The following is a 119,820-nucleotide window of genomic DNA, read 5'->3' as shown; positions in this document are numbered from 1 at the left end:
ATCCTCGCGAGGATGCGATGTCCTGTCTCCGGGGTCGATGACATTAGTGGAAACGATCGCGCGAGGCCAATATCCCATCGCGCACGCAACTTTGATGCTAATAGGAATCAAGGGATTGCTGGGCGCTGCCAGACACGAGAGCAGAACATCGCCAACGCGTGCTGTTTAAAATTACATTTAACGAGAATGAAACGCGTTTCTGTAAAATAATTTTTTGTTCGTAATTTTACTGAATCTCGATTCCGAAGCAAAATGAGAATTACGATGTAAATTTGTAGCAATCCAAGCAATAATGAATGTATTACGCGTCTCTCGCGTCTCAGCCGCAATCGTTGTCCGCATTTAGGCCAGTCACGACGAGGATCCATAAAGATTCCGTGGCGGCGATTAATCTCGCCCTCTCGCATTAATTGCGCGCTCGCGCACCGGGGAAAAAGCGCGGGGCCGCATCACGTTCGGCAATTTTATAAGCATTCTCGCACCAGTATCAATCATAACCTCGGACCGCGTTCGCGTTTTTGCCGGCATTCGCCCGCCAAAAAGTCCGTCATCGGCGGACACTGGAATGGCAGACGGAACGCCGGCGCGTCCATCTCCGGCTCGCAACGATTCTCGATTGACTCGTCATCCATCGGCGTTCCGGACGCCGACATGCGCGAAAGGACGGAGGATTCGGTTTTTGCCCGCGATCCCTGCACTAGTGTGCTTCGTGATCGCCATTCTGCATGTCGTATTAGTCCTCCAACAATCGTCGTCGTCGTCGTCGTCGTCGCCGGGACGGATCTCGACGGTCCCCTAATTAAATACAGTTTTTCATTCGCAGCGCCCCTCCCGAACAGGAGCGGATATTCATAGTCTGAAGCTCAGTTTTAGAGGGTTGATCAGAAGCGTAATCAGGGGGTGTGGATGGAATCATTGGAATATCATATTTTTCTCATGTTTCTTTCTATACTACTTGCTTCATTCCACGTATTCGGCAAAATAAATTCAATTTTAAGCAAATACATACATTTGTTGCGTATTTCTGGATTCCTTGAGCCAAAGTCCGAGGTCTGATTGAAGTTCACATAGATCCGCTCCTGATCAAGGGAGAAACGGGGGCGATCGCGAGGACTTGCGTTGTTTCGGCGAGCACGTTGCCTTCTCGGAAGGCAAACACATATAGTCGATATAATTAGTGGCGCGCGTGTCCATACTGCCGAAACTTTCGCTAGCCGCGCGTCGCGTTTCTCTGTTACACGAGCCAATGTGATTTGGGTTCGATGCGATTTGATCGCTTGCGCCCGGGTGGATTCGTACTCCGAGAAAAAGCAGCTGCGATCTGGTGCTACCACGATCCTACATCTGACGTACGGTGCGAGTTTGGAGAACATCAAGAAAAAAAATTTCAATGACTCTTTTCATTCTTCAGTGAAGGCGGACGGTATGACAACTATACGATGCGCAACGAGTTAAACGATAAAAAAATAATATGAATCCTCGGTAACGCAAGAAATAATTGTCGAATATTATTAATTTAATTATATTGGCAATTTTTCTATCATTAATTTACACGCACATTCTTAAATTGTGCAAGTGCGTGTCGATATATTATACTTTTCGTAGAAACGATGATGTTTAGCGCAGTTATCTGATCGTTTCTCAACGTTTTCTTCACGTTGTGGTACGATCGTGGCTAGTTTCATCAGCTCAGCAGAAACGCATCGCGTGTCATCTGACAAGTGTCGTAAATCGCGCGGGACAACGCGCGCGTCGACACCGCGACGCGCGTAATCCCGCAGACATCCGCGAGCGCCTCATATAGGAACATTAAGGTTTGGCCCGGGCGATTAAATAAGTCATATCGCAGCGTCTCCCTTAACGAAGCGCCGCGGCATCCTCTCGCGTCACGTCGGCGTCGTCTGTCGCAGTTGTCGACTGCCAGAGGAGCAGTTCTTTTTACCTTCCTTCCATCCCTTGTCCTTCCTTTTCCACGGTCTCTCCCGATTCGTCCTTTTGTTCCTTTCCTTGTGGGAGATGCAGTATTTATAAGTGGAGACGTGAATGTTGTGGCCGAAAGACAGAGGAAAAGAAAGAGAGCCGAGCATTTCGCAGCAAGCATTCTCCGCGATGGTGCTGGTGATACGCATGGTATCTTTCTCGTCTCTTCTCTTCTTCCTTTCTTTCGTATCTTCAGCAAAAGAGAGAGGAGAGTACGACACAGTTCTCGTCGCTCCCACGATGATACCCAGCTCCTCGGCACCCGGCTCCCTAAACTGTATCCGCTTTGACAGACCGGCGGCTGGCGTGAAAACGCTCGCCAATTAACCGGCGGTGAATTATGCACCGCCTCCCTCTCACTCATCCCCGCCAGTTTAGTAGGTGACTTACGTCGTACTTGCCAGCCAACAAGCCACGGACGAATTCGAGTACCTCGTTGAGCAGTGAACCTCCTCGCCCTCCCTTCCAACCCTTCATGTCGTGTCTCTGTTCTCGCTCTTCTTCTCTCCTCGTTTCTGTGGTTCTTCCGTTGTCTCTGGTACCCTCTTAGTCCTCCTCCGCCTGTCTTTCTTTCTCTCTCTCTTTCTTGCTTAAGGCTCGGTAGGTCGGTGCACAAAGCGGCTGCGGTGTCGCAAGCAGCCGGACATCCGGCACTCGCAGAGGCGACTCTTTGATGTCTTTGAGAACACGAATTCGTGGGATCGTACGCCGAATGAAATATCGCGATGTGCGTCGTCGTGCGTCGTGTCTTGGCCTTCCTCTCTTTCCTTCCCGTGCCCATCGTTGCAGTACCGCGTTGCAAACACGTTGCGCGATGCGTTGCCGTTAAAGTGGAAAGGATTACGGAGTCCACGAAGGATTCCGCCACAGACGGAAAATTATGGCTCGCTCTCTCTTTCTCTCTTCTTCTCTCTTTACCGACATGCGAATCTGGTGAGTCTGCAACTTTAAGGGAAGCAAAAGTCCCGAGCATTTGTGCCTTTATTTATACGCGCTTGCACGCACGCATGTACATTCGGCGGGAACGCTTTGTCGTGTCGCGAAGGAAGGAAAAACCGAAATTCCGCGAAGCTTAAACGCGATGTTAACGTCTCGTTCTCGGTGGCGAAAATTGAATTATCGTTACCGTAACTACCCGCAGATCTGCCGCGGTTTACCGTACACGTAAACGGCGGCAACGAGTCAGCGGACAAAATATACTGTCATACGTTTCAATATCCGCACCATTCACCGATATTACTTTTGTATATATCTCTGACACGGTGATAAATCTTACGAAAAGTACTAGTCCGACGTAGACCGCAAGTTCGACATTAACAATACACCGCCGCGAGGTGTTCCCTCGTAAAATTCGAATTTGTCCGCCAGTCGTTAGCTGAGAAATCCAAAAGCACCTTTCGCTCGCTGACTCCTGCTTCCTCTCGCTTGTTCTGCCTTTTCCTCTCTCTCTTTCTCTCTTCTCGTCGTCTCGCTGCCGTACGGAATATAATCTACACGGCCGTAGGACAATCTATCACCCGTACAACGAAAGTTTGACGCAGTGTCAAAACGCGGGCCCGTTAATTTTTCATGTCGTTTCACCCGGAACTCGTGCTGTAACTGCGTCTCCTCTAACCCCGCTCGTATATACCGTCAAGCTGATCCGCGTCGTCGACGCTGGTCCAGCAAGTTGTCCCGACGTTGCCATTCATTATTCACCACCTACACTGATATTCTACTACCACCTTTCGACAGGCACGCACTTGCGTGGCGGCGCGCCAGAAAAAGAACGCCCCGCGTATCTGTCTTACAGATTGCCTGGTCGGGGATACAGGTCGCTTTACATTATCGCGTCACCGTTGGCGCGGTAGGGCAGGGCATGGTATCCCATGATGGAAACCCGTACTTCACGGCGCTATTTTGCAACATCGAGATCACGTTCGCGAGATGCCACGAATCTTCTCTCGTTCGCAGAAAAGTCCGCGAATAATCTTTCTACGTGGAACGGATGCATATCGGAGCGGTTTAAGATCCATCAGTCATAGGTCTGATTTGATCGCTTCTTTCCGCCAAATTGTCAAGACTGTATTATTGGGAATAGTGGACACATTACGTCATAACCGTCACTTCTTTCTTTCTCTCTCTTTCCTCTCTGCTACGTATTTACGAGACCAACTTTGCTTTAGCAGCTGATATTTTAACTTTATCGCGACCGAAGTATGATTTTACGAGAAGCCGTGGGCTAAATATGCCCGCGTCGTAAAATTAACGGCGTTTCCATAAAGGAATCCGCTGCTTGCGTTAAAACTCGATAAAAGCCAATAAAGCATCGCCGCAGAGCGCTGTTTAGTCGAGTTTATCGCTCGCCCCCGCCACCTCCCTCGTACCTTGGAAGTCCTCCCGCGAGTCTACGTCCGAATAACCGTGGCGGTCGTCGGGGCACCTGTATCCATTTGCGGTGTCCTTCCCTCGGATAAGACGTATGCGTATCCTGCTGCGAAGGAGAGCTTTGCGCGCTCCAACAACGGCGGGGCGCGTTTTACTGCGTCCTCGACGAAAATCCTCGACCGACGATCTATACGCACCCGTCGTGTTTAACGACGATCTCGGGAACGAGAAGTCCCGCGGCCGCTAAAGCAAACCGTATTACACCGCCCGCGAACCGCTGTTAATTCTCATTAAACGTGACACGTAACGGCGCAACGACCAAGTTGCGCGGCGAACACAGAGAAAAAGGGGAAAAAGGAAAACCTAAACGACATAAAGTTTTGCTCGCGGAGTAACAGCTTGCGAGAGTAGGAACGCGCCGCGAGTAAGAAGATCGAGTGGATCGTGAGCAAGGCGCAATCGCTGATCTACAGCGCGATTGCGAGCCCGCCGCGCCCGCTTACATCCCTTCGCGAGAATTGAAACGTTCCTCCCCCATTTCCGCCGGACGGTTTTGCCGTAACGATAAACCGCCGTCGCGGAAATTGATAAAATCGAAATAAAATCGGTGTTTCTCGGGGGTGCGTTGCGGGAGCTCGTGCGTTACCGCCGGCCGAGGGGGAGAGACGCACGTGCGAATGGAAAAGGGTCGTCAATTCGTCGTTATTACACCATAGGAAGCTATAATGCTAAAAATGACCGTATAACATTCGCGCGCTTGTGGAATAAAGTAGCCGATTATCGTTCGATCCGCGCGCCATTATAAAAAATACATTATACGGACGGCGCAGGAGGGGTGAAGAGGCGCAGTTCCTTGTCTCGGTTGAAGTGACTCTCGCAGCAACATGATCATTTTCGAACTGGACCGTTGTACCGATAATGGCCCCGAGTTTATCTGGCGGCGCGAGGTACTAGCTGCTACCTATATAACGTCTTCGCCATCGCCTTCTATCCAGCACTGCGACATTTTTGCCCATCGATATCTTTATGGTAACATAAAGTCGGGTTTATCGCGCGATTTAAACAGCGTTCAGTGCGTTCGTGACGCGCCACGACGCGGCTTGACGATTCTAAAGTGTAAGGCGTCCTGTTATTGGGATTATAATGCGCGTCCAGCTAATTACGCGAGATGAATCCGCAACTGCGCGACATTTGCAGATTCTGGAAACCTGCTTTCGTCGACTTGCCGTTTCGCGTAAACACATCAGATTGAAGAGAGAATTTAATTGAGAGAACGACTGCTTTGAAAGAATCGTATAATATAATATTAATATAACTTTTATTAATATCACGTGGCTGGCAACGTGAGACTATAGACACTAGACTGTCGCGGGATGAACAATTATCTGGGGAGCTCGAGTAACGTAAACTCCTCCGCCGATACCTCGCCGTTTCTCCCGTATCATTTGTAACAATTTCTCGTCGCTCACAGTGTCCACGCGCGTCTTCTCCGCGACGCTACGTGTCTATGGACCACCGGCTCCGAAGCGAAGAATACCGGTACCCACATAACTCTGATGGACCTAGCGACCAAGGGGGGGACAAAAGCGGGGAGCGCATCTCGCAACCCTTTGAAGGTTTATGCCGATTCAGAAACGAGTTGATTCATGAAGACGGCATGGACCTCCTCGAGATCCACGACTCCACGGTGCACCCCGGGTCGTGGCGGGTGGTCTCGCGAGTTGATTTCTTGTTTCCTCTACTGAGGGGGGCGAATCGAACACGGTAGCCCCTCTCCTCTTCCTCCTCTACCTTCTCCACTGACTGGTTATTCCGCGAGAGAAGGAGCGAGCGAGAAAGTGAGCACTGGAGAAAGGCGGCGAGAGAGACAGAGGGACAACGTAAATGCAACGTTCCCCACTGTCCGCATAGCTAACGACGATTGTCGATTTAAATGTTTACTAATAACCAGGCTTGTCCAGCAACCACCCAGAAGTTGGTCGCTTTGCATTTTTATAAGTACACCCCGGTTCCGAGAATGAGGACGTTTCATATTCATCCGCCGATCCGGGAGGACGATTTCTCCTCCCCCCTTGGTCGACTCCGGGTCCCCCGCGCTCGTGTATTGTCTCTGCTGAAGCGCACACGATGCGCGATTAGGCACGCACAGCTTGAACGGCAACGCTGATCAACGGTAATGCCGGTCGACTTGGGAAGGCGTCCAAGAATATCGAATTGCACTCGATTAATCAGGTGATCGTTGAACGAGCTCAGCGAAAATTAAACGCATATGTAAATCGTAGACGGCGAGTGATGAATATTTGGCGATTGGCGGCGCAATCGCGCTCGTATGAGACGGAGAAATAGGTCAGAAATAACAACTCGCTCTGGTTTTTCCGTAATGATTCGTTTATTGCGAAAGGACACAGTCTGCACGTCGTCCGCCGATGCGACGTCGGCGAGCCCGCGTGTAATTTTGGACACGAATGACTAAAGGATGATGGCGGATCGTTTCACTCTCGACATGACATGATATGTTGGCAGCCGTCGTGTATATGTACGTGTATATGCGCACGTGTGTATGTGTCTGTGCGTGTTCGCCTTCGTGTACTAAGCCGCTCCGGCGATTCGCGCGACCCAAGATGTTCCTGCACGCGATCGCATCCTCGAGGTCTCGACGGCCGGAAGTGAGGGTGAACGTTTCCTTACCTCGGCGCAACGGCGACGGTTCGTACGCGAATTGCGTGCGGATTGCGAGTCGACGATGCCGCGCTTTGCGAATTCCACGCACGGAACGAAAGCGCGCGCGAGATCGCGATGATCGGCGTCGTCGCGAGTCCTTGCGAGAAATTATCACGAGCCAATAATCGTTAGCGAAATAAATAAAGAGACAGGGTACTTACAAGAAGAGGAACCAAGGACCGACCGTCCGCGACACGTTTACGCATTCCGGCCGTCTCCTCGCAATCGGTCGCCGCGACGACCGATGACCTATACCTCGTCATGCTCGACGTCGAGTCGACGTGAATCGATAATATTATAAACATTGCAATAACAATAATAATAATCATAATAATCATAATAATTCATAATCGTCATTAATATGAATTGTGTGATCTCAGGTATGCTAGTAATATTGTGTCTACTCTACATACAATACATACACTGGCCGGACAATTTCTCTACTCTGGGCCTCTCTCTCTACTATTTACAAACGCATAAATAATAATAATTATTATCATATATCTTTTATATATATTTATAGTATTTATATGTAGTAGTACTGTCGAGTTTTTTTTTACGCTAGTTGTGGTACGGTTATACCGCGGTAGCCGCTACAGGTAGTCGGGTACTACGAGTCACCGTTTTCATTCAAGGAGGAGGAAGGAATACACGGACGGGATACGTGAAATCAATTTGAAATCGAGAACCGGGGAGTGAAGAGATAAAAAGAATGGCTGGATGAATAATGATGAAAAAGAATGAAACAAGAGGAGGAATCAGGAAAAGGGACGAGGAGTAGGTCAGGGCAGTATCTCGTCGTCTCCCGTTTTACTCTGTACACTAATTACAAGATTGTAGTCTCTGTTTTTATTGTCAGCCACACCACACAAAACCTGTGCTTGTCGGTGCACAGCGCACGCTCTCGATACGTCCCTTAACGTTCGGTCGCGTCGTCGAGTCACACTCGTCCAGGAGACTTGAGTTCCTGAGTCGCGGCGAGAGCACCGCCACTCGTCGGATGGGGCGACTGATCAGACGCGGCCGATGACGCCGTCGATGACGACGACGGCGACAGCCCGGAGGACGCAGTGGTCAGTAAAACGGCCGGTCCAGCGGTACCGCCACCGACGCCGCCGCCACCGCTGCCACCATTGATCGAGAAAGGTTTCACATTGGCGGCGGCGACGGCGGCGATCGAGGACGACGAGGATGTCAATATGCTCGGCGCCGTCGACGGCGGCATCACACCACCCAGTCCGCCCAGAGTCCTCGAGTAGGTCTCCAGCAGGGATATGTCGCCGGAACCCAGATGAGACGCGCCATACAAGTTCCGATAGAAATCCGGATGCGGTCTTACGAACTGCGTGCCCGGGTGTATCGCCGGATGCAAGGGATGATGAGGCGGCAGTCGACTGGCTAGAGGACTGACCGGAAGTTTAGTGCCCGTACCACCGCCACCACCACCGCCACCGCCGCCGCCGCCGCCACCGCCACCCGAACTGCTGTAGGGTGACGCGAGTCCCGTCATTGTTGCTGAATTCGGGTTCTGCTGATCACCGTCTTTGCTCGCCATGTCCGCTAGTGACCAGATCCGCGGCTTCGTGGTTACAGCGCTGCCCGTGGACGACGCGCTGGTACTTGGTGGCAGATGATGATGCTGACTGCCCGGCGACGTGCTTTCGGGCGACGGATGACGCAGCAATCGGCCGTGATTCGATGCGAGGTACGCCGGATGCTGCAGTTGCAGCGGATGCCTGGGCTCCCTCTGGTCGTACAAGCATTCCGGACTGTCCGGACCACTGTCCGCCCGCGATTCGCTCCACTCGCTTTCGGTTCTACCTTGAACGCCTGCCGAGCCGCCGCTACCACCGTGCAAAAGATCCAGGCGATGTGCCGGCCGTTCTCCGTCCTCGCTGGAACCTGTACCTGAGTCTTTCGAATCTGGACCAAGAAGAAGAAGTCGATCTTCGTGATCCGGAATGGAACGTGTTTTCTTTTCGATCCGCTTATGCGGTTTTTTTGAGTTTACCAATTTTGAAAATGTATCAAATTTCAAAAATACAACAAAGTCTCTTTAGAAATATAATAACAAGAAAACAGAGAGCATTTTATGAAGATATTTACTCGAAGAAACGAAACTCACCTAATCGATCCTTCTCGTCGACGCTCTTCCTCCCACTGTCGTCGTCTTCGTTGTTGTTATCCTCATCTTCCACTCGATTCCGTGGTTCCCATGTCATTTTGTTCTCCTTCTTCAAGCGCCTCCGCGCATTTGCGAACCACGTCGACACCTGTGTCAGTGTCATCTTGGTAATGATCGCTAGCATGATCTTCTCGCCCTTCGTGGGGTACGGGTTCTTCTTGTGCTCATTTAACCACGCCTTCAGCGTGCTCGTCGTTTCCCTCGTCGCGTTTTTTCGCCTCGTGCCGTTTAGATCCACGCCACAATAGCTACAACAGAGCCAAGTGACAAGAATTATATGCAAAGTGATCTTCAACGATCATTCACGCCGAATATAGCACACGAGAGCATTAGACGACTTTCCTAACTGATGCATTAGCAGCAGATAGATAAATCAACGAAGCCGTAAAAAGGCAGAAATTCTCAGGGACACTGAAAAATATTGTTTGTTTATACGCCAAGTAACGACCTGCGTCTTGCTAATCGAAGCGAACGTACGCGGGGCAAGTCATCCGTTTATTATCCCGTAACTGGTCTGGCAGGATCAAGACGGTCGTCGGTCCCTCACCAGTCGGACCAGTTGGGGATTAAGTTTTGAGCCTTTTGCGGCGACTCGTGTTTTCGTCGTCCTCGCTGTTGAAGGATGCGTGTGACCTAGATAGGGGCACACGCGGGGCGTGATACCTTATACGCGAATGAGCCAGAATAAACGAGATACCGGGACGAGAGAGAAAAGCAAGGGGGGTTGTTGTTGCTGGCAGAGTCGTCGTGGAAGCTCGCGTCGGGAAAACTTATCCCATCGCGAGGCTCGTTATGCCCTTCCCAGCGCCGGCATAAAAGAGTCCGAGTCCTGCTCGGTTTGAGGAGCGATATAAGCGGGTAGGTAGGTACTACTTCCATTCCGAGAGCAGATCTCTATCTAACGGTTTAAGCTCCTTCCTCCCATCCTGGCCGGAGGAATGGAGCAGAAAGAGAGTATAGAGCCAAGGGGGAGAAATAAGAGGAGAGCGACCAAACCTCCTTCCTCTTTCCCTCCTCCTCCTTGTCTCCTACCTTCCGCCTCACTCTGTCGGACCGGAGCGACCGACCCTCCAAGATCCCATTACTAAAAGACTAACCCTTATCAAAGATTAAACTTCGGTATAACTGCTGAATCGACGGGATCGAAATTAAATTTTCCACCACCAAGGCGACCGGCTAGGACTCGCGGGATACGCTTCCTCTCCGCTTTTTTCCTCTTGCTCCCTCTTTCGGTTTTCAACGTCTCTCTTGTTCCGCTTCTCGCCGAGCATCGTCTCCTCTTTCTCGTTCGTCTCTCGTTCCCTTCGTGTTTCTTCTTTTTGCGTGCACAATCTGGGCGAGATGTCGCGACTTGATCCGAAGCTTCGAGCGTCAGAGGAGATTTATATAAGATTGCTGACTTAATCGGGGACATCTCGGGGAACGTCTCTTAACGGTGCTCGTCACTCGTTAATGATCGTGGATGTCATCGAGCTACGTCGAGGATAACATTATGTTGGGCGCGATAAATTAATCCAGTTCGCATTTGTGATACCACCAGCGCGCGGAATGTTAGTTCTGAACGAATCCCCGGGATTCGGGGGTGAGAAACCACCCTCGTAAAAATAGCAGGTAACTCGTTGAACGATGAGATATCGTTGATTCAAATCCCCGAGCAGAGCGCGTTCGCCAGGCCTCGATCCCGGCGACCCCGTCACGGCGCGTCACCCTTATTGAACTTTATTTTCACCTTCGCATCCCGAGACGTTATCCGACGATGACGAGGACGAGGACGAGGACGATGACAACGACGACGGGGGTGAGAAGGCGTGTATGGACGCGCGACTGACGTTCCCGATGTTGCGTGGCGTCGGATAGGTTAGATAGGGGTGGCGAGCGTGGAAGTGGCGGCGGGAGATGGGAAATTAATAAAACTGTCACTTATCTACCCTTCTCCCCGAGGCAGGCCTACACGCGGCATTTCTCGCTCCTCTATCTTCGTTCTCACCCTCCACCGTCACCCCCCGTTCGCCGCACCGCCCTTCGCTACCTTCCTCCCTCGCTTCTTCCTCGCGCTATCTACCCGTCGCACTTTTCCTGCTTCTATTTGTCTCGCTCCGATTCTGAGCGCTCCCGCATGCGGGATTTGAAGCAGCTGAAACGAAGCGCCTAAACATTTCAATTTGGCATCAGCCGCTCTTCTCTATGCCGTGCTCGCGCGCGCTGATATACATCTCTCTGTCTCGTCGTCCTCCCCCGATCTATCCTCTGCGTTGCGCGTCCCTCGTTCTATCCGCCTCGCCCGGTCGCCGGACGCGAAGGGTCGCAGACTACCTCCGCTCGTCGGGAGAAAGGGAAAGAGTGGAGACACGAAGGGTGGTCGTCGGAGTCGGAGAGTGGCGGAGAGCGCGCGAGGTGGACCAACATCGATGGAACGAGGCAGGAAAAGCGAGAGAAAGACAGAAAAGAGCCAAGAGCACCAAGAGGAGGCGGCAGGGTGGCGGCGGCGGCGGCGGCGGCGGTGGCAGCGGGGGTGGCTTAACCCCGGTCTGTTTGCGAGGAGCAAATGGCGTTCTGCAGTTATTTTAAAATTCAGCCGGTGGCAGGGGGCGCGGATCGGATTAAAAAATCAGAGTGGAAGCTTGTTTCTCATGATAACAGCCAGCCGCCCCGAGAGCGGCAACTGCTGCTGCTGCTTTCTCCCGATTCCGCTTCTCCCTGCCACCTCCGCTCCGTCACTGTCTCTCTGTTTCCTCCATCCGCGTACACCGAGGCCTCCTCCCATTCCCCGTCTCTTTCCTTGCCTCGTCGAGCACGATTTCTCTCCTCTCCGTTGCTCTTTCTCTCCTACATTTCTCCCTGCCACCCCCTCGCTGCGCGCGTGATTCTCCCAATCTATCTCTCGCACAGCCGCTACCTCCGGTATCATCGCCGCCACCGACCATCGCTATCGCCATCGTCAACCGCTTTAAATACGACGGCTGTATATACGGCGAGCTGGCCGGGATATAGACGAGCTCTGTGCACTTGCCGGAGATATAAATATATATGCAAATGCATAAGGTTTACGTTGAGATATTCCGCGTGCGCGTATTCGCGCGCGCATCCTCCACCCTCGCCCTCTCGTTGCTCACCGGGACTGATCGCATCAAGTGCTTGTTTCCATGGCGATCGGGCTAATCGGGCCCGTGCGCCTCGTGTTCCCAATTCCACGCCGTTTTCATCCCGCGGCGTTTGCTTTCGTTGCCTTGCCTGTCACGAAAAATATTGCGCTCGCCGCGACACATGGATATATCATAATATATAATGAAATTTCGCAGTCTCTGATGATCGGCGGACGATCGCGTGGACGCAGACCTATTTTCACATTCCGTTCGACTGAATCCTCGGAAAGTCCCATCGTATTTCACATAGGCAAAATGTCGCGTCAATATACCGCAGAGGCAGGTTTACTTGTCTGACGAAACATTTCCGGTTCATTCTGGCAAAACATTCTGGCAACGTCATTTCCGGTTGCTCATACGTATCGTGCATCGACGACGTTCTTAATTAACGCGATGACGCAATCATTTTTATTTTCGTGAGGCATAAGCATAATGCGGATCTGAATATGTACAATTATAATCCATGTGCGCATAATGATGCGAACATATTAACATCAAACATTAGTCGTACAATATTTCCGAGATTGCTAATCCAACGCGTGCGCGAAGCGCTGAATTAACGCAAACGAAGCGCTCTGATTAATGCAAGACGTAAAAGTATTATCGCCGATATGCACGACATAACTCCACTGACGTAAAACGCATTACTCCGTCAACATGGGCTTTTCTAATTATAATCTTCATGAGCCAATCGTGTTTCTCTCTCTCTCTCTCTCTCTCTCCTTCCGTGCCTCGAATTAACATACGTATCGATTATCGTTCGCGACAGTGTCCAGATGTACGGGACATCGGCGCAATTACTCTGGATCCGATTACAAATTCGCGCGATACCTCGTGCACCTTGGCGGGATGCACGCGGCCGGAAGGAGCCCCTATTTTTTGCCTCCGTCCGTTTTATCTGTCAAACCGGACGCCTCGCGTTTGACATCCTCCGAATGGGGGGGGGGGGGAAGCGAGCGGGATCGCAATATCGTGGATGCATTTTTCGTAGATAACAGCAACCGGTTTCTACGCGCGGTGCTCGGAACGAAACCTCGTGATCTCGCGTGAGGTTGCAGCCACGTCTCCGCTCGCCGAGTCTCAAAATCGACCATTAAAAAGCCGACCGAACGGCCATTTCTTTCGCCCCTTTTCCCGTCGACCGGTAGCGTAAATGCGTTCATCAAGATGTAGTCCTTCTGAGGGGTGAGAAACGAAAGGGGGGAAAGGCACCCCCAGGGGTGACCCAAGGGCAGTCCGGCTCAAGGCAGGTGTGCGGTTGGCATGACTCCGCCCCTCGTCATCGGTCGTCGTAACTAGGGGTGATATCTAACTTCGTCCTCCATCCCGTTCTCTCACTTCTCTCTTCATTCTCTGTCTATCTCGCACCGTGTACCCTCTCCGCACCCCGACGCTCCTTTTCAGATATGGTCGTCGTGCCTTACGTTTTATCAGCGCGTTACCGCGGCCATTTCAGTGCTAGACGCCATCTTTCCGCGGCCTGAGCGTGCACGCACGAGGGGTTGCGAGGTTCGCGCGCATCTTTCCATCCAGTTTGTCCCGAAGCCCGCCCGACCGTTCTCCCTTCCTTCCTTCCTCCCTCCCTCCCTCCCGCCTGCGCACACACAACGACCGTCTCGACGTTGGTGGTTGCACTCGAGTTTAATCAGCCGCGTGGCCGCGGCTGGACTGGTTTTGCGGTGCCTTTGATCTGCCCGGCTTTCCGTAACGACGATCTTGTGAGTCCTCTGTGAGACAGATCGAAAGCACGGAACCGATCGAGCGGGAAAAATCAGGAAGCGTCCTCACGGTCCTCGGACACGTTACGTATAAACGTATCCCACGCAAAAAACGGACTCCGAGTTTGGGGCACGTTTGAGAAAATTAGAGGGGCGTTCTGATTGCGATCGTTCCGACCAGTCGATACGCAAGCTCAAGTGAGCTCTAATACCGAATGCAGCTGCGAGAGAAACTTTCATCTATGAGAAACCTCACGCGGCTCCCGATTGTTCGCAGCGGAGAACTGCTCTCTATGAGAACGGTCTCGCGCGGTCCAGATCAATTTGAATTGCACCGAGGCGGCTCGCCGCTGGGGAAACTAATATACGCGAATTTCACCGTTCGTGCCATCGTGACTGCGACGTGGGGGATGAAAAACTCTGCGTCGGCGAAAGTTTCCCGCGCGATTCCGTTCCGGCCCGCGTCTCAGAATGGATCACCGTGAATCAACCACGGGGGAGGGGACGGAGCAGGAAACCCCCATACTAGCAGAGAGAATGGACGGGACTATTTTGGCGACTCAACGTGCAGCACACGTACAAATATTTGCGTCCGCTCATGAAACGCGCAGCGCGATATGTGACACGAGACGGCGAAAGCGCGCGGACAACATATGGAATGAATGAAAAAGAGAAAGAGAGAGAGAGCCGGCTAATTATTAGTGTCGAATTACACTGGCCTCGTACACGAGAGAGACAGGGGAACGGTTTTCACTCCCGCAGTTTACACGACGAGCGTCTAGTGTGTACCCGATGTCGTCACGTTAAGCTCTTAGAAGCGCTTAGAAACGCGTGTCTCGCCTCGCGCAGGCAGGAGGAAGTTTTGTCAACCGCGGCGTGACAGTCGGTTGTTCCGCATCCAACTTTATTACCAGTTGGCCGCTGCGTGACAGATCGATCGTAAACTTCGTCGGATATGTGTGCGACGAGCGTGCGTCTCGCCGAAGAGGCGGCAGGCTCTCCCTCTCTCTCTCTCTCTCTCTTGCTAACTGCATGTCGACGTGTGTGTATGTGTATACACGTGTCGCGACGCAGCTCGCCACGTACAGAGATTATGCAATTTCGCTCTCTGTCTCCCTTCTCTCTTCTACACGCCGGCTATCCCGGCGAATATCACGAGTTTATACAAAATGATACACGGTGCGCTACTTTGTCATACGATCGCTTAAATCCGTCCGTGAAACGCGCTCCCACTTCGCCGACTGTGATTAAAGTCACGCTGAATTATCGCCAGCGAAGATTATCGCTCCTCGGACTCCCCCGACCGTTATCGTTGCACTTATAGAATTTATTTATCGATCCTGCGCTTTTCTCGCGATACTCACGCGACTGAGTGATACGGATCAGTTACTAATTAGCCCGGTATTACCGAGCTAATACTTGTTTCTCGTTTTCGTTGAATTATTATATATATCTTGTACTTGATGAAGCACAACGTTTAAGAAAAACCGTCTGTTTCTCACGAAATCGAGCTAAACGCAAAAATTTTTGCTTCGACGGACTCGCGAATTTATAAAACGTGCAAGAAACGCTCCGCGCAATGCAAAATAAGGATGATTTATCATGCGATTCACTATTCTCCACCGTCCATTACTGCTCTCCGCTTGATCATCGATATCCTGCGACCCATTTGATTGGGAAATATAAGCTCTCAGCAATTATTCTTATGAATTATCGAGACTCCGTGTCGAGCAAACTCGGCTCGAGCAAACTCGGCTCGAGCGAGAAAGAAGAACGACAAATTTATCGGTTCCGCGACACAGATCTGACCTCTGACATTTCTCCATGATTCAATAGTCATGCATTCGAACGTGCGAACGTGTAATCTTTTTTTTCCTTTTTTTAAAATCGGTGTGCAATCACGGTGCAGCGCGACGCGCTGTCTTCCGCTCGCACGCTCGTCGTCCGCTCGTCGGTCGAGAGAAGGTAGCAGTATCGGCGAGAGGGGTGCGGCCGAGTCATTAAATCCTGGCGCGCGCATACACGGAGCTGGGCCAGGACTAATCTACGTCCATTAGGCCTAATGGGAAAAGAGCGGCGCGCATTCCTGGCGGCCTGCCTGTCACGCGGTTCGACGGATCGCTGTCATCTGCATGTTGTCGGCGGAGCGAAGTCGTGCGGGTTACGCGCGCGAGAACCCTCTTCCTCCCTTCCTCCCGTCTAACGAGAAAAACGAGTGTCACTGACTTTTCCGCCAGGTCCCGTCATCCCCCGTCAACCCCTTATCGGCCGGAGCAAAAACCATCCCCCGGGACCGAAACCGGGTCATTAAACGGCCGTACATCATCCACGCGAGACGTATCTCACGGGCGGGGCACGGACGGAAGGGTGCGGGAGCACCAGGCCCCGCCTCGTCTCATTAGCCACGAATATTTCGAGTCCTATCAGCGGGATGAACGAGGGATGCTGCCGTCGTGGCTCTAATTCCCAAATGATAACGCTAAACCGGCCTGTAGCTCCGGAGATCAGCCCTTCTTAGCGGACACCCGAACTCGCCTTCTCGCAATTATCGACGAAGGAGACAAGTCTCAGTGGCGGCGCAAGATTTTATTTCCCCGTTTAAGCAATTCCGCCGGACCGATAAGGAAAAAGTTATCGAAGCGATTCCTTGGGGATCACGTATCGTGCTTGATTTCGCAAGCCTCGGACGAGCCTTTTCCTCAAAGACTCAGTCTGTCGATAATCGCGTGCATTTGCCGACTGCCTCGGCTGGCATTCTTACGAACATTAGAATTCACGCGTCGTGTTCGGGATCCTCGCAAGCGGCTCGTTCGAGACGCTCGAAGCGCGTGCCCGGCACGTCGGTGCGTCGTTGTACGGACGCACTTGACACGTAATACGTATCGACAAATCCTCGGCACAATACCTGGCACAGAGACAGCGAGAAGCCGACGTAAGCGAAGGGAGGGGGAATACGATAGGGAAGCCTCCAGCGTTGCTACTTTCTTATTGTCTACCCTATATGTCTCCGGAAGCAGGGCCAATTCGCCGGAAAGACGAGACCGTTAACCCGCACGATCCCGGGACCTCGCGGCCGTGCATGCCAACGCTGCATTATTGGCTTTTTGTATGCTCATGTTAAGTGGTCGTCGCGTACGCCCGCGCATAATGTCGGGGGTCCTTTGCACCTCCGGGTTCCGACTCCAGTTCCGGGTGCGGTCTCCCGAAAATTCACTGTTACCGTTTATATCGTATATACCGCGTTCGTTCCCTCGTCAACATCGTGCAATCGTTCTCCGCATCGCTCCACGATGGAATCGGCTTGTCAATTAAGTGAATTATTGCACGATTAATGAGGTTAAATATTGCGGCGTGTATTAGAGCCGAGTGTAATAGTGGTAATGAGAGTAATTAGTTGTGCAAAAGTATATGCTTCGTCGTGTGCACTTAACGACAAATTATACCGCGAGATTAGGTAAAATTCTGCTGTTGTAGCAGGTGCTTGTGCTTTTGAGCACAGCGCAGGATATAAAGAGAAAGTTGCGTGTTCCGCGGCTATAAAGGAACAAAATCCTACGTGGTACAAGGTGGTAACGCACGCAGAAGAATTATAAATAAATAAAAATCAGTAATTAAACTTAAAAGTCTCTCGGCCGAGTTGCTTTCGATAACTGCGGGAGCAGAAACCTGCGTAATTTTCAACCTTTTCTTTTTTTTCTTATTCCTTAACGATAAGTTACCGATTACGAGTGCCCGAAGACTTGCCCACTATTTTTCCAAGCATCCACGCTCCTTTTGCATAGATCCAAGCTATCGATAGCGCTGCGCAAATGCAAAAGCAATGCAGCTTCTCGCCCACGATCGTGTTGAAAAGAAAAAAGAACGACATGCATACAGCGTACTATACAACGTGCTCGACTCAGTGCGAATCAGAGGAAGCTCTTTCGTTTGTCGTGTCGCGAATTCGTTCACCTCGACACGAGGAAGAAACGCGAGAACGGGGCGTGTCGTCGACGCGCACGAACCTCCCTTCACCGACATGCATTAACGAAATAAGCGTAATTCAATGGAAAATCAGGGCGCGAAGCATCGACCGCGCCTACCTCAATCCTCCCGAAAAACATGAAAAAACGCCGAATATGAAGTGATGACAATGCTGATCATTTTCTTCATCACTGAACGCTCAGGAGGCAGGAAGGAAGAAAGAGCACCTCTGCAACCATGCTGCAGGGACCACCTTTTGCGTCCTTATCGCTCATTAACAGCGTAGCAGTTCCGGCGCGGCGTGGGCCCGCGTGTCGGCGCGGTGGGTCCCCGCAAAGAAGGGCTTCGGTCGCCCGGCCACGACCAGAGCGAATGGATGCTAAGCAAGCTGTATTACCCGATCGCTTCCTTGCATACGAAACTGTCTCCGGCGGAAGTGCGTCACACACTCCTCTGCGGTATATAGATTCTATGCGTCGACCGCTGTCGTCAACCCGGCTGCCTCGCCTTTAGAGGAGAACGTTGCGCGCGACGCGGAGATACGTGACACACACCGTCCGTTATACATATATAAGTGTGTGTGTGTGTGTGTGTATTTGTTTTTTCTGAGAGGGGCGAGCGGGGTACCATAGTCTACGAAAATTTATCAGGGGTCTCGATCAACGGCATTGACGTAAGGAGCGCTACGAATTGAATCTTTATCAAGCTTGTTGACACGCATCACTGTGCGCCGCTAGATATTAGATAAACGCTCGTTATTGAGTGGAGAAATCCCCAACCTTAGATGTATTATAAAATTCGAAATACTTCTCTTTCGCGTAAGCGGAATCTTTTGAATAAGCGGAAACCGCGACGTTGTCGTGATCGAGGATGAGCGATCGTGCTTCGATTCTCGCGTTTCAAATCTCATCAATTAGCATACGAGACGTTAAAAATTAAAAACCCGGAGGAATTCGTCGCGATCATTGAATGAGACTCGCAACCCGAGTCGAAATTTTGCGCCTACTTTAATGCTTTTAGCAGTTATACGAACCTACTTTTAGGAAAATAGAACCTAGAACTCTTATATTGAAACTCAAACTCCTACAAACAGATATTAAGATACTATTTTGACCCTGCAACATTCGGCTATAATCTTGATCGTAACCTGCTTTGACGCTCTAGCGGCAAAAAAGGAAATTTCGGACATATTTTAGTGTTAAAATAGCTACTAAGCTAAATAGACACTGAATAACGCCTCGGATGAAGAATTCGAGGTTCAATGTAGAACTAAAATTTCGACTCGGAAAACGTTGAAAAAGTGCAACACCGAAAACAAATCACGCGACCGACCGGTAATGAGAACATCTATCGGGTGACCCCGGTCGTCCGCATCGTCGTGCCGTCTGCACCGACTTGGGCTACGAAATTTTAATCTTCCTTGGTGTCCGTCGATTATTCGATTCGAATTTATCAGCGAGACCTTTCACTGGTCGCGCCACGACACGCCGCGCGCGCGCGCGGGGAAAAAGCGCCGTGGCGACAGTCCCGGGTCAGTTGAGCGCTAATTTATTAGAATGTTTATGTGTTTCTCTCGCCGCGTTATCGCTCTCTCCGTGCACGTATCTACCGCGGGGGCAGAAAGAAAAAGAGAGAAAGAGAGGAGGACACGACTTCGTATAATGTGATCGCAGTCTTCGTCGTCCGCGACGGAAAAGGCATTAAAGCGCGTCGACGCTTGAAAATACCCGGCGTCGCAAAGATTACAGGGGTAATTAAGATTCGCTCGCTTGTTTCGAGCGATCTCAGCTCGTCTCGCGGGCGAAACGAATTACAAGAAACGTTTTTCCGCTGCAACATTGTTTCGCTAGCACTAATGCACGCAGCTATCGCGTATCCGTTAGGATACTTCAACGCGTTGCCGAGCGTTAATAAAATGACGATGTGTCACTTGCGTATTCCGCGCGACCACCTCTCAGAAGCGGAATTTTTCTCCGCTCGACGAGAGGCAACGTACGGCGCGCATAATGCGACTCTCCGCTCGAGCTGCTTTCATCCGTGAGCGGGTTCTCTCGACACTTGCGGATATTGCTGTTTATCCATCGCGAGAGTGAGAGTTTTTCGGCAATTATACATACATGTTGCAGTTTGAAACGTCGATAAAAAAAACGCTCGTGTTATTTACACCGCGGCACGATTCGTTATCTAATTGAACGAATCGCTGCTTCGATGTGTATATCCAACTCCGTCATGTGTATGGAAAAAAAACGTAACGCGCTTAATCTTCGACAATGGAGATGTTAAAGAGTGAAAAGTATCTTTCACGAGACTTACCCATTGAAGGGATAACTCGCGAAAGCAGCGTCGTAAGGGTGATACACCGAAGGGTAAGGCCACGCTGCTGCGGCTCCTGCTCCCAGGTTTTCCTTGAGATCCAGGCCGGCAGCCTGTAACAGTGCACGAACGAATAAATATCTCGACATTCAGACTTGTGCAGTCGTTACGTACGATACTGTATTGGCAATTTATTATTATATTGTTTGTGACAGCTAATAAAACAACATGGACGAAGTAGAAGAAGATAGTTGTTGATCGGCTAACGGCGTTCAAGAGAGAACAGAGAAAAAGTGAGAGAGGGAAAGAGAGAGGGAGAGGCCAGCACAAATCACTTGCATAATTACTATACATGTCAAGAGGCCAGTTAAGCGCATCTCTCTCCGTCATGAAACAACTCTTTCGCCTTCGTTTAATCTACAAGGATCTCGCGGGTGTTAATTTGTCGCGGAAAACCATTATCGTTCGGCAATCATTGCGTGAGACATTTTACATTAAAAATGTATAGCAATCGGATTGACCCAATCTCCTCGAAATTAATTATGTGCGGGATCTTAGACCTTAAAGCTGGAGACACAATGCGAGGCGATAGCGATAGGAACAGGGAATAACCAATCGCGTTACACGATTTGAGTACGGATGACCAAATCGAGCAACGCGATTGGTTATTCCCTGTTCTTATCGCTATCGCCTCGCATTGTGTCTCCAGCTTAACACTTAAGGCTGTCCAGCTGTAATTCCGGGCCCATGACAATGTTGATCTCCTTTCTCACATTTATAGATATTATGTAAATGATGTTTTATTTTATTTCTGTTTTTATTTATCTTTACAAATAATCTCTATAAATAAAATTATTTCTATTTAAGTTATTAAAACCATCGCATGATCCATATGATGGCACGACAGTCCAAGTGTTAATGTTAATTATTTGCGATTGGCGAACACGGATTTGCACACGCCGCGGATTTATTCGCACACACGCCTGATCGTGCCCGGTCTCTCTCTCTCTCTATCTCTCTCGCACTCATTATCACGGTTTTTAAATGGAATTGTGCAGAATGCGATTAATTGCCCGAAAGATCCATTTTTCGGGTGGAAAGTCGCAATTAGTCCGCTATCGCCGCTCAGCACGACCCGATCTCCGATGCCATCGACCATTGGTGATAGAAGAATAACTGGGCGCGGGGAACGCTGATAATAGTAATTAGGATCGATGTGTGTGGCTCTCTTGTTTGCTTCTTTAACCCGCGACCTCGGTTATACGACACAGGACGGCCGTTATTAAATTTCCGCCATATTTCATCGAGCTGGGGATAATAGGTCCATAAAAGATTTTCCGTTTCTCTTGCTTCATCTTTCTCTTTCCGTTTTTTTCTGTACGTATATATATATATTATTACATTTTCTGTACAATGCGCCAGTTTATCACGTTAATTTTTGATTTCAAAGATCCCGTTTGGACGGAGCACGGATGCCAGCGCACCAACACTTATATGGAGGTACAAAGCACCGTATACTGCAGGCGCAAATATGAATATTTTTAACTGATTTTTTTTGCAACATGTTTAAGATATGTATTTTAAAGACAGCAAAACAAAATTTCATATTATCGATTTTGATTCAATCATCCGACCTCTCGACCTAAAGAGTCGTGAAGAAGTTGTACTGACATTTTAAAAAGATATACGTTTTGTTAATATATATTTTTGTGTTCGATCATTAAGAACCTTACAATGTATTATGTTTTACGCAAAAAATTCACGAAAATAGCCTATTTTTCCGGCCGTCACAGTAGTATCCATTCTTAACATAAGATGAAACATGAACGGGCGACATGAACGAGTCATTTCTGAGGAATGAATGCCGGTGGAAGAATTTGCGTGCGGAAATTTCCCGGAAAACGGGAAACGCGCGACATAAATTTATGAAACCACGACACGATTCTAAAAAGCACGACGAGGGAGGAAAGGGAGAAATAAATATTTTCACTAAAAAGCGATACTTAATGACTTTATATGGGGGAAATATCGCGGACATCGGCCACGGAATCCGGTGCTAGCAACCGAGCACAATCTGCCGTCTCGTTACGAGCGGGCTACCATACACTACTCGCCCCTTAAGCTCGATCATAAAGAGGCGACAACGATAACGGCCCGGTTTTAGCGACGACGGCTCGACGACGCGCGACAGTGTCCCACTGTTACAGCTAGGACGGATTCATAAATCTACGCTTCGTCGCTATTTTCTTCGTGTACGCTCCGCGTGTGGCCCGATAACCGCTCACAAACGAACGTACGAACACGTTAACGCTTCTTCCCAGCGAACGTTGCATTAATATCGCATCACGTCATGCCACCGTAATCGCAATGTAGCATCTCGATATCGCGAATCGCGGTAATGACGAGGGAGAGAGAGAAAAACAGAAAAGCAGATGATGCGGAGAAGCGCGCGATATTTTCCGCGGCGATAAAGCGAAAGTCGTGAACGCGTCGCATCGCGTCGCGGAAAACTCGTCGAACTTTATTAATCGTCTAAATAAACACGTTGCACCTCGGGACACGCTCGCACGAGTCGTGAATATAAAGATCCGCATCAGGGACCTTTATTTAATCCGCGTGTGGCGATACAAAAATATGGAAGCCCGCGTATCGGGATTTAATCTGCGCGTGATAAAAATTTTTACGGCGGATATATGACGCCGCCCGCTATTGCCCGGGCTCGGCCGAGCGTTTATCGATATTGGAGAACCTGCTCTCGTTGGACGTCTCGAGTCGGAGGGACTCCGAGGGACTTTGAGAGACTCCGAGATCGACGGTAGTGTGGAGGAACGCGGAAGCGCAACGAGAACGAGAGCCTGAACGAGAGCCCGAGGCTCCGGCGGACTCCCGACTTCATACAAACATTAACCTTTTGCACTTTGCGTCGTGCGCGACTGGCATTCGAGGCAGGAATCCGAAAAGCTCGACAGAACTGTTGCAATTCCCGCTCCGAGCATGCAGGCGCCTTCGCGTACAAGAACATAAGCATTTACATGAACACATGAGGCGCGAAGGTGTCGATTTTGCGGACTCGTTCGGCACCATTTCGTTATCGCGAGTGCCGTTTGCGAGCGCTGCATTTAAATGTCAGATATTACTTTTCTTTTACGTGAGATATAATATATTCAGTTTAACGTATGATCGTGCTATGATCTCATTTAATTTCATTTCGAGCGCACTGCTGAACGCTTTAACGAGTGCATTATATAAGCGAAATTTATTTGCTGCAGTGTTATATATGAGAAAATAAGAAAAAAATTAATAATTCATAGAAAATTCTTGATTATATCTCTACTGTTTTATTATATTTCTTATCTATATTGAAATTATATCTCAATCATTTCTTCTAGCATCGTCGTGTATCGAAATGTTGCCACGTGTGAGTATTCACATGTTGCGGAAAATGAATTACATTTGTACGTAATATATGTAATGTTTTATCATGAAATGTGTTTGCTAACGGTAACTTGCATCAGCAAGTGTACTAACAAATGTATCTTAGCTCGAACAAACGCGGAATTCACAACTCCCGGTTGTTTTATTATTGACAATATCACGATGTACATTTTTTCCCAAATTATATTCATCGCGCTTCAATTTTCTCTCTCGCATTCTTTCCTGCGTAACGGAAAAAGTCTTGAAACCAAGTATGCCTATATTTTCCGATACAAAGTGCCGATATCGATTCGCAGATAATCATCGTACGCGTGATAAAAACCTAGAAATTCACTCTCGCGACTCCAACAAGTAAGATAGACACAAATCTGTTGAATAACAAGACCGTACGTTTAGATCCCACTTTGATTTCGTTTTGAACTTCCGCCGCGATTCCTCTTAGTCTTTATCTTATCGCGTTATTTTATCAGCTTAATACACATGCCGATACTCACCGTGGGCGTATAGAAGGGCGCCTGCTCTGCGCCCAAGCTGGGAAAGTACGCGGCCATGCCCTCGGATGCGGCGGCCGCGGCCGCGGCCGCGTAAGGCGCGCTGTACATGGAGAGCGCGGCCGTAGGTAGGGCACCTAGACGCTGATAACCGCCCAGTAGCTCGTACTGACAGGAGCAGACGGTCTGGCCGGTCAGAGGATCCGTGAAGATCGGTCGGCCGGTGTCGCAGCACCTGGCAACGGGTCCGCCGGCTGATGGCGGCGGATGACCTTGAGACGGGCTGACCGAGGTAGTGGGACTGCCGGGCGGTCTCACGATCGCGCTGGTCACTGCCATCCTCGCGTTCGACAGACTGGCTACGTCCAGAGGGTGATTCGTCGTCGTGCCGGCGGCTACGCTGACCAGAGATGGGCCCGCGCTCAGGATCACGCCAGCTACTGGCGACACCGAGGACGGCGCCAACGACGAACTCACTGTCACAGGGCACTGGAACAAACGGACCAGAAAGGACTACGATCAGTACTGGTGTTCGATCAGACGAGCGGTGTCGATTAATCCTGCCTAATACTCGTCTGAACTTTGTTTCGTGATCTGTAGACTCAGATCTAGTCTGTAGATAGATCGTAGAACTCGTCGGGAGCGGAAGTACTCGCGACGGAACTGGATGCGTCCCGTTAGGGATTAGACGTAATCGATCCTCTGTTTCGAAACGACGAACCGTCATAGTTTCGACAACGACGACGACGCGCGTTACGACACGCAGCTGGCGGATGGCGAGAGGCCGAAGAAGAACCCCGTTACGCATTACCGAAAAGGTGAAGGTAACTGTGAGGGCCGGTCCCCCCTTCCTTTTATCTTCACAGGCGCAAACCGAAAATCCACGGGCCCTGGGCACGCTGGCAGCGGGCCTCATTAATTCCATATCAAACACTACGGCTAAATAGATTAGCGGGTTGAGTGCCTTTCGCGCCCGGGAACCTAAACAAACCCCCGTGAAACACCCCAACCCCGAGAGAGAGATGGAAAGTGAGAGAGATTCGTCTCACCCCGCGATTGTCCCAACCATCCATCCATTGCCTCGTTTCGGTGGCCCCAAACATATTGTCGAAACCCTCGTACGCATTGTCAGGACGAAAAACCCATGCGCGATGCGCATTATGGCGTCGAGAGAGAAAGAAAGAGCGGGAGAGAGAGGGTGAATCGCGTTAATGCGTGTCCTCGATGCGTCGTCAATGTTTCGAGGGCCAACTGTCGCACGATCGTGAAACGCGTGTGCGTGGCACGGCAAATAACGTACATCTCCCTCCGCTCTTCCCGATCAAGGCGCACGATCGTGCGTCTCGATCGACGATAAAGCTAATGTAAAGTAGTCCCATTATAATTTCCGATTGGCATCAAAAAGAGAAAGAGAAAAAGAGAGAAAGAAAATTAGATACATCTTTCAAATTGTAACTTCTATTCTCGCGTTCGCGCGTGTATCGGTTCACGGAGCAAGAGTGTCGCCGACGACGAACGATACGGACGCAATTTCACAAGAGAGAAGGAGAGAGGCCCGCCGATCTGTGAAAAATACGCCCGGCACTCGCGTCGCGCTTAAAGGTAAGGGAACCGGTCCCTCGCCGGATGCATAACCATACATCGACCATTCTCTCCCAGAAATCGTAAGATTCCATGGAGTTCGAGGGAAAAGCCGGCAATGGCAAGAATGCGCTTCGGGGCTCCGGATCGGGCGAAGGGTTAAACGACGAAGCGTGTTGGCGAGTGTCCGCGATCACGGGCCATAATTCAGTCCTAGTCTTCGGCAGAAGAAGCCAGACCTGGCGGAGCTGAGTTACTCGATGCGATCGCATCGAAGTTGCTCGCCAGTCGCAACCGTGCAAGCATGCCCCGCCGGCAACTATATCGCCTCTGCGAGGTGTCGCGCGCAGTGGTGCCTAACAGCGTTCTCGCAAACGGCAGCTTATAAATCGTTCAGGCTGCAGCGAAATGGCACGTTAGGTAAAACCCGTCATCATGAACATTGCGTTTGCTTGTAACCTTATTTTTATCAGCTCTCGATTTTCATCACTGAACAGTTGTACGAATGCCAGTTGTTTTTCCAATACGAAGCGTTCGTGGATTTCTATCTCGTTGGAAGTGATAGATTTTTGACGATAAATTCTTATTGATAAACATGGAACGATTATGTACATGTACATAAATATGTACATCGCGGTGTATGCTACTCTGTGGAAACGTTTTAACATTCTTAGAAATATCACGCGTTTGCACGCCACTGGCTTCGTCGTTGCCGCTGTCTCCTTTAAAGTAACGTTCGAGGTAGCACGTTCGTGGCGCGCCGTGTACCGGCTGCTCACGCTGCTAGCAGCGCGAGACGACGAAAGCAATAATTATTCGTACACCGTATTCGTTCGTGCGTGCGTGCCGATATATCGGCGCATTAGCCCTCCGTATCCTCGTTTGTGCCACGAGCGCGCTAATTGCTGTCACCGCGATTTCTCCCGCGGATGCCTCTCGGCGAAGGGTCGCGAATTAGCAGTCGCATTACGAAACGATGCAGCTCGCCTCGACGAATCGCCGCCGATTCCCCGATCTTCTCGCGGAATTTGGAAGTGAAGTACACACCGGTCACACGACCTACCGTGTACGCCGATTAATCACTCTCGCGATTAAACGCAGACGTCAAGGTCCGAGGAGTTTCTCGCGAAGAAAGCCGTTGATCTCGTCGCTTTGCTCGCGTTAACCGCGCGCGAAACGTTCCTCTTTTTTTCTCTTTTTCCTCACGTACGATATACAAAGTTTCGCGTGCCGTTCAGAGCGAGGGTCTTATCACTCCCGGCACGCTAGCCATTCGCTAAAACTAGAATCGTATCGCTCGCGTATCGTTCGGATTTATACTTATGGATATTTCAGGAGGGAAGCAGATAATGCGCGTCAACGCGGAGAAATAATTGACTCGATTTCTGCGGATCGCGTTAATATTTCGGCACGCGAGCAGGAGGGGAAGAGGAGACTGTTCCCAATTATACGTTACTTACGCCCGACGAGCCCGACGCGAGGTTCGGCGTGAACATCCGTTACCTCGATACGCGAACTACGAGAACCGGTTGGCGATAAAGAGCCGACGAGGCGATCGTCTCGAGCTACCTGCGACCCGTGTTCGCCGCGAGAATTCGTCGTCGGCAAACGCAGCGCGATAAGCCGTGGAACCGAGTGGCGTACGATTTTAATGTCGTGTGACATCTTCGAGGAGTTTGCGGAGAGTTATCCCGGAGTCGACTCGCATTGACCGAACAATTCCCGTCGTTCGGTTACCTGAACCGCGACGAAGCGCTTCGCGAAAGACGGATATCGAATCGAGTCGAATGATCGATGGATTTCAACATGGACGGAGGGAAGGATCGAGGAAGGGCGGTGAAAAAGAAAATCGGATGTTTCCGGATTAAAGCGACTGCGAGCGGGTAGACTGTCGAGTGACTGGGGACCAGTTAGGACTCGGTATCGACATCGGTGGCACCTGGTACGCGATGTCTTATGATCCGATCTGTACGCGCGGTGTAACGATCGCGTCGACGTAGGAACAAATAATGGCGCGATCCCGATGTAGCTTGCAGCGGTAAAAAGTTCCATCGCGCAGGCTGCGACTCGTGCGACGAGCTCGCTCGCATTTTCCGGAAGATCGTTGGGAGATGGCTATCGATCAGGAATGTCAAACTCGACAATGTTTTTCCCGCAAGTCAATCGTTGACGTGACGAACGTCAGACAAACGTGGGAATGATGACATCGAGGTATCAATTCATATAGAACGAGCTTCGTTAACATAACAAATGTTCGATAATCATTCTTGCGTAGATTCGCACGCGAATCAAGAGTCACACAGGTGTCTAATGACGCATGCTTGTCTTTAGCTCCGCGCCATTTTCCAGTTTAATTAATTGACTAAACCGTGCCAATGCGAGCGATGCTCCATTACACGAGTGAATCTCGATCGACGCGTCTTTACAATCCGCGAGGGAAATTTATTCAAGCGTTACCGCGCGCGCGCATGAGGGAGAGAGAGAGAGAGAGAGAGAAGAGCTCGATAAACGTAAGAGCTCTGGATTGACGACGGTGAGGCTACGATGCCCCCGGGCGATACGGGGTGTCACATAGAGGAGCTTGTAAAAGAACGTGGATAGGAGGTACGTCGAATCGGAAACGAACGACGGACCTCCGCAGTGCGCGACTGCACTTCCAGGATTTATAGGCCATTCGGAAGAGAATCGGTTATCCTGTGGACACAGATGCGCCGGTGTTTGCGCACGGAGCATTTGTCACGCGTGTCCTGCGAGCGAAAAGGGACCGGCCGACCGGCCGATCCTCTTTATGCGTGCCGATGATGCCCTCTTTGCAACGAGGCCCAGCCAAGTCAATATTGACCCCAGGCCAGATTGATGGACCTTCCTCCGTGTGTGTTTAGGCCTCGCAGCACTCACTTATGTTTCCACCCCGCGTGACTCGCCCTATATGTGGTTCCCTTCTCTTTCTCCATCTTTCTTTTCTCTGTTTGCTAAATGTTACATTCGGAAAAACGTGAAAATCCCCGCTAATTCCCGCGCAGTCACACAGCACGAATACGATTACTCCCTGGGCTCGAGATCGAATCCGATCGATGGAATAAATCTTCTTACCGGTTGCGAATCTGCGGCTCGGTATGGCTTCCGCTGAAGACTGGTCGCGCACGGAAATTAATAAGTGAACGTCGCGATAAAAAGTGCCTGCGGAATTGAAAATAAAAAAACCGAGCGGCGCGTATATCCAAATGAGATTCGAGGCATATAAAATAAAATTAATCGAGAAGAATGTCAATCACGGAGACGGCACAGTGGATTCAGCATTATCCCGCGGAATGGACGTGAAGCGCTTGACGAGTCGCATAAACTTTCCACGCGCGAAAATATCCGGTCGAGTCAAATTTTAACAAGCCGCGATTTAAAAACGTAACTATTTCCGGGAATCCGTTATATTCCTGCAAACTCAATCTCGCTCGTGACAAGAAATCGATACGCCTCTCGTAATAGCATCGCACGTTCCCGTATAAATTATTATCTGTCTACGATTAATTGAACCGGATTTTTTATTCATTATTTGGCGGAAGACCGCGGCGGGGGGGGGGGTCCTGCTCTATTCGCCCACCGCAACTGCGATTGGGGAGCGATCGCGGGAAATCGGGGCGTGGAAGCGTGTTTCTCACGAGGTATCATCGATAATTTGATCATGCGATACGCAGCTAAATTAATTAATTCCCGGCCGCTCTAATCGTTTACGGTCACACTCCCGTGCCACCGGGGGCAAGCGAAATGCGTTATCGCCGGCGATTGATCGCCGTGGGGGGATAACCGGGAATCGCGGAATCGTATCGCGGGTTCCCGTAGGGGCCCTCACAGCGAACTGCCGCTCCCGCGTATTTCGACAAAAGCGACACGGCGAAACTGTGAAGTCGTTATCTGACACCCAAGTTTCGCCGTAAAGCGATTAACAACGACGACGACGGCGACTATGATGATGAGGATGATGAGGATGATGATGATGATGATGATGATGACGATGACGCCGGCGATGGCGGCGACGACGTGTTATCAGAGAAGAACTTGTGGCGATGACACAGTAGTAGTACAAATGCACGTATGTAGATGCGCGTTACTCGGTACAATGTTGTGACGAACCTGGCACCATCATCACCATGCATCGGCGCGGCGGCGATACTACTTTCGCCCTCGTCGGCGTAATCGCATTCTTGTCGACGGTGCTTACGGAAGAGCGTTACTGTATTACGGCGGCGTGGCTACTGTGTTACATACGCCGTTGACTTATCGTGTGGGAGAGTTATTACGCGTGTAACCGCGTAACGTCGGGGCTGAGTCTTATCCTGGCGATAAGGGATAAAGAGACATGCGGGGTGTTCGATTTACATCCAACGAGCGCAGACACTGCTACTGTAGCAGTATTTCGTATATATTCCGCGTCTATCGCGCCAATTATTGCCTGATTCAATGATCAAATCAATGTTGAACATTTTCGATTGACCGTTCATGCTTAACAATTAAAGCGGGTCAGAGTCGACCATAATTCAACGTGAATTTTCTGAATACCGCTTGCGTGATAGCCGTCGCGAGCTACCAAGTGAGCGCAAGCGAACGAACGTGATCATAGCTAAGAGGAAGAAAGAAAATAACAGAGAAAGAGAGAGAAAAAGAAGGAGACAGAGATCGAGGGAACGAGCGAGAAACCGAGGGCGGATCTGAGTCAGCTCGGAGACCGGCTCGAGTAGCGCTAAGTCAGCGAGTGAAACAGCGCTAACCGCTGGGCGCGAACTTACTACCGGCGATCGTATCTATATATACGTACATATAATATGTATATAAAACGCGTCGCGCGCGCGCGCGACACGTCGCCGCTCTGCTAACTTGCAATAATATGGCCATTCATAATTTTTATGTGGTCGCCGTCAATGGAGAGTTCCTCTTGTTCCCCCTTTTCGAATCTCCATCGTCAATCGTTTCGGTTTCGGAAAACCGTCCGTGATCAAATTTTCCTCCAAATTTTAGATTAGATGTTTCTTCCTTCCCTTGAATCTTTCATAGCCTCCGACTGATCATTATTTTTTTAAATTTGGAATAATATAATAATACTCGCGATATGGTCGGAATCATGCTACTCCGCTAAATCGTTTATTATAATATTTCATCGCGACTGTGCGCGTCTGCCGACGATATTTTTATTCGAAAAGAGAAAAGGATTTCCATGATAAGCAGTATCGCACGAGTATCGCCCGATATTCTATTTCTGTTTACGCGAGCATAGCTTCTCCAGAAAGCTCGACTCAAGTAGGAACGCGCCACATCCAAAATGGGCAAATACGTGTGACACGCCGCGATCATATCGCACTGTACAGTGTGCTCAGATGCGTGAGATACGATCTGGTTACGTAAGTCATTTACGTATCATCCTCGTCACACTGACTACGATAGTCATCGATTATTATCAATAGTAATCGATCAGATCGTTTATATCAGCGTACGAATTTCCCCGTATCGCGTCGATTCATATCGGCAATCCAACGTGCGTATACGCGCCGATAACGCCTCGCACTGTAATGGCTTATTTAAGACACGGATCTCTTGCGAAATGCATTAGCCAGCCCGCACCCGAGCAAAAACGTAATAGGTCATTATGCTTGCTCGCTGACTCCGCGCCATAACTTCGTCTAATCTGCACAGTGAAGTTATATGTAATGCATTTTACCTGTGCAATTTGAAAATGACTGCATCATTTTAACACAGAAAAATAAATCGGCTAATGATGCAAAAATATACTTTAAGTGTGCGTAGAATGCTCTTAGATGTGCAATAACCTGCTCATTGTTCTGAATACTCGAGTGTTCTACCAACCAAACTTTTGATTCGGCTGTTACGATCGTGATCTCTTCAAAAAAGAGCTTAAAACTCAAAACTGCTGACATCCGAATATGAATATGTTTTCAGAGATACCTACTCTTGAAACTAGTAAATCGAATGACGGTCTGGTAGATCGGGACATCCTGTATATTCGCGATGAAAAGCCAACCGGCGAGGTACCAGGCGCGAATCTTCGATTCGTCTTTGTCCGCAATTGCTTGATTCGGTTGCACCATTATCAAGCATCGCCGTACCTAATCTCGCGGTCGTTGTAATTAGCGTGACCGATCGCGCGTCAAAGCGAGGGAACTCGACACAACGTGCGGTGATATATGCCCCCATTATCGCTATTTTTCGCGCGTAACTTTGTAGCGAAAAGATTCGTTGAAGGAAGAAAAGAGAGAGAAAGAAAGAGGAAGGAGAAGAGAGGAAGCAATATTTGTTAAGTGTTCTGGGACTCTTCAAGCGCGGAATAACAGAAAATAGAACAATTCTAATAACTTGGAGTGTTACAAAACAGGTACATGCAATATGATATTGTAAGATGTTTATACATTAAGTAACTAATTAGCCCAGAGATAGATAGATAGATAGATAGAGACGATAAATTAGCGTAAGTTACTTGCGCACTTGACATGATGTTGTACCGCAATTTCAAGTTCGGTGGTTCATGACGTCTCGAGAAGAAATGTTGTTGGTACAACAACAGATCGTCGGCTTAATAATTGGTGACATCGGTCTATCCGATTCCTCTTCGATACGTCGGCGACGTCACTGCGACGATTCTCCCTCACAGTCACCAAAAATAACGCAACCGAGTCGGGGATGCGACGAGTGAGAACACGCGCGACGACGGCGAAAAGGGTAGCTGTCTCAATTAGATTGACCGACACGGATTAACGATGTGAATCCCATCGCGGTCTAAATTTAAGCACGACTGCGCGGTGTCATGCGATTTTTACGCTCGCAGAAAGGCAAGCACAGGCATATTTATGGCGCGACGATTTTTCAAGCTGGAATTAAGCGACGAGCGAAAACCGTAGAGTGCGACGTCGAGACAACGACGACAACGCGTCAATGTACGGTAGAGTTATTAATTTGGGTAATGGTCAATGTCAATACTGCTCCGACTATTTCACGTGGACGCTCCTCGGATCGATACGAAAAATCGGGAGATGCAACAAGAACACGGGACGGAGAATGATGAAAGCGGAATTAAACGTTCGATTGTTTAAACGAAACAACGTCGAATTCACTAAACGTCTGCAGACTGCACTCTGCGATAGTAATGATAAATTTACATGTCCAATTAGTCACCTCAAACGCAACGACTCGTTGCATCATCGATACGCGACGATTACCGGGATCAACATAGAAATCCACTCTAATTGGTGACAGTTTTAAGGAAAATTTAATGAATCGCGACAGCGCTCGAGTTATTACATCTGGATGAAAAGTTTTCTCCAGCGGTGTGCGTTTTTATTTAAAAGCCTTCCACGCACGGGGGAGCTTGTAAAAATAATCTGCGCGTTCTATCTCGGTTGATATATTTCGAGCGTTACGAAATAACGCGTGCGCAAAACACGCAGATATTAGATAAAAGGAAAAAGAAATTCGGAAACAAAACGCGGAGAGAAGTTATTGACCGACGCGTCACGCGTCAAAAGTATGTCAACGATAAAATATGTACACTGACTAACATAATTATTTTTTCTTTCTTTTTAACGCTGCTATAAGTAGAATAATAGTTACTGATAACAGGCAATTGAATTTTATCAGCGCTTTAACAGCGTGTGCTACGTGTAAAGTGGTTGTAACGTGCTGTCTCATTCGCGCTGACATTCCTCCTCACATCTCCTCATATATTCCTTTTACCCTGCACTCGCTTGCGTCAACAGCGTTTCGCCGCAGCTGGAGTCTCCCCTCCTTCTCACTACTTCTCTTTCTCTCTGCCTCTCTTGCTCTCTTTCTCTCTGTCTGGTCAAGATGCTTCAACAATTTTCACGAGCAAGCGGAGAAATGTCGTCGATAAACGACCATTCGCGGTTTAATTCGCGCTCCGAACGTTGACGCGCAAAAAAGCAAGCGGAACGGGATGGGGGGAGGCGTGCCGAGAGGTGCGCGCACCAATTACACCTTTGGAGATACGGTTGAAATGCAGCGGCATGCGATGCCGCTATTATGACAAAAACCTTCGTTGTTAGTAAGACAAGATAATTATTCCGGCGAGCTCGGGCTCTTCGATCATTTAGGCGTGGCAACACATGTTCTCAGTTGAGCGCGCTATGTGCCGCATACATGCTGAGGTATGTATATGCCTGCCACATACCTATATGTGCAGCGTGTCAGAACACGTGGTACGAAACCTCTCGCATGCTGCCAACGGCTATTCATTTTCGCAACCCTCCTTCGGGGGCGCGCGCGCGCGCGGGGGGCGAATTCTTCCCCGCAAATTATTCGATACGCCTCGTGGCGGAGGCCGGCCGCGAGTCGGCGGCTAAATGACGCGTCGCGATTTTAATGGCGAAAATCATTTATAACGAGCGCTGTAACCCTTTAGCGGGTTCGCGCTGTGAAATTAGCCGATCGTAATTCCCGCAAACGATGACATCGTCGCGGCCAGTGAAGTTGCTTTGTAATTGCGCCGAGAGTGTTTCGCCTCGCATGATCGTTACATAGTCAGTAGTAATAAGGAATACATTTGTCCGGTTACATGCACGCGTGTACATATATGCATACAATATTCGTGTCCGCGCGCACGTACATACATGAGGTGCTATACGGGGACTAAATATGCATGTTACCTAAGCGTTTGATCATTAAACACATTTTACTTTCAAACTACTCGATGGATCAGCGTTTTGACTTGAAATAGTGTCGTGAAAGAGACGCAATATGCACTGTCGTTGATGTGATGAATAGATAACGCTTAACAATGCTTTCAACAAGCAGATCAGGCACTCGGTCTGATATATCATATTTAGGTGATGAGAGAGATTGGTTCGCATCTTTTTTCTCGCGCATCGACATAAAGAACACGTAGAAAAGGAATAAAGCTTTTCTTATGTCAGCCAAATATATGCGCCATCGATGACAATGATTTACCAGATGATAGACGAGTGCATCGCTAGATGAGATATAAATTCGACCGTCTTGTCGACCGTAACGTACGTAGAGAAATAACAAAAAAGTTATGAAATATACTTATCGGGCCCGATATTTCTGGATTTCCACTTTTCAAATCACTCCTGCAAACCGAGGTGGATAATACAAACAGAAATTTAGTAGAAATGGAATGCTGACGATTACGTCTCTGTTCCTTGTTAACGATTATACATGGTGACTTTGCATTAGCTCTACCGATCGGGAAAAAATGGAGCACGTTGTTAACAAACAAGGACCGAACGTTTAAACGAGCACACTTGACCCGATTGAATCAATTAGCTTGTTTCGCGATTAAAGGATCAGCGTGACGCGTCATCAAAGGACACAAATCGCGATGAATAATTCCGTCATTTTTCGGCGTTACATTTTTTCCGGAACATAACAAATGCAAAGGCAATGGTACACATCGCGCACATGACGTTTCTCGTTTCTTGGCGCAGCGCTTATCGACGCAGCCACAAATCTATTTATACAGTATATCTCTCGGATAATTACCGATTTTTTGTTTAACACAGCGTGTCAAATGAGCGTTAAATAACGCGTAACATTTCACAATGCAATAAAAAATAAACTACTTAACTGGACTAACGCACCAATAAGTGACGCGGGTATCATTAATATTAGCGACGCAAGTCTTGCAATTGTTCTGATTTATTTATCCGCCGCGCCTCTAATCACCGACTCCTTGCATCAATTGTGACCTTATCGGATCGCTTGTGTCTTCTCTCTCCGTCTCTTTCTTCTTTTCTCTTTGCGACACTCGCATTCGGTAGCACTCGTGATCAGAACGAACATGCATCATCCATTTATGCTTATCTCTCGAATTTTCGCGCAAGAGACATTCGCGTTTCGTCAACGCTCAACATGAGCAAACGAGTTTTTATGCCAACTGCGACGGAAGACGTAATTTCAAGCTGACGGGATGGTTACCAGCGCGCCGCGATTCTTAATCGCACAAGCAAGTCCGAGAATTCACTAGGCTAGAACGTCGCGACGTCAGCGACGAGCTACGCGTGTTGGATCGTGCACTCACCTGTAGATTTGGCGATCCTCGGAAGGAGAACTGTGACATGATGTGTCGGCCGCTCAGGGCCGTGATGGTCGGGCGCCGCTACGCGATCATCGTTCCAGAGGTCCGCGACATCCGCCTTGCTCGCGCGACTTCCGGACGCGGATCTGTCACTTCGCGGATCCGTCACACTTTCGCCTCTCCGTTTCTTCCTTTTTTTCCCCCTTTACACCAGCGCGTTCGAAGCCGTGCGCTCACGCGGGGGGGAGGCGCGACAAGCCCGTCTGTCGCGAGACGCCGTCACCCCTCGGCGGAGCGCTACTCGCGCTGACGACACTCCCGCGTGCCCTGTCGTCGCGACTCGATGCCCGACTGCACTCGATCCGGTCGGGATCGCAGGCGGTCCGATGTTGCCGGCATATGCACTCGCACTATGTCACACGCGGCTACAAGTTGGTGGTCGGAAATTATGCTGGGAGTCCATCGCCCGTATTCCGGTATTCCGTGGGGGGGACTTATGTCTTTCTTGCGAAGAACCGAGGAGATCTGCAGAGATCGGCGTGAATGATCGTCAGCAGCTGACAGCCGTGTCACGGTCCGCACGTCTCGTCACACTCGCGTTAATTCGGAGCAAGTCTCTCGGCCAGAATGACAGAGAGGGAGGACGAGTTGCCGGTGCACTAAAGTGTCTTGCGATGATGAACGTCGCGGGAAGAAAAAAAAACAATCAGAGGACCATGGACGCGCGTAACGCGCGTCGGTACTTGCCGCGATATACGGTCGCGATGCGGTTAATCGCGACGGCTAGTCCACTCCGTTGATCCGATCGACGCGCCAGCTATGATCGGTCGCGACTATCCTCCGAATCGTCGTTTCTTTTCGACGGAATCCAGTCCTCCGCTCGGCGGATAGGAAGGCAGGCGGAGGTGCACGGTCCACGAGTGCGAGCGAGACGAGCGCGGTGGGTGGGAGCGAGAAGGGTGAACGAGATAGAGGGAGGAGGGAGCGAGAGCGAGCGAGCGCTAGAGGGACGGGACAGCAAGCTAAGCGGGGGAGATCGAGGGGGGAGGGGAGGGAGAGCAAAAGAGAGAGAGAGAGGATAAGTGGTAGGTTGAGCGAGGGTGTCGGAGGGACACCGCTGAAAAAGGAGAGAAATGACGGAGAGAGGACAGGAGAAAGAGAGAGAAGGAGGCGGACGAAGAGAGAATGGTGAGGACGTGAATCGCGCGCGTACACACATACACACGCGCGCACGTACACACACCCGGTCGTCTCTTTTTATCCTTCGGGGTCCTTCGACGCAGCCGGTCGCTCGTCGGCCTGCGCAATCACGCGTTTCGCGAACTCGCGAAAGAGAGAGGCACGTCTCGTTTCCTTCTTCCTCCTCCTCCTATGTCCTCCTCTCACCCAGCGTTGCTGAGAGTTCCGACCGCACCGCAGCCGATCGTGGCTCTCCGTGGCGCTACCGATCGCGCGCGCACCGCGAAAGCGCCAAGTACGAACTGACGGACGGCGCGCGTTCGCCGCCGCATGCACGCTCACTCGTATCCCAACACAACGGCGACAGAAACCAGACACGTTCCTGCTTCGTCTTATTGTTCCCCTCCTGTCTCCGTTTCTTTCTCTCTTTCAAACTTTCCTCCTGTGCCCCCTCTTTCTTTCTTTCTCTCCCCGTTTCACAGCTTCTCCGTAAAACCCTTCCTTTTCCAGGAAAGATGTCCAATGTAGGTCCAACTGAACTGAATGTCCAATCGTTATCCTGGTACACACTTTCACGCCGACCGTTACCGAAGAATGAGTTCGCTCCACATTTATCGTACGACGAGCACTGGCTCGCCCACCACTGAAATAGGTCGTTCCCGCGTCATCCGGTCTCACACGTATTCTCGGCCGCTCGTGGAAGAACGACGTGACCGCGGTTTGTAAGTTGCCGTCGTACCCACGTTCCGCGAGATGACGGTTGATCGCGGGTGTCGTAGGAGGAGGCGACGGGTACAGTGCCGGTGGCGCTGGCGGTGACGATAGTATCACGCTAGTGGTGGTGGCCCCGATGACGAGAGAAACGCTCGACTCGCCGCTGATGGTGGTGGAGGTAGCGGTGGTGGCAGTGGCAGAGTCGTCGCCGTGGTTCTTTTCCTTCCACGGAAAGGGGGACGATTTTTGCGAGATGGTTTGCCCTCGGCGAGACGGGTGGGAGGGTCCAGGTCGGTGCGCGGTGCGGTGTGGTGGGGGCACGGGCACCACCTCTGCCGCTGACGCCACTGATGCCACGTTCTCGCCGCCACCTCGTACCCGCCGCGCGCGCGAATTCGTATCACGGGTGGCACTCGTATTAGCACACCGAGCGTCGTGCGTGGCTCTCTTCTTCTCGTCTCGCACGGGTCGTCGGCATTCTCCCTCGTCGATCGGCCACGGAGCCGGCGGTTAGCGTCAGCAAACGCGACAATAAAATATGGTGAGTCGCCCGTGGGGCTCGGCTAACACGCTCGCTGCGTTTTCCCCCCTCCCCTCGCTCGATGAGTCGGGGTTCTCGCTCCTCCGTCCTTTTCTCTTTCGGTTTTTTGTCTCTCGCTCTTTCATACGACGGCCTGTTATCCCTATCTCGCTCTTTCCCACGCCTGCCTCGTTTTCTCGTGTGACGCCCCACCGTAGGCGCTTTCTTCCCTCTTCGTTCTCGGCTTTCGTTTCGTGGAGGGGATGGGTTGAATGAGACGGAGGGGGACGCGACCGGCCGAGATGCTGCCACGCTCGAGTGTGGTGGGGCGAGAAGAGTGAGCGGTTGGTAGCGTACGGAGGGGTGAAACGAAAGGTGGGACGAGGGGTGGGATGGGGGTGGGTCGGGAGGCACGGAGGCAGAAACTACACGACAATTTTAGTTCGATAGATCCCGAAGTTTAGCCTCGGCGGCGCTGCTTTACTCGCCGCTGACTTCTTCCCGGTAGTTTGTTCGTTGCCCTCTCTCCTGTAGTTGCACAGGCTGCTTCTCCACCTCTTCCTCCTCCTCGGACACGACCGCACACTCCGAGCCATGTCTCCCACCATCGGGCTCCATCGTCACGTCTTCTTTCTTTCTCTTTCTCGCTTCTCTACCTCCTACTCCTCCTCTCCTCCTCCTCTTTTCTCTCTTCTGCCCCTGGCTGTGTGCGAGGACAAGATCGTCGACTATTTCGTGCCCCTTCCCGTGCTCGGAGTTAGCTCTGATGCCGCGCTACTTGCCACTCCTCCTTATTTCACGCACTACGCGACACTTGACTACACCAACTTCCGTTTCTCCTCTTCCCTCTTTGTATCTCTCTTCACGTCCTATCTTGCTTCCCTTGCTTCCTCTTTGTCTAACCATTCGTCTTCCATCCATCCGTCTCGCTTTCGCCCATGTGTCGTTCGCAGTCTCATTCTCACCTACGACATCGTCCGTCTCCCTCGTTTACATCGCCAAATGTACGATCGTCGCTCCGACGAGCGTATTACACGCACGCGTTTACGCCGAGTACCATGGTCGTTCCAACAGTTTAACGTAACAACGTCGCACGAGCGTCCCGTTGCACCCTCCGAGCGTCAATCATCTCATCAGGTTGCGTCGAGATTCCGTGAGGTCTCGCATCACTGCTTCACAGATCATGGAACAACCTCATTGCAAACTGTTCTTTTTCAATGTCGCTTCGATTATTTAGTTGGACTCGGGTTATCCAATAGAAACAACGCGTGCAACGTGTCCCAATATGATAAGATGTCAGCGTGCGACAATCGTTGCGACAAGGATGACGACGCAAAAACATGTCGTGAAGATGTTTTGCACAGTTCTTTTGGATAAACTCGCTCGCTCGCGCGAACTTGTCGCCCTCCCAGTGCGACCTCGATGACAAAAGGGGCGGATGGGGGCGGTTGAAGGTGGCGGGTCGCGGGCGCGGAAGTATATAAAAGTATTCGCACTGGTGGGGAAGTCTTTCCTGAGAGGGGGAGGGGGCGAGGAAGCCGCGCGGGTTGAGAAAAAAGACGCACCGACGGTTTTCGCCGACTGACCGACGACACGCGTGCACACGTGCATGTACCTGTGTGCATACCTGGTGGTAACGAATATTTTTGCAGTAGTGACACGCGCACACAGAGACGCATCGAGTGCGGACCACGTGCGTCGTATTGGTATTGATGCCAGTGTGTAGGGGAGAGCGCGGCGCGAGAGAGAGCCGGATAAATCGTCCCCTTCCACACTTCTTTCGCGCCCCCTCCAGCGCGCCACGGTGGGTGCGGAGCTCGGCTTTTTTCCCCTCCGTGGGCGCGGACTAACCTCGCCCCGCCCCCGTTCTCTCCTTCGTGCTTGCCTTCCCCCTTCACCCTCTCTCCTCCGCGGGTAGTTGTTGTGGCACGGTCGAGAGTGACTACCACTGAAACTCGCGGCGCCGTCGTCTCTCTCTCGTCGTCACCCCGCGAGCGACGTGCACGGCACGCCGTACTACCACCGCTTCGCGCTCTCGCTCTCGACCGCAGAGCGATGCTGGTACCCGTCGTGGAAGCGAGACTGTTGAAGGAGAAGGACGGGTGAGACGGGCGGGAGGAGGGATACACACCGAGATGTGAAACATTAGTGTACCGTTTGTTAACACCGCGGTCTACACACAATCGCGCGCAAACTTGCCCTCCCCTCGCTCGCTTGTCGGCCCTCGTCCCCTCGTCGCCCAACGCTTTCTTTAAGAGGGCGTTGCTGCCGGTACGGTACACGGACGAGCACCTTCCTTTCTTCGTGAGTGCATCGCAGAGTGTCGGCACGTAGGTAGCATTTCTCTCTCTTTCTCTCTTTTTTTCTCGCTCCGTCGTGTCGTCCCTCCCCTCGCTCCCCTACTTGCGCTTCAATTTCACCTTACTCCACCGTCTTCTTACCCCTTCCTACTCCTTCCGTCTCTACGGCGCCGACTTTCCGCGAATGCGACGTTGAATTTGTCGACCCAGAGAGCCTCAACGTTGATCCGCTTTAAACTGTTGGCGATCTTCGGGAATTCAGCTGCCGGCCGATGTTGCGCATCGATATTAGACTTCTTGTGCAATGCGTGTGTCAACGAGGAACTATGATTTTGACTTTTGGACGAGATTTGTGGTGTTAAAGACGAAAGATCGTGATGGGTGAAGCGACGGTGGCCATCTCCTGTTGTCGCCATCAGAATACCGACGACGAGATAAACCGAGATAACAATGTAGACACCACGGGAACTCGTCAGCGATAACGAACAAACCAGAGTGACGTAGCGACTTCGGCGTGTGCATCGTGTTACGTCGCCATTGTTCTGTGATAGATTAGTTGTTGGATCATTTACGAATGGGATTCGCCATTTTCGACTTTGCACGCGATTTCTTCCGTCGCTTTGATGAGTTTTTATTGCGTGATGCGAAATAATCAACAGTTAATTTAATTTGCGAGTTGTTCATCAATCGAATTTTACGCCCATCTTTTTATTAAAGCCTGTGTAACGTGTACGTTTTAATTACTCAGAAGCTGTCATAATAGGGTTCGTAAACGAAATTTATGATCAATTCTTTAGGATTCATTATCAATCTGGGATGCGTCGTCACTGGAATAGATATCAATACTGTTTCAATTTTCCGAAATACTCTCCAACAGAGTCCGGAACACTTCTATCCAAACGTTAGAACTTAAGACGACAACATCAAACACTCGTGAGTACACAACTTGCGCGGCAGCGATATAGATGTTACCTGGTACCTTTAACAATTTGGCAGAGCGGATGCATGGAATGTTAGACGTGCGATGTAGATCAGCGATGCGTATCGCTAATGCACACGAAAATGTGCAAAGCTACGATGTGTCGTACGAGATGACGCGATACACGCGTGTAAAATAGACGTGTCCCCTTGTACGAGAATTGATCCAGGCAGGATCTCTACGAAAACTGTCAGTCTTGGCAATAACCCGCAATTATAGATTGCGCGCGATAAGCAGAGTGCACGTAATACCAAAGAAGGAGAGAGAGAGAGAGAAAGAGAACAGGAAGGACTCATACGTTCGATATAGCGCAGGCAAACTTGTGGCTCATCGCATGCACGGCGCCAACGCGCAATTATTCGCACGGAACATCACGTATATGTTAATGCTTAGTCGACATCGAAAACGATTCCCTTCTACGCGCACGGATGCCTTGTGTAATTTCATGACACACACGCGATAAATTCGTACCGCGTGATTCTCCACATCTAGCGCCTAATCCTCTGATTTTGGGACATGTGATACGTTGATGAAGGGTTGCGAGACTTGAGCAAGAAGCGACTGAATTAGCAGCTATTCAGTCTACAATTGAATTGTACCAATGCAGTGTACATGAACATACAACCAATCATATGAAATATTTGAATGTAAGGACTCCCCTTTCACTACCTCGTATCCTTTGCTGTCCTTCGTCACGTGATATGCACACCTATCGCAATCAATGCTTGTATCCGTGTTTTTAGATATTGAAAATTAAATGTCTTCAACTCTACATGCAGCATGTGGTGTCCCACTTTGCTCAAAAATCCTTAAAGAATGATTTCCACGCGTATATACGAGCAAATGATTGAGAGATACGATCAAGTCCGATCGCGATTCTGATGGGACCATTTGAGATTTTCTTATACAGACGTCATCCCACACTGTTCAGGATCAGACAGGGCGACAATCCGAAGTGCTCGGCGACCAGTCACGGGCAAGGTCGTGGAAGCTGTTGGGCAGGTGGCAGCACGACTCGACAAAGGACGGTTATAGACCCTCCTCGTTGGCACCGTGGCGGAGCAAGAAAAGTGGGGGTTAGTGTTACCAGGAGATCCAGTGGAAAGGGAAGGTGCCCCTTCCGCCGTGGCCATTCGGCAGCCACCCCTCCGTCCCTCGTTGATGGCGAGGAGGGCCGGAGGGGACACATCCTCCAACGGTGTGTGCAGCAACCACGGTTGTCACCGTGTTGAATTACCCGCACTTCGACACGGAGTCCTACGAGCGAGACGATTCTAATGCCCGTGCCCGGTGCAACGAGGAAAGAATCACAGACGGGTTCGCTCCGTTCTCGGCAGAGTGCGCGAGCGTTATATTTTGCGCAAATTCTTTCGTTTAAAATAAAAAAGAAAAAGAACATGCTTTTTCGCAGCAGTTGTAGGAATCATGCCTTAAGATGTTTGTCGTCCCTCCTGAAGCACGCTTGATTGCACACAAGCTCGTTATCTGGATTTTATCATGCCGTTAACAAGTCGCGAAATAGTTGCATCGCGAAATTAGTAAACACGTAGTACAACGTCTAATCGATCATCCGTGTTGGCTTAGCGGCGAACGGGTGCGAACAGAGTGTTAACGTTCTGCTACCGGGAAAATTGCCTCGATCGGCATCCCATGTTCGCTTTTGCAAGTTTATTTATATAAATAACCGCACGATTCCCCGGAGCGCTCTCCTTTCCTCACCAAGACTCCTCTTGACTTGAGCAAAGATTAATGTTGCTTTTCATGACGCGAGACTGTTTCGTTGTAATGAAACGGTGGTTAACACAAGGTTTTCCCAGCCCGACAATGACTCTCCGGATAAACTTTTATTAAGACCGCTCGTCTAGTGTAATAGCACGCCGAGCAGACCCACCATGCGCTCCCACCTCATAAATCAAGAGCGGTGTTGATGGTGTCGAGACACGGGAGAAGCTGTGGAAGCACGGTGAGGAGTACTACTTACAGAGTAAAGTGGATAGGAGAGGGCCAGTATAAACTTAAGTGATTAATCTCGCGGAATTGATAACGCCCGGCATCCCCTCGCTCGCTCTCTCTCCCTCACTCTCTCCTTTCTCTCTCTCTTTATCTCTCTTTCCCGCGCTCTCGTCGCGCCCTCATAAATTACATTATAAGCAGGCGCGGTATAATTAATACGCTACTCGCGCGTAAGCCTGTCTCCGTTGCGACGTAAGGGTGAATCGCGATACTTCCGAGTGCTCGTAAGAGATATGTATACAAACTTGCACCACCAACAATACCCGCGTTAAGATTCGGTTCTTTGTGCCCTAATCAGTCACTCTCACTTTGGTTGGACCCCTCGAGCCGTGTCTAAGAACCGACCCAACATCACGTCACTATACGCAGCAATGCGCGAGCAACAATATGATGTCATACTACTCATGATGTGTTATATGTGTAACTCATTGCAGGAAACTATTGTATGATAATATTTTATTTGCTCGTGCGCGCGAGAAAAATATAACGGCGGCATTATCGTTGATATTTATTTCACTGAGTGCCTCTTATGCATGTGTGCACACACATGTGTGTATAACCGATAAGATCGATCTGCCCAGGACGAATGACAGGCTTTATAATCGCTCCGAATATCAGCGATGATCGGCCGTTATCACCGGCGGACGGAGTGCTCGTCCATGTTTCGAAGCAGATCAAACAACGAGTAGACAGATACGCGATATCTTCAAAGGATTTCGGCCGACGTTCTGTCGACGTATCCGCGATAATCGTGAAATCTGGCACGGGCAAACATGTCGGAGAAACGTCCCAGTATCAGCAACCGCTAATTACATCGTCTAAATGTAACGGGTCGAATAAGAAGATCGAGGAGGTCTGAAAGGCCAAGATCCTGATTCCGAAATTCAATTTCGAGAGATATGTACTGATAAGTGTTAACCGATAAATATTAATAAAAATTTAGCGAGTATCATCTACTTAAGTTAAGTTCTACCAGCATACATGTCACACATACATGTAAAATGCTCCTTGACTTGTAGATATAATTAATCATCTATCGCGCTTAAAGATTTGCGTTGCGTTCATAAATATCCTATACCGTTCGTGTCGCGATTCGAGGAGGTCGGTGGGGTGGAGAGATAGCGACCGAGAGAAGTCTTCGACATTAATGGTCGATGCCCCGAGATATCTATAGCCGGCGCCATCATGGCCGATCTTCGAGAAGGGTTCTGGATGCACCTTGTCGTGCGGCAACATGAAAGATTTGCCGCGGTAGAATGTCCTGGTTAGATCTATCCGTGTGCCCGGATTCAGCCGTGTACATCGCCGTCTTCCACGCGTATACATGTATCCGTGAAAGGCCCATAAAAAGCGCCGTAGTTAGACCCGCGTGATGAATATGTGACGCGCGCTCGTAACCGTGTGAGGACCCTAAAGAGAACTACGTTTAGATGAGAGCGGCGGCGGTTCTCCCACAAAAAAGGAAGGCAGCAAGAACGCTGCCGTCATTCATTAATTAAATGAAGCGCGAGATTTCCAACCCTCTCTCGGCGATCCCCTCGTAACCCACCTTGTCTTTGTGCGAGCCGGCCAATCCCGCGGACGATCTGAAGAAGCCCGCCCGGAACGATCGTCCGTTAGAAAGTCGATCAACCGATTCGTAAAGCTGTCAAGGTGCCGACAAGGTCTCGTCTTCCAATCGAGAAAACGAATGGAGGGACGAGTGAATAATTGACGCGGAACGAGAAACGATTTCGCGCCGAAACTCGAGTTAATCCTCTGGAAACAGTTATCCGATACACAAATTAAAATTTTACACTGTTTTCCGCTACGTTTCTGTAAACGCAATTTTTCTAGATAACTCTCTTTTGGGGAACGAGTATGTTGTAATTTGTAAATTCTGTTACGAAGACGCACGCGGGACACGCACGCGGGAATCGAAATAACGATTCATCATTTGCCACGGACAGGTACGATTTTCTTTCAAATTTGTTTGATCCACTCAGCTGATGGATTGTGATTGAAAGACCGATCAACGAGTTTACATACGAGTACGTCAATCAATCCTGATTGTTTCACGTATCATCGAACAGGCGAAATCGCGGGTTAATAATCGTTGTCCCGCTTCTGTAATCATATAATCTCGCGTAATAAGGCAATTCGCCCATCATGAAAATTTCACTCGCTCGGGTTTGCGGACACGTAAGTTTGCCATCTCCATTTTTACTAATTGCGATACACGCCATAGTGATCTCGCGCGCGAAAATGCGTCTTCGAGTGCCGTTGCGGAAGGAGACCTCGATGGTTGGTATAATCGGTGACTCGACTATCCCAGCCGATGGTTAAGGGAAGTGATAAGCCTCCTTCAAACATGGGTTATGCATACACTAATTATTGAACATAAGCCCTTATCTGGAAACGCGTGTATGATGCCATGTACACGCATTAGCGCTGCCTGTTGTGTAAGTGCATTTTATTCACCGTGCACTCGCTAGCGGGACGGGGGAGGTCAAACTTGCAATTTTTCCGCAATTATTATTGCAAGAAGATATCGAACTTAATTTATTAATTCATGTGCAAAAGAGAAAAAAAACGATGCGTTTATTCTCTCTCGCATCTTCTGAATATATTAATACGCATCAACGGATTTTCCAAGAACTCCCGTTCTGGAACTTATTCCTCTCATCTTCTTTCTCTGGCTCTCCTAAGGAACACGCAAGATAATTATTTCTCGTCTGAAGAAACTTGAGTTAACGATACGGAGATACTGTTTCGTCCACTACAAAACTCGCCTGATAACATAAAAGATCTGAACGTAACAACTTTATGTCTTACGTCTTCAGTGCATAGATGAATTATTTATTCTGTTTCGTATCGTCATTGTTGAAATTATTCATATTGCGGGCCAAGCGCAAAAAATCGTTTGGCTTTTGCTCGAGCGATGATTACGATGAGGACGTGATTTACATCGTATGCAAAACGCACCTCGCGGAAGGTGAGATACGCGGCGAGACTACTTCCGCAACATCGTCGGCGGTATCTGCGCGATCTTACCAAATATCCGAGGCAATTAGACGCCAGTGCGCTGTGTGCTCTATCGATGCATCAGGTGGCCTACAGGCTCTGACAGGCAGGTGCCCCTTCCCCGCTCCCCTCCCGTCGTTCCCGCAGCACTCGCCATTAAACAGTAATTACAGATAATTGCGCGAGTTTGCATCCGTCCGATAACAAAGTAACTATCGTTTCCTGGCGGCAAACCGGACTCACGCGGACGCGTTGGAAGTGGCAAAAGTGGCCCATTTTGCATTCATACGCAGCGTGATGTCGAGGAAAGACCGATTCTATCGAGCATGATCTTCGAGGACTGTAACAAAGTTGTAACTTGTAACAAAGGAGACGAGGGGTATCTCGGGATCGTGGCAATCTCGCATCCCGAATGGGGTTTGCATATTTATGATGCGGGTTTCAAGACGGTCCCACCGTCGCGATAATATTTTTCTGTTATCGTCTTCTAATATGCTCGTCATTAAATAAATGGCCGCGATATTGTATATCCGCTTTATAATTATAGAATACAACCGCTCTTGCACACTTATCTATCCTTCCGCTAATTGATTTCAGCACGCACCCTGCAGATTGTAACAGTTCTCAGACGCACCGAACCGTTCAGCGAGTTCGGGATTCCGCAAGCAAGGAAACTTGAATAATATGAGCAAGTGAAGCAAGTGAAAAAGATCTATTTTGATAGAACGTCAGCATGTTCTTGAAATTTCTTTTCGTGGAATATATTTTCCGTCTTCTCCAGTTTCTCTTCAGATTTCTGGATGTTGAACGTGTTGTTAGATATATAGGTGGCGACATAGGCACGCCGCGATTTGCATGATCGCGTTCGGCGAACGATCATGGTGGAGCAACAGCATGGGGACGAATAAGCTATGAACGAACGTGGTACCCTCATGATCGCGCCACCCCGTAACAGCTTCACCACTCCCAGCCACCGACAGAGGCATGGTTTCCTCCCAGGTGAGTTTTTCTCACCTGGTGCACCGAGGGGTCCGTTCGTCCAACCAGGTCGCGCCAGTGCTCGGGCCCCATAGGCCAATCCCCGCTGATGATCAGCGGTCCAGAGCCACGGCCTTCTCGCCTATCTCTTTCTCCCTCTTTTCTCTTGCTCTTGCCTATTCTCGTCCCCATCCGGTACCACCAACATCCTCTTCTCCCCTTTCCTTTTCTCCATCTTTATCTCCCTCTTTCTCCCTCGTTCTGCTCTTGGACGATGTTCTCCGGGTCCTCCTCTCCCCCGTGCAACCTCTCGCGTACCTCATTAGTGCCTCCTATCTTCCTTCGCTTGGCGAGACGCCGTATCCTGGTCCTTATATCAGCGACGCGTAGGAAAAGGGAGAGAAACTCTCGCTTCTCTCACCCTCCGTCTCCTTCATCTCCAGCTCTTTCTCTGACTCGTACTCCTCCTCCGCTCTGTGCGGCGAAGTAACGCCCCTTTCTGATACCTGGTCATGTTTCATTATTTTCCCCCGGAATCATTAAGGCAGTCGAGTCATCTCCCTCCTAAGAGGCGCGGACTGGACTCCCATCGGCCCTCCTTCGTGTCGCGGAGGAGATTAAACGCACACCACCGTGGCGCACGCACGCATTAACATCCTCCGTCCTTCTTCTGTGCGTCGCCTGTTTGTTTATCCCCATCCCCCTCATCGCCGATCGTTTTTTTCGCCGGTTCCCCCTACCGTAGCGTTTCTCTCTGTCTCTTTCTCTCCCTTTCTCTTTTTCGCTTCAGCCATCCCTCTTTCTCTCCTTCTCCCGCTCCCTCTTTCTCTCTCTCGTCTTCAGCCACCTCTCCTCTCAACCCCTTCGCTCCGATCCTTTCTCTCTTCTGTCCATCCTCGCGACCTCTCTCCCGCACTCTCGGTCCCTATTTTTTAATCCCACACGGCACAGTGCGGTGCTGCCATCTCCTACTTGCAGGAACTACGCGTTTTTATACGGTGTAACACTTGCACCGCGCGGTGATTGTGACTTTATGACGGCCGCGATTGCGACCAGGAACTCTCTAGACATATGAACGTCAGCGGAGCGCGCATTGAGTGTGTACGTTGAACTCGCGCGCGTCGGGACGCGATTTCCCGCGCCGACGGTACGATCGTGAATCGATTAACAAACGATGGACATCGTGGAAAGATTGAAGCAATGCCTCGCACGGTCTTTTCCCCGGTCGCGCGGTGAATTTTTGACGAGACACGGAACAACATAATCGCTATAAATTACTGCGGACGGGAACATGGTTTTAAATAGCTTGTTTCGAGATTGCGTATTCCGCTTATCTACGCGATACATCATCGTGCCGCGCGATAAACGCGTTCGACCGCAGAAAAAATTTGCTTTATAAATTTTCTATTCGGCTTCGCCGCGTGGTCTGGCCGAAATTTAATCAACATGGTGTGTACTCTACACGTAACGAAGTGCGATTATACACTCGGGGGGGGAGGAGGGCGAAACGGTCTCGCGCAAGGTGCGGACAGCCGTGTTTCGCGTACGCGAGCATAAAAATATATCATAGAATTCAATCATAAATCAAGCTCGCCGCGGGTTGCCATTTCGCTGATAATAAATGCCAAAGCGGCCATTATGCTTTTAGCGATAAATGCCACCTTCCCCGGCGCCTTATCAGCAATAAATTACTACGAGTACACGTCGAGATTACCGCAACCGGAGATCCAACGATATCGCCACGTTAATGAGCAATGACTCTCTCGCCACGCCGGCACGTCCGCCGCTTCCCACGTACATTGTATACGATCTAACGTGCGGCAAAGGAAGACAGCGGGATACACCGCGCGTTAAGCGATATTTAAATAATCACGCCGAATTAACGGCGAGATATTCCGCGCGCTGCACCGGCGAGCACGCGCGGCGTATCGCGCGACAAAACGCAATACTTCTAGCTTGTTATCCATTTATCGTCGGCGACGGTGATATTAATCAAGCTTTTTACCTCACGATTATGATACACGAGAAACGTCACTGTTATCAGCATTGCGTAAAGGGAGAGAAAGAGAGAAAGAACGACGTGGGCCCGGAAATTAATTTAACGATTTATTGGTACGGATGTGTGGTGCGATATTGCGCGGTGCGGACCGCGCGCACGAACGCAACAATGTTGCCCGACAAATCGCAGTATTACGTGCAGAAAACTACCACGCTGCCACGAATAATTACAGCGGACGGAAGAGCCGCCGAAAGGTGCGAAGTGTCATTAGGTCATTACCGCGTAATGCCGCGGTACGATCTCGGCGCGATTGCGACTCAGGCTTAAAGCGGTCGTTTGCGATTGTGATTACGGACGTTCGTGTTGAGTGCGCTTAAGACGCGAAATTGTCAATCTCTTTTCGTGCACTTCTGCGCCCCATTACAATCGAGACATTTTTGACGCGTTGAGTTTGAGTATCACCATCCACAAGAAATTATAGTCGCGTGTTCTATGATTTGCTTGTACAATTTATCGATCAATCAAAAGTAATGTTTCATAAAAATTGTTACTTTAATACAATTCACAATGATTCTTGATAATATAAATGATATCCTTAATGACACAACCCCTGACAATAATTATTTTTATAATATGATAATTAGTTTCATAATATAATCAATATCTAATTTTTAATAATATAAATCCTTAATTATTCATCTCATTTTGCTGAACAAGGAGAATGCATTTTACTTAATTGTACCTTTAAATTTACAGCACGGTAAACATGAACGTGCCGACTTGTAGGTGTCTTGCGAATCCTGTTGCCGTTCAAAAGTATTCCGTTGTCACCCCCTCGAAGAAAGAAAAAAGGGAAAGTTCGCAAAACACCAGGACAGACTCGCGACTTCTCTCTTATGCGAGGAGATTCGGCCGAAGTCGAGCGTCAACTCACAGTTCAGCCCGATTCATCCCTCGCGCGACACGCTCGCGCCACCCCTCGATTTCTTCTCGCCAACTGCCTCGCGCTCCGTTTCCACGTTCTCGCGAGCGACGTTATGTTTCCGTCAAAGCGGAGTTTCCGGCGCCGCGTATACTCGCGAGGCGCGCCAGCCGCCGAGGGAGAGCAACCTCGTCGTCTCTTTTCGCCGAGCAAAGTTCAGGCGAGTTTCAGCTACGTTACGACATATCTGCAGGTACACGTATACGTGTGTACGTGCTCTCTGTCGCTGTCGAAACGTATTGTACAGTTTGTACGGATACTTGAAGTTTCGCGACGATACATCGCGCGCATACACGCGCGCGCGCATGCTACGTACACGGGGTGCATCAAGGGAACATCTCAATTTGGCGCTGTCAAAGAAGCGTCGCTGCAAACTACTATCCTCTTCTCGCTTGCGGTTTATGATATAAGTACAAGATTGTGCGATTGCCTTGATGCGCGTTTCTCGAGAGACTGATTCTGAGACTGCAAGACTGAGCGATTCCGTTATTATCGTATAATTGCTGCACGGCGAATAAATCTTGTACAGAATTTATTACGATAGTTCTACTAATGCATGTGCCTTGATCTTGTGTTATCCAACTGACGACTATAATGTCCGACGCGTGTTCGGCTGCGCGTGCTTGTGGTTTGAATTACCGGACGAAATAATATACCATTTTCAGTCCGATAAAATTTTCAGTCGATACTGCCGCTCTGGTTTCGCCCCCGGTAAATATTGTAAGCCAAAAGTTAGTTTCTACAAACGAGAGCTCGGAGTAATAATGCTTCCTCGTGTAAAGAGCTGTCCCAAATCTTGCTCGCGTTGTTCGGTCGAAAATTTCAACAAGAAGGGCGTCAAGGGACGTGTATTACTTATATAGCCGAGCTCTCCGTGCGCCTTTCCCCGCGACGCGTTGTCTTAATGCGCGCAGAGTGCGAAAGTTTCGCCGTAAAAGAGCGACGGTGAAGAAGCTCGAGTAACGAGCTCGGTGTTTCCCCACGTTCGCAGCCAGCTTCCCGTCTTTGGATAGGATCGTAATAGTGGCACGCATAATGTCGTAAAAAAGAAAAAGAGAAGATATTCGGCGCGCAAATTCATCCATGCGAGGAAATCGAGAGAACGTCATTAATAAAATAACTTCGTTACATCTCGATCGCGTTGTTATTGTCCTTATTGATGACGTGGCCCAAGCTGAGATCTTAGCTAGAAGCTAGCTTAAAACAGCTTCTCGTGTGTCGTGCTTGTCATCTTCTTCTTTACGAGATGGTACCTACCTCGTTCATGCTTACAGAATGTAGCGCAGTCCGCTGTACTTTGTTGCGTCCGGTATCAGGACACTACGGACGCATATTATAAAAGCGACTTTCGCGGCCGAAAGCGCGCTTTATGCGCGCTCGTAGGAGCGGGTGGATCAGCGGCGTGTTCTGCATCTCGCGGGCATGTTTCGGCTGGCTTATGAATTTATTGGGGGCCATTCATTAGACATTAGGGACGGTCGTCCCGCGGGCGCGTAGGAGTCGGCGAAAAAGGATATCCTTCTGCTCTCTCCCTGCGGGACCCCGCTGCTACGACGCGCGTATACGTTCGCGAGTTGGCACGCGTATATCTGCATATATATGCGTATGCATGACGTACATATACGCGCGCCTTAAGTATGGGACGCCGTGCCGGACAAGAAACAAAACGCCGCGGTTTGGCCGCGCGCGCGAGCACGCGCGGGGAGAGGGATTATTGATACCGATAGCCCCGACGGCGCTTCTACCTGCTGCGTTTACGTTCGTAGTGACAATTCGATATCCCAACGTGGCGCGCCCGGTCGTCCCCGCTGCAAACTCGCACGAAAAAGGAACGAATGCGCGGCCGGGATATACGTGATTTAGCGCGTTGCGATTACGGGCACGTTTAAATGAATTATCGCAACCGCTGTCGGCGTACACGATATAGCAATGATACTATGAGAGCCTGTGCTATTAATACACGGGACGAACGGCACGGGAGGAAACACGACGGCTCTCTCAATCGAAATAACTCGCGTCCCCGTTCGTGCGATAAATCCTTCCTTCGTAATACACGAAAAAGAAGCCCGCGACGAGGTGTGTCTCCTGTTGATCTGCTCCCCTAGAAATTTGCCGAATCACTGTGCGGTTGTACGAAAATAGAAGAGAAAGAAGAGGAAAAAGGAAAAGAAGATGAGGAAGATGGTGTTGCCGCGTTCGCGGATAATCCGCGGAACGTTATGATTTTATTACGAGGGAATGGGGGATGCGAGTGGACGAGGAGTGTAGAAGAGCGGATAGAGAAAGAGGGAGAAGGAGAAAGGGAGAGAGGAACACTGGAACGGTACATTAAATTAAGTCAGCTTTACGAGAGACTGGCATGGAAATGAATACACCACGCCATGCTCGCAGTAGTCTCCCATGCTCTACCTCTTTGTACGCGATACCATAAAGCCTGCCGTATCGCCGTAACGCGCGCGTATGACCGCCGACACGGATGCGACCCGGTCACTATACATGCATCTTGACACACGTGTGTTTCACCCGCGCACACGTGGATCTAGTCACGCGAATCGCACGCGTGTCGCCGCCGCCCGTCGCCGACGAAGTGCAACACGGGGACATTAATCTGAATTTAACGCGGAGTCATGACTTTCATGATGCTTCGATCGACGTCGAGCGGCGCGGCCGACGGCCGGTTTCCAGAAGAGAGGGATAGCGATAGCGTCGAGGGGTGCGACCGGGTTATCACCGTCGCCGCCGAGTCTTTAATATCACTTTGACGAGTTATGGGGATTTATGATGTCACGTATCTCGAGTGTAATCGTAGTCTAGAATCAGCTGGATGTGCGGTCGACAGCGCGGAAACATTTTCCTGCGTGCGACATCAGCGTGCGACATCAGCATGCGACATCAGCGTGGAAATCGTCACGCACGAGGCCAAGGATCCGTCTCGCTCGGTCCGTTTTGCACGATTCTCACTCACATTCTAGAATCCGGTTCGACCCCGGAGGAGCACTCGGGTCTCTCTCTAGGCACCGGATCATCGTTGATCTCCCGCCTTGCGTTCGCCGTCGAGTAATGAGAACAATGCGAGGCACGTGACGCCACGGCCATTCTTATTCGGACTCTGCCGTTCCCTGCTTTCTCTCTCTTTTTTCTACCTCGAGCAGGAGCTCTTCTCTCGCTCTCTCCCTCTCTCGTTCGTTCTCTGCCGTCCGGCGAGATAGTACAACGAGGCGCAACGAGTTATAGCGGCACGGAGCGAGGTAAATAATATATTAATATAAGATACGAGTGGCGGTGCGGTGGTTGGCAGGGCACCAGGAGGTAATGGATGCCCGGGCTCGCTGGAAGTGACGGCTCTCCGCTGGTTGCGTGGCCATTCGTGGTTAAATTCCTGGTTCTTCCGAGGCGGCCCCCCGCGGTCCGTGGGCTCCGCTGTCACCACCCCCCGCCAAGGGCCCCCTCTCGAACCACGGCCGGTATGCCTACGGCACTGCGTTCCACCGCCGCGTTCTCCGCCACGTTCCATCATCGCGGGTACCCTCGGGGTCCTCATCGTTTCACGGCCTCTCCTCTTGGCCGCTCTCTCCCTCCCTCCCTCCACCACTCACTTGTCTTTCTCTTTCTCTCTGTCTCTTCCGGCCGCGATCACCGCTGCGCGTCCGCTCGGCGTCTTATCTCTCTTTCAGGCTCTCGTCATTGCCGACTTTTTGCGGCATTTTCCCCGATAATCTCTTAATTCTGATGAGGATTTAGCCGTTTGCCACGCTTCCCGACATTTCTCTCGTTTTTTTTGGAGGGAGGGGGTAATATTGAGACGTATATTGAATGTAAACTCGCGTACTTCTCACAGGGATGGAAAATGAACGGTGACGGCATTTCTCTCCCTTTCTTTTTCTCTCTCTCCTTCAGCTCCGTTTCCCAATTAGCGCGAAAGTCAAATATGCAGAGTACCCTACGATATATGAGCCACTGTGAGACACGGACATCGTATAATTCCAGCGCGAAATCGTCCCGGTATCCCGTCGTCGGAGCGTGACGACATTACGCAGCTATCTTCCTACCGGAGGAGACGCTCCCGCGTCAGCAGCAGGTACGTCTTCACGGTCGAAAATAGCCGGGCACGAAAACCGGGCTAGGCCCGGCACGAATCTCCATCTTGAAAATAATTAGGGGGACCAAGATCGATGTCCCGGGCCCGAAAACCACTCGACGATAGCATCAGAAACGAAGCTGAATGGAGCCCATTGATGCGTCCGCATCCCGTCCGAGCGCTCTTCTTCTCCCTCGCTATCAGCATTCACGGTCCGGTCTAAATATCTTCCTGAATGTCCGGCAGGGCAGGGAGGGGCCTCTCTCTCTTTTCCTCCCTTCATCCTTCCCCACGTCTTCCGAGAAATCGAGCGTCCTTTCCGGGACGAATTCTCAAGATAAAAAGGGTCTGAATGAATCAAGGACAACCGTGTGACTTCCATACGCCGAGTTCTTCTGCGTTCCATGTCGCGCGCGTATCCTTTCGTGACTAGGAGTACGTCTCCCATTCCTCCGTTCTGTCGTCAGATGTCGCCGAGATGTCGCCATCTACGAGCGATTAAATCGGCGAGTAGGAGGAACGTTGCCTCTGACCTTGCGTGGACAAGGTACCATTTCCGCAACCAATAGTTCGTCCTGCCGAGCCTGACAATCTCTCTGAGGTCCTGTTGGAAATTGTTTACGAGCAGACAAGTCTACTTCCGCTCAACGATGACTTGAATATTCCTTTTTTCTGATTTACCAAGCGACTGATAGATGGCCAGGCCAAGCGTAACGTTCTCGCAAGAAACATTTGCGTATCACATTATAAATAACCTACCGCAGTGGACTGAAAAAAATAAGCAGTGGCCTATTATAAATCATTAATATTAATTATTCTTAGATTAATTGAGACAATTGTGAACTTAAATTGTCGTTTTACGGGAGGTACGGTGGGATTTTGATTAAATTGATCAGAATAATTAATTGGCAGTGTTTTCTCGAATTTTATAGCATTGTTTAAAATCGGCAGTGGTATACAAAATTTTGAGTTGTAAATTCCCCCCTGCGTTTACTTGATCAGGACCTTGTTCAATTTCCATATTAGGAACAGATACAGCAGACATGATCCGGTCCAAACTTGTAAAATGCGTTACATCCCTTATCCGGGCCGAATTTGGTTTACCGAATCAGGACCGAATGTCAGAGCCGGCATGCCTTACTCGGCCCTAACTTTTACCAAACATAATTTTTACCCACGTGATTCAGCGACGACGAAATAAAATCGGAAACGAAATCACTGTATGATGTGAGGAATGTCGCTCGCAGTCAATATAGCGGGATCAGGTATCCAAGATGAATAATTTTCTCGAGACTATGGGACGTGAGGTAGAAAATCTCCATCGGATAACGTGCGACCACAATGGCGGCGGTGTAGCGATTTAGCTGGAATATACAGTTGCGAGCGGGCGACAATAGCATCAATAGGAGGATGCTCCGGCGCATAAAAAAAGTGAAGTGGAAGAGAAATAAATCGAAGATGTATCTCTGCTATACGTGACAGGATGGACGGCCACGTGCCCACCTCCATGCATCGTTCAGGTCAGTGGCGTAGCTTCAACCATAAGATCTAAGCAATTGTGGAATTTTCTTCCGACTTTCGGTTCGTGTCGTCCTCGTCGTCACGTTGTATCAAGCAGAAGTATCGTGAAGCTTCTGCAATTTGCTAAATATTCCTGGAACAAAATCACAAAATGGCGAAAGACTTCACGCAAGAATCTCTTCCGATGATTCCTGATGATCGATCCTTCGCGCAAGTTCTTATGCTACGTCACTGATCCACGCGACACTCCGCGCGTGCGACACCTCGGTAATTATTTGGAGTGTAAATGGTGATGCACAATGACGACGATACCCCCCAAGCTTCGTCTAGGGATTCGTCTTTGTACACGATGAATCATTAAAGTCGCGCTGAATACCAAATTGGCCAAGATTTCAGACACACGAATCGTGCGCGTTTATGAGCACGTTGTCCTTCGTTTTCGGCGGTTTCCTGCGTGTCCACGCACACGTGGTCTTGAATATTCTATATGGTATATCAAGGTGTATCACCGAAAATTTCTGAAAGGAGTCGAGATAGCGATGAGAATAATGGCCCCTTGCGCGTGTCACATTGTTATTCCGTCACGTGCCGAGTGAAAAGTTGGCATGGCTGAAGCTTAATTGATGAAGGCACGCACTTTTAAGTATTACTAATGATCGCCGTCGTGCATCTACAACAAAACAGAAACATTGACCACATCCGGCTTGGCGTATCGATTTAGCGAGACTTTGATAAAGCGTTCTCGTTTAATACATGGAGCACTTTATTAAAAGACATACATGGCTTAGATTTAATTTATAAATTTAATACAGGAACATAGTCGTAGCTTGCACAACTGTTATACACTGGATGAAGAATCGATTCTTTAATTAACGTTCTGCACGGTATAAATAGATAGCAACCGAATGTAAAAGCTTCGTAAAAGTTTTACGTCGTATTAATTATTTAAAACGTATGTTACCCGGAGTAACAACCGTTATACTTGGAACTCTCAGCGTCGTTGATGCGTATAAAGGCTGGTACCTTTTTGACTAAGGGATTTGTAGCCGTACGTCGAAATTGCGGCGATAAAGCGCTGAAGAACGCCGCGGCTGACGTATAATGCTCATCTCGGGGCACTATCAAAGTGTAGTTTCAGAATTTGCTCGTAAGGCATAAAACCCACATAAACGAGGTCCTCATCCGCGGCAATAAAATCAAGTTGAATTTAATTACGCGTCCGTTATCTTTTCGAGGATCTAGTCCCTTTATCATCGGGCACGCTGGGACGTCCCCCTCCGCGGCTCGCACCGTTAAAGCACCCTGGGATTTATTAAATTTGTAACCGCTTTCGCGGCGAGCACTATCGAAATAACGAAGCGAGGACAATGGCAAACGCGGTGGGATGAGAGGCGACAATGACGACGACGAGAACGACGATACTCGTGGAAAGCCAGTGGTAGCCTTCACGAGAAAATCGCCGATTCTCATTACGACTCGGAACCTCCTCAAAGAGCGCACGTGGAATTGATCTCGTCGTAATTCGGCTTGATAAACATCTCCCGATTTTGCTGCGCTCGTGGCGTAATTATCGGAATACGGTGGGAGGGTAGGGAGGAGGGATCGGGAGGGAATTTCGACCGGATGTTTCGGTGCCTTGGTGGAGGCCGGATCGCGGCCCTCGTAAAGCGCTAAATAATCATCCGGACGAAAACTGGCAATAAAATGTGTCGCCAGGGCCGGTAACGAGGCCCCGAGCCTCGGAACCGGACGGGGACCGACGGAGGCGACGGACCACCCAAAGAATCTCGAATAGGCTCCGTGGTGGAGGGGTCATTCCTCGGCTATTCAATTATGCATCTCGAGGGCGAGTCTCGCCTCGCACCTTTGTTGATCTCGCGCTAAGCGTTAATTTAATTAAATCCGCCGGCCGTCGTCGCGGTCGCGCGATTTCTTCTATTTAGCCGCGTTCTCCGCCTCCCCTCGCTTCCCGTTCCTGTTCCACCTTACCAAGTCACCCTTGTCCTCGCCGGCAGCGTCGTCGTTGACGGCAGATAACGCTCGTGACGATAATTAATGATCGTGTGTTCAAGCTGCGATTCCTTGCTCGCCGCGAGAGGAAACGCTCGGCAGCGCAAAGGACGTTGCCCTTAACATATTCGTTTTCCAATATTTTCAGGGAGAGTCCACGTCGCTGTTCATATTGTAGCATTTTCCTTGAGAATGTACGGTGTGTCGAAGTTCAAACTCACTGGATAACGCCGGCTTTCAGTGTTATCCTATTACATACTTCGCCGCACAAATCACGATTTTCTCCGGACCTCGTGTTTCACAAATGGCTATTCAATTTATCGCTTGCGAAAGATCAACGCTCGCTGGAAAATGACAAGATAATGACGGCGGAGCAATGCGAGACTAGGACGGAATATTTGTTCGCGCAAGAATAAGCGTTAGTGCCTGCGATTAAGCTACAGAGTTTGCGAGGAAAGTTTGCTCATCTCAGCTATAACTGTCATTACAAAATCTTGGCGAGGATGAAACAGAAGGAGGATGGAAAGAGATAGGAAAGAGAAATGGGAAAAATATCTACGTACAGTGGTGTATCGTTGATTCAGTTAAAATGAGAGGCTCCGCTTGAGATCACTGTTTTCTCTCCGCGCTTGTGGCATTACGCAAGTATCCATTAAGCTTATCGCGCGCCGGGCGGGGATTCCTTTTTTTCACTCGACGTGAAAGCGCGCGTATCGAGCGCGCGCGCGACAATCGAGACAAAGTACGTACACGATCCGGTAATCTCTCTTCATCCTCGCTTCGTCATTGTTAAGAATGGCGATCCGGCGATACGTCGGAGAGGAATCGCAGAAATCGGCGTCGCGACGAGAGATCAGTGCATGCGTGCGTGTTTGGCTGCGTGCGTGCGTGCTGGAGACTCACGAGCGCGAGAGGTATCTCTATCAGGAGATGTGTTTTACATTAATACTTCAGTGTTTTAAGTGGCGATTGCCGGCCGTTAATGCCACTCCGCGTCGAGTGGCCCGGCTCCCGGCTTTACAAATTTATACACTCTCGGCGCCGTGCGTCCTCCTCCCGATATGATATCTGCGCTCGGAGCCGCGCCGGAGTCGTTTGACCTTATTCCCGCCACTTCGGCCACCACTTTGCCGATCGCCGTGCGACGACCTCCCTAGCAACGGGGCCTTACGTGGCGCGCGCGCGCTTCCGGACCCCCCGAACGCCCTGCTTCATTTCTCGCGAATTTACATTGCACTTCCGATTCCTGGAAAGTGCGATCTCTCCCGACGATTTTACAATTTAATTCGGCGGGTCCGGCAGCGTGCTCCGCTCAATGATTCATCACTTTCTCCGGTATCAACCACGCCACGGCAGCGTTATCGTGACATGGTCAATCCGACGTCTGTATATACAAGCTAGTGTTTTTCAATGGCGTACTGGCGATATTCGCGCTTTTCCTTTCTTAAATGGGCTCCCATCGTACCCGAAATTCGAAAAACGAGATTTTAGAACAGGAGATCTCGTTCTGATCCTCGGGTTTCCTCGGGAGCCGACAGGTCTGCCGCGTGAACGAGAGAAGTGGACCCCGAAAACGTAGCTTTCATGGTGAACGCATGGAAACGCGTTGCGCACCATGGCGTGGTAGTAGTGATGGCGATATGGCGACGATGATAGTAGTGGTGGGTGATCGGTGATGGTGGTGGTGGTGGTAAGTATAGTACCCCTGGAGCGGGTGTCATCATTTATCTCGCACCGGAGATCGGGCCCGCCGATACAGCGGGACGTTTTAATGGCCGAACCATGTTGGAATTAACCAAAACAAAGACGAAGCATCAATTAGGCGACTTTTTCTTCCACTTCTCCTTCGCCTTCTTCACCTCCGCTCGCTCGTTCGCTCGCTTTCTTTCTCCTTCTCTCTTCCTTTTCTCTCCCGCTTCGCCGCTTTCGCTTCTCTGCGTCGAAGAAGAAGATCGAGGAAGGTGTGTATGCGTGGTCCACCTATGCCATCTTCGGTCAGCTTCCTCCCGCGTCGGCGACGAAAAAATCGAACCTCTCGCGCACCCTTCACACCGCGACGAAATCGCACGCTTTAAACTGTACGTGCTCTTTGGCGCCCAGGTAGCCGCATTGTCTCAGATAATGGCTAATAAATTGTTGGACGAAATCGCGCGGCACCGGACCACCGTTGTCGTTGGGCCTCGCCGCGTTTCGTCGCGCGGAATCGAGAGTGCCGCGCTACTCTCGTCACACGCTGAACCACCCCCTCAGAGTTCACCCAGGATTGACCCTTCTGAACTGTCGCGCCTTCGACGGAGAATGGTGTCGCCTTTCGAACCGCCGATCGATCGAATTAACTGTCAGACTATCATGTTGTAAGTAGGCTGTCTACATACACTAACGAACTTTTAACAAGAAAATTCTTCGCAAGATGAATCTCTGCTTCGTAAGATAAGTATAGCCTAGGATGGGCAAACTCTGGGAGAAATTGCACCAGCGTTAGTAGTGGGTGCTTTCCAATTGCTTACACATCTTAACACAAAAGCATTTTATTGGCTATATATTATCTAAAAAATCTTACAAGATAATATATAGCCAATAAAATGCTTTTGTGTTAAGATGTGTAAGCAATTGGAAACATAGATCTTTATACCTGGATAGGCCTTTCCCTGTAGAGAGAAAGAGTGAGAACATGTCCATTCATCGTCCATCCTTCACTTTACAGTATACGAAACGCATGCGCGAAATGATGTATTAAAAATGGCCAACAGTTCGGTTTCACGTATGTGTCATGAATGTAACCTATAAAAGTGATTTATTCATTTATCGATAAACTGACGATAAGATAAGTCCTAAGTCGGTGTATGATTTTTAAAATAATACACTTAATGTAAAACACTTAATACGCACTACTCAATCAACTCTTAATATAATGTTAATTCTAACCTTGCAAAAACATAAATTGACATATATGTATAAATTGACATATTTGAATATATTCAAAGCGGAAATATCCCATTAATGACGACCAATCCGCATCCTGCCGCTCGGTGTCCTATCCCTCACTTGAGGATCCCTACTGTTCGTGTAGCCAACAGCGCGATAGCGATAGTGAGCTCCACGAACAGCAATAGCACAACGACGTTATGGTTGCTTAGTAACTCTGGCTGCGCGTTATATACTACGTAATTTCATAGTGTTGCGGAATCGATCATCGATCCGCGAGATGACGTCACCTATCGGTCGCGTCGCGGTAAAGCTCTAGATATTACAAGAGTAGCGCAAGCCCCGCCATGTTAGACCCAAGACGTATAATATATAGACCGCGCATTTGGCTTGGAAAGGCGTCACAGATTGAAAAGATCATGTGTCTAAAGTTTCATCAAAATCAGAATTTTCGGGTTCGCGATGTTCCCTTGTAAATCGCGCTCGCTTGCCGCTTGCCGCGCTCGCGCGTCTATATAGATTCAACTCATTCAACCTTCGGCTTCGGCAAAACCTTCCGACTCATTTTGGCCGAAGCCGATTGTTTTGCCGAAGATGTAATTTTTGGCCGAAGGTGGCCGAAGTCGAAGCCGAAGCCGAAGATTCGGTCGAACTCTACCTGCAGCGCTACACAGTGCTGACAGCGAACTCCCCGAACACACCCATAGTGGTAAATTTTCTTGTTAATAGTAGTTAATAATACATAGTGGTACACAGCATTGAACCCAATATTCATTTTATTAATGAACTTTTTATCAACATTCTCAATTGCGTTATAGTTCAGGTATGTATTTGTAGTTCAGATATGTAAAACATTATTTGTAATATTGATTCCATATAATACTAATAAGAAACCTCTTAGATATTTAATATATGACAATTTTAATTTAATTTCTATTGTTAATTGTATTATACATATCATTAACTAAAAAAACATATTTTACAGGAAGAAAAAATGAAGAGAACTTATTATATCCGTGGCTGTGATTCTGGAGTTAAACTCATCATATAAATTCCCTATAAATTCTAGAAGCTGTACTGAATGCATTAATAATTTAAAATTTAAAAATTATGACAGTAATAGTTTTAAAACAATTTAAGTTGGTAAGTTGGTAATTAAGTTGGTTATATTTATAGTACGCCTAGTATAGTCCTACCTATAATCTCTGTCTCTTTCTCTCGCTGTCTCTCACTCTCTTTCTTTCGCTTTCTTTCTCTCGCTCGCTCGCTCGTTAAGAAAAAAACAATTTAAGTTCGTTATAAACATTTTCGTGAAACAGACTATAGCTGTTCTCCACATATTCGTGTTTTAAAGGATACAGCGATTCCATTTATAAAAAATATTTATACAGATACAATAATTAGCAATTTGCAGCACAACAATTACAACAACAAAATTTCTTACAAGAAGATATATTTAATCACAGAACAAGTGCAAACAACAGAACTGCAAAAGCCATTAGTCGAGCACCAAATGTATAATGAACGACAGCACAAAGTTCAAAATATTTTACAAGAAAGAGAAGAATAAAATTTTTATGCAAGAAGTCATGCAAGAAGTAACTCTGATTAGGAAAGAAAATAAAAACATCAAAATCCAAGATCACAAAGATTGATTGGCAAAATTAGAAAATAAATACGGAAATAATTATGTTATACTATCTTTTATTTTTCGAAATTATAGTATTTTTAAATCTACTTTATATTTTCATTCATTTTTTAAATTCAGTCATTAATTAGAATTAATAGCGTACAACTTCTATTTATATTACGTGGAAAATACTGTCATATTAAATTTACATTTTTCGAAAGCTCTTTAATAGGTGATTACTAACTCTGACGCATATTTTTAATATGAGAGTGCGCCCACTCTAGTGCAATTTTTACATTCCTTAATGTCTCAACGTGCAAAAAAGGTAATATTGCACAACCTTTAAAAGCAAAAGAAAGTGAGACGAATCGTAAGTATTCAGTTGGTAAGGTTGCAACAGAAAATCTAACAATTGACTCCAGTATATATTGTTATGGTCCACTATATAGTGTTACACTCCAAACAGTATATAACAGTGGGTTATATTTCATTTGCTCAGGCAGATTCTTTAAGAAACTATTGAGAACAAATAGCCGTGCAATTTGTAAGAGTCGGCAAATTATGTTATTGTATTTTGACACATATTTATGCGTGTCCTAAGTCCTAAAGCCACTAAACCATGAAAGATTTGAAACGATTCCAGGTATTCTCTCCCAGATCCTTGAGAAGCAGAATAATTAAATTTGTCCCTTTTTTGTAACTTTATCTAACTGCCAACTTCGTCGAACTTATGTAGCCGAAACCTATCGAACCTGGTCCCGAGTAATAATACCAGAGTGTTGAAAGAAGGCTAACATCGAAAAGAATAACATCGAAAAGTTTGAATTTTAAGAATTTTGTAGTCACGAGAGAGATTCTCTTGCTTGTTTTCACAATGTTCCTTTGCAGGCAATACGCATTCACGTCAATTAATCAATTAATCTCAAGAAAGATTCCCGTGCGTAAGAATCTGCACGTTCATGCTTGCAGTTCTACTCGACGATAGGATTAACGGTTGCGTGACGTGGAGGCGGAAATCAGCGTAGACAGCCTGGTGCTAGGCGGCAAGAGTCATTTACTAGGACGAGCGATGATGGATAGCTAAAATTGAGCGCGTCTGTCCGTACCCCGGAATCGCCAGCACGCTTAGGGGGGTAGCAGCAGCACCCTCGATACAAACGAGAGGCTGATCGCGCAGGTGACGCCGACGCCGCCACCGCCGCCGCCGCGATCTCCTCCTCCACTAATCACCATTGGTTTTAGATTATTCTAAAATAATGACGGCTTTCTAACGGCGACGGACGGCGGGTGGCTGGCGAGCGGACGAGTCGAGCGGCGACGGTGATAAATCGCGTCGGGCATACCCGGCAAACTGATGACGTAACGCGTCTCTCGCACCGCGTACGCGCCTCTCGCCGTCGTACGTAACACGACAGAGACAAAAGGAGGGTCCAGGTGTCGCGGCGCATCCTTGGAACGTCCAACGCGGCCACCGCGCCGACGAGTCCTCGAAATACTTCGGATGGCCCGCGCCTGATCGTCCCGGCTCGGGGAGCTCGGCGTGTATCGCGTGGATTAATCTCTGCGCCCCTCCCGAGACCCGTATTTCCCGGCGATTTACAGGAAGACGTGTCCTTCTGATTAATGAACGATGAATTGAACCACTAATTGCCAGACGGAGCTCAAAATGATGAGAGTAGCCGCGGGATTTCGCACTCATGTGCATGATTGCATTTGTGAGAAAGATCGAACTTATATCATGCCACTCCATGGAGCCTCCAGGTGCGAGATCGCGAAATCCTTGGAACTTGGTCCCGGCCACACAGAAAAAAAGTAAGTGTCAAATCAAAACTTATATACTTAAATTAACGCGTTCATTGTTTTGTATATACGCAACAATTTATAATCTTCGTAAAAGAATTTAATAATCTTGAATTAAAACTATCCCTCTAAAAAAGGGGCAAAGCCCCTCCCCCCGCCGGGGCCAGTGTAACAGATTTCACCGTGCAGATTTTGATCACCTGGTACATACAAAAATGTTCTTTTTTTCTGTGCAGCTCGGCAGTCAATCTCCATCCTTTTACATCTACCGGTTTCGCACACTCGCATCTTCTTAGGGCCGTGCGCGCCGTGATTCGGACTTTTTGAGTGCGTGCTCTCACGAGAGTCACCGCAGAAGGAGTATTTATGCGTGGGCCTTCCTCGTTACGCTATCCGGAGCCGTATAGTTTCTTCTTTGGAAGAGCCGCGCTTCTGCAGCTCCGTGTCTCACAGCAGTGCAGCATCAATGGGAGGGATCGAGTGTGAATGAACGATGTCGCCGAGCACACGAAGAAAGAGGAAAAGGAATCTGGAATACCGCTCTCACGATTAAAGTCCAAAGCCGAGCGGTAAAAGTTCAAAAGAAACATAAGGATTTTCTCCAAGTTTTTAAAAATATAAAACATTAGTTTTTTCCCCACGCTAGATTATTGAAATATTGTTACTACAAAAGGAAATGCCTTGAAAATGTTCCCCTAAGTACTCCTGATTTTTTTCTCGAAAAGATCTTTGGAACCTTTACAACTTCGTTAATTGAACTAACTGCTTCGCGATATTTCCGAATTTGCTGACGTTTCCCAGATCAGCTTATCGAAGCGACATCGGCGCACAATTGCTTCGTTAAGCTCGATGCATTAACGAACATCGACATTCGTTGTTGACAACGGCGGACGTGTCACGTAATTTTGGTTAACGAGGAGGCGCCATAAAAATGGAGACTAAGGTCTAGAGAGAAAGAGGGTCGTCGCACGGTGGACTAATTATCTGTGATCGAATAAACTACCGTGCTCGTCGTTGCTTGCAGATCTCGATCTTTGGAAGTGATCCTTTGTTTTTATCAAGTAGTCGGCTTTGTCTCCAGAATAAATGTCCTGAGACAGACGACCGACTGACAACACACGGGGCCCGCAAGAGGCCACAGTTCCTACCTTCCTTCTTGCATCTTCAAGTCTTCCCTCTTGACCTTAAATTACAAAGTTTTTAGAAGCGGCGACATCTCGAGAGGAAAAAGAAAGACAGACAGAGAGAGAGAGAGAGAGAGAGAGAGAGAGAGAGTCCGGAACGTGTCGTCTGTCCCAAGAACCCAAAGAGGCGGAGGGCTGCTTTCCCGCTTGGCGGACCCGATAAGATAGGAGTCATGGGAACAAGGAATATCCGGTGCCTACTTTGGGGCCGCATCTGACAGTTTTGTACCTACTCGTGCGACGACAGATACCTTCCACGAGGCAAAGAGAGAGAGGCAGGAGAGGCAAATTTTTCGGGCCCGTTTGGGGTGGTCTCTGCCATTGGACTAAACTGGCCATGATCGGCTACAAGCGGCCGTAAACTCGTATCTCGTTTGCAGAAGCTACACGATACTTGACGGTGTTCGAACTTTTCATTAAAGTCACGGAATCGCAGATAAACGGATTGTAAATGATGAAATTCCGCGGCTGCTAATGAACTCGCATTCTTCATCGCGATAATCGAGTCCTACTCGCACGGTTAATCATGTTTTTGGTGATATTAATTGCGCTTTTTTTTCTTTCTCTTTCTCTCAATTAATGCACGGAATATTTCGGGCTTATTGCGAATCAGCGCGGATTAACCCTTAGCTGGCACACTGCAGCCAAATCACATAGATGGCACACTGGGGTCCTGTAGGACCCCAGCAGTACATTCATTTGTAACTACTGTAAATAAATATATAATTACTTTCAAAAATTAGGAGATACTCCTAAAGTATTCTTATAGAAGATCCTATAGTAAATTTTAAAAAAATTGAAGGTTAAGTATACAAAAAAATGGATTTTGTCGAAAAAACGTGAAAAATGTCAGTTTTCATTCAAAAATTTGTTATTTTTTTAATTTTTCATATTAAGAGCTAAAATTTTAATGACATACTCTGGAGTCATAACACTATTATAAAAAAAATAGTTTGATTTTTTCGGTTTAAAAAAAGGTATTTATTCTGAAGGTTGCATTGGTGATATTTGAATAAAAGTGGTTATGTTTTTTTTTTCAATTTAAGCTGTTTATTTAAGAAGTATTTCAAGTTTACGTACGTTCAAATATTGAAATTTACAGTCGAACTAGGCAGGGGTCTCTCAGGACCCCATGTGCCAGCTAAGGGTTAAGCAATATTATAGTAAACATCGTTAAAATCGCGAGACAATTGACCGACGATGACGGCGACGATGAAATTACGGAGCTTCCAAGTGCGAGTACATCGTAATTGGAATGACGTGAACCTTCATAAAACAGTGACATTGATTGTCTCCTTTCTCTCTTCGGAAGGGAATGAAATGCGCGGGGGATGCATCAATTTTTCGAGAGAAATTGGCATCCCAATCTACTTGCAATTTCCATATTACCCGTCAAAATTTCGTTACGTGCATTATAATTTTCCAATGATTCCCCGTCAATCGCCGCGGAAATACGCCACATCGGGTTATCCATTTACATAAAACACCCGCGCGTTTTTGGGGAACCGAGATTAAAATCAATCTGCTACCAGTCTTTTTGCCGGTTTATCGTAGTAGACTGGAAACCATTTAGATACCGTTATCCCTAGCAAGATTCTAACTACGTCATCACTCTGCCAATATCCACGCCCTTCAATTGATTAACTACGGTTTATGTTACCAGTTATGTTACCAGTTTTCTGTCTTTCATTATCATGTCATATTTATCTCTAAATAAAGCACATTTTTTACAGTCTATGTTCGTCCGTTCCCGGAATTGTAGCAAGTGTATGTTCCAATGTTCTGAAAACACATTAACGTGTCAGTTATAGGATGATATATTTTCGCGACAAAACCGACCTCACAAGGTGAGCATTGTGCCGGGAAACAGTGATCTCTCCGTCGTCATCACATTGGCTGGGCAAGAGATTGCTCCGAGTCAAGAGGAGGAACGGTGCCATCGCGTCAGGTCTCGGGCATAACTTTCCGACGAGTCGCCGGGCGATTGCTCGTGTAATTTAATTTAAGTTACGAGCGCCGATAGCGCCGCGGCCACAAATCAATTAGAGTGCCCCGTTCTTTCGGGGTGATAGTGATAGCGGCGGTGCGGAGCGCGCTGTAAACATCTTTAGTGCCAGATAAGTGTGCGAGCGCGTTCCATGGCGTCTCGTGGTCGTTGCACAGCCGTTCGTTCGTTCATTCGTTCGTTCATTCGTTCGTTCGTTTCGTTCGTTTCGTTCGTTCGTGGCCACGACGCGGTCTCTTCTGCTCGCTTATCGACCCACTATTTTGTACTCCCGATTATTTCGCTCTCATCGGATTATTACTTCTGACGCGCCGCGGCCTGATTACGCGACTGATCGTCGGAGGCGACAGGTCACGAGTCGCTAATATCGTGTAATTGTAACCGAGTACTAGTTGTACCCAGCTACAAATACCGGATTCCGTGCGGCTGTGTAATTCAGCCAATCGGCCCGCGATTAGTCGCGTTAATACGAGCGCACTGATATACGGTGAAACATCTCGGCCATACGCGTCCACCGATACGTGATGCGTCCACTGCAGCTGTTTATCTTCGTCGTTGATTACGCTGCGTCCCCGATATCGAGGGACTCTTCTTGTAGTTTAATTATTTTTAATTAATAATTATCTGTTGGGACGACGAAACATCCAATTGAATTATCAAAAGCGCTCTCCACAGTCGGAAACATCGCGGCTGTAAATATCGCGCCTCGATGTATAATATGTATAATACTTTATAATTTCGGATCTTTGAGATAAAACCGAGCTGGTTCACATAACACGATAAGCTCCTCCGATGCGACGGTTTTCTTTACTATCTTTAACTTCCATTCTCGTGTTGTCGCGTTTGTTGATTCTGTTGGATCAAAGAATTTTGGGAATCACTTCCCAAAACATTTCCGTTAAAAATTGCGAAACAATTTTTGTTATGGGTAAGGTTTAATGGACTTGGTGCCTTTCTTGTGCAAGGTCATTTAAATCTACAAAATACTCGGTGTCACCTTGACTGCTTCGAAAGGAGAATGACTTTGGGTTGATGTTGGTGACATTGTTGAGAGAACAAAGATATATATAAAGAAACACAGTTGGAAGGTTCCTTTATTTCTGATTTTCCCTGTGACATCGAGTACTGTGACATTCACAGATCCATCAAGCGGTGCCTTCTTTTCTTCTCCTAAATAACAGCGCACTACCACGCCTTGGATCTTGGTTGATCATTTCTTCCGGCTTTATAACAAATGTTTTCGCTAGACGTTCGCCTAACCGGTTTCAGTGTGCGCAGTTTGTCATTAACTCCGCGCTCCGTTCAGCCGTTCAGTATAGAGGAACCTCTCCGTGATTTGCGGCGGCGGCAACAGGAAGCTATCATAATTACGCTAATGCGGCAACTTAGGGTTACACGAGCGCAGCGCGCGAGCGCGAGCGCTTAATTCGTCTCGATACTATCTGCTGCGGGAACTCTACGTTTACGATCCGCGGGGAACGGGTGATTTACTAAAATACGCCGGGACCGCCACGTTTCAGAGATTGTACCGGAAGATACAAGCAAAGCGCCGACTAAAAATAACATTTGCTGCACGATATCAAGCACATGCGAATAAATAATTCTGAATCGTAGCAGATAGATGAAAACTATTAATCGAGAAGAGATCGTTTCTGCGACATTCTGACTTACAAAATTCTTTTAAAACCACAAGACTTTAAATCCATTGCGGAGTAATGTGGCGATCATTTATAATATTCCCATACACGCGCAGCAAATATATTTTATTCTACTGTGCGCACGTGCATGCATACACTTTTAAGGAATATATATATGACACATCATGATTGACATCTAACCTGTATTAACAATATAGATCGTTTAATTGTCAGAATTATTTCAGGAACGTCTTCCTCACCGGTATCCTCGATACCCAGTAAATAATGAAGAAACACTATATGCAAGGATGTTGCAAGAAGCTTTCTGAATCTTCTTTCCTGCGATCTATGATTATCGCGGAAATGATATCTCGCTGCTGTACAGAGCTGCAAAGGTTTCGCAAAGGCATTTTTATAGACGTGAGCGTATCGAGCATTCTCTGTTAACCGGACGAAGACGATGTTTGATGCAATGCGTTTGGACGTGCGAACAGACACGACAGGGAATATTTATTAAGTCCAGTAAGTAAATAAGAGATATTTTAATATATTATATCAATATTGAACTGCTATTTTATTTTTGTAATATAGAATTTTATTCATGTAGAAGAATGACTGATTCAAACATTCCTGTTTCTTATTGCAGACGTATGAAGAAGCGATCTGTGATCTAATGTTGCAAATTCAGCAAGCCACTGTTTCCAGTGTACACCGCGAGAGGAGGTTTCGAATACGGTAATGTCTGCTCGGTGCTCGAAGATCGTGGCAGCGAGACTCCCCTAAGGGATCCCCAAAGTCTCGATGAAATAATGTTCGTAATCCGGCGTAAGTTAGCGCGGCCTGGTGCCCCACAGCGAGCAAGACGAGGTCCAACTGCGGTGCCCGTGAATGCCCCGCGAACGTGTGTAATCGTGAAGGGCCCATTCGTAAGCTCGCGAGGCGGGCGCGTCGATGCAAAAACAAATATTAAACGCAAAGTGATACTGTTATCATTATCCAATATTTTCCCGCCCACTGATGCATTTATTCGCCATTGAAAAATCGTTTTCCGTTCAAAGCACCAACTTGCCACGAGAGCACCATTAAGAAGACAATATTAGAAACTGGAACGCGCATGTACACCGTGTACATGTTCTCGCGGCCGTCAAGGGAGTCGGGAATATTAAACGATCTTATGGAGCAACGCCGGAGGAGAGTAGGGAAAAGAAAGAGAGAGAGACAGGCAAAAAGGGAGAACTGAGTGAGAGAGAAACGGCCGCTAGGCTCGTAAGGGGCCATTCGTAAAAACGTGTATGCGCGCGTTGGAAACGAAGGTGTCCCGTAGAGGTCTTTCCCCTCAACCCCCGAGGGAGAGGAAAGCATACGTGGGGCATCACGGGCGATGCATCACCGTTGCACCCCACGCGGCGCATCCCGGTATATTAGTCACTGGAGAACGCGCACCAACCGCCGCGGCCAAATTGAGTCTTTGCCATAAAGTAAGCCGTAAAAAGGGTGGCAGTCATGGGGAAATGCTCCGGTGCTCGCGCGACGACTCGACGGCGGGGGCAAGCGGTGAATTGGCGTGAGGGGGCGCGGGAAGGAGCACGGGGGGTCACAGAAAGCGCGCGCGGACATTCAAATTTATGATAATGCCCGCTCGCTCGGCACGGGGTTATCGATCTCGTCTCTCTCTCTCTTTCTCTTTTTCTCTCTCCTCCTATCTCTCTCCTTTATCTCTCCCGCTCGTTCGTTGTTACTGTCGTTATTAATATCATTTCTATTATTATTATTCCGATATGCCTCCTCTTCGTGAATGCTTAGCAGCATTCACAGATCGCGATCGAGCGAAACTTCGCGATCGACGAGAGAGCGATCGTGAATCGTTAATGTAATCGTGACGCTGTTAAAATCTATCAGCAAGTTATTCCAAGCGCATAGAGCGATCGTTGTACAAATTACACGTATTGGGATTCGCACGTGACGACCATTCGCGATATCGATTCTTCTGGACGGCGACGAGAGAGCAAAGAGTGGCATATATTACGTATGTTCAGGCAGAGAAGATTTATGGGAATCCAGAGATCGACGCGTTCGTACAACACAGCAGAATGATACATCTTCTCGCAAAATACTCGCGGACTTCGTCCGATACCTACTCTCGCCGCGACACGCTGCGAATCGAAACAATTTGACGATGTTACACAGGGCGGATTTGCTCGCGGTATTCGCCGCGTTAAGCGTACGTCGTGGCTGCCTGCGAGATCCCATATTTCTTGTCAAATGATATAGGACCGTTGTTATATGGCCGAGTCATGTAAACTTCGCCCGCCGCAGCACGGCGGAATACGACTCGAGCGGAATATACCGATGGTATCTGCGAGAGGAGGAAACCGGTGGAGGGATATGAGGAAGAATGATGGAGAGTAAAAAGACAGAAAGAGAAAGAGGATAAAAAAAGGAACAGGTCCGACACGTTATGACTTTATAGCGTTATATCCCGCCGCGGAATAGCAGGGTCTAATCCTTTGTCTTAGCATACGATTGCGGCCGCGGCGGTTTTGTTGCCTAATTTATGACTGTCTGAATTTTTTGACGTACAGCAACAACGATTCAGCCACGTGTACGCCGCCGGCAATGATGCGATTAAGGCATTATACGATTCAGGCGAAAAGACGGCACGCAATCGCGACGAATAACGGTGATCGTCCGGGTACCCTAAATTAACTTACCGTGTGATGTTCTCCCGGCGGCGCGATAGCTGTACTTTTCCGCGTATGGATACTCCTCGAATTGCAATCGAGGAATACTCGCGTCGATCGTCTTGCGAGTAGGCGTACCATTAGGTACTTCGATAATCCTTACGTTCGTGAGAACTCGCAAGGAGTTCCTCGAGAGGCAACTCTCGCTGGTCTCGCGCTGACGGAATTCCGTTTCGCTTTCGTTGCATCAGTTAGGTGGTTGTGCGTGACGCAAATGCGTGTTTACCGCCAGCAGAGTGGAAAAACGTGGGCCATGTGAAGCGTCGTCCCTCTCGCTGAGACTCACCAGGGTGGTCTCAGTTTAGGGTCCAAGGTCTTCAGAAGGCTTCTTCTTTTTTGTTAACAAGCAAATAAAATTCTCTGATTCTCGGTCTGTAACATCCTTTCTCGGGTTGATGTGTCGGAATTTCATTGTAACTGGTAATCCCGTTCGAATTGCCGAGATGAGCTGAGACGCAACCCCCTGGCTATGCATCACATCTCACGACTTGGTCGACCGTTATCGAGAACTCTTTGCCACCAGGGGAGGGATGGGGGGAGGGCCTGTATCGCGACTTACTCCAGTATTTATCGGCGGCGTGGTATCTCCGAAACTTTAACTGGCTGCGAACTCGTGCTGCAAACTACCAGGCAAAGTTTGTTCTCGCCGCACGGCGGGCGGAAGAGGGACACAACGCGCGCGCACACGATCCATTGTCCTACTCGCATCCCCGTACCCCTGCCCGTACGCGCGAGCCATGTATTTTCATTGAAACTCCACCCACCGCGAAAGTGCCATTGTTCGAATATTCAAAACGGAGACGTCCATTGTGGCGCGGCAGAATGGGCCACAATGTGGTTCCTGTGTTACGGACTCGCGCGTGCTGCGACTTACAATTCGTCTGTGACTTTTTTTAAATCCGGCGTGATGCCGAAAATAAAGCTAGGCCACCCTAGCCCTCCTTCCCTGTCCGGGATTCGCGCAAACAGGTGTGGTGTAACCTTCGAGAACCTGGCCTCCTCGGGTCCCGGTCAAAATATCGGTCGCCGGATATCTGATCGATCGGCCTGGGAATCTTGAGTGAGGACGATTATCGAGTCAGGGATGGTGTTGCGATTTGATTTGGGTTGCTTGGAACGACAATGAACGTGCTGTGACGTTAAAGTGGTCCTTTATTCATAAATCCCTCGGCGCCTCGTGTGCCAAATAACGCCAACGAAGAGGAAGGTAACGCCGAATAATGTTCCATAATGCGGTATATCGAGGTAGACGGAGAAAGAAATTATGAAGCGTAAAACATGTACAACATAATAGTCTTCCTTTTAATATAATATGAATTCATAATGATAGAATAGACATATTAATAATAATATTAATAATAAAATAATATATAATAATAATATGTCGACGTTAATAATAATAATTAATAATGATTGCAGTAATAATAGATATATTCTGTTTATATTCACATTCAGAACTATGTACAATTTTAATTACTTTACAATTCGAATCCGTACGAACAAGCGAATAAAACCTATGTAGTAATCGTAGTGTATATCTGTATATCGTAGTATTCATACCTGTACTATTCACAACAAATAAATTCTCTCTCACGAGGGTGCGACAATGTACACAAAACGTGCGTTGTGTGTGTGTATATATATATATACTATATGTATATATGTATATATGTATGTATATATGTATGTATATATTTATACATATATGTATAAATATTTATTATATAATATATGTATATATATATAAATTTGTTTTCTTCTTTATTCCACCCTCGCGCGTTCGCGCCTTAAACTATCGCAGGAGAAGCGGAGGAACGCTCGTACCTCGTTCCCTGCGCAACTCTACTTCCCTGCTGGTTATTTACAAAGAACAATAGTATCTATATAATTATGCTATGATATACGTGTGTCAACGAATACGCGAACACCATCAACCGTATTCGTTGAAGTGGTGCACGCCGATTATATGCTTTGCGCCTTATCATCTCCCTTCTCCCTCTTCTTTACGTTGTGAACTCTCGTCTCTCCGCCTTTTTTTATCACAGATATAAATAAATGTATTCATTTACAAAACAATGTACAATGTTCGACACACCCTCAATACCGCCGACGACGACTCGCGCGCACTCTTTTTAATTCATCCTACCTCCACCGCCTCCCGATTTACATCTACGCCAAAGTACAAAATAATAGTTGATTTTCTGTTCCCCTTCCCACCCTTCCTTTTTTCCCTCGCTTTTACTTTTTCTTAAAGACGTGGCCCGACTGTATCGTAGCCTGAACAATCTCGAGGCGGACGCGTCGCAATGCGCTCCTCGCGTTCTCCAATAAGTGGCTGGACTTGTCTTCACAAGAAGGCGCGATACGCGTGTAATTATATAAAAAAATATCAACAATTTCGAGCACTTATATCCTGTATCCTTCCCTCCCTCCATAATGACGAGTAATGTGCTTTCCCAAAATTCTAAATAAAATCTTATCGCGACTTGAAAGCAAAACGTCGATACCATACGTTGATCGACAACGAAGGTAAAACGCTCGTGTCACAAAAAAATTGATAAGAGAAATGAGAAATGATTGAATAACTATTTCCATTATGCATAACAATCGTGTTACAATTAACATGTGTAACATGTGTACCAAGAACAATAACGTTACGCGAACTAGTCCTGGTAGCGTTGCGGTCTTGACGCGAGACATGTGGCAGTTCACGTTGTCGCGTGAAAGGGGATGAACTTCATCCTCAACGATTATCATTCTTAACTTCTCATTGAAACACTCTCCTTCTTTCTGTTTCTTTCTCTATCTTGTTGCTGATAACGTTATTATTATGGGCGTACGCCAGCTTTACTCTCGCACGATGCCCACGTACATGAGTTTATCCGTGTACTTTATACTTGTAACGTAGCGATGTATTTTTTATTATTATTCTCTGCGGCGAGAAACTGATTCTCTTTCTCTCTCTCTTTCTCTGCGGGATCCTCAAGACGCGTCCACCCCGGTAAAATTTCGTGATGTAGTGGGTACAGCCTTAAGATCTACAGCCTAGAGTTACTTGCGTGTCACCGTGTGTGTGTGTCGCGCGTGTATCCGTGTATATGTGTATGTGTACGTGATGCGTAGGTGTATTATTTATCATTCCATCTCTATATGCGGGTATTCGGGTATACGTTAATATTTCATTCGGATAATTAAAGGAGTTAGTGGTAAGTTAACGATAGTAGCGCTGTAATGCGCCATGCGATCCGTCTTCCCCCCCCCCTATTTTCGCTTTAAACCTATAACAGGTAGATCAAGTATTTTCCTTCGCCATCTCTCTCCCCCTTTCACTCGATGCTCGCGATGCCGCGCGCGAGCGCAACTTGGTCGACCTCGGTATCGCTTCACGTTCGTGATGATCCATTTCAGCGAAATCTCACCCCGCGTTACGAGCGATCCCGAGCGACCGACTTTTAAAGAAAAACCTCCGTATCTACATAACGAAGAAAAAGTAGCGCTTATCTTGCACGTTGCCCGTGTGAGTCACGATATCGTGGAAGAGGCGCGTCGTCCCGCCATGCATTCGCGACGCGACATCCTGAATCCAGGATCCTGAATTTGCTCTTCCACCGAGGAGGTATGTATTAATATATCTGTACGCGTGCGACGCGTTCGTCAACGCGGCTTTCCCCACGGACGATCTTCATCCCTTATTTACAGAATCGGCAAGTCCACGTGCATCGAGAAACTCGTCTCCCGAACGAGGAATCGCCGCACGATCGACGCTGATCGACGATGACTAAAGGGAGACTCACGCGTGTTCACGCATACGTTCCGTGTGCAGCTTCCGTGAAGCTAGATCATGAAGATGTAGACCAGGATCTGGCGCGGAGGATTCTTGCGGTCGCCTTGAACGGGTAACTTGGAAACATTCATTCTTCGGCGAGTCCGCGCGTTTCGTCAGCGCACATTTGCGTTTCTTGCTTAAGCTAGTGACTGCGATGGTCACTGATCAAGAATACGGCTGCTGTATGGTTCTTGCTCCCTGCGACGCATTCAAGCGAGAAGAAGCGCGTCGGACGTAAATCTCGCGCGATTCTCATACTTCCTTCTTACCCCCGCGACCCCGATGGTGTCGTCTCGCCGTACGTAGCCGTGCGCAAGCAGGCACTTTGACGTAATTCTCCTAATTCCTAAATCTCCTCTAAGCCGTCTCCACCTTTCTCTCCTCCTGTTCTTCCTCCTTCTCCTCGTTGCACACCCCGATCGCTTTTTCACCCGCAGTACGTCTTTTCCTAGGTCGCGCCTTCCGGAGGTCCGGGAACGATTTATGTATCTCGAAGAGAGTCGTCCACCCTCCTCTCCACCACTTTCCCGACATCCTACCGTCCTTACTCTGCCTTCATCCTTCCTTCCTTCCTTCCTGACTGCCTGCCTCCGCTCGTTCTTTACGTTTCGCGCTTCTTTCCTTCCCTCTCGGCCTGACGCGAGGTCGAGATAACGCTAATAAATCCCGGTACCACTCAAGGAGCGCGTATTTACAGTCCAGTCGCAGGACTTCCTCTCGCGGAGACCTCTTCTCAGTGGCGCCACTGCTTTATCCTGCAACAGAGAAATGGAAATGGTCTTAGATCGGCGCCGCCGTGCTTCTCTTTCCTCTATCTCGTGTACTTTGCGGAAAGAGAAATCGCCGCTAGTGCACATCATCGTAAAAGGAATACGTTATTTCAGGACGAAGTTTGCGATTCGACCAGTCGGGTGTTTCACATATGCTCAGTAGAGCGATATACTCGCTCGCACGTGTCGCGCTTCGACCTCTCACTCGCATAATAAGTCACGAAGGTCGGCAGTTACGGATTATCGAACGCAATTGTAGCAATTGCGGCCGCATTTCAAAAAACACGAGTACGCTTCCGTGTGACGCAATGCGAAAAACATCGCCACTGACAATCGCGAATCTTTAACGAAGCCAAATTCATCGACTTTTGTTTTCCCGATTTTATTATCCAAACGTGCGACGAGGTTACTGCTCGAGTCTCAAAATTGAGAAATTTACAGGAAATGGGATTGCTAAATTCCGAGATGATTCAGTTATGATCCTCTTATGATTCAGTTTGAAGGGAGATATCGCTCTCTTCGCAATAATGCCGCTCGCGGGCTTGTAATCGAATTGTTACCTGATCCACATTCCGGTTATCGCTTATATCGATACTCGATTATTGTATTTCAGATCCGCCGATGCACCTCTGTTCGGAAACCGGTTCATTATCAGGCATCGCCTGATTAGTTTTGTGGTCTTTAACGGATAATCATCTTGCCCGTCCCACCCCCGCCGTCTGTAACTACAGTGTAGTAGTTAACGTTAATAAACGATAAGCGACATACGAGGTAAAACGCGATCCTTATTACAAAACATGTCGTTCACTCGGTGGTCATTACCATTGGCTGTTATTGGTCGGCGATTACGGATACTTCATAGTTATCCATCAAAAACGTTTTCTAGGATCATCGATGATGATTTTCGCTTTTAAATCAACCAAACGAATTCAGTACCGAGAACCATCTTAACAGCAACGTGCCACGTGAATTCCAATGTAGAAAAGTCAGAATCTGCACTACGTGTAAGGATTTACGCTCAATTGCGGATTGGCGATTCCGCATTTTTAGATCGGATGAGACATGATCGTCATTTCTTTCTCTCTCTCTCATTTACGGAGACTTTAGCTAGTCGATTCTGATCAACGGGACTTTGCATACGTTAGTGATAACAAATCGACACAGCTGTGACAACGGTCAGTAGCGAAAGCTAGAGCGATTGGTCATCTCTCCCGTGTGGCCATCTATCCCGGAATTACCTATATCTCTCTATAGACAAGACCGATTTGCGTGTCGATATACAACATTAGTACAACCGGTACAACTTTTACCGTGCACATGCTCGTGTGTCGTGTAGTTGCTGTACGAGGATCGTGCGAGTTACGTTAGTCACGATTTCAAGCGATCGTAATCGATACTGTATCGATACTAATTATCCCTCGGAACATGTTAGTTCCGCGGCATTTTTCGAATTAACTTTTTCGCTTTCCTTACGCGGCGAGGCCGCGAAACTTGAAGTGTGAATACTTTGCGGCGTTCGGCTAATAAATCACAGATTCGAGTGCTAGATTTATCACGAAGAAAGATGCAGTCCGTATTCGATTAATTAATCTACGACTTGACATTAATTGCATTTAATCGAGATCGACAGAAGGATTTAGGATTTTAGGTCTTCGATACCACCCGCAGGATTGCATCGCGGATAACGCATTTCCGGATAACATTGATCGATACTCGCGCAACGCTACAACGGCGAATGCGTTCGAATCGGTCGTGGTTCGTCGAGCAATCGCGCGGATACGCGCGACAACGCGCTCGGTAACGCCGAGAGGAGGGAATCTCCGCGATTAAACGGGACGCCAATATCCATTTGGGCGTATGTGTCCGGAACTGACACACTCGCGCGGACTGGCGTAAATTTCAAAACGAACAACACACACGAGCTCTCTATTCTCTGTTGGTCTGTCGTGTGCCTCTCCCTGGTACGTCTCACCCTCTTCTTCCCGCTTCATTCGTCCTGTCCGTCGAACCGCGAAATGACGCGCGCTTTCGTCGTTCGTCCGGATGACGAATGTCGCGCGATTATGCGGCGAGTCGTTTCGAAAGTCGTTTCTGCGGCGTGACATCTAAATGTTACATGCGTACAGCGCACCATTGCTGCATGGGCAATAAACCATCCGCGATTATCATTTGTGCGCCGCGATCGTGCCGCGTTCCCGTTCACCGTTGGTCGTTACGAAACTCCGGACGATCTATCTGGACGATAAGAACGTCTCACGACGGCATTTTTATCACGACAGCTATTATCGGCAACATCGGGCGGGTGACCTTGCCATTTGATAATACGGCGGAACAGAAAAATCGAATCGCGAAATTCGAGAGACGCGTAATCGATCGCACAAGCACGCATGCGGAAAAAACCAGCCGCGTGCGTTACGCCTGGTTGCTCGTAATTGTCGTTAACGTAAAACACCGATTTCTCTGCCCGAATTATTGACAAAGATGAGGCGGTAATGTTCGATTCATCTCGCCGTTTTGCCAGAATCGACGCGCCTTTCCTTTTTGTAAGCGCGCGAGGCTGCGTCGATCACGCCGGTCGATCCTCTCGGCGCGCTCTATGGGTGGAAACCTGTTTATCCATTTCCCACTATCTCTAACGGGGCGAAAGTTATGAAACAGTCCTGCGGGTTAAAGGCGTCAAGAACGTTCACGTACGCGCACACGCCTATCAGACAGCGACCCCGTAATTTGCGAGCTGGCGGATTAATTGCAGTCGTGTCTATTCGCAAATAATATCTTTATACGCGCCCCCGATAGATCCGCGTTTGAACATTCAAGATCATCGACGCGCTGCTGATTAAGATCCTCTTAATGCCACCGGCACTCGCGACTGATGATCCTTTATGTGCAATCGTCGATTACCGCGAGCCCTCCGAAGGATCATTCGACGTGATGATGTAATTTTAACAGGGTTGGGAAGTAACGCGTTACTTTTAACGCCGTTATCGTTTTCGTTACTTTATTTCGGTAATGATTTGGTAACGCCGTTACTTTTCTCTATTTGTAACGAAATAATAACGGCGTTACTCTTTCTTTCGTAACGATAACGAAATTGACAGTTACTTTATCGTTACTTTTTAATACATTTTTATGAACCGGTCTCAAAATGGAGAATTCACATCGCACACTATAAGGCCGGAGACACAATGGTAGGTAACATGCAACAGGAACAGGAAATAGCCAATCGCGTTGCTCGATTTGGTCATCCGTATAACGCGATCAAAATTGGTCATTCCCTATTCCTGTTGCCTGTTCCTTTGCATTGTGTAATAGGCTTAAGGGAGACCGAGGCAAATAAGTCATTGGTCGCATCATCAGCGCACACAATAGTTGAGTGAGTGCTTAGTGCTATGTGGACTAAAACAAAGGGATCGCTTATAATTTTGCAAAAACAGATTGGGAGTCTTTTATGGAATTAATGTGCGAAACATGCAAATTTGACATCCCCGCGGATCGGAACTTGACCAAACCAGAGATCTTGGCATACCTCAAAATCCTAGACGAAAAAACCCGCGATACTATGGAAAAAAAAATCCCCCGAGCCAATAGCAGTAACAGCACGGATGCATACATTAATAGAGATATCCGTAACTTACACAAATTGAAAAGCCAAGCACTGTCGCGACTACACAGGGAACAGCGGTACTGGCACAACAGTGATCCGTATATAGTATTAGCATTAAAATGTTCGCTAACAAGAATAAACGATGCGTTGAAAGAAGAACTAGCCAGATCCATCAGCGAATTTTGGATGAATAAAATCAAACGGATACCCAAGAACGACTCAACGCGCATGTTTCCACTCGTAAACAAGATTTTTCGAAAAAAAAAACGCTGCCGGAATCGCGGAACTGAAGATCCCCCGCACCGATCAAGGGACTTAGATCGCCAGGGCATACAAACGGAAGCGTTCCCGATAAATGACAATGACGAGCTCGTGGTGAACAACATCGATGATAAAATGAACGTGATCGGAGCCTTCTTTGCGAATGTAAATGATAAGATCAACGTCAATCCGAATAACGAACACGACGCCAAAGTAATAAGAGAAGCCCGAAATATTATCACCGACCTAACGATGCTTGATTCTATAGACGCGACCCTTTGCTGCTTTAATGCAACTAATAAAGCGGACGCCCCAGTGGCAGAAGTGCATCCGTACAAATATTTTACACACTTCGCGGCGGTTAAGCGAAAATTTAATAAACTAAATAACAAAAAATCATCCGGACTCGACGGAATCCCAAATATTGTGTTGAAACATTTGCCAGACAAAATAGTTAGATATTATACTATTTTGTTTAACAACCTGTTAAATTATAAGCATTTTCCCGAGTACTGGAAAAAGGCAAAAGTAGTCGCCATCTTAAAAAAAAGGACCCTTCGTACCCCTTAAATTACAGACCCATTAGCCTTTTACCGAATATCAGTAAAGTATTCGAAATGATAATAAATGATGCCATGGTAAAAGTATGCTATGACTTAAATATCATCCCAGATAACCAATTTGGATTTCGCGCGAAACACTCCACAATACACGCGATTAACAAATTCACATCTGATATTTGTTGGGATATGAATGGAAAAAAATGTGTAGGAGCATGCCTGATTGATATCGAAAAAGCGTTCGACTCAGTGTGGCACGAGGGGCTCATAGTCAAACTAACCGAGAAAAAATTTCCACCTGACCTAGTGCATATGATCTGGAACATGATCAGCGGGCGCTCGTTCCATACGAGTCTCGGTGAAAATCTATCGACCAAAGATTTTAACATCCGCAACGGACTCCAACAGGGCACTGTGAACGCTCCTACACTCTTTAACATATACACGTCGGACGTGCATGACAAGATCAAGATACGGTCAAACGGAAACGTCAAAACGATTGCATACGTCAACGATTTAGTTTTTTACCATGGGGACGAATGGCCCTCGAGAATCCAAGCAACGTTACAAAAAACCCTAACTGTATTAAAAAATTATTATAATCAATGGAAATTGGGTATCAATGTCGGCAAGTGCGAATCGATCTTATTTAGGACACGACTGCAAAATGCGAATAGAATTGTCAAAAAGTATTATAAGTCTTTTAAACTTATTGATCGAGAGGAAGAAGGAGAGACAATCCCTCACAAAACAAGCGTAAAATATCTAGGCATAAACTTAGACGAGCGCATGCAATTTAATGATCATATAAAAATACAACTAGAGAAAGCAAAGAAAGCATTCTTCCTACATAAGAGACTCTTTTATTCCAGTTATCTACATACAAAAATTAAATTATTATGCTATCAGCTATTAATCAGGCCCGTCATTACATACAGCTGTCCGATATGGTATAATATCGGCCCTTCAGTAATGGAGGAGGAGATCCGTAAATTCGAAAGGAAATGTTTGAGAATTTGTACTGGCTTAAATAATCTTCCTGAGCACGAATACAAACGAAAAGTAAATAACGCAAGGCTTTACGACACAGCTAACATCAGTAGAATAGATAATTTTATCTTAAAATGAACCAGAGACTATTTTGCGAATATAAGAAACATTACTAACAATAATTTAATCAATAGCGCACTATATCCGAACCCCTAATATTTTGAAAGGACAATTAAAACGGGATTCATGCCCCCTGAAGCGTTTCTTTATTTAGACGTTAACAACTATATCCAAGATAAAAATAATATCCCGATAATCTATCATGCAAAAAGGCACAAAAGAAACAAAAAACTTAATTTCGAACCCCGAACAGACTGCTCGGTGGACGGAAACGACCTCGAATACAGCTTCGCATGTGCGACACGTGATAGAAAGGATACCCACCGCTTAAATACAAAGAAATATTGGTGGCTAACACCCATCTAGCGAACAAAACCCGTCAAATGACGATATATATATTCATAATATCTATTTAAATTTTACAAAAACCACTCGTAAGAAATAAGTCTGCCAAATGTTTTGGGTACAACCTTTTTTTATTGGCAAAACATCAGAACGATTATATCATAACGCAGCCCTAGTTATTGTACTCACATTAATACATTTACGCTATAAGTTATTAAATCACATACAGGTACGTCTTCCGAGAGTACCTTAGATGCCCGCAGAAGCATAATTCATTTGTAACGGAAGAAATTTTGTTTATTATTTGTAATCAAATGTAATGGTATAAAGTCTAAATAAACAACGTTCAAAAAAAAAAGTGCTTAGTGCTATTGGTACATTCCTCTAGATTATAAATCTGAAGGTATAATCCGATCATAAACACCAATTACTGAGCGAACAATTTTTTGACTAACTGGTATATTCTGCGTTATCATTCTTTCTTATAACTCTGTCTTAACCCTTATTGTACAAACCTGAATCTTTTGAATTCGAGCGATTTCGCACTTATTCGTTCATTTATTCTTCGGTAACTTTTGTTTTATAAACTTGAAAGTATGTTCATGAATTATTTCCGATATTTTGAACCACTTTAAATAAGTGAAAAATTATCGGACTTGAAAGACCCGTGTTTGTACGGATAAAGTGCCGTTTTTCACATTATACGGTAAGGATAAATATTAAGGAAAAAGTAACGAAAAGTGACGATTTTTTTATCGTTACTTTTAACTAACGGTAACGAGTTACTTTTTACCGAAAGTAACGGTAACGGTAACGCGTTCCTTTTAAAAAGTAACTTTCCCAACCTTGAATTTTATCGCGGCGAGGAGGTGAAGACGCGGAGATCTCGTGTGTCAATCGACACGCATGACATACGATTATTAGAACGAGGCATCAAGAAAAAAAGGGAAGGAAGAGAGGGACGGAGGGAGGGAGATAGATAGACGTTTATTTGCACTCTGGGACAAGTCCCCTCAAGCGCTTGACCAAAAATTAATACATAACAATTATACAACAGTAGAAGCAAATATCGATACAATGCAGTACTCCATATAAAAGAATATATAAGAATGAAATAAAATAAAAGATAATAATAGTACTCATGTACAATGGCAGTACTCGATATACAAGAATATATAGGAATAAAATAAAATAAAAGATAATAATAGTACTCATGTACGGAATAACAAAAATAAAATAAAATCCCTAAAAAACCTTTTTAAAAAAAGAAAAAATATACGCCAAGTACATAAAAACTCCCAACTTGTCAAAACTCAAAACTAAATATGAAATCAATAATTAACTAGCCAAGTATCTAGAAGCAGTTTGAGTATTTTACCCAAACGTTTACCATGCATTCTCTCTTATCGCATGACGACATTGAAGTACTTGGCGTGCCCGGATCGCAGTGGTCATGTATTCTTGTAAATTTGTACAATATCTTGATTTGTATTGTATCTTGTATCTTCATGATTTTCAATAATGACTCGCAAATGATTTTGTGTCTCTTATAGGTAGGACAGGACGTTTTAATGTGATCCGGGCACGCCAAGTACTTCAATGTCGTCATGCGATATTGAAGTACTTGGCGTAAACAAATTATATAACTACTAAGGTAGTTATATAATTTGTTCCTAAAACCTGCAACTGAGTCGGAAGATCTGTCATGCGGCAGATCATTCCATAGACCAGCAGCCAGGCTCTTAAAAGACCTCTAAAAGAGAGAGAGAGAGAGAAATGACGATGAAATTCGATATTATATAAATGAGAGACAACACGGATTTCATTATTCCCGCAAGTTTTCTGTGAGTTCTCTGCCGGATATCGCGAACAGCTCGCGTAATGACCGCGTGTGTGTGCCATCGTGTAATTATTATATTATTGCTGATCCCTCGTGTCTCGATACCGCCGCAATGGCGTGCATAATACAGCAGACGGCCCGGCATGAAATTATAAACAGCAAACAATCATTAATTCAGCGAAAGCAACCGAGCCTGCGGGAAATTTTAATAATAACTCACGTTGATGGGCTCTGCGTACGCTCGCCTTACATTACGCGTTTTTCTCCTCTCCCGTTTATGAGGAAGGGGCATAGCATTCCTCGTGTATATCGACGCGAATTATTCCCTCGGAAACTCAACGACGTGTACGCGTTTTAATAATGATTTAATTATAATGTACCGGGAGAACAAGGGAGAGAGAGAAAGAGAGTAAGAAGGATGAATGAGTGGGGGAGGAAGCAAGCAAGCGAGTCTGTTTGTTTTATAACTTTATTAATAATCCCGTTAAGTATACGACGACCGGCGAACTGTTTATGCAGTAATGTGCATAAGGATAGGGCGTAAGGATAACGAGCCATCTCGTCTGCAAAACTTTTTACGCGCATGCGAGCGCGATCACGATAGCGAGAGGCGAGCGTCATTTTTTTTAATAAGTTGAGATAGTATCTCAACTTTCCTTCTCCCCTTCCTTCCTCCTCTCTGCGATATATGTATCTGTTCGATTTCAGAGTTAACGTGTCAATTTATATTCAGGGGACAGAAACGGGGGAAAAAGATGGGAACAGAGTGACCGCGCGACTACGGGCTGCGTTTTTATTCCCAATCAATAACATTTGCATCCGTGCCGGTCTCGTTGGGTCGGTCGGGCCGGTGGAGTCACGAAATCACATGAATGATAGTGGACGCCTCGCCGCGTCAGGGTCGAGGAGGCGACGATGCGTGCCTTCCGGCGGGGCTCTCCGATTACCCAGGTAGCGGCGGGGCCCCGTCCAAGCAGCGCGCATCTGGGAACCGTGAACCCGGGCTACCGTTTCGATCCGGGAGATCTCACGATCCGGGATCGTGCTGATACCGCGAGCGCGATACGCGCGATAAATGCGAGACAACCTCGGGGATATGGAGGTCGAGGACAAAGAAGGACGCGGCGCACGACGAGCGAGCGTATCGTCTGACGAAACGACCGTACCTTGGGAATTCCGCAAACGCGCGCGTTTCTCAAAGCAGGCACATCGGCGACGACGGGTCCTCTCCCTCGAGAGGGAGGAAGAGAGCGAGAGAGATGAGAGGCGAGAGCGAGGTCCCTGAGACGACGAGGCGAAGGAGCGGGAGGAGGACTCGGGGAAACCGCGACGACGTGTTCGAGGATTTATTAAGGAGACACCTGAATCCCCACCGTCCGGAATCTCGAAGCCGTTAAAAAGATCGCCTATCCTCTCGCCTCCGAGGCGGACCACGGGTGCATGGTGGTCGCGAATTTTATGCAGATGCCGTGAGATCGTGTAAATATCGTTAGGTCTGCACGGCGAGGACGGGGGGATGGTTGGAGGCAGGCCCAGGGGCTCCGAGGGGAGGAAGGAGCCGGCCGGTCCGCCCGGGATCGAGCGTGTCCCGGCCGTCCTAAACGACGATTAAACGTCCCCGCGCTAATTGGCAATTATAGGGCACGGACATCGAGAGGACTTCACTTCTGACCGGAAGCCTTCTTTGTGTTCTATGCTTCTCTCTGTCCCTCTCGTCCTCTTCTCGCCCACATATTCGTCGGCGGGGTCGTCGTAAGGGGAATGGTAGGGGAAAGAGGTACCAAATCTACCTGGTAGTAGGTGCTACAAAAGGCACTGTGTCTCGCGCGACCCTGCGACTCACACACACACACTTGTATATACTTGCCTGCGTGCAATAGGGTAGGCGAGGGGGAAGGGAGAGAGGAGATCGAGAGATGGTCCGCGGATTGAGAAGAGCGGGTGCCGGATCGTGAGGTGGGCAGAGGGTGGCATTATAAGTGCGCCCGAGCTGCGAACGCACCGACGCGTTCAGTATACACACAAGTATACATGTATGCACATATGTACATATATATATATATATATATATATATATATATATATATAAATGTATATGTATATGTACATATATATATACTTGGGAGAAAAGGAGGCGAGGTGACGACAGCGAAAACTAGTTTATTTGGAACGCGGCTATAAATTAGGATCAGATCGCCACAAGATAAGACAGTACCGGCTAACACCCGGTTCCCTCCGAAAAGACCCTCCTCCCCGTCTTTATCCTCCTCCGCTCGCTTACCCTCGTCGCCTTTCTACTCGCGTCCGCGTTCTGGCATCCTACAAAGACAACGACGACGGACATCGTCCAGCCGCAGCCGATGCGTGGCAGCACATCCTCTCCACACAAACCTGGTGATCCTCCCGATTCACTTCGTCATCTCGTCTCGCAGCAGGCGAGAGTGGTAAACAACCGAACACGATTCCCTCGCTCATTCTTAATTTATCGCGTGGATTCACAATCGTCATTCTGATAGTACCGCGCGTAACGTAACGTGTAAGCGCGATTATCGGACGCTCGTTCGATGCACAGAGCGAAATAAAGCTCGTTATACCAGTTCGATCCTACCGTTATCCACATTTACGGTTAAACGCGCTTTTCATGCGACACTCTCGATCTTGTCGAGCAGATTCTCGTCGGGATAGAGGGAGAAGGGCACTCTCTCGTGAGTGCCGCTTTGCTCGAACCGCTCTCGAATCGCGGCGTTGAGGAAATCCGGGAAATCGTCTTTACGAAGGGAGCAGGGGGCTTCTTTTACGATTCCGAAGAATCAGATAACGTTTGGAGACTCGTCGCGCTCGCACCGCGAGCATTACGAATGCCTCGGGAGATTCACCAAGAAGAATAGAGCGAGACGCAGGTAAGCCCTGGAGATGAATCCCGCGAATCGTTTGTAAGGAAACGAGAGAACAGCCGTTTCGGCCGCCCTCCTCCTTCTCCTCCTTCTCCTCCTCCTCCTCCCGTCCTTTTATCCACGCTCATGAATGAGACGAAGACTGGCTCTTTCCTCAGACGGTCTAACGATCGTCTCTCGACTATCGCGGATAACCGCTTTTCCGTCTTCCTGCCGGCTTATCGAATCGCGCACGATGTACAGCAACGTGCATTAATGCGGTCTTTACGATCGGCTGCTTTGCTCGTTTTCAATCGAATTTTCATGATGAAATTGCACCTTTTTCTCACGAATCTTTGACGAAGAACACGATCGTTTCTATATTTGATGCATAAAAATTGATACACAACGTGCGATAAAAATTGATATATGAGTAAATAATTTATTCCGTGTGATACGTATAATTGTTGTTTACGAGAACATTGCTGCGCGCAAACAACGTTCTGGCTTCTCCATTTCTCTCTCTTTCTCTTGCGACGCCTCGAGGCGCGTCTTATGGTTAATCTGAGCTCGCCGGCAAGGAGATCTTGAGCATGAGACCTAAACGCGAGACTGGACCGGAGAGTTCGGTCACTAACGCGACAGGTTGAGGTGTGTCCGAGAGTACGCTGTTCCAACACACGTAGAGGCGCGCACACTTAAACACAGTCGCACACGCACGCGCGCGCGCATAAAAGCCTACAGTCGACTACGGCGTGGCGAGAGAAAGACGCGGTTAGCCAGTGGTGATTCCATTCACTGATTGAAATCTCCGTCCATTTGTCACTGTCAAGGAGGTGGCGATAGCCTCCTTCTCCCTATTTCTCTATCTGCGTCCCTCTCTCCCTCGTGGACCCGTACCGCGAAGCTGCCCACACGCTACTCTCGGTGTCCGATGCCATTATTATTTCAACTCGGGTCGCCCGGCCTTAACGACCCAATCGACACGCCGGATATTAATTTCTTATCGATTGTTCCGCGATGTTGTCCCGAGGTGTGTGCGCCACGAGTTTAGCGCAACGGGGCAGCACACCAGTTCGACCGGTGTACGCCTTTCGCCTCTCGTTCTTCGCACAAGCGAGAATCGTTGTATCGATTTTCGTGCTGATAAGCCGGTCATGTACCGTTGCTTCGAACAACTTACCTTTTCTGTCCCCTCATCCTCCCCCCTTCCTCCTTTCCTCTGCCCCTCTCTGCATGTCCCGTCGAGGCTCCTCTTTTTACAGCCGAAAGTAAATTACGGACACATCGCTCGCTGCCGATATTAACGCGGTCGTAGTAGTATACGGGGCATGACCCAGAATCTTAAGTCGATTCTTCTGTAGCTGAGGTCTCCCGACGCGCGTACAAACATATTGTTCGCGTAAAGATGAGGAGTGTCGTCGCGAGGCAAAAAAAGAAGAGAAGAGAACGGAGATCGTAAGGAAATAGCTCTGACAGTGACTTACTTTGAGAAACGCGATGATTGCTCCGAATATTCATTCTGATCTTCATCTTAGACCGGTGACACAAAGCCGCTACCCATCGACTGCGAGCTGCAAAAGAAGACACACGTCCTGAGTTTTCGTTGTAGGTTTTCAGGTGAATCAGTAAATCTCTTATTTCGCTCGTATACAAATCTATCTTCGCTCTAATCGCGATTCATCATCCAATTAACATCCTCTCCCTTCTCAGTTTCTTGAACCGGGAAATACAATCGATACTGAAACGTCGTCAAATCGTTCACACTTACCCTTTGTAGAACGGTTTGAAAGCGGTGGTGGCTTCCGTGGGCGGCAGACTGGCAGTAGTCTGATGCTGATGCAGGATGGAGTTCTGGGCGACTGGTGAAAAGTCTTTGTGCGGCGAACTCTGCATCCTCGAACTGTAGGACGATGTGCTGCTGGTCGAACCCGAGTTCGTCGACAGGTAACCACCTCCGCCACCGCCACCGCCACCGCCGCCAGGATGATTTGCACTGTAGGGATTGCTGGGGTTGCCGTTACTCGTGGCTGCGTTGCCACCAGGGCAGTAACCGCCCGGTGGTGGCTGGATCACTCCATTCGGCGTAGCCACCTTCATGTTGGGCGGCGTTTGGGGTGGAGTATCCGTACCAACTTCGGGAAACCCCGCCGCCGCTGCCGCTGACGAGGACGTAGCCGCGCTCGTGCCCGACGACGCGTTCGGGTTGTAATGGAGTTGACCACCGGACGAAGACGACAAGAAACCCCCATATCGTGCAACTGCGCCCGAGTATGGCGTCGTCGCTGCCGCCGTAGGGCTCATCCCTGCCGACGAAGGCAGTGCGAACGAGCTTCCGAGACTACCTCCGCTCGCACCACCTCCTGCACCACCCCCCGTACTACTCGGACCCAACCAAGGTTGTTGGGAATGATGATGATGGCCTTGGTTGGCCACGTGATGTTGTTGTTGCTGCTGTTGCTGTTGCTGGCCGTAGTGCTGCTGGTGATGCAGGTGGTAATGCTGATGATGCGGGTGTGTGGGTGGTGGTGGTGTCTTACAGGCCGCCGTGTCCGCGAGCGACCAGATCTTGGGCTTCGTTGCGGGGATTGGCACGCCACCCGTGCTACAATCCGGTTTGATGCCCTCGTCCTTTAGGTGATTGTCACTGCCGTATGGCTGATGGTGATGATGAGGGTGGTGCTGCATCGTATGAAAGGAATGCTCACCCCGCCGGCGGTCCTCATCGAGATCGAGGTCGTCGTCTTCGTCCATGTCCTTCTCATGTTGTAACAGCTCCGCCTTTACGTGCCGCATTGGTTCTGCAAGCAATCCGCGGGAAATAATCTGCCGGCTACTGTGATAACGTCACAGCTACAGTGTCGATAAGCGATAGACGCGGGATGCCTTGCGTAAGATCGATTTACGACTCACAAAAGTGGATAATGTGCGAAATATAGAGGCATTATGATGGTTTATAATGCTCGAGAATTGAAACGCGGCGTGCGCGCGCGCGAATAATCGTAACGGGATTTCAGCGCCGTGGAGGGTCGTCGAGCGGCCGGGAAAGCGCGGATATCTCTCCCTCACGCCTCTATATAGTTAAGCTGTAAGGGATGCTGCGAAAAAAGGGAGCGAAGCCTTCAACCACTTTGGGGCGCGAGAGATTTCGGTTTTCCCCTCGGGGCAGCGAGCGAGCGAGCGAGTGAGAGGACGCGCGAGAAGGAGAAACCGTGTCCCACTCCTTTACCCCCGATCCCCCTGTCCCGTCGTCTCTCAGGGTACTCCACGGATCGTCCCGACCGTCTGCCAGCCAGCCAGGCAGCCACCGAGCCAAGCCAGCCAGTCAGTCAGGGGTGAGAATTTCATTAAGAGGTTCGAATGTGTCGGCAGAGGGTTTACTTGATGGGTCGTCAAGCGATAATTCCCAAGCTCGAAGGGCGTGCTGCTACATCCCAAAGTGTAAGAGAGACGCAGACGTAGATGGAGAGTGCGAGAGAAAAGTGACGAGATGGAGAGAGAAAGAGAGAAAAAGAGAGTTTCGGTTTAGGGCGCACGCACTCCCTTATAAAGGGAACCTTATGGGCCAACTAAATAGATACTACCGTCGAGTCCACAAGTGGCTCTTTAACTTTTGACCCTCTTTTATCAGACGTTAATCTCATAATCTTCGCGCCGTGCGGGCGGATACCGTGCGCTTAAATTGAATAACTAAATTATATCTCGGCTACTCGGGCGCATGGTAGGACATGGTTATCCACGAGTCACACTCGGGATACATAATGGTTTGCCCATTTCGGTGTTGCACTTTTGCGTCTCGTAGGGAGAACCGACGTTGCGCCCGTATTCCAACTTCAGCGTGACAATAACGGGGGTACCGAAAGCCCGGAGTTTGAATATATTCCACTTGAATGCGAATATTTCAGCCCTCGCGCATGGAGGTAGCTGACAGCTCGTGTGACCCATCTTTCTCGGATGCTCGGCGTAGAAATTCATGAGCGCGCCAAAGGCTCCCCTTTGAATTTCTAAGGGTCACCGTAACGGAGAAAGACGTATGAAGACGCGCTCGTCGCAACAGCGATACGCGTTCTCACTGTCTTCACGGGGAAAGACGAAGATCCGCAAAAACCTTCGGTGCAAAACGCGCAAAAACGCTCGCGCTCACACGCGATCTTGCGAGGCAACCAGCGGCGAATCAATTCCCCGTCGGTTCTCGTTAGTCTCTTTCTCTCTTTCCCAGTCAATGTGCGTCGTCGAAGTGCCGGTCTTTTGAAATTACGTGCCATTGCAGGACGCGTGACGCAGCACGACAGGACCTAGATGTCCTGTATCGGCAAAGAGCGACCGAGACGAGGCGAGAGAACGACGTGCGGGGGAGAGGAAGAGTAAGAGAGAGAGTCGATATTGGCCAATGTGCGGTGGGGTAATGGTGGCCATAGGAGGGTCCGCACCATTCGTCTCGCCGCGGGCGCCGATACATCACCGTACCTCGAACCAACGTTCTCCCGTGTATCTATATACGTTCATAGCACATGTATATGTATATGTACGTATATACACACATGTACGTGTATATGTACATATATACGCATTATATATATATATATATATATATATATATATATAGGATATGTGTATATATATGGACTTGGTATGGAGTGTATATATATGGTTCCACGAATGGCTACTCAGCCCGGGCGCACCCTCTCCCTCTCATCGCGCGCGCGCACGCACGCATACAATTACGCGCGCCCGCCGTACACAGATCCGTGCACGCCAGTGTACGCACATATACGCGCTCGCGGTCGGGCTCACGGGCAAGCAGTCCGGTCCATCCCGGGATACCAATACCAACGGCATCGGCCCGGTCCACCGGGGGACCGAACCGAGGGCCATTAATCTCTTCGCGCGGCAACCCGCAACCCGTCACTGTGTTTACCCACATGTGAACCATTATGTCCGCCCCCGCAATATAGAACCCGTCCGCTCCGCTCCGCGCCGCGCCGCGATCCGCTGCAAATTCCTAATTCGCCGTTTCCGGCCGCCTGGACGAATCCGCGACGCGTCCTCGCGAAAAACCGCAATTTGGCAAGCTGCTAGCGGCCCTTTCGCGCGGCCCTTAATGCGCGCGTGACCATAACGCGTCCGGCAGATCGTGCGCTGGAACTAACCGGAATTAGCGGTCCCGTATTTCAGAATCGTCGCCCGTAAAGTTTACGGTCAACGGCCGCCTCGCCAGTAGCATCCGCGAAACGACAGACACGCGGACGACGAGGCTAAAGCCCCATCTCATCGATCTCTCCGCCTCGGGCGCGTTCGCGTTAGCGTGCATTGTCCGTGCATCGTACGAGTCCCGAAAAGAAGGTCCGGGAAAATCGCCGGAGATAAGTGAGCCCGGAGCGCTCGCAATTCGAAGTCGTAAGTAAGCTGTGTTGCGCGCGAAATGCATGCTTGCGCAATACGAGAAATGCCGGGCTGATGAGTATCCGATATCGCGGAGAGACTAGTCACGCGAGGTAAAACTCACCGTCGACATTCCAGAGTCAAAGAGATCGGCTCTTGCCGCGCTCGCCAGACCCGCCGTTCGAGAAACTATTCCGACGACCGGTCGACGATGCTTCTCGCGATATCGATGTAATCGGATGTTTCTAAACGATAGAAATTTCCTGATAGCACGACGACGAGCCAGTCGCGGATGCTGCGCTCGCTAAAGCGCGTCGCCGCTTTTCTCTCGGGCCGCATCTCTGCGACTGCTAACAGCTGGTCTTAAGGATGATTATTATTATTATTATTATTATTTCTACGTATAATTTTTGCTGCATTTCGCGGCGTTTGCAGACACGCCTCTCGTTTTATGCTGCAGTCTCGTTAGCGGCGCGAACGGTCAGTCGTGATTTCGCGTGTCAACGTCAGCCCACTCGACCGCTCGCGTCCAGGGGCAATTTTCTAAATCGCGCACACTGATAGCGACGTGAAAACGTGACGGCTCGTGTCTTGCAAGCCTCCGTTTTACTGAATAATGAATTCTGACGTGCCGCCGTCGCCGCGGGCACAACGCGGGGTATCGCGCGCGGACAGGAAAATCCGCTTACCGGTATCGTCGAGACCGCGTCTCGCCTCCTCGCCAACCCGGTCGCTCCTGTTGTCCACCGCCAACTCGTCCTTCTCCTTGTTATCCTCGGAATCGGAGATCATCGTGTCTTCGTCGTCGTCCGTTTTATTCTTCGGTTCCCAGGTCATCTTGTTCTCCTTTTTGAGACGCCGCCGCGCGTTCGCGAACCAAGTGGAGACCTGAGTAAGCGTCATCTTCGTGATTATAGCCAGCATAATCTTCTCGCCTTTCGTCGGGTACGGGTTCTTCTTGTGCTCGTTCAGCCAAGCCTTCAAGGTCGCCGTCGACTCCCTCGTGGCATTCTTCCGCCGCGCAGCCAGGTCGTAACCGGCGCTGTATCTGAAAAAGAACAACCACGCTCGCTTACAATGAGATCGCCCCTGAAATTCTTGAAAAATCTTGTTACGCGATTAAACAGCCGCCTGTAAACAGGAAACGCGACGCAAGGCGACGAAGACCGAGCCACAAAGTCGACGATATTCGCGCGCGAGTGCCTTATTTCTCTACGCTATAATTAATCACTGATCAGTCAGCATATCGGTTGCTTAATTATTACTTCACTCGTTTGTTTTATTTATTCCGGTGAAAATTTTGGGAACGTCTATAGCAGTTGCGATCTCCAGAGTCGCGCCCGGTCAATGAACGTCAAATGCATTATTAACGATAGGGTAATCGACCATTGAGCAACACACATCACTTGCCTGCCTGCCTGCCTGCCTGCCCGCCAGAAGGCAACTATTGTTCCATATTTGTCGAAACGGGCCACTCCACTCCCGAGAAGTGGTATCGTGTCGAGGGTGCGAATTCCCCGCAGATTTTGGCAAGTCCGAAGTGCTCTGCACGAGCCCTCGGCTTTCCTAGATCCGTACCTCTGTCTCTGTCCCCCTTCTTTCTCCTTCTTTCTCACTCCCCCTTGCCAGGAGAGCCTTTTCCTTCTTTCTCTCTCTGTTTCTCTTCGCCTTGCTGAACATCAAACCCCTCTGGGATCGGGGGAGGGCGGTATCCTACTGGGTCGAGGGTGATACTCCGGCAAATATATACGGGGAATAAACCCCCAACGGCGGCGTGATTCCATCGTGCACCCCCGGCACTCACTCGCCGTAATGGCGATTCGATCGATCCCCTCTCGTCTACCTCCCCGCGCTCGCGTCTACCACCACCTTCTCCTCCTCCTCCCTCCCTTTCCCGCTTTTGACGAAGAACCCGGTGTGTGCGCGCGCGAGTATGTTATAGGTGGATACTGTTATATACTACAGGCTAAAATACCCATCGACGATCCGTCGGCTGTGAAACGACGGAAAAGGCAGTGCCCCACCGTTGGTGGTGCTAGTGGTGGTTGGCGACGATGTTTTGCCCCGAGCGGAACGCAACCTGACGAGATACCGCTGTCGCTCTGTTGGCGACCTGGGGGATGATGGTGGAAATATTCATGATATCGCGCGCGCGTGGACCGATTTATTGATAACCGAATTGAATTTGCGAAACATCGCTCGATCTAAACTAATATAATAATTTCACAGACTCCGCTGAGGCGATATAGCGGTCGTATAATTCATCAATTGACGTCGCTCGACATCCACATGTTGCAAACTGAATGGGAAATGATCCTCACGGCGGCACGATTGAGCACGTGCATTAAAAATAAAGTCACCGTCACATTTCTATTTCCATTTAAGTAATCGAATTAGGTAAGTGCGTCGAATAGCAGCCGAAAAGTCTTTTGGCGCGCGGAAGGAGATGGGAGAAGGGAGGAAGAGAGAGAAAAAAAGAGAGAAAGAGAGACAGCCGGAAAGGCGGAATCAAGGTAAATCGAACGAATGGCGAATGATTAGATTCCTGCTTCTACTCAACGAGCACAAGGTTGCACGATCACCCTTTGTTCCCCCGCGACCCTTTCGATCACCGCGATCCGTATCCGAGATTGGCGAGATGACCGCGTCGACGAGGATGGTAGCGGCAATCCGCAGGAAGCTGACTCGGAGAAGATGGAGGACGTTTCACCCTCTATTAAACTCCCTAGTACAAGGGAAAGGCGGCCGCCGGGATACGCCGTCAGTAAAACGAGCCTCTTCTCGACTTCCACGTTTCTCCTCTCCTTTTTTTCCATGTCTCTCTCTCTCTCTTTCTCTCTTTCTCTTTTTCCTTCTCTTTCTTCCCGCTCTCTTCCCGACTGCGTTCCTCCTTTCGCCTCGCTCTCGCCGCTACCGCAAGAAAGCGGCCATGTCCTCGAAGGAGCCCTATCGATTTCGATAGGCCGCCGCGCCGGGATCCGTCGCCGGAGCGATCGCGGCCATATGGCGGCACTCGCGAGAGACGAAACAATAAAACGCACGTATCACGGCCGGAAATGCCACGAATATCGCCAAGTGGAGAATCTGCTCCGCGAGACGGGAATTTCAGGCGCGACGGCGGACATTTACTGACATTGTGAATTATCGTCGAGTCTCGTTGGGCGTCGCGATGATTTCCTCACGTGCCTGTGCCCCAATTAGACGGGAGATTCGATGCTGAAGATCGGAAAGAATTTCGAATGGACGGAAAGGGAGACCGAAGCCGGTAAACATGTCGGGAGCACTGCCTGTGCCGCGATGCGGAGGCTCGTGGAGAATCGGCAGCGGGGCCAGGCGATGCTTTCAGATATAATCAAAAGTTCGCCCCTTCATTAATATGCGCAATTTTGGCCCGCCTCCCACGCGGGAGCCACGCCGCGCAATTATCCACATACACAACAAGCCCGGCCAGCATTTACATACTAAGTGTACCGTTGCGTGCCGGGAGAGAATCGCTCTCGGATGTATCGACGTGTTCGCGTCTCCTTCTCTCTCTCTCTTTTTTCCTCTTTCTCTCTCGCGACGACGATGAATGGCAGCGCAGTAAAAACCTGGGGTTTGCGGCGAATAAGCGCAGCGAACGAGAAGAACCTTCTTTCTTCACCCTGCAATGTATCTCGACTCGCCATGGACTCGCGAAAGATCTTGGTGTTCATTACGATCTTCGCAGATCGAACGACGTCACGTTTGATGTTGAAGACGTGTGTGCGTGTGCAGAAAATGGGAAGAGGATATTAGCCCTTGTTCACACTGCACGAGCGTCGCGCGCACTGTTCGTGATCCATGTTGCCGCAAATTGGAACGGCAAGTGTACACGTACACGGAATAAGCGGCTCGAGCTCTTATATTGTACATTCCGCAGGAATGCAAACGAAGACGGCGATAAAGATCCGCGCGCCGCGCTCGGAGCGCGAAAACTCGCGCTCTCAGACCTACGCGGATTATGTCAAGTGAACGACGCTATCTGCCATCGTAAAATCCCGGTACACGCTCTTATCGATTTCTTTTTCGCAAAGCGGAACTGCACGAGGAACTGCGTCCTTGGGCACCCGACGTACACGGATCCGAGATGCACGATCCGTCGATAGACTACGAGTCGCGCGTGATCTCGGCGTTCGTGCGAATTACAATCGTTAACCCGAACTGGCACTTTGAGACGGGCACACGCGAGCGACTCATTTAAAAATACCTCCGACTCTAATCCGAAAATAACCGAGCGAGCAACTGAATCGGACTGGCTTTCCCATTGTATCGGCCAATTGTCGCTTGAAAGGCCAATAATCCGTTATTGGTGTCAGGCGGGTCGCGACATCTCTTTCTCTCTCTCTCTCTCCTTTTTTTCTTTCTCGATTTCAACAAATTGATCGCGCACGATAATGGAATCAACTCGCAGTTATCACAGTTACCGGCCAATATTTCGGAGATCGATGAGATCGCGGAATCACTGGCTCGCTCGCGAGAGGTGGAGCGAGTGGATGGACGGGATACGAGGCGTATCACGAATGGGGGTTGACGAAACGGCAGAGTGGCTCCTGGCGGGGCGCGATCCACCTACGTACGGCGGGTAATAACGACGTGAAAGGGTGCATACAGAGGAGCGCGTAATACTAGACAACCGGCGGCACTCGAGCGACTCATTAGAGGCTTTGCATATGGTGGCGTCAACCTCGAAAGGTTAACCAATATTGGCAGAACGCGCGTAATTACGTCCTCCGGTCTCGTATGGCCATGTGTATATAGCTTCAATAGTTACGCGCCCGAGTTCGGATGTGCAAATGTTTCCTCCCGACCAACCAGTCAGCCTCTACGTCTCTCCCTCTCTCTCTTTCGCTTTCTCTGTCTGTCTTTCTCCAAGCTTCCCTTACAATCACGTGTAGCTTACGGCTGCGTCTGCTCCGCAGTGCCGTCAACGAGATCCGCCCCCATGCATCCACGATCGCTGCGTTCTACGACGGACCGGATGGTACCGTCTGCGTCTAATCATCGATTTCGCAGCTTTCACATTGTCCCGAGAGAGTGGGATTATTTGCGGCCGATCAGGGGATTATGGCCGCAGCACTGTTCCAGTAATATAGTCTCAGTAATATTTTGTCCAGACGTGCAGCAGGAACAGTTCCCATAACGACAGATTGATGTGCTCGATTTTGACTTTGATCAAACCGCAAGACGCGAGACTCTCCGTTTCTTCCTCGGGACTGGGAAACTTTTTACCTTATCGATCAGCGAAGGGTATCGGCGATTTTTCTGGAATCTTACCGGCTCTCGGATATTTTCCCCCGGATGAGATTGACAGAAAAGACGCGGTAAATCTTTATCTAACCGGTTACGAGAAATCAAAGGCGATCGACGCGGGGAAAAAGGTCTGAGCGTTTCTATGATCCCAACATAGTCAACGTCTGTGAGGCGAGCGTCGAATAAAAAGCTGTATCTCCCGATTGGGTCAAAATTAAGTTAGTACCACCGCATTCGCTGACACGGTGTCCTATCTTTTAGCGGGTAAAAAGCATAGCGGCATCCGACTGTAGAGTCCGTCGAACACGCGAGATTAATCTGCGCGATTTCCGCGCTTCAAAGGGAGCGGGAGAAACAGGATTTTTATTTCATATCTGTTACGGTGTACATCGATGTTTCGTTATTGGAAGCTATGTAATATCTATCCGTGACACGTTTAACTTTTCACATTGACAAATTAAACATTTGCTGTATTATCTTTTATATTACACAGAGAGAAACGGAGAGAGAGAAAGAGAAAGAGGAAACATGCACGCGAACGTGCTCATCCATCACCCGATAATAAATAACAGGACGGTAAGGCTGGAGTCCACGAACGGGGAGGAACAGAGAATTTCATCAATTTGCACGAAGGCAACAGGAGAAAAAGGTAGGAAAAAAGAGACACTTCTGCCCGCTCAAAGTGTCCCCAAAGGAACCCTTTCGCGGGGCACAGCAGTAACGACGTATTTCTCATTTCCTGTAATCAGAGCGTTCGCGTCCCAATCGAGCCGCTTCAATTTACACCCTCCGCTCTCTCTCGCGCGCGCGCGTGGGCGGTTACCCGCCCTCGCGTACCCTTCCTCGTGTCTCGCCATACAACACAGGTCCGCAACTTTCAACGGCACCGCCGCTGAAACAATAGCGGGCCCGACGGCGTCGAAAGTGACGGGCACGCAGTAACCCGTTAAGGGAAGAGTGCGCGACCGGGCGGAGATGAGGGAGAGAGCGAACGGCCGTCGTATTATTAAGCAAGTAAATTAATAGAGGTTTGTCCGGGAGTGGCGAGCGAGAGGAGGAGGAAACGAGAGGCTAGGGGAAGCGAGTGAGACAGTGAGGGTGCTGCTGAATTCCACGATAAACAATGCCTACCGTCGGAGTTTCTCTGGTAGGCGCCGCCGCAGCCGCCGACGCCGACGCCACCGCCGTCGCCGAGCGCATGCAAACTACATGCCCCGAAGGGGTGGCCCTGAACAGGAAGGGAAAAGAGCCTCTCGTTGCGTGAGTCACACACAGCGCGCACTCGCCTGTGCGTGAACATGTCGAGTGTACATGTGTGTCAGTATCCATGTATATTCTGCGTGTATGTGTGAGGGTTCGCATGGATGTATTCGTCAGGCGGACACGAGGGTTGCTAAGCGAAGCAAGTAAAGCACCTGTGGGAGTCGGCTCGTTCGTAGGATACGGAGGTGGCCGGGGAAGCAGTAGTCGAAAGGGAGTAGACGGACGCGGGGAGCATGAGGACGTACGTGCGAGGACGCGCGGGAAGAACGGGATGGCGGAGACCAGGGAGAGGAGAGAAAGAGAGAAAGCCAGAGAGGGATTTAGAGCGGCGGAGGGAAGGAGATGGAGCGAGGGAGTCGAGAGTATAGCGGAGGGTAGAGCAGAGAGAGGCCTGGCGAGAGAACGGGCGAGCCAACCCCGGGGAGGAAGCCAATCAATAAACTCACTCACTCGCTCTCCTAGGGAGAGAGAGAGAGAGAGAGAGAGAGACTGTTCTCCCTGCGCTCGCGACGCGGCGATACGTATACGTGTATGTGTAGGCGTACACGTGTACGTGTCCGTGCATGTATGAATGTATGTATGTATGTACATACACACACCGTCCGACCTGGAAGCCTCCATTATATACGCCCACTCGGCTGCCTACAGCCATTTTGTAGCCGTCCGTCGTGTGTTTGGCCTAACTCGGGCGCCGGTGCCTTCAACCCCTTCCCTCCCTCCCTCCTTCTCCTCTCTACCTTGAGTTCGACAGAATTCGGAAATTGCGACAACCGTCCACCCACTATCGGATCGACTCGAACCGTCGTGACGATCATCCGACGTCACCGAATTAATGCACACGCAACCGACGCGATGTACCTGTTTATCTTCCTCGCGCGGAACGAGATTAAATGAGATTAAACTCATGGGAACGTAGAATGCTATTGCCCGCGTGTGGAATGTGGCTCCTATTCGATGATGAAGAATGTTTCGTCGAAAAGCGCGATTCGTCGGGAATCGACGTGATCCGTCAAATTTAACGGTCCACACACCTCAAACGATCGTACGCTTCTCCAGCTGCACGAGCGGGGAGATATTACGGATTCACGATAACGATAACCGCCTCGTCGTCGTCGCGGATACGCTTCTGGCGGAACATGTGTGCGCGGCGAGTGCGATGGGATCGTGACTCCTGTTTTAATGGCGGCGCGCAGCGCAGGGAACCGACCCGGGGTGGGAAGAGGAGGAGAGGGAGAGAGGCAGCAGCGGCTCGACGCTCTCCCGGTGGTGGTTTAATCTAATGGAGCCGAGAGACCATGAAACCCGGCGATAAACTTACCCGTAGGCGGCCAGGGTTGGATCGTAAGGGTAGTAACCCGTGGCGGCAGGTTGAAGGGCGGCCGTGCCCCAGGCAGCACCCATGTCCGCCGTCATGCCCATCCCCGTCGCGTCCTTCAGCCCGTACGGATTACCCTGCAAGAGCACCGTGTATGATAAGCGTTAATTTATTTAGCACGTCGCTGCATCACGCGCGCGCTCATGCATATAAATTCTCCCGTAAACACGCGTCGGACTTGTGTCCCAGCTTTGAGATTTGCGATGCAAGCATTCGAAGGAAATGTTCGCGTGCAATCGATCCGATCGACGGTTGCTTTAATGCAATGGCCGGTATCCATTCGAGAGAAATACTATCCAGAGTCGTTCGCGAGAAAATCGCAGTCACAAATATGGATATACGCGTATAATGCAAACATGCATTATTGTAGAATATCGTAAGATCGTAACGATATCATGTAAAGGAGCAGTTATTGTTATTCATCCTTGATCCTCTTCATTTCTGAATGTATCTTTCGCATGGAACAAAATAGGTAGATAACATGATTCCGAAATTATTTGGAATTATTTCAAAATCTGTGTCTAATATTTGGTTTTACTTTATTCTAATGGATAGTTTTTAATCAATAATGAGTCATGCTCATTTATAACGCTTAGTCTAAAATGCTGAGTGGTTCGTATTCGAAAGAGGATTAGAGCGATAAAGGAAGTGCTCCTGAAAGAAGTATTTCAAACATCCTTTATTCTTGTCTTGTCTCACAACTAAGAAGGCTAAGAAGCAAGTCCTTGGTTAACCAGATATCTCTGAAAACATCTACTACTAAACTCACGGCTAGCCAGCGTATTAATATAATATGGCATGATGTCGACGGAGAACGCATTATAAAGGCGCATCATAGTCGACGGTAGACAGGATATAAAAGGGTGGAAGGGAGCACAGGTGAGAAGAGAAAAAGAACGTGGCAGCGCGTTGCGCGACTAATGGTGGCACGATGGGGGATGTTAATAGCGCAGGAGCTTAGAAAGAACCTTTGGCGCCATAGAGTTTCATATTACATCCTAGTCGTGGTCGTCATCGTCGTCGTCGATATGTCGTCATCGTCGTTGGAGTCCTCGTGACTCCAATTCCTAATTCTCTCTAGCCCGTTCGTTTCGATTTTCGAAGGCCCTACCCTACCTGTCCTTGGCTTTCTCTCGCATCTCATTCTACTCGGACTTTGCTCTCACCTCGCCATAGGTCTCTCGTCGAGAGAGCCGAGCACACGTATCTTCGTCTTTATTTCTCTTCTTTTCAGAAGCAGCTTTAATGGCGAACTGCGGGTGGTCCGACGTCGACGCCTCGGACCATTGTTACGGCTCGCGCAGTCGCGCAGGGTCGCCGGTTGCCAGTATAACCGATTATACGAGCGCGCCCTGCATTAAGGTGGCAATAATCGCCGTGTGCGCCCCAAATCTTGCGACGCATGTGACGCATTAGGGAGCGCGGCAGCGAGGTGGCTCTAACTTGACACCCTCGCCTCGGCGCAGTCCATCAAGCTAATGCAGTAGCGCCTATAATTATCTCCTATACAGGCTGCTCCAAAAGTGCAGCAGCGCGCGCACGCAGAGAGCAACGGAGTACCCCAACGTTGGGATGAAAAAACGACTATCGCAATAAACGCAATGGTTTCTCAAACATTTATTCGTACGATATGAATGACTCTTTCTACCTCGTGCTTCTTCTTTAAAGCAGGGACCACCCTGCGTACCGTAAAAGTCCGATGCTTATAGGTGATTTTCGGCAATCCACTGCGCGCCACCCACCCCATTCAATGCTAATCCGAATCTTATTATATTATAATGCTCCTCGAAACGACGACTCGGCAATTCGAATAGTCACGAGCACGTGCTTCCCGTTTAATGATCCGATGAAAAGGGAGTGGAAGAAACGCGGATGAAGGAGCTTACCGAGCTACAGGGGGCACGAAAAATATCGCAGCACGGAAACTAGGAAGTAGAATACAACAATTACGTTTATCATAATGTGAAAGACATTGTTCGTTTCACTTTCAATATAATTAACATCGCTAAAATTCACGTTGATACAGCAAATTAAAAGCCCCAATATCTCTTTTGTACCTTCTCCCTTTCATCCTTGATCCGTGCAATTATATTTAGAATTACGAGTGACGTTTAGAAAGGTGTCAATCTCGGCAGCTGTCCATTTTCATTTCGCCGTTAATCAGTATGCATCAGCACACCGCATTTTCACGGACCATCACGCGAATTATATTGATGGACGTAAGCGCGTGTTAACGCAATGACTAACAGATCGTCGATGATCGCAAAAAGATCGCATTTCCCGCATTTTCCTGAGCGGCTCCGCTGAGTAGAACGAGATTACATAATTGCATGATCGCTCGAAGAGCATTTTCCACGTGTACTATGTATTCGCCATGCACTCAAATATTCAGCACCGCTAAAAGCACCGTGCAAAGGGCGCAGTGTCGAATGGCAGCGCGACCCTTCACGAGGCAAATCCGAGTCTTCTTTTCGCGCGTTTCGGGAGAATGGTATCCGCCTCGATAATACGAGATATACGAGGGATACGGAATCGTCGAGGGTGCAAAATACTCCTTCCCCTCGTCAAAATGCTCAAAATTCCCGACGTCGGGATCGCTTATGGCATTCCAGGCTACATTGTCGTCGTATCATCGAGCCGCTCGCGTCTTCGCGATGGTCGCGTGCGCCAAATTGCGTTACGGCGTTGAAATTCCACGAACGATTGACCGGTCGGACTGCAATTTATGCCGATAAAGGTGCAAAACTATGACGTCGTCGTGGCCATGCGACAAATGGCATTCCCCGAGTGTCTCACCCTGGCGAGAGCCGGGACTGAACCAATACGTGCGACGAGGGACCGTCGTCCTTCGGTTTATCGTGCATCCATGCTCATCAGTCTCAATTAGATCGGAGCTCCCCAGGCGGGAACAGCTATCCGGGGTGGTGGTCACGCGAAGATACCTTTACCTTTTACGTTCATCATCTGGAGATTTAGCGGTACGAATATACCGTATTTGGGGTAGTTCCCTAACGCTCTAAATATTGAGGATTACCTGTCTTACTTTTTTCGTAAAAAGTTGGGGCTAAGATTAGTGAGAGATCTCGACATTAAAAACTGCAGGCTGAGAAAAATCATCACTGTCAGTCTGCGTTGAATCTGCGTAGATCGAAGGGATTCGGTGGATGCTTCAGAATTCTTGATGCGCTTCGCGATTGCACGCGCTACGCGTGGCGGCGCGTTGCATGCTGGTCGATGCTTAAGTGCCAATTACAAAAGCATAACAATCCGCGATTAAGAAAGGTACGCGTGTTGCGCTTATCAATGGGCTGTAAAATAACGCACCGCACGGCATCGTGAAACAGGAACGTTACAACTCCCGTATCGCGCCAGAGATGCGTGATTCTCCTTCGCGGAGCGTTAGCGATATTCTCGGATGAAAGTCTGTTTCAAGCATCGCAAACCGACGGGCATCCTCGTTGTCGGCCAGATCGATTGAAATCTCGCCAAGGTGGGTTCCTAGACGCCGATCACGTGACGCCGCGCCGTTCTCATTCTTACGTTATCGTACGCAGCCGCGTTGGGATCCATTTTCATCATCTACATGATATTCTACAAAGCATAAATCCGCGAAGTGCCAACTCGCCAATCGATTTTAAGGTGTTTATCACGAAGCATCACGGCGCTGCAGATGATGCCAATAAAGCACGGAATGTTGAGAAAGAGTATCGGCGGCGTCGGCAATCCCGAGGAAAATGTCGCTCGTGAATCTCGGGATCCGTCACGCCGGCACCGTCGCCTGGCGAAATAAGACAAATCCCGTCGCTTGATGAGAAGAGGTTTCTACTGTCTGGTCCTCTATCCCTCCCCTGGTCCCCCTATTACGTCTCATCTTCGTCTTGCGCTGCCTTGCTGCCATCGCGGTATTCCCCGTGGTAACCCTGGTAGAAATCTGTGCAGTTTTTCTAGACACCCAAGCAGTTACTGTCTAGTATTACTGTATTCTCATAAATTGTATCAATACTGTGTAGGAAATGGACAAAAACTAGATAGAGTTTTACTAAGCCCATTTTATGAGCAGTAAACTTGCTTAGTAGTAGGTTAAATAGTTTTTTTGTCTAGTTTTTGTTCAGTTTTTGTTCAGTAAATGAGTTCAGATTTTGTGCATCTTTTGTGGCCAGTAACTGTAGGAAAAACGTTACATCTTGATCGAGCATCCCGTATTGATTCTATAAACTTGTTCGCGAGAGCGATGAGCGTTCCTCCCTCTTGCTTTTCGTTCTTTTAGTCTATCGCGTTCCTCTCCTTCCTTCTGTCGTTCGCATCGAGAGAGACGCGCAGCGCATCCGCAGATGTCGAGTGTCACGGAATATCTGTAACGCAATGACGTCCTCTTGCTTTACAAAAAGCGTCCCAAAGTGCTTACGAAAGCAGTACTCGACGAGAGAAACGCACGGCTTAATGCACGCACGCACGTAATCGTGCTCAAGTTCGATGCTTTTTTAATCCCGCGCGACCGCGTGTTTCCTGACGTAACGCTCCACTGCTGCAATCGCTACGATAATTACGACGTCGATTATTAGTATCGACAGTCTCCTTCAATTTTTGCCGATCTCACGATGATCACGCGGGTCTAATGATAGAAAGCGCGGGATCGGCAGTCGAGCGCCTAGCGTGCAGCGCAATCCCGCTGTATTTAATTAACTGCATTAACCTCGCGAATATTATTAGTGTGTGAAACCGACTGTGAAATGACACGAGAGATTTTATTGAGCATTAAACTCCGACGTCCGCGCTTAAGTCCGAGATCATAAATCGCGCTGTGACATCGCTGCGTCTGTCGTTCAAGTTAATTCGCGAAATGTAACAGAACACGCGGAGAGTAGTCGATGCCCGCCCGGCGACGCGACGATGGAAAATCGCAGGACGGATCGTGATTTACGCGCGCGTGTTGCGCAGATAAGGCTCCTCCGTATCGATGTATTATCTGGCCGGCAAGCACTGATTACGCGGTAACATCAAAAAGCTGACGGCTCTTTCAAGCTGTACAAACAACAAACGCGAACTCGTCAAAATGAAAATGTGCTGTACAAGATAGCCGCACGTAATATCTGATACGAAGTAATGACACACTTACGGCGCGTCAATGATACGTCGCTTCGTCCTAGAAAATTGCCACTTGTGGACTGATCATGCCGCTATTAGACCTCCTCAAAGCGATAACGTTACATTCAGAGAACATTAGAATTTATTGTGACTTCGTAGAAAGATAACGCTCTCGATAGTTCGGTTTACTCGATTACCAACTTCGAAACAGGAAAAATGTTTGTCTACATGTATAAAAAACATGTAACCTTCCGTTATAAATTCCGAAAATAGAGTAGATGCTATCTTTAGATTCCGATTCGAGGGAAATAATTTCCCTATCACAAAGTACCCGGAATTGCAAAATTAAAATACTTTCGCGCGAGTTGTAAATTGCATAAAGCCCTCCAACTTTGATAATGCCATTGCCACAAGATTCCCGTTCGGCTCTCGTGAAGGAGCCACTGAAACGAAAAACCGAGTCGCAGTCGAAAAACCGAGAAGGATTCCGCGGTGACATATGCGCGCGAATTCGTCATCCGGCGAGTCGCCCGAAGAGTGTAACGAGCGTCGTGCCTTCCGCGAACCAAGACTCAAACGGGATTATCGGGCCGCCTCTCGAGAAAGGGACGCGTGAATAATTTGGCGCAGCCGGTGTACTACGTCTGCGAAGACGCACGAATTCCTGAACGGGGTGATCGAGGGGTCCGCATGGTCCCGACGTCCGATCGAGGGTCCCGTCGCCGGGATTCCAGGCTAATTCGCAGCAACACCACGTGCTAATCCGTCTTAAGTTAATACCGGAGGAGCAATAATCGCCCGGCACGCCTAGTACGACGAACCGATCAATCTGCATCCAGCCAACGGCCGTTTTACACGTTGCAAAGCGTTTTACGCATCGTGCCATGTGATACGATCCTTGGCGGAGAAACGATGATCTTATGATGCACTTTGACGTGGCGGCAGCGATTTATCATAAATCGAATAAGCTTCGAATGGAACGACGAATGTTAAGACGCGATAGAAACGCAGCAATTATAGCAATTAATTCTTTCTCACATCTCTCACTATTACAAATTTGATTAAGCGAACCACAGATTTAGCAAAACTTGAACATTTATCACAGAATTGTGGGATAGATATGGGGATATGAGATGATTTTATTGAATCAATCAAACAGTTCGGGTCGATTTTCAATTTTTCAAATCATTTGAAGTAAAATTGACAAAGTAGAATTTGGCGTAAAAATCGAACTGAACTTTTTCACTAATCATCTCTACTATTTTATACGGTCCCCTATGAGGATTGAAACCACCTGACCACCAATACTTCAAACTCAGTTTGCTATCATCATAGAGACGCAAAAAACTTACCAGTGGCGAGTAGAACGCAGAGCTGTCCATGCCGATGCTAGGGTAAGGCCCCTGGTCCGTGGTGGAGGGCGTCGGCGTGGGGTACGACGAGTAGGAAGTCGCAGTGGGGGTTAGTCGGGGGTAAGCGCCCAACGCCAATCTCGCGGCGCTGTCGTACTGGCAGCTGCACACCGTCTGCCCCGTAACTGGGTCCGTCATCATGGGCCTACCGTTCTCGCAACAACCCGGCCCGGTCGCTGCACCACCCACGGGGGTGGTGGCGCCGCCAGTGCCTGCTGGCCCGGCCCCCGTTGTTGTCGCCGTCGACGAGGGTGAAAGGGCGCCTGGACTGAGTGCACCTCCCGACGACATTGCTGGCGACGTCGCCGTTGTCGGTTGACCGCCGCTCACCAGGAGCTAAAATGAAATAAACAGAAAAACCTCGTTTAGTAACGAACGCAGAACGAAATGCGCAAATGCATTTGATGGTAATCTCGCGTATATCTTCATTTAAATTAGTTTTTCTAATTTATACGAGTCACTCGTTGGCCACTCGTTCGATATTCATGCGGTTTAACAGGAAACTTCTGCGCGTCTTCACACGATCTCAGATGTATCGGTGTAGATACATATAAATTGCGCGTAAAACAAAAAAAAACAACTAGAAAAATCCTGTTCGGCTACGCATATGCATGCGCGTGTCTTGATAAGGACACATACATTACATATGTACCCCATATATGCAGTTCACCGGGGGCATCGAGAATCTATTTCTTTATAATGCTTTTGTTTCCGTATTTACGACTGACTTGCGACGTTCCGGCGACGTCAATAAATCCAATATACGCAAACGTAACTGATACTGCGAGCTAGATAATGTACACGCTTGCTGTACAACCCTCTGCAAGACTTTCGCAACTTTCAGTCCCCCTCGTGAAAATCCCACGGTGAAAACCCCGACTTCTTCGAGATAATCGTGCCTTTATCTTTAAGACAATATCACGAACGAACGTGCATGTCTAGATGTAGATTTCACGCAGTCGAAGATATTCGGTATCGGGGCAATCTCGGCGAATAACGGCGCGAGATTATTTCGCCGCGATTAATGGCTCCGTGAGGCCCGTACAAGTGGAAAGGCGTCGCTCTCACGTGCGTGCTCGCAGAGGGGGACCGACGCGGGGTTGCCTCCGCGCTAAATTAGCCCATTGTAAATGAGGGTGGAATGAATCCCAGTAATTAATATGGTAAGGGCGCGAAGCTATTTGGAGAGGGCGGGAAACTCAGGAGCGCGGCGCGCCGCGTGAGCCAGCTTGTATATCCGCGTTGTGATAAAGCCTCCTCTCTAAGTCTCTCCCGGCATTCCGTTACCTGGAGGAGGAGGGAGGATCGTGCCCGGAAAAGCGACTCGCTCACGCACATCCTCCTACTCGTAGACCGTGTCGAAATCATAAACAAAAACGCCCACGACGCGCGAGTGCGCGCGTAACGAACAGGATTGACGAGAACTTTATTCCCACATGTACGATTCTCCTCTCAGCGTCCTTTCTAGTCGCCCTCGGCCTCCCCCGTGAATTATTAAAGGCCCGCACGGCGTCGCTTATCAATATCAGTGTCAGCGCGGTCACAAAAATACGGCGACTCGCCGTTGAAAGTTCCTGACGCTGTTGAAAGTGCCAGCCTTCGAGAGTGCGTCGTGTCTCGACGTGGCGCGACAAAACTGTCCGCCGCTCATCAAGTGGAACCTGTGCGCGGCGATTCGCTTCGATATAGTATTTGTATATCGTCGTGCAAGTTTATTCTTGACCTCCGCTTCGAGAAATAAAATAGAAAGGGAACGCTTATCAACGTAACGTCCGGCTTCTGCCAGTCACGGGATTCTACTTCACGCCAGTTATGTGGTTTTATTAATTTGCATAATTATCTCGATCTGCGGCAAGGCGAGTGAATCATCCCCGTGAGAAACCGAGACCTCGAGCACCGCTGTTCCGTACCGCCGCGTTTCCGGCTCGCACTGTTTACGGGCTTATCGATTTTCCGCCGCGTGCGTCAATACGTTCGCGTATTTTCACAGGAAATATCTCGGGGACAAGCCCGTGCACCGTTGCGAAAATAGAAGGGAGGTTGGGCCCGGCGCGTCGGGCATCGCGGGATTCTCTCCGAGAAGAACGAGGTGAGCCCAACTTTCGTGAACAAAGAGACCACCGCGCGCTCTCCCATCGTTGTGTTGCATACGTGTGCGTGTGCGTGTGTGCAAACTTTCAGAGAACGAGTTACACGCGGGCACATGTGTCCCCGTTCACGCATAACGTGTGCGTATGTGTGCGCGCGCACGGCGTCCCCTACCCCCTCGATCCTCGTCTCTCCCCCACGTGTCTCTTTTTCTCCTCGCCTCTAACGAAACGTTCCGAGCACCTCCAGCGTGTCTGGAGCCATTCACGCCCTGCTGGGTTTCCCACCGGAACCTTTTAAGACCCCACTTGCACCCCCGCGGCAGCCGCCGGCGCGAAAACCCTTCGGATCTCGTCGCCGTGCTGGAAGAGTCGCCGTGATACGGCCCTCCGCCTGGCCACCCACCGCCGCTCGTGCCCTTCATCCCGTTGGCGAAGCAACCCCTTCGACGAGCCAGACACACGTTGAACTCTACTCGAATCTTGACGTGGTTGGAATTCTCTGTTCTCGTGTCTGCATTGACGTGTCTCTCTTTCTCTTTCTTGAGCAGTGAGTGATACGTGGGTGATACGTGGAGGCATTAAATAACTGCAAAAATCTCTCTTTGTGAAGTGAGCAGCTGCGCGAAATGTACCGCCCGCAAAAATGCCTGACTGCCTTGCTCTCCTGTTGTGCGATATTTGCGGTTTGCGATATCGTCGTTCAAGTAGGTTTCCATGACTCGCGAAAAAAATGTTACGAGTGGCGAAAGCTTCGATTATGCGACGCCATCGTCCGGAAAATAGTAGACATTATATCGGCGCGATCGGTCGAACGGGACATATCAATCGTAATCAATCGTTCGGCCGCGGTCTGGCATTAATTTCACGCGTGGAAAGTTAGATCGCCGAAGTTTCATCCAGAAACGATCGCTAATAGCGACTAATCGTTGGCACATTCGATTTTCCCTTGAGTTTTGTACGACTGCAACATTGGACAACGTTCTGTAAGAGGCGAAAAATAACTAGGAGACTGCCTTAGATTTGATCTCGAACTCTCCGGGATCCCTGGTTCACACGCCTAGGTCTTAGGCTGTACGGCCAATACTCTTACTGTTGTGATCAACTTGTTTTCATTCTGATCCTCTATACGACCTGTCAGTCTCGACTATCTTTCCAGATCTTACAGTTCACAAAGGCATCAAAAATAAAAAAGTCAAAGGAAATTCGAGCGCTTGTATACTCGGAATCAGAAACACAGAAGTGTCGACGACATTAATGAATTTAGTCTTTTTATAACTAATGGGGATTTTTATGCTAATGGAGATGTATAATTCAGATTAACGAACAAGAACTCCTTTAAATTGCATTTAAGCGCGATCTTGAACGAATGTAATTGCATGTGCGTCGCATTGTTATTTTCGCTCATACTATCGTCACACGATCGATAAATTTCATTATCGCGAAAGAAAAAAAAATACCCGAAACCGCGTGCGTCTTTTGAGAATAATAAAGCTGACGTCGCTTATCGCGATGATTAATCGAAGCAGATATGCGTGGCCCGGCAAATAATCTACCACGCGAAATCGACAAGATTCGTCACTCTTGTCGAGCTAGAAAGCATCCACGCCCGTAACTTTCACTGTGTACAATTTAAGTAATAATCTTTGTTGCGAATGCCGCAATCGGCGAGAAAGAAGCCGAGATAATCTTTATCTCGCGAGACTTAAGTGGAAACTAAACTGATTATATTCTACTCAATGATCTGCATATTTATAAAAGATGCATTCAGATTCATTATTATTAATTAAAGCATTCTATTGAAGCAAACTTATATGAGTGAGTAGAATCTAAGATGCGGTAAGATGTTGCGTATTTCAATCACTCAATTGAGATCAGTAATATATTCATACATTATTAGCATAAATATTTATAGTTTTTTTGTTGCATATCTCCTTTTTTCCAAATTTGGCATCTTTCACGTGTTCTCCTGCAGTTATCCACGACAAGCGCACGTTTTGGTCCTATGTTGCGTCGTGCGCGGCGCATCTACATCATTGTGTGCACATAATGTGTGTGGCCCTACATAAGCACGCACGAACACTTACATGTGTGCGTGCGAAGGGAGACGAAAGAACCCGGAGAAGCCGAAGTCCTCCAAGAACAGATCTTATACCCGTATCGTCACGACCGGCCTTTATAAACAGGATTACAAGTGTTCGAGCGAAACTGAATAGTACTCGGGGGTTAATCACACGTCGTCGATATCATCTACGAGTATATAATCGAGATGTAACGCATTGCGCGGTAACACGCATCGTGCTTACTTAGCAAAGTTTCGCAATTTGTCAAAGGGAAAGAAATCCGTCTAGAATTGTTTTTTTTGTTCGATGCGAAACATAGATTACTGAATCGGAGTTTTCTAACCGATTTCTCCAACCCAAACAGTGCTGCTCGCGGTTCTGTTATTCCTACGTACGTTTCTTTGAGAAACTCTGTGCGTGTATATGTGTGTATAAATCTAACGCGACAGAAATGCGACGGCCTGGCAGCCACCAATTACCTGGACGCAGTTTATACTGAAAAGATGGCGACTGGGGAGAGATTGAGCGTGCGGTCGATCTTTTCTGCTTGCCTTCCTTTCCTCGGGGACTGCACCTTCCTCAAGCCACCTCAAGGCCCTCTTTCCCCCTTCCTCGTACTTTCCTTCATGTCGCGCCATGTATCTTTTTCTCTTGACCGAAATCACGGGCATCGCGACGGGACGGGCGAGAATCCTGGCCCCCGTTTTCTTTTTCTCCACACCTCGACGCGATCTCTTGTACGACAACGGCATTACTGGATCCCTTTCCTCCCTCGACAAATTAGCCAACGTGGCGTCAAGTTTTATAACGTGCGGACGGAGGAGATCTTCAATTAAAATTTAAGAGGACGTGGCCCCGGTCGCCCTCCGCAAAGTCATGAAAAACAACGTCGCGGAAAAGCCAAGGTCTGAGCGGTCTGAGCCGACCGCTCGATGCGACGTAATTAATTATCGTCCTCCGCCTCCTCTTTCTGCTACTGCTGCTGTTTTCCTCCTTGTTCAACAACCATGTGACTAAGTAATACCAGGCTGCTGTTGATGCATAAATCGCGGGGAAAGCCGCGCGCGGGATTTCCACGCGAAACGATCTGCAAATCGAGGAGGCGATGCGGATCCAGACGTAGCGGACTTAATGTGCGCGGAATTGTTCGCCACGCGCGACACTCGACACGACGGACGACGGATAACGTTAAAAGTTAACAAATTCGGGCGAATTGTTGGGCGAGCAGGCGTTAAAACGCGGCGCGAGCGGAGAGCGTGCCGTCACGAGAGTCGCGAGCATTAAACGCTCGCGGACGCGGCAGTTCGCGTTAATTACGTCCGTCTGAGAGACGCGACAGACAACGAGAGGAGAGTTCCGCGAGCGGCGGCTTTAAAAACGTCACCGCGCACGCGGGACGGGGTGGAGGGTGAGAGAAGCCTGTCGCAGGGCTGCTGCTGCTGCTGTTGCTGCTGCTACGGGATCTATTTGAGGCGTTAAAGACTCTGTTAAAGTGGCGGTAACTCGACGTTAAGAAGGCGCGAACGTCGCGTACCCGTGGACGACTCGGGGTATTTTTACGCGGCTCGTTGAAGCGTTTATCGACGCTGAAGGAAATTCTTACGAGCGCCTGCCGCCCCACAGTCCGATGGAATTAAATCGAAAGAGGAGCCGACTGCGCGCCTGTTTCGTTGATTTGGGCTTTCACCCTATAGACGAAATTGAATGACTTGCGTTTTTCTAAAACTATCGTCGTTATTAATGCAAATGTTAAATGTACTTCTAGAGCTTTTGTCTTACAATTAGTAAAAAGTACTTTTCAATTTTTGATATGCGTTCTCCGCGCGTCCCGCCAATCTTCCCGAAATTTGCGAAAAGAAGAGAATGATAAATTTGCACGCGGGCGCGCGCGCACACACGCAAAACGAGGCTGCTCCTATGCGGATGAGACACGTGCAGTTTTAAACCGACAACCGGTTTCCTGCGCGGCGTGCGTGTAAAGGCAAGACACCACGACCGAGACCGTTCGGCAAGTACGTGCGAGAATTCGTGGCGTAATTGCCGATTCCGTCAATCATCGGGCGACGGTGTTTTCATGCCGCTGCCAAATCCCGCGTGATACGAGATAAACAGCGCGTAATAACAAAGTATAACCGGATAACGACGGCATAATAACGCGAGTTAACGAAGTGAGCGGGGCCTCGAATTCTCTTTTCAGACATGCGATCGTGAGAGGAGCATAAAATGAAAGGCTAATATCTCGCCGGGCATTATTGTAACCGATGCGAAGCCGGCCAACAAAGTTGTAGTTTTACTCTGTAATTACACGGGCGCGGCAATTTGTATATCATTAAAGTTACGCGCTATCGGGAATAAAACTTCGGCACGCATCGGCCGTGTGTATACATCCGTTAATAAATTATATTGTAATTAATCGACAAATAATAATCCGTGAGAGAGTACCAAGACTTCAGCTAAATCAAACATTCGGAGAGGCAGCGAATTCTTCCTTTGATTTCGTTCTGTTACTTTCTAATCCAACTTTGCTACCACTTATCTTTCTCTCTTTCTCTCTTTCTGAATCGTCTAATTACCGGCTCGCGCGGAAGCAAGACAAGTGACGGGAATTAGCGAGGTGCTCACATTCGCGATCGTACCAGCTCGTCGATCTCCCGGCGAGGAGTCGTTCCTCCGCACCGAGGAGGGTTCGCCCGTCGCCGACGATCTCCCCCGCGATAACAATGGCCGCGCACCACGCAAAAAGAGGGCGGCGTGAACGAAAGCCGGATGGGGAGGCAATACGCACCGGGCACGATCCCGAAAATCGATATCGCGGATACGCGGAGGTGCTTCCGTGTCGACTTCGCGTAATTACGTGCCGCGGCTATGTGGTACAACCGCGCAGCGCGATCCCCATTATTACCATCGGTAAACTTGTTGTTAACGGAGCAATAGATGCGCGACGCGTGCTAAATGACGGGACTATCGAGGAAAGGGAGAGTTTAATCCCTCCGGAACATGGAACCATTACTTCCGGTTTTAATGCTCCGCTAGAAGAAAAGATCTATGCTTGAAGGGGATTGTTGAATCTCGAACTTTTTATCGTTTCTTCTACTTTTTATCTCGAGCATGCGGTAATCACAACGCTCGCATGTTTTCCAAGCGGATGAATATTAATGTGTATCATTTCCGATTTATTCACGTTATTGAATATATGCATGTATCACTATTTTTTACCCATGCTGGAACTATGATCTGTATAAGAAGACAAGTGAGCGCTAATCGGTAGTTAGTTAATCGCTGGAATGTCGGGAAAATCGAGCGACAGGCTGAATTAATTTGCGATTAAAATTATAATTGCAGATTATGCGACGTATTCCGTTCTATTTACAGCGAGTCGTGTTATAAGTATACATGTATCAATTATCGCGTATGCTTAGAAATCATCGCATACAACGCGGTCATTATCTCACGACCCGGGATCGGCAGCGCGCGCTGCCATGACAAATTTCGTAACTCCATTTGGATAATTGTATATAATTATTATCTATATGCACTCGTATCAATTATTTGCATCGAGATTTCCAGCAACGGTACAATCGGATCGCGTATCATTCGCATGATGTCGATCGCGAATAAACAACTCATCGCTACGACATTCTAAATCATGTTTGATCGCATATTAAAGCGAAACGAACAAGTTACTACTTTTCCGATGTCTTCTCGTATTACTCGTCGCATACATCAGAATACCTGCTGCAGAACGAGGAATGCTAACGAATCAAACCGCGATTGCCGTTGTGATTAAGACATCCTCGAGGATCCGGCTGAGACAGGTATCGCCGGAAACTTTTAATGCTCCGTGTTACGTGTTCCGACGAAATCCCAAGGCTTTGGCGATCCTATGGGATATCCTACTGTGACGTACGGGTTCCGCCGAGGCAACACCGAGTTTCTCCTCAAATTGCTTGCACGTCTCGATGAATCAATCGGGAACACGGTGTTTATCAAGTGGAAGGAAAGTATCGTCGCTCAGCGCGATTATGCAAATCCAAAAGCTCGTTCGCGGCGTCTGAAGAGCTCTCAGTGCGATATCTCTCCATTTTTTTCTTCTCTCCTCTGGAAAGGCAGTCTAGGTGCATTTCCACGTCCGAGATGCGTACGCGGCGCGGCGTGCTCGGCTGGACTCGACGTGCCAGCAAATAATGCAATTTGCGGCTCTCACGTCGCAACGGATCTTTCGTGGCTGCGGCAGGCCGATGCGGGCGGACCTACCCGTATTATTGCTGTCCAGGCTCGGCCGGCCTGCACCTGCGCGACCCTTGACGTTGCATTTTGCCTCGGTGCGCCCGCTTTTATCGAGCATTATTTATTCCCGTCCCCTTCTCCTCCTTTTGGTGGATCGTGAGAGGCGCGGCACGGCGCCGCCGCTGTATATCCTCCCATTTACGGGAAACAAACTTGCAATCTGCGCACAGGATGTCCCAGAAATCGCGCGCTTCCGCCCGACAAGCTCGCGATCGATCTCCTGGCAGGATCTCACCGAAGAAGAATGCCTTTAAATTCTTGTAAAAATTCTTTAGTTTCGGCGTCGAGCAGCTGTTTGTAAAGAGAGGATTTTACTGCGAGATCGATCCCATCGGTTTGTTGAAACTGTCGATTCGCTAAATATGATAATGTCGCAATTTATCAGTGACGCATCGATTGCAAGTGTAGTTGCTTTAGTTTTATATTTGATTGCCAATAATGAAGCGGCGACATTGGTAGAATCGTTCCGTGCGGCTACTGATAAATTTTCTCTCCTTTCTGTCTCGTTAAATTTTGACGCGTAGGATTTGTCGGAGGAAAAACTCAAAACGGAGCAAAACACACACGCGTGCGCGCGCGTAGTTGAATATTCATTGCGGACGGCCCACTAGAATCTTAATTACCTCCTATCTAATTTAACTCGACAACTGACACATAGTATATCTTTATAATGCCGTATCACCCGACGTTTTGTTAACATTAATGTTATCCCGCATATTCAACAGTGTATTTTAATATTGCGTCCCCAAGCGGTTGCAACAAATATGAATTTATGCGAACACTTACGACACCGTACGTATCGCCATGTCTTTTGCTACGCTTTTTCGTGTGAGCACTATAAAACACGCATCGTTTTCTCGTTCTATCTACGACGTAACTTATCAGTAGTTATTAAACGGAGATATTTTACTATATATCCGATCACACGAGTATCGCGATAACTGATACGCATGAAAAAGATCGTATGCATTGCAGATTCTTTCACATTGACGCTACTTGCTACACGGATAATTAACGACAAGGTTAAAGCGTATACACATAGTCCCAAAAAAGGATGACATCGTTCTGCCGCAACGTACATATTAAATTAGCGTTATTTAACACCGAGAACCAACCAAAAACTTGTTTTCAGCCAACGTTTCGCGCGTACATGTAACAGTTTTTATTTTCTAATTGTTTCTGCATTTTCTTGTTATTCGTGATCGATGATTGCGGCGGAAATGCAAATGCTGCGCGAAAAGGTTGTTTCTGAATATATGTTATCGGTATATGTTATTACTCCCTATATTAATACGGGGGCGTATTATCCACCGACTCAAAGTACAAAACGCAAGGGAATTTCCGTTTCAGCCCATTTACTTGGTCTTCAATTACAGTCGCGCTACGATGAACGTTTATATACGCTCTCGAAAAGTGGTCAGTCATTTACGGGAAGCGCATATATATATCAAACATATATGCACCTTCTAAAAGTAGGCGCTCATTTACAAAGAGCAAACATACATGCCAACGCTGAATATTGTTTTATTTAATTAATTAAAACTTATTAATTTAAAAGCAAATGCTTTTCGTGTCAAATATATGTATCTTAGCGAAAGGACTAAGTAAGCAACACTCGGCGATGCAAACGCGTAACTCCTAATTACTGTCCTTGAGTATTATTCTGCTGAAAAAGTCTGCAGGCGCGTGTCGATCGTCGCCATAAGAGCGATTCAGCTGCCACGCTGCCATCGTATTAGGGGTGTCGACGTCGAGGGAGGGACTCTCTGTCCAAACAATCGATCGTAAGAGCCACGCTTTCGTGTGGGTTCTTTCGGGAATATCGCAAATAATTGACTGATTCATGAATGCTCAATTAATCAATTATCTGGTACTGTTCCACATAGATTTTCGTTGATGTACTGTTCTAAGGTAGAATCGTGATTTTTTTATTTACTCGTTTGATTATTCATCTTTTTTCTATTTTCCGATTCGAATACTCGCATCTGAAAACGTCTACTTGTGCATCGATTAATCGATTAATCATGAGCCATTCCTTCTCCGCGCGCGGTCCGCTGCAGAGCGCCAATAAATTAACGCCGTGTACGCGGAAGGGGCACGTTTTACTCTATATTTTCGCCGCGCGTCTCACGCGTTGAACGCGACCTCCTCCTCTCGCATCGTTTAATATCAAATATGATCATCGAGCTCTTCTCAATTGTATCGTATCATCTTTGTGTCAAGGAGATTAGATTTATTGAATATTTCTGGAGGAATTAGAAGAATCGGAAAGATGAAGATAATAAAGTTAGATAATCACAGCATTTAGCACAGGCTCACATTAAAATGCGATCCCTCTTCCCAGCGCATCACGCGCTCGAGCGACGGCCGTCGCTCGGTCCCAACTTTTTACACTTGTCTCTCTAGCCTACCTACGAAGAAGGCAGGTGCGCCTCTAGGCGATCTCGCTTTCTTCGGGCGAACACGCGCGAATGTTAATTGTGCGCTATTATTGGCAACGACCGGTCGGTGGAATTCCGCTCCTTCGAAGCTGCGATCGACTCTCGTTCCAAGACCTCGGCGCGCGAGGTAACCGCTTACGTAAATGAACGTGCACGATTACGTGCGTCGGTGTTACGTACGTTAAATGAAGGATACTCGGACGAAGACAGCCTGTACGGACACAGAGAGTTGCACCGTATCGGGAAATTTGGCGAGTAAATGAGGAAAAGATCTGATAACGAAAAGAGTTCAGTCTGGAGTGACACTGATCTTCTTGGTTGCATTTCCGTAGATTTGCGCAATATGATAGCGTTTGAATCCCATTGAAAGCTTCGACTGCTGATTAAACTGGAGAGTCACATGTATATGTGTACATGTGTGCGCGCGCGCGCGCGCGTGTGTGTGTGTGTGTGTGTGCGTGCGCGCGCGCGCGGGTGTACGTGCGCGTGTGTATGCGGACGCGCGCGCAGGTGTGTGTAGGTGGAAAAACGATGCACTTTTGAACGCCACGTAAGATGTACTGAAAATTTCATTTGTTCTAAAACTGAGCAATATACTTTACTCAATCGCGAATGATAGGAGTTGGTATTTTAAATATCCGGACGCGAGAGCAATTTATACTTATTGGTCTTCTAGGCACTTACCTGAGACGCCGACGGATACGAATATCCGAACTGCGCGTACGCCGACATGGCTAGAGTTTATCGCGCAGCAAACTTCCTTTCTTTTCCTCGCCGAACGTACGTGGAATCGATGACGATGATCGGAGCACAATTGCACCTGTACGCACTACACTCTCTCTCTTTCTCTCTTTCTTCCTCTCGCACTACGTCCCTAAGCGGAACAACGCCGTAACGATAAACGTGAAACGATATAAATACATATAAAACGACAGTGGAGAGACAGTGGAGCACGATGAACAATCGCGGACGTAGACTGCCATCAGGCTACTCCGGAAATCCAGTCGGTCGCGGTCGGCCTCATAACGCACGGTTTTCGGCAAGATCCACGCGAAACCGTCAACGGGTCGTCATCGCGTCTCCGCTTCTAGACGCGCACTTATCCTGTGTCCCTGTATCTGGGCGGCGCCTTCGGGAATGGGCTGGCCAATGTGAAATCAACATTGACGTAGAGCAACTGTGTCTGGAACGATGCTCGCCCTCGTTGCAGCACAGAACGTTTCACAACTCGCGACACGATCCGTCATGAAAGCAGCTGGCACAGGACGCAGCGACAGGATGTATTACCGGGACGACGAGGTGGCCGATGAAACGGGACGGACATTCGGGCCGGGCGGACAAACAGACAGATAGGCAGGCAGACGAATAGGCAGACAGCACGGCGTACGAGCAAGGCGTCACGAGCAGTTTTAGGTGTATGGAGAAGCCACTTCGTTCGTTCGTTCGGTCCGTCCCCTGCTCTCACAGGGCACTCCAGTCTGCGACTGACTCGGTGCCACTCACACCACTTTACAGGCTTCGCCGCTCCGGCTCCACTCTCTGTCACGGCTCCCCCTCTGGCGAGGAAAACCGAAAGCATCGTGTATCCCCACCTACACGGGTGGGCGGAGACTCGGAGGAAGTTGACCAACTGCGTAGCCGCTTTCTAGCATGTGGACGGCACCCGTGGGCTGTCCGGCCGAGTGCGATTGGTCCGTACGCATGGCATGTGGGCGTGGCATTTTTCGAACGCGCCCACTAACGTCGCCACGTCTCTTGTCCCCTCTACTGGCCGAGGGAACCACCGGACGAACGATCCGCCGATCCGCGTCGCGGC

The 119,820-nt window shown here is 48.7% G+C and overlaps 2 protein-coding genes and 1 long non-coding RNA gene across 4 annotated transcripts; 1 reads left to right on the top strand and 2 right to left on the bottom strand.

The window, feature by feature from the left end:
* Positions 1 to 6,714: 6,714 nt before the first annotated feature.
* Positions 6,715 to 38,011, bottom strand: LOC105283703 (iroquois-class homeodomain protein IRX-3). Its single transcript, XM_020033110.2, has 5 exons — positions 35,955 to 38,011; positions 24,320 to 24,805; positions 20,391 to 20,503; positions 9,194 to 9,501; positions 6,715 to 8,991 (listed from the first exon to the last, which is right to left on the bottom strand). Exons 1-5 carry the CDS (start codon positions 35,991 to 35,993, stop codon positions 8,009 to 8,011), a joined length of 1,929 nt encoding a protein of 642 aa, XP_019888669.2. The 5' UTR covers positions 35,994 to 38,011; the 3' UTR covers positions 6,715 to 8,008.
* Positions 38,012 to 40,323: 2,312 nt separating this feature from the next.
* On the top strand, positions 40,324 to 44,157 carry LOC105283704. 2 transcript variants are annotated; one of them, XR_003407171.1, is made up of 2 exons: positions 40,324 to 40,694; positions 42,575 to 44,157. It is a non-coding gene; the product is annotated as an uncharacterized LOC105283704 (long non-coding RNA). The 2 variants fall into 2 exon arrangements; XR_894719.2 differs by lacking the exon at positions 42,575 to 44,157 and adding an exon at positions 40,875 to 42,422.
* A 29,405-nt stretch (positions 44,158 to 73,562) lies between these two features.
* On the bottom strand, positions 73,563 to 119,525 carry LOC105283707 (homeobox protein araucan). Its single transcript, XM_020033107.2, has 7 exons — positions 118,689 to 119,525; positions 107,067 to 107,462; positions 100,573 to 100,706; positions 93,410 to 93,768; positions 89,110 to 90,139; positions 88,826 to 88,912; positions 73,563 to 76,730 (listed from the first exon to the last, which is right to left on the bottom strand). The coding sequence occupies exons 1-6, from the start codon at positions 118,734 to 118,736 to the stop codon at positions 88,873 to 88,875; spliced, it is 2,007 nt and encodes a 668-aa protein (XP_019888666.1). The 5' UTR covers positions 118,737 to 119,525; the 3' UTR covers positions 73,563 to 76,730; positions 88,826 to 88,872.
* Between the last annotated feature and the right edge of the window lie 295 nt (positions 119,526 to 119,820).

The sequence above is a fragment of the Ooceraea biroi genome, chromosome 10, assembly GCF_003672135.1.
Source record: "Ooceraea biroi isolate clonal line C1 chromosome 10, Obir_v5.4, whole genome shotgun sequence".
NCBI classification, from domain to species: Eukaryota; Metazoa; Arthropoda; class Insecta; order Hymenoptera; family Formicidae; genus Ooceraea; species Ooceraea biroi.
Note: the sequence above shows the minus strand (reverse complement) of the source record. Positions and strands in the feature narration are given on the sequence as shown.

Excerpts from the sequence above, each read along its gene's own strand:
- LOC105283703 (XM_020033110.2), bottom strand. The coding sequence starts at position 35,993 with ATGTCACAGTTCTCCTTCCGAGGATCGCCAAATCTACAG. Across the intron at positions 24,806-35,954 it reads GAGGATCGCCAAATCTACAG|TGCCCTGTGACAGTGAGTTC; the intron begins GTGAGTGCACGA and ends CGTTTGTTCCAG. Across the intron at positions 20,504-24,319 it reads CGCCCTTCTATACGCCCACG|GCTGCCGGCCTGGATCTCAA; the intron begins GTGAGTATCGGC and ends GCACTGTTACAG.
- LOC105283707 (XM_020033107.2), bottom strand. The coding sequence starts at position 118,736 with ATGTCGGCGTACGCGCAGTTCGGATATTCGTATCCGTCGGCGTCTCAG. Across the intron at positions 107,463-118,688 it reads CGTATCCGTCGGCGTCTCAG|CTCCTGGTGAGCGGCGGTCA; the intron begins GTAAGTGCCTAG and ends ATTTCATTTTAG. Across the intron at positions 93,769-100,572 it reads CCAACCCTGGCCGCCTACGG|ATACAGCGCCGGTTACGACC; the intron begins GTAAGTTTATCG and ends GTTCTTTTTCAG.